General features: G+C 48.3%; 2 protein-coding genes and 2 pseudogenes across 2 annotated transcripts; 2 read left to right on the top strand and 2 right to left on the bottom strand.

Annotated features, from left to right (window-relative positions):
• The first annotated feature begins 12,096 nt into the window (after positions 1-12,096).
• LOC126932276 (uncharacterized) lies at positions 12,097-20,988 on the top strand (annotated as a pseudogene).
• A 6,713-nt stretch (positions 20,989-27,701) lies between these two features.
• On the bottom strand, positions 27,702-89,197 carry TWIST2 (twist family bHLH transcription factor 2). The gene is made up of 2 exons (XM_050750496.1): positions 88,501-89,197; positions 27,702-28,403 (listed from the first exon to the last, which is right to left on the bottom strand). The coding sequence occupies exon 1, from the start codon at positions 89,016-89,018 to the stop codon at positions 88,536-88,538; it is 483 nt and encodes a 160-aa protein (XP_050606453.1). The 5' UTR covers positions 89,019-89,197; the 3' UTR covers positions 27,702-28,403; positions 88,501-88,535.
• A 130-nt stretch (positions 89,198-89,327) lies between these two features.
• LOC126932478 (uncharacterized) lies at positions 89,328-92,701 on the top strand. The gene has a single exon (XM_050751320.1). The coding sequence runs from the start codon at positions 89,761-89,763 to the stop codon at positions 90,322-90,324; it is 564 nt and encodes a 187-aa protein (XP_050607277.1). The 5' UTR covers positions 89,328-89,760; the 3' UTR covers positions 90,325-92,701.
• A 41,472-nt stretch (positions 92,702-134,173) lies between these two features.
• On the bottom strand, positions 134,174-134,256 carry LOC126933332 (uncharacterized; annotated as a pseudogene).
• Between the last annotated feature and the right edge of the window lie 9,923 nt (positions 134,257-144,179).

The following is a 144,179-nucleotide window of genomic DNA, read 5'->3' on the forward strand; positions in this document are numbered from 1 at the left end:
GCTGAGATCCGGCCACTGCACTCCAGCGCGGGTGACAGAGCGAGACTCCGTCTCAAAAAAAAAAAAAAAAAAAAAAAAGAACAAGGACTTTTTCCGAGTCTCGCTTCTGCCAGTCATACAACTCCAGGCCAGGGAGCAGCCTGTGTGGGCCCCAGGTCTTCCACCCACAGACAATGCGGATGGTGACAGCACCAGCACAGAGGACTACGGAGTTAACACAGAACAAGGCACTCAACAAGGCATAGCCCGCAGCAAACACCCAGGCATCCTTCCACAGTGCCTTTTTAGGATGGATTTGGTGGGCAGCAGCGTGACTTCTGAGGGCTGCAAGTTTTACCCTGCAGAGGGCACAAAGAGCCCACAGCGTGGCATGTCCCAAATGCCATCACCAAGGCACTGACCCGGGAATGGTAGGCATGACCATGCACCGACGCAGTCACAGAGACGTCGTAGACTCCTAACATGTAAGGAAATACTGTGGGAAATACAGGACTTTATCTCAGAACAGGGAAGGTAACTTGATGGGAAGGGAGCGGGAAGGGTTGACCCTCAAATTACAGGGAGCAGGGGGAGTCTGGGGCACAGAGTGTGACATTCACTTCTGTGTGCCTCCGAGACTCACTGCGCTCACCTGTGCATGTGCACTTTGCATTCACAGAACGCTTGTGTGACGGAAGAGGTGGATGGATCTCGTGGCACAGTGACATTACTGTGGTTTACCGATTGATGGTGGGCCCGATGTGGTAGAACAAGCTGTGTATGCTGGAAACATGGACCAAATGCACACCTGTGCTGCAAACACACAGGGAGGCCTCATCAGCGCTTGAGCCCTGGCCCAGGGAACGGCAGCACTCGCTGCTACACTGGACTAAGATGGACTTGTTGTGGGTCTATGGATTCAGCACTTGATTGGGCAGATGCAACATGCTAAGCGCCACACTAGGAACCAGGATCCAGCAGGGAACAAAAGAGATGGTGACCAGACCCTCACAGGGCTTGAGTTGCAGTGGGTAGAGACATGCAGTTAGGCAGGAAGGCAAATTCCAGCTCTGCCTCCTCGTCTCTTGGTGTCTCATGAAGAGCATAGTGAGGAGGCATGGCTATGACTTTAACAAGTCAGGCACCCAGATCGTGCCTGCAGCATGGAAGAAGAAAGCCGAGAGGGTCCTGGGTGCTCCTCTTCAAGTCTGGAGAGCTTTCATTTCTCACGTAGAAGGGGGATGCCAAGGACCAAGCAAAGGGCAGTGTCCAGCTAAAGGTTGTAGCTGCCACTAAACGTAGGACCCCACGCTGACCCTGGTAGGTCCCTGTTCTCACGCAGTAACAAGCAGAGGTAACTTCTTCGCATACAAGAGTATTGTCTTTATAAAATTTTATTTTTATGTACTTTTGCTTGTTTTTAATCAACCTTTTTATCTTGTGATAATTGTAGATTCGCATGCAGCCCTAGGAAATCAGACAGGGGGATCCGCACACGCTTCACTCGGTTCCTACCAATAGTAACATCTTAGAAAAAGACAGTGCAGCCTCACAGCCAAACTGACATTGACATGGTCAGAATACGCCACCATTCCATTCTTCAGCTGTCCCTTATCGTGGGGGTCCCTCACATTGTCATCTTATAGCCATACCCACTTTCCATCCTCCACTCTAATTCTATTTTTTTTTTTTTGAGATAGAGTTTCACTCTGTCGCCCAGGCTGGAGTACAGTGGCTCAATCTTGGCTCCACTGCAACCTCTGCCTCCTGGGTTCAAACAATTCTCCTGCCTCAGCCTCCCGAGTAGCTGGGATTTCAGGCATGTGCCACCACACCCGGCTAACTTTATATATATATATATATTTTTTAGTAGAGACGGGGTTTCTCCATGTTGGTCAGGCTGGTCTCAAAATCCCGACCTCAGGTGATCCTCTCACCTGGGCCTCCTAAAGTGCTAGGATTACAGGTGTGAGCCACCACGCCTGGGCTCCCTCCCCACCCTTCTTTGCAACTGCTCATCTGTTCTCTATGTCTACAATTCTGCCATCTCAAGAACGTTACGTAAATGGAATGGTGTGGCATGCACTCTTTTGGATCTATTTTCACTCACCACAGCTCTCTGGAGGGTTGCCCTGGTTTCTGCATGTTCAATATATGCTACTTTTCATTGCCTCATAGTATTCCATGGCATGGATACAGCACACACACCTCATCTCACCATTCACCATTTGAAGAATATCTCTGTTGTTTCCAATTTTTGGCCACTATGAAAAAAACTGCTAGGAACATTTATGTACAGGTTTTTGTGTGAATATAAGTTCTCATTTCTCTCCGATAAATGCTACCCAAGAGTAAAACTGCTGGATCATATAGTATTGAATGTTTAGTTTTTTGTTTGTTTTTCAGATGGGAGTCTAGCTCTGTTGCCCAGACTGGAGTATAGTGGTGTGATCTGAGCTCACTGAAACATCTGCCTCCCAGGTTCAAGCGATTCTCCTTCCTCAGCCTCCCATATAGCTGGGACTACAGGTGTGCACCACTACATCTGGCCAATGTTTTTTGTATCTTAGTAAAGATGGGATTTCACCATGTTTGTCAGGCTGGTCTCAAACTCCTGACCTCAAGTGATCTGCCCACCTCAGAATGTTTAGTATTTTAACAAACTTCCAAACTGTTTTCCAGAGTGGCTGCATCATTTTATAATCCCAAGACATGTACAAATGATCCAGTTTCTCCACATTCCCATTAGCATTTAGGGTTGTCACTATTTTTACTTAGCCATTCTGGTACGTGTGAAATGATATCTCATTGTGGCTTCAATTTGTATTTCCCCAGTGGCTAATAATGTTGACTATATTTTCACATACTTATTTGCAATCTGTAGATTCTTTTCTGTAAAATATCTGTGCTCCTTCTTTGCCCATTTTCTATTTGAATTGCTTGATTTTTTTTTTACTATCAAGTGGTGAGTTCTTTACATAGTCTCGATACTTGTCTTCTGTCAAATATGTGGTTTGCAAATATTTTCTCCAGGTATGTAATTTGTTCATTCATCCTCTTAACAGGATCTTTCACAGAGAAAAAGTATTAAAATTTTGATGAGGTCCAGTTTATTAATTTTTCCTTTTATAGCTTGGATTTTTGGTGTCAAGTCTAAGAAGGTTTTGCCTAGCCCTAGACTCAAAGATTTTCCCTTCAGGTCCCCCAACTTCCCACTAAAAGTTTATAGTTTTGGGTTTTACATTTAAATCCATGATCCATTTTGAGTTAATATTTCATGAGGAGTGAGACTTAGGCTGTGGTTCATGTTTTGCCTTTTGATGTCCAATTGCTCCAGCACCACATAGTGCAAGGCTATCTTTCCTTCCTAGAATTGCCTTTGCACCTCTTTAAAAAATCAGTAGGGCCTATTGGTGTGGGTCTACTTCCAGGTCCTCTGTTCTGTTCCATTGATCTATGTGTCTCTCCCTTTGCTAATGTCATACACTCTTTATCACTTTGGCTACACAATAAGTCTTGAAATTGGATGGACTGATTCCTTCCATTTTATTCTTTTGCAAATTGTTTTAGCTATTAATTTCTTTGCCTTTTCAGATAAATAGACAAGAATAATCTTGTCTACTCCTACAAAAAAATCTTGCTGAGGTTTTGACCAAAGTTTTGTTAAACCTGCACATCAGTTTCAGGAGAATCTACATCTTTACTATGCTGAGTCTTCTAATCCATGAACATGGTATGTCCCTCCATTTACATCAATCTCCTTTGTTTTCTGTCATCTGCACTGTGTGGTTTTAGCATACAAGTCCTGTACATGATTTATTAGAACCTAGGAATTTCCAGTTTTGGGGGCAATTGTAAATAGCATTGTATTTTTAATTTCAGTGTACACATGTTCGTTAGTAGTTTATATAAATACGATTGATTTTTGAATGCTTACCTGTGAACTTGCTGAACTCGCTAGATCTAGAATTTTTTTTTTAATAGGCTCCCTGGGATTTTCCATGTAGACAACCATGCCATTTGCAAATAGGGAGTTCCATTATTTCCTTTCCATTATATATGCACTTTATTTGTTTCCTTTTCTTTCTGCACATCCAGCAATATATTAGGTAAGAGTGGTGAAAGTCCACATCCTTTCCAAATTCCCAGTCTTAGAGGGAAAGCATTCAGTCTTTTTCCATCAAGTAGTGTGTAGCTAAGGTTTTTTGCATATACTTTTTATCAAGTTGACTAAGTCCCCCTCTGTTCATATTTTTCTAAGAATCTTATTTTTTGTCATGAATGGGTATTGCCTATTTTAAAATACTTTTGTGCAATTAACAAATTAATTGATTTCTTATTTAGCCTGTTAATATAATGAATCATATTTAAGATTTTCAAATAATGCAAAAGCCTTGCATCTCTGGAATAGATCCTACTTGGTCTTAGTATATAATTATTTCCATATATTGGTGAATTTAATTTGCCAATATTTTGTTAAGAATTTTTGCACTGATATTTATGAGAGATATTGGTCTGTAGTATACTCTTTTATGTACTGTCTCTGTCTGGTTTTGGTATAAGGGTAATGTTAGCCTCAGAAAATAAATTGTTATCTCCTATTCTTTTTTTCCAGAAAAGATTGTGTAGAATTAATGTTAATTTCCATTTAAGTGTTTAGTAGAATTCTCAGTGAAATTATCTGGGCATAAAGATTTTTTTGTCTTAAAACTATGAATTTAATTTTTGTAATATATATATAGACTATTCAAATGATCTATTTCATATTGGGTAAATTGTGGGTTTGTGTTTATTTTAAATTAAGAAATTGGTTCATTTCATCTTAGATGAAAAATTTATGTTGAGTTGTTCATAGCATTCCCCTCTATCCTTTTGATATCTGCAGAGTTTGTGGCGATATCACCTGTTTCATTACTGATATTGGTAATTTCTGCCTTCTCTCATTTTCTTTGTCAGTATTGCTAGAGGTCTGTCAATTTTATTGATCTTTTCAAAGTGCCACTCCCTTTGTTTCACTAATTTTTCCTATTGCTTTTCTGTTTTCAATTTCAGTGATTTTCTTTCTTATCTTTATTATTTTCTTCTTTTTGTTGGCTCACACCTACAATCCCAGGACTTTGGGAGGCCAAGGTGGGCAGATCACCTTAGGTCAGGAGTTCGAGACCAGCCTGGCCAACATGGTGAAACCTTGTCTCTACTAAAAATACAAAAATTATCCAGGTGTGGTGGTGCACACCTGTAATGCCAGCTACTCGGGAGGCTGAGGCAGAAGAATCGCTTGAACCAGGAGGTGGAAGTTGCTGCAGTGAGCCGAGATCGCACAATCACACTCCAGCTTGGGTGACAGAGCAAGACTCCATTAAGAAAAAAAAATTTGTTGATTTGATAATTTTTATTTTGTAGTATATGCATTTGGTGTTATAAATTTCCCCCTTAGCACTGCTTTAGCTATGTCCTATGAATTTTAAGATGTTGTATATTCATTTTCCTTCAGTTCAATGTATTTTTAAAAATTTCCCTGAGATTTTCTCTTTGACCCATGTGTGGTTTTGGGGTTTTGTGAGGTTTTTTTGGTTTTCAGGTTTTTGGAGTTTTTCTGTTATTGATTGCTGTTTGATTACACTGTGGCTGGAGCACACATTCTGCATGATTTTCATTCTTTTGAATTTTTTGAGATTTGTCTTATGGCTCAGGATGTGGTCTGTTTTAATATATGTTCTACTGGGATTTACAAAAAAAAATGTATTCTGATGTTCTTGGGTGGACTGTTCTAATAATATTGATTAGATACTATTGGTTGATGGTATTTGGAGCTCTTCTATATCCTTGATGATCTTTTGTCTAGTTCTATCAATGGTTGATAAAGGGGTTTGAAGTCTTCAGCTGTAATCATGGATTTGTCTATTTCCCCTTTCAGTTCTATTAATTTTTGCTTCCCATATTTTGCAGTTCTGTTGTTTGCTGCATACACATTTAGGATTGCTATGTATTTTTGTTGGATTGATCATTATTACTATATAATGTCTCCTCTCCGATTCTGGTCATTTTACTTGCTCTGTAGTCTACTTTATCAGATATCAACATAGCCACTTCTACTTTCTTTTGATTAATGTTTGCATAAAGTATCTTTTAAAAATCTTTTTACTTTCAATCTGCTTATATCATTACATTTGAAGTGAGTCTCTTGTAGACAGTGTGTACTTGAGAAATGTTTTAAATCCAGTCTGTCAGTTTCTATTGTTTATTGGTGTTTTAAGACCTTGCATTTAATGTAATTATTGATGCATTAAGACTTAAGTCTGTCATTTAATATTTTTTGTTGTTGATTCTGTTTCATTTTTTCCATCTTTCTGAGGGTTACCTTAACATTTTTTAGAATTCCATTTTTGTTTTGATTACCAAAGGGATCTAAATATAGGGTGCGAATACGTGTCACAAGTAGGTTTTCCTCTGTATTTTGCTCAGTGCCTTGAAGGTACCGCTCCTTCAAGTCTCCTGGGTGTTGTACGGAGAATGTGGTGGTCCAGTTAGGGGAGATCTCAGATCAATGTGAAGAGGGTCTCTCATTAGACTCCCCATCTTGAGAGGTCTCTGCACCATGTAGACTAGCAAAGCTACTGCAGTCCAATTTTGCCTCGATCTTCAAACGTCCTTGTAGTACTATCAGCTTACATTCTTCATTTTTATCTGGACTCCACTTTTAAAAAAATAGTTTAGCCTGTTTATTTCTTACTATCTTGTTTGCTCTTCATTGCTTTTAAGAATTAAAAACATTTTTCCAGCATTTTAATTTGTTTTCAGCAGGAATTTTATTTGAGTAACCTAGTTTGCTATGTTTCTGGAAGTAGAAGTTGCAAATGCTTTTTAAAAGACTCTCTAGATTGAGTTATTTTGGTTGCAAGTTCAAAATAAGAGCGATTTGTGGAAGTTCCCTCAACAACAGGGGTGCCATTGCTTGTCTTCCCCCTCAAAGAAGACTCTGAGGCCAAGTTTTTATATAGATCACTTACTTTTTAATTTCCCAGGGGAAAAGGGACTAGGGGGCCTGGGCAAATGAAGGAGGGAGGAGAGAAAGCTGACTCAAGGCTGTGTCACCGAGCTACTTGCCACTGCTGGCAACAGGGGCTCAGTTATGCAGAGGACCCTCTGAGCAGTCATGGACAATGGGGTCAGAATAGTCCCCTTCTCTACAACGTGGAAGAGGGATATTTATCTTCCAGCTTCTGTCCCATGGATGGAGAGTTTCTCCCGGGTCTGTGAACTCCCCTGTGCTGCCACTTATGGGCCCCAGAAGAGATGAGTTCTGTCCCATGACAGGCATCCAGGAAGCCCTGGGCAGATGACAAGAAGCACCTGACGTCCTAGTGAAGCACCATCAGGACACAGGCAGGTCAAGAGGATGCGAGAGAGGCCCTAAAAGATGTCTGGACAAGGCTATGTACTATAAAACGAAAGGTCTGGAAGGAGAGAGGCAATCAGGCATCAGGGAGACTCCCTGCTCCACCTGCTCCAGGGGCAGTGTGGTCATCTTTGCTTCCTCCGTGGCTCCTCTGCCAGCCTGCTCCCTCTCCGTCCTCACGGGTCCTGGTCCCTCATCTCCCCAGTTTGCTCAAGGCTCACACACTGCAGCCTTCCCAGCCCCTGCTGCTGAATCCAGATAGGTATCCTCCTGGTCTCCGCTCTTGCAGCCAGTGAGCTCAGCCTCTGTGTTTCCCAATTCCCAGGAGGACTCCACTTGGCCGACTCATCTTTTTGATCCAGGCCACCCATGCCACGGCCCTTGGCAGCTTAGTGGTTGGCTGCCATCTGGTCCAGTGTTCACCCTGCTCCAATCAGCCAATGGGGAGGGACAGAGATTTGGCTGTTTACACAGAAGGGCTGTGGCAGGAAGACACTGTCAGCACAAAGGACATAAAAATGAAGGCAGGGAGCTTTGGCTTTGTTTTTTATTAAATCTTACGACTCCCAAGAATGGGCAGTGGGAGGAACTGGGCCTGTGGGGTCAGCAGGACCATCTGACGAAAAGAATGTGCAACGTTTTCCAACGTGATTCGTTTTGTCTTATTTTTTTTTTTAATCTGTGAATTGTTGGGTCAATTCCAACATGATAAAGAGCCACATTTGTTAATCTTGGCATTAAAATGATGTGTTTTCAAAATCCGAACAGAACTAAAGAAGTAACAAATTTTACAGAGGCAAGACTAAGAAGTAAAGAAGTCACATCCTGTGTGGAAAGTCTGTTTCCAAAGAAAAAAACACAGATGAGCAAAAACACTCTGCCGTGTGCTGAATAAAGACTTCCCGCAGCCTTGTGGGAAGCCGGAGCACTCTGCTCTGATGTGAGTGTTTGGGGATCCGGGTTCCGGACCAGGACCTCCTCTGGGGCTTCCGCACGCTGCTCATTGGGCGCGCCTTGTTTAGGGCTCTGTTGAGGGCATTGTGGTGGCAGTGGCACCCACAGAACAAGAAGGGCATGGGTAGAGGTCTCGAGGGCCTTATCTCTGGTGTGTCCGTCAGAAATGAGCGTCCTTCTACCTGCCAGTCCGGGCACCCTGACGTGCAGGAAGTAGGCCGAGACACTCCAGCTTGAGGAGCGGGGGCTGAGCTCAGCTTCCAGTACCTTTCGGGAACTTCTCATCTCTGGACATCGAAAACATGGAGCACCCACACAGCCCCCCGGCATGACAGCGAACACCTGGGTGGTCCTTTCTGCTCATTTATCAGCCCATTCCTTTCCCCAGTGGTGCTGCCGGTTCTACGTGGTTTCCACAGTTGCTTCCTTGCAGATGGAGACATGGAGGAAAACTCGGGCTATTTGCTGTTGTTTCTGTTGTTGTTTTGTTACGCTGTGTTTTCTCAAATCAGAAAACTCTCCGTTTGCTCTATTTCCAGCGGTGGGAATGGACTGTGCAGAGGCCACCCACACCTGGCAGGGGTCAAGATGAGCCCTAGGTCACCACGTTCGCTGGGACTCCTAGGATGGCACCTTTGCTGGGACTCCCAGGATGGCACGCCTGGCAGCAGTTCCTGTTTTCTTCGGTGTCATTGGAAACGCTGCTCTTTGGATGTGGGTTGTTGGGATGCCAATATATCAAGAAAGGTTTCCTTATTCTCCCTCCTGAAATTCTGCACAGACAACTGTTTTTAGCAACAGTGATGTAATTTCTATTTTCAGTGGCAGTTTTGAGCACCCTGTCAGTTGGAACTTTTTGTGTTGTAAACACACAGGAGTTCCAGCCCAAATGGAGGTAAGCAATAAGGACAGTACACTCACCTCGGTGGAGAGGCCAAAGGTTCAGGGACCTTCAGGAGAAGTCTGATCCAGCTGCTCAGTGATGCAGCGGGGACCGAGTGCCCTGCTCCCTCCACATCCCCAGGGGCTCCCCGTGCTGGCCTGGCAGCTCTGCAGAAGGCCACCCTAAAGAAAGGCAGCCGGTCCCAACTAGAGTCCCGGGGGTCACGCTGGCTGAGCCACCTTCTTGTTTCTTCCCCAACCCAGAGCAATTCTCACCTCCCTTGAAGGCCTTCCCAGGTGATGGGGGCCATGGAGACTGCACTGGACGCCTCTATGCACTGGCCGTGAAGCACTTGCTTCAGGAATCCCTTAGAAACCAGAGGCCCTAAACGCCATGGGACCCCAGGAGGAAGCACGTGTCCAGCTAGCAGTGCCCCTCTGTGGTGTGGAGATCGTTCTGCTCAGACATTCCCGAGTGAGGGCTTAGCAGCACAACTGGGTAACCTGTTGCTTCCAGCCCCTTGGGCCTGCAGACCCCCCACTAGAGATGGGCCCTCATGCCAGGCTTGTTACCTGGTGCAACATAGCCTCCTGCTGCACCCCATCCACCAGCTCTGCCAGCACGAGAGGTCATCCCACACCCTCCTGCTTCCAGACAACCGGCTGTCTCCCACGCCCCCCATCTGTACCCTCTGGGCTTTGCAGAGGCCCTCTGCTCTCCTTAGGGTTACAGAGCTCTGCATCCCTCTCCTCCCCTCCCCTGCAGCTGTCCCCCATCCTGCACCCCACACAGAGCCTGGGGCTCCACACTCCCTCACCACTGACCACACCTGCCAGGTGCTGCCTGCGTCTCAACTCAGGCCACCTGCTCCTGCCCTCCACGTTGGGGTCACGCAGTGAGTCTCCCAGGTCACTCTGCACCTACCTCTCCTTCGGTGTCCTGCCACCTAGGCGGCTGTGCCACTGCAGCCCTTGCTCCAGAATGCCTGCCTGGAAACTTCATCCCAGCTCCCCGAATGCACTCCCTTCCCACAGGACATCCACCCAAGACCACATCCAAACCTCCAAATGCCTCCTGGACACTTCACCTAGAGGCCTCACCTGTCTTGTGGCTCACAGAGGCTGGCGCCACCTCCTCTCCCCGCCACAGCCAGGCTGGTCTGCTCCCCCTCCTCTTCACACCCCCTCTCGGTGATCACCTGCTCCCCCATTTCCCGCCTCAAGCAGTGCCCCTCTGTGGCGTGGAGATCGTTCTGCTCAGACATTCCCGAGTGGGAGCTCAGCAGCACAACTGGGTAACCTGTTGCTTCCAGCCCCTTGGGCCTGCAGAGCCCCCACTAGAGACCCCCATTTCCCACCTCAAGGGCACCCTCCTCTGTGCCCCGCCCCTGGCTCCTACCTACGCAAGGCAGCAGCCTCCGGCCACCCTCCATGCCCAGCCATGCAGAGCCTGGGAAACGACAGGACATGTGGCTGCCCTTTCACAGCCCCTGTCACCTCCCCCAAGTCCAGCCAGAGTCGAGACGCCCCACACTGTGGCCCCCTGGCACAAGGCCTTGATCCTTCTTGAGCTCAGGGTGGGGGCAGTTTTGTTCTGTGAAGTTCCTTGGCCTTGAGCTTAGCTGGACCCCGCTCCTGGAAAGCCTGAGAGACAGACATTCCTCTATGCAAAGCCCCGTCTGAGTATCTGCAAGGAGCACTCTGCCGTTCTCACTCCTGGTTCAGGCTTTCATCTGCGTGGAGGGCCTTGTCTTCTGAGAGTCCCTGCCTCAGCCTCACCTGACTCCCAGAAGGCTCTGCGAAGGTTTGCTGGGCTGTTCCCCAAACAAGGGGTCACAGGAAGCTGGGGACTGCTGAGGGCGCGGGAGGCAGGGGAGACTACGTGTGCCCTTTCTCTTCCCCACCTGGATCCTGACTTTCCCTCACTGGAGACCTGAGGATGGAGTGCAGTGGCTTAGCTAAGCTTCTGCTAACAGCATGTTCACTGTTTTGAAACAGCAATGAAAGAACATTTGGGAGTTGGGGTATGTGCAGAGAAAACATTTTCCTTGAATGTCTTTACTGAATGGGTGGGAATAGGTATGTGTGAAGGGGAAAAGTTCAGGGTACAGTGGTCAGGTCCTTGGGAGACGTCGGGGAGGGCTGTTTGGCCCTGCTCCTGAGGAGGGTGGGCCCAGGCTCATCCTATACGCACTAGTCCCGACGCCTCACAATTAATCGAACGGCTGAAAACAAACATACAAAAATCCCTCAGCGTTGTATTACTAGGGCAGCGGCGTGATGTCATCTGTTCATTCCAAGCTGTCACCCTGAGGCTGAGTGAAGCACATGGTGAGAACAGGCAGATGGTGCCTTATGTGCATCGTGCAAACAAGGTTTGTGTAGAGGATTTTGCTCATGGACTGGAATTCATTGGTTATTTTATTCACGGCACGTTCAGCTCTGCAAAGCATCTTCTGCCTGCTTCGGAGGAGCGCGGTGCCATTTCCCTTCCTCCTTCAGACTTTCTTCTACGTGGAGGGCCCCGTCCTACACAGGTCCCAGTCTCAGCTGACACCCAGGCCCCGGGAGGCTCTGCGGAGATTTGCTGGGCCATTCCCTCGCACACGGGGCTACAACAAAGGTGGGCGCCCCTGAAGGGCCTGGGAAGTAGAGGCATAAGAATCTATGGCATAGCCTGTTGCACATAGTCTGATTATTTGGCTCAAAATCAATAATCAGATCCTGTGCAAAATGTTTTCATGTAGATGATCTTATTCATTGTCACAAAAACCAACAAGAAAGGTAGAATGGAGGTTTCTCATCCCTATTTTATAGCTGAGGAAACCAAGACCCAAATTCCATTTCCAACAGTGGCTTTCTGCTTCTTCCAGGAACACAGCATGACACGTGCTGTGAACCTCGGCTGTGGGACAACTGAAGGAGAGACAACACTCAGCAAAAACAGAACCCGAACCGCCCCCGTGTCTCTCAGCCCCTACTGCTCCACAGCCTGGGGTGCAGCAAACGTTTCCGCTGCGCTCAAAGGGAAGGCTTTGCTTTGGAGTCAGCGTGAGAGCGCGCCTCACCTCCCCTCCACCCCTCACCTGGTTGGGTTTGGATCTCAGCTCCCTGGCTCCTCGCTCTAAGCCCTGGAATGCGAACCCCAAGGGCCAAACACCCCGAGGCTCTCAGGTCCCAGGCGTGGACACCTTCCTGGCCTTGGCTGTCACGGCCCAGATGGAAGCAAAGAGAGCTCCCCTCTCCACCGGTCAGCTGGTCCTGCTGCCCTGAGAGCAGGAACCCAGGCCAGGCTCCGCACGGAGTTCCCCATCTACCGCTCCCTGGGCGGCAACGCAGAGGCCACCTGCCTCTCACTCTGTGGGTCCCACCTGCAGCCTGTCCCAGTGGATTCTGTAGGCTCCACAGTGATGCTGGGAAAAGACCAAACACCCAGACAAAGCATGTGGACGGCTGCCGATGCCAAAATTGCAGGAAGCAAGGGGAAGGCAGCTGACTGCGACACTTTGCCAACCATGTGCAACACTCCAGGTACCTAGAGGCAGCGAGGCGCTACTGAACTGGTTGGTTCCTGTCCATGCCTGCAGAGGCTGCTGTCGCAGAGGCAGGGCAGGGGTGCGTGGCTCTGCCAAGTATCCTTCTGGGATGAGCCGATTCTCTTGTCCCAGGTTGGGCATGATGGAGAGGCCAGGTGTGTTTGAGTTGCAGGCATTGGGGGTTTGCAAAGGGCTGTGATTTCCTGGGCCTCCCATCTTACGCAGGCTCTGGGTTCTCCTTGGTTCCTCCCTTGGAGCGGGGACCTGGCTTTGGAAGGCCCTGGATCTTTGCTGGTTCCTGCTGTTATCTTGCAGTGTGACCAAGGTCAAGTCCACACCCTCTTCCCAGGTTGTTTCCTCTGCAGTAAAATTGCCTTTTGGAACTGAGCCCTTCAAGGGGAGGTGGCTGAAACAGTGGGGGTGATGCTGCGTGCTAAGCCCCACCCCCTTCTCCTAAATGTCTACTTCTCTCCTTTTTGTCCTTTTTTACTTATTGATGGGTTCAACAGCCAAAAACCCTCTCTGAAACAGTGTCTTGGCCCAAGCCCGTCGGGGGCACTGTTGTGAGCCTTGATTTCTATGGATCTACGCCTGGAAAGCTTTTAGCATAGAATTGTTTAGGTAGAAGACCAGGACCACAGAACAGGACCAAGACCATGAAATAGGAAGCAAGATACGTCCAGCACCCAGTTCAAAGAGAGGGCTGGGGACGCCGACACTTCACCTCCTTCCCAGCAAACTTGGAAGGCGCCAGGGCATCCCTGGAGCTGCTGCTGGCAGAGAAGAATCAGCGTCCACACGTGCAGCTCACGCTCGAGGAAGGGCAGGGGCGATGTCAGAGCCATGCTTTGCCCAGTACATGCTTCTGGAATGGCCAGGATTTTAACCTTTAAGGTCTCAACTCCTTCTTCCTCCTCAGATCTTGGGATTTTGAAAATGATTCCTAAATGCCTTTCGATCTCAATTTTGCTCAAGGAGATGGACCTACTTTACTGCATTCCAACTGGAAACATTTTTGAGAGTAAAAATACCTGAAGACGTATTGAGCCTGGAGGTAGCCGACTAGAAATTAAAGCAGGGACCCCTCCGTCCTCTCCCCCTACTGCATTAAGCACAGTATGTCGGGGATCAGTGAGTTTCCATTGCCCTGCAATCAGACCTTTTGCTCTCTGAAATTTAGCCTTGATTTTGAAGCCCTGAGCTTAGTATATGTAGATGAGCTGACAGGCCCAGGGAGTCACTCAGAGAGGCTGGAGGTCCTTCAGAGCTGCGTTAGATACAGCGGGAGGGGGTCAAATTGCTAATTTCATCTGCCCCCCAGCCCTGAAAATTCCCAAACAGCAGAGAACTTCTCAGAAGACTTGTGAAGTTGGGAGTCTGCAGGTGGATGGGGGTGACGGCGTTCTACCCCAAGACAGCATTTTGAAGTTGAAGCTCAACTTAAAATATTTGTTCCTATTTTTGAGACAGGGTCTTGCTCTGTCACCCAGGCTGGAGTGCAATGGCACCACCTCAGCTCACTGCAGCCTCGACCTCCTAGACTTGAGCAATTCTCCCACCTCAGCCTCCTGGGTAGCTGGGACTACAGGCATGCACCACCACACTTGGCTGGTGTGTGTGTGTGTGTGTGTGTGTGTGTGTGTGTGTCTAGAAATGGGGTTTTGCCCTGTTGCCCAGGCTGGCCTCGAACTCCTGAGCTCAAGCCATCTTCTCTCCTTGGCCTCCCAAAGTGCTGGGATTACAGATGTGTGTCACCGCGCCCAGTCACCTTATGCTTTTTGGAGGGACATCACCAATCAGACAGTGGCCTGGGCTGGACACGGCATCCCTGGAAGATGGCCCCTCTCTAGGGTGTCATCTGCCGTTACCCAAGGACCCTCTTGTCTCTCTAGCTCCAAGTCTCCACAGAGGACGTGCTCAAAGTGAGGGTGCGTGGCCTTGCCCCCCGCTTCTCCTGCAAGCAGGTGGGGAGGGAAGCAGGTGGCAGGAGGAGGTGGCTGTCCGGGGCTGCCCTCCTCTGTGCCTGTGCGTGATTTCACTCTATGCTGAGTGACAGCAGGGACGATGGGAAACATTTCTGTCTGGTATCAAATGATCACCATCATTGGCCTCATGGCATCACCACTGTCTTCCTTGCTGGCACCTTCCCGTCCTCCCTCCAACCAGGGAGGTCTGACCCAGGCACAGGTGGGAGGAACCGTCACTCTGCCTTAGGGGTTTGCAATCTTGGGACATCAAACAGGTCCACGGTGCCTTGCACCTCTGCTCTCACATCTCTGCACCGTTTTCTGTACTGTTCATGTGACTCTCAGAGCAGGCGTGGCCAGGGAGCGTGACAGCTTTGTGTCCGTGTCCTGGAGCTGCCGCAACGAGGCACCGAGGGCAGCGGGCTCAGGCCTCAGATCCTGTCCAGGCGGTGGAGGCTGAAGCCCGAGATCACAGTGTGGGTGGGGCTGGGTCCTTCCCAGGCTGTTCAGGGGGGTCTCTGTCCCAGGCCTCTCTCCTGGGCATGCAGGTGCTAGCTCTGCCTGTGTCCTTCACCTCCCCTTCCCTCTACTTGTGTCTGCCTCTGTCCCCACATCTCCTCTTTGTGAGGACATTGGCCCTGTTGGATCAGTGTCCTCTCTAATGACCTCATTTTAATTCAGTGACCTCCGTGGAGACCCTCTCTCCAGAGAAGGCCTCCTTCAGATAAAGCCTCCTTCAGATAAAGCCTAAAGCACTGGTGGTCAGGACTTCAACGTGTGAATTTTGGGGGGACACACTTCAGCCCATTACAGACCTGATGGCTTCTGCAGGACACCCATCCCATCCCATGGCTTATGGAGGAAGAAGCCAAGTGGAGAGGGGGAGGTGGTCGGGCCACCCCTTCCATGGCCAGCAGCAACTGCGCCCGTGTCTGGGCACTTCCTGGGTGCTGGACCCGTGCAGAGCGTATTCATGCCTTGCCCCAACTCGTCCTGGAGGAAGGTGCTGTGAGCCCCCATGCATCATCGAGACGGAGGCCGAGGCGAGGGCAGGCGGGAGCTGAGACCCATCTCAGGAGGTGGATATTTTTATCACTGGGTGTTTGTATTTTTCTTATTATAAGACCCTTCGTCTCTTTTGTCTTGCACGTCATTTGTTGCTTGCTTTATTCTTATCTGGTTGTTTTCTGTGTGGGTTATGGATCCCCAAGCCGCGTTCCCTCGGTCCCAGCCCAGGTTGTGGCTCCCCTGTGTGCCTCCCAGGCCCCAGGATAGACGTCAGTCGTGTTCCCTTGTGGGTGCCTTCAGCTTAGCACCTGCCTGTCCTTCCAGGGGCCTCTAATACAGGACTTACGTCTTCATGAAGACACTAACTGTTCTGGTTCGTGTTCTCCGGAGGAGCAGAGCCGCTCAAGGTGTGCACATCAGAAGAGAGTGATTTTAAGGAACTGGCTCACACTGGCAAGTTCAAACTCTGCAGGGTGGGCCGGCAGGCTGGAAACCTGGGAAGGAGCTCATGTCGCAGTTCCAGGCCTAAGGCAGTCTGGGGGCGGAATTCCTTATTGCTCAGGGCAGGTCAATCTCTTTGTTCTAATCAGGCTTTCGACTGACTGGGTGAGGCCCACCCCCTTGGACGAGGGCCACCTGCTTTACTCGAATGCTAATGTCATCTAGAAACACCTTCACAGGAGCATCCAGAGTTCTGACCAAATATCTTAGCACAGTGGCCCAGACAAGCTGACCATAAATTAATCATCACACTGTCTAATGCCAAAATAATTCAAGTCTTTTTTTAAGTGAGAACAAGTTTATTAAGAAAGTAAAGGAATAAAGAATAGCCATTCCACAGGCAGAGCAACCCCAGTAGTTCAAATCTTTACTGAAGTCCCAAGATGCTTGTGGGAGGAAGGTGTACTCTGAACGTATGCAAAAATCCTAACATTTCTCTCTCCCTGGCCACTCTCCGCATTGCTTGCTATGACTCCCCACAAACTGCTTCCCTCACTCTCAGCCCTGAACCCAGAGATACCCCAGCCCCCAGCACTCCTGCACTTCCTTCTGCCTCCTGCTTTGCTCCTGTCCCGTCCTTCCTTCTCCTCCACAGGTGACTCCCAGCCACTTCCAGTCCTCTCACTGTCCCGATTTCTCCACCTTTGTCTCTTCACCAACCCTTAGGCCTTGCCGTGCAAGTCCAGGCACTGAGCCAGCACAGGCAGACTCCACCACCCCCAGGTGGGGAAGGGGAGCAGACAGCACAGGGCACTCTTCCTTCTGCACATTTCCTGGGCATTTCCACCCCATTGCTCGCGAAGTTTGGGCAGCTGGTAGCTTACGGAGCCAAGACTCCTCCGAGCCCCTCAAGACTGCAGGCCCAGCCTTCCCAGCTCCCGTTCAGATCGAGGAGGAGAGAATCACAGTGTTTCTGCTTCTCCAGCACCACTGTCCAAGGTGGAGATGATGTCAACAAAGGGGATACTGAAGCAAATGGAGTGGTGCAGATGGTGGGTCACTAAAACGCAGGTGGAAGGTACATGCTGCCACAGGCTGAAACAAGAAGATGGGAAGGTGGGTCTCTCTGTTGGAATACCAATCCTTGGCCCCAGAATTCCTGGTGGAGAATCCTCCAGTAAGAATGCTTGCTGGGCAAGCTCAGTTTGGGAGGAGTTAATCCAACAGGTCCTGGTTCTTTCATAAGGACCGAGGCCACTGTGGGAGCATGGGCTGCCTAATGCCGTACCAGTTGTTGCTAGATGAATGGTGGGAGCTGCTATGTAAATGTCTATTAGGTGCCTTTTCTACGATGTGTGTCCTCCTGGAATGGGGCTTCTGGCTTCCTCAGTCCTGGAGGCCCAGAGGGATGTAGGTTGTGCCTTTGGGGAAATGCTTCCAGTGACCTACATGTTACGTGCCTCTGTCCATATTTTCAACAAGCTTTTCAGACCACAGTTTTAGTGTTCACTAAGGAACTATTTCATTTGGCCAAGGGAGGCATACACATGTGGGTACTCTAAGATAACACAATTTGAAGAGATTTGATATGAAACTATCAGACTGGGGTATGATCATTCTCACTGCAAGAGAAATACTTGATTAAAATGCATTGAAGACATATTTTAAATGTGACCCTCTCTCAGTGCATTTAAGACAGATGCATTTTACTTTCCAGGCTTTTCACGTCAGGTCATGCCTGTGCCCACAGACAGGGGAGAAGGTGACATGAGGCTCCGAGCTCTGGAGCCCTGGAAGTCAGGCAGGCCCTGCTGTAATCATAGCCCCTTTACTCCCAGGCAAGTCAGCTCGCCTTACTAGACCTCTGTGTGCTTCTCTGTGAATTGGGGATAAGGGAGAGAGTCCCTGTTACTTGCGTTTTCATGGGCTTAGTCCTCTCTGTCCAACGGATGTGTGAAAAAAGGTGACTGTGGCATAGACATGGTCACCAATGGACCAGCCGCTTACTGCGTCGTCCCCACTCGGACATTCCTGCCCCCTGACTCCTTGTGGCTCCTCCCATCTTCTTGGGCATGCCTAAGAAGTGAGTCTCTCCTGACCGGTGGATGCAAGGACACAACTGAGACTGAGCACCGAGGGGACGTGGCGCTGGGAGCTTGTCCCGGGAGAAGCGACTGAACCCAGAAGGGCCCTGTGGGAAAACTGATAAAGCCTGAAATGTGTGTGCAGACATGGACCTCTTTATTACACACAATGACCATTAAAATCTCTCCTGCTGTGGTGTGATTATTTTCCATAAATTATTGGGGTACTGGTGGCATCTGGTTACATGAGTAAGTTCTTTAGTAGTGATTTGTGGGATTTTGGTGCACCCATCACCTGAGCAGTATACACTGCACCCTGTTTGTGGTCTTTTAATCCCTCGCCCCCCCTCCACTCTTCCCCCAAAGTCCCCAAAGTCCATTGTGTCATTCTTTTTTTTTTTTTTTGAGACGGAGTTTCACTCTGTCACCCAGGCTGGAGTGCAGTGGCCAGATCTCAGCTCACTGCAAGCTCCGCCTCCCAGGTTTATGCCATTCTCCTGCCTCAGCCCCCAGAGTAGCTGGGACTACAGGTGCCCGCCACCTTGCCTGGCTAGTTTTTTTGTATTTTTTAGCAGAGATGGGGTTTCACCGGGTTAGCCGGGATGGTCTCGATCTCTTGACCTCATGATCCACCCATCTCGGCCTCCCAAAGTGCTGGGATTACAGGCTTGAGCCACCGTGCCTGGCCCATTGTGTCATTCTTATGCCTTTGAGTCCTCACAGCTTAGCCCCCACATATCAGTGAGAACATACGGTGTTTGGTTTTCCATTCCTGAGTTACTTCACTTAGAATAATAGTCTCCAGTCTCATCCAGGTCACTGCAAATGCTGTTGATTCATTCCTTTTTATTGCTGCATAGTATTCCGTCATATATATATATATATACACACACACACACACACACACATATATATATATACACACACACACACACACACACACATATATATATATACACACAGACACACACACACACACACACCAGAGTTTTTTATCTACTCGTTGATTGATGGGCATTTGTGTTGACTCCACGATTTTGCAATTGTGAATTGTGCTGCTATAAACATGCATGTGTAAGTATCTTTTGCGTATAATGACTTCTTTTCCTCTGGGTAGATACGGTAGTGGGATTGCTGGATCAAATGGTAATTCTACTTTTAGTTCTTTAAGGAGTCTCCACACTGCTCTCCATAGCAGCTGTGTGAGTTTACATTCCCACCAGCAGCGTAGAAGTGTTCCCTGTTCACTATGGTGTAATTTTTAAGTTTAAGCTTTTGATCTCAGATGAATCTATCTACCTACCTACCTACCTATCATCTGTCTACCTATTATCTATCTGTCCTAAAATATTAACAAGCTTACAATGGAAAAGAGCTCTTGTCTTCCTCCTTTCACATCCCAGAGCCCCAGCGTTGGGAGGGTTCTTTCAGTGTTTTTATCCATTTCTTCTGGTATTAATCTCCATATTTAAAAATGACATGCTTAGGCTGTGGAGTGCGGTGGCTCACGCCTGCAATCCCAGCACTTTGGGAGGCCAAGGCGGGTGGATCACCTGAGACCAGGAGTTCAAGACCTGCCTGGCCAACATGGCGAAACCCCGCCATGTTTCTCTAAACTCTACTAAAAGGTACAAAAAATTAGCCAGACGTGGTGGCAGGTGCATGTAATCCCAGCTACTCTGGAGGCTGAGGTAGGAGAATCTCTTGAACCCGGGAGGCGGCGGCTACAGTAAGCCCAGATTGTGCCAGTGCACTCCAGCCTGGGTGACAAAGCGAGACTCCATCTCAAATAATAATAATATACTCTCAAATAATAAAATACTAACAAGCTATTATTAACAAGCTATTATTATTATCTCAAAGAATAATAATAATAATAATTATAGCATGCTTAGAATGTTCTTTATGAATTCTTCAGTTCTAGGCGTGATCTTCTGTCTTTCCACCCCGGGAGCCGAGGACTCAGCTCTTCAACATCCACCTTCCTGCCTGTTTCTGCTCCTCTTGCGCCTCTCTGAATTAAGTCTTAATTAATAGTTGAATCTGTTTTCCTGTTTCCATCGTTATAGCTGTGATACAATCACAGTTCGCAAAACGGAATCACATACTGCAATCCCACTTCTTTCCTTTTCAAACTTTTTGTTTTTCTTAAAGTTAATCATTGTTTGTTTCCTGTTTTCCCTTTTCTTTTTTTGGTGTGTGTGTGGCTTTTCATGAACTTTTCACTCGTTCAGCCCCAAACTTTGCTAAAAAAACAAAACAAAACAAACAAACACACACACACACACACACAAAGCACCCAGGGTCTCTCAGCGCCATTGCTTTCCTTGCAGACATTGCTTTGGTGACACACCCAGCACTGGGCTGCTTTGCCCGAGGCCACACTGGAACCCTGCTTGCGATGTTGCTGTCCTCTAGGCGGAATCGTTTGCTTCCCAGATCTGCTGGTTTTCGCCCTAGTTTTGGGGGAGCTTGTTGAGCCAGGCCAGCAGGGAGGGGAGCTGACCTTTTCCCGTTTGCCTCAGAGATCCCTGCTCTGTGCCCTCTGGTTGGGGGTCAGTGGGGGCCTGTGGAAGGCGACCGGTGTGGGGGAAGAGAGCAGACCAGAGTTTCTTCCCTAGCTCTGTCCCTCCCAGTCGTGCGTGCACAGCCCTCAGGAGCCTCCACAGAGTGTCCTGGGCTCCAGTGAGCGCGCCTCCCCACTGGCAGCTCACCGCCTGCTGCCACCCCAGCTGTGAGCGCCCCACATTCTGCCGCACCTCACACATAGCTCCAGCCAAACTTCCCTTAAACCACGGAATCTGGGCGTGGGCCTGGGGTCCTGCAAGGTCCTGGTGGGGAGGCCTGGGGCTGCTGCTGATGTCTTTACTCTGCACTCACAGCTGACAGGGCACCTGGGTCCACACGCCGGGGGTCGAAGCCGTCACCCCACTGTCCCAGCACTGCTGTGGGGCTGTCCAATGTGGTTCCAATGGACAAGGCTTTGCTGAGGCCAGGGGGCCTGGCTTCTCCCCACTCCTGTTTCCACAATGGGGTCCCCCATAGCCTGTCTCCCGCCATGGCTCTCTCTGTTCCAGCGTGGAGCAGTGATGTCCCTGGAGATTCAGAAAGACTCACGGGGTTCCTGCAGCCCAGCCCACCTTCCTTCTAGTCCTAGAGCCTGGGTGGGTGGTCAAGGCAGTGGGCTTGGGTACCCCAGGCCAGGCCCACTGGGTTCCCACAGATGGTCTTGACCTTGGCTGAGCCTCCACTGATTGTAAAGGTGACACTTAGCCCTCTTCCGCCTCTCTGTTGTTTTATTTTTCCAAATTGCTCAGAACCTGGGCGGGGGAGAGGGACGATAACTACTAGCTCCCTCTATCATCCTAGCACTGGTGCTTTGACGTCAGCACTGTGTGCGGCTGTGGGCCGCGCTTCTTTCCCTCCCTCCTCCTTCTTTCCCTCCCTTCTTCTTCTTTCCTTCTCGGTGTAGGACATTCCCATGGCCCTTTCAACCTGGAAACGCCTCTAAGCTCTGAGTCCTGCTCCTCTCTGTTCTGTCTTTCTGGGACTCCTCATTGGACTTCCTGGATTCGTGCTCTGCTCAAATCTTGGTTGTTTTTTTTTTTCTCTTCTTCTCTTTGTCATTTTGCTCTGCTGCATGTGATTTCCCTCATTTCATCTTCCAAAACTGCTACTAAAGTTTCCATTCAAAAAAATGGTTTTCCTAATTCACAGGAGATCTCTGGAATTCTCAGTTTTCTTTTTTGCCGGCCGCTGTATCTCGGAGATACGGGAGCTTCTCTCCAGCAGCACCTCTGACGTGGTTCTCCCCCTTCCCCTGTGCTCTTTTTTCTCTGTGTTTGTTCTGGCCTGTCTGTCCCGGGTGTCCATTTATAATGGAAGCTGAGAGGGGTTCTCCTGCCTCCGGCCTGGGCTTCCAGTGGCTGGCGCTGAGCAGGGGAGAAGTGGGGAGCCTCCTAGAGTTACCCCAAATCCTCCATTCCCACCTGCTCCACACGGCTGTGCTGGGGTTCAGACCCTTCCTGGACTCCTCCAGCTGGCAGGAGTGGGGGAGAGTGGTCATCAATTCTGAGCTGGGAAGAGGGTCCCCCCATGCCTCTTGCAGACCATCAGCCAATCCTGCGGCTTTAGCCCCATGCTGTACCTCAGAATTAGAGGTTTTGTCACCTGCCAGTCCCCAGTCCTTCTGGGACCAGCCTGCTGGTCCAGCTTGCCAGACTCAGGCCTCTCTGCTGCATTTCCGCTTTCGAGGTTCAGCCGAGGAGCTGCCCACCCTTTCCCACTCATCTTCCATGAGCCTGCCAAGGTCTCCTGTCTGCAGGCTGCCCCCGTCCCTCTCTCCTGTGCATTCACAGGTCATTCCTTCTTTGATGTCACTTTCAGGGTCTGTATTCATTCCCTGTGGCTGCTGCACCAAGCACCCACAAACTGATGGCTTCAGAAGTGGATTCTCCCAGAATTCTGGGGTCAGAAATTTGAATCGAGGTGTGGGTGGGGCTGGTTCCTTCTGGAGGCTCTGAGGGAGCACCGGCTCCAGGCTGCTCTCCAGCGTTCCTTACTTGTGGACACATCACTCCCATCTCTGGCTCTATCATCTCCCGGCGTTCTCTGAAATCTCCCACTACCCTTCTGTTGTAAGGCTGGCCTTGGATTTAGGAGCCACCCCAAATCCATATGGTCTCATCTCCAGATCCTTCACTTAATTACATCTGCAAAGGCTGTTTCCAAGTAGGGTCCATTCACAGGTTCCATGGGTGCAGATGTAAACATATCTTCTGGAGGATTTCAGGGGGGAACACTGATAATCAGGCATGTGTAAACACACAAACACCTAAACACACATCCTGCGATGCAGAGCTGCCGGACAGCTTCTTGCCCTCCCAGCTCCCTCCCACGCTTCATCCCGAGACCCCAGGAACCCGGGCATAGCCTGGTCATCCTTCCTGGCCAATGCACCCCTGCATCGCTCCCATCCCTCTCCCCTCCTCCGGCTCCCACTCATGCCCTCCCCACTTTCTTTCAGCAGTCGGGTCTGTTTCCTGAATCACTGAGTCAGCGAGTGATGAGAGCTGCTGGAAGCATGTGGAGGATGGGCGATTCCGCTCAGCCTTGGATGGGGTGGTAGGAAAAAGGCAGCCCTAAGCCCAGCCCGGGTCAGGATGAGAGTCTTCATTCAGGAGGACAGAACTGGCAGGTGGCAGCGAGCAGGCCCAGGAGTAGATATTGGAGTCTTCCTCTCAGGGAGACTGGGGCTTGGAGGGGGAAAGTCAAGTCCACTGGGGTGTAAACCAGTGTGGCCATGAGCAGGCAAAGGGCCTGGCTGTTTCTAAAGAGCCCTGACTCTCCCAGGCAGCTGTCAGCTTCCTTTAGGGAGAGGACACTTTGAGTCTTCCTGCGGGCTGGGAGTCAGAACAGACCTTTGCACTATCTGTCAGTTATGAGGTGCCCACATTCAATCCCATGAGGGCTGCCATCGCCGTGCTCTCTGGGCCTTCGCTTGCCCTGGCCGTTGCCGCTCAGGAGGCTCCCATCCTGTGTGGGCAGTGAGGCGGTGCTCCGTGGATGGAGGGTTAGACTTGTCTCGCCCCAAGCCAAAGGGCTTAAGCGGGAGACAGACTGTGGGTGATGCCGCCCACAGAGAAGCAGGATGCAGGGACGGTACAGATGGCCCCGGCCCCAGACGACATGGCATCTTAGTCTGTGGGTTGAAGGCATCTGTGGGGCAGATTGCCCCTTTACAGGTTGGCCCCTATGTGTGGCGGCCCACAGGCGTACCCATGCCACACACAGTGAGGTGTTTGAAGAGCCTCCGACGGCATCGTTTCTATGACTGATCGCCATTTTCATGGCCCTGCAGGCACAGGATAACGCAAGGCTGCACCTGGCCTCTGTAGCCACGTGGAGTATACTGCCCCTCCCCAGGAACCCCCCTGCCCACCCGGGCCACCCTCTTCCAGACAGTCCGTTCCCACTCAGCCTTACCCAGAGGCTTACCCAGAGGTCTCCTGTGAGGGCCCCCACCTCCTCTTCTGGGGTGCTCAGGGCTGCCAGCAACCCCTCAAACTAAGGTCACTCAGAGCCACACGGCATCCTGCAGACGGCACTGGGGCCACAGGGAGATGGCTGACCTCGGGCTGAGTTCCCGTTGCCTCTTGGCTGCCCCATGACTCCCGGCTCCCACTGGACCTGTGTTCCATCAGCTACAACCTGGAGGCCCACCTCTGTCTGCAGTTGCTTTCAAAAGCAAAGAGTGAGACTTTTCCATCGAGACGTGTTGGTCTTGGCCACTGCACAGGCCCAAGGCTGTGTTTCAGATCTGAGCCTGTGGACCTGCAGAGGAACCCCCGCCCCCCGCGTGTCTCGCCCTGCGGGGAAATTCAGACTCAAGGCCCCCACCTGCCTGGCCAGTGGTCCTCCCTCAAGGATGGTCTGCGATGCCAGGGCCTGGCTGGGTGCAGAGGTCCCAGCAGCGCTGCTGCTCCCTCCGGGTTCCCTCACCCCACGTGTCTGCACCCAGGCCCCTCAGCTTGACCTGGTCGCCTGACAGCTGGGGCCTCCGTCGGGCTGCCCTTGAACACAGGTGGAAGTGAGGGGGATTTGGGGTATGTTTTCCTTTAGAGAGCCCCTGGGGCTCTGAACGCTCTCCTGTTCTGCGGACTCAGTCATCTGACCCTGAAAATACGTGCACACCAGCTCTCACAGATCTGTTCTCAGGGCCATGACTTCAGGGGGCTCTGGTTAACGCCAGAGCAGTTGTGAGACCCTGGAGCAGGAGCCAGCACAGGGAAGTGGCCCCACAACACCTGGGGAGGAGGAGCCAGCAGCAGGTTACAGGACAGCATGTACCTGCGTCCACAGACATGCATCGCACACACGCAAACACATGCATGCCAGCGTGCGTATGGAGCCGTAGATACACACGTGCGTGTTCTGGAAGCCAGCGCCTTCCTGCCCCTCTTCCAGGAGTGTGTGTGCAGGGGTGAAAACAGGAAGTGAGCCTGTATTCACGGCCACGTATTTCCACGCAGCCTATGGTGTTGGTGACCGGCTCCTAGGGCACCCAGAGTTGGAGACAAAGCCCCAGGAGAGACCCCAGGAGAGGCCAGGGCTGGGGGAGAAGGAGACCCTGATATGCCGACCAGAGTGTGGGGCGGGTGGGCCGGGAACAGGCAGCCGCCAGTGATGCCCAGAGATGCAGCCGCCACAGGGAGGCCCTGGGATGACCCCCTTGGCTGGGTCACTGCTCTGAGGCCCCCACTGAACTCCATCCCTGACCTCCCACGTGGGGTCAGGTTGCCCCCTCATTTGCATGGGGCACTCTCATTCCTCACCTCCTCTGCCTTGGGCTTGGGTGTGGACACTCACAGGGCCGGGTCCCCCACAAAGGTGACAAGGGGCTGTTGCTCAGCAGGAAACCAGGCTCAGGGCACTGGGCAGAGGAAGAATGAAGTTTTAACTTGGAAACCAAGAAAGAGACTCCTTCTGGCCCCGCCGTCCATCAGCTTTGCATTGTGTGATTTGGGATTATTTCTATTTGAATCACTTCAGGAAGGAGGGCATTGTGACCTCCGCTGTCTTCGTGGCCCCTACGGGCCTCTGCAGAGCTTGCCAGACAGTACGGGGGAGGGCGGGGCCTCCTGCTGCTGGGACCACTGCTGCCCTATTCTCTCTCCCCAGAGTCTCGTGTGTGCACACGTGTGCATGTGTGTGCTGGTCGTATGTGCATACATTCATGTGGCATGGGTATGTGTGCGTCTGTTTGAAGTGTGCCAAGTGTGTGCACATGCATTGTGTGTGCCTGTGTGTGTGGTGTGTACATGCATGTGTGTGTGGTGTGTGTGTACATGCATGTGTGTGTGATGTGCATGTGCAGTGTGTGCATGTGTGTGTGGTGTGTGTGCATGTGTAGTGTGTGTGTGTACATGCATGTATGTGTGTGGTGTGTGCATGTGCAGTGTGAGCTTGGGCATGTGTGTGGTGTGTGTGCATTGTGGTGTGTGCGCATGTGTGTACACGCATGTGCGTGTGTGGTGTGTTCATGTGCAGTGTGGGCATGTTTGTATGTGTGGTGTATGTGCATGCATGTGTGTGTGGTGTGTGCATGAGCAGTGTGTGTGTGTGTGGTGTGTGTGCATGTGCGGTGTGTGCACGTGTGTGTACATGCATGTGTGTGGTGTGTGTACATGCGTGTGTGTGGTGTGTGCATGTGCAGTGTGTGCATTTATGTGTGTGGTGTGTGTGTACATGCATATGTGTGCTGTGTGCGTGTGCAGTGTGTGCATGTGTGTGTGTGGTGTGTGTGTACATGTATGTGTGTGTGGTTTGTGTGCATGAGCGGTGTGTGGTATGTGTACATGCATGTGTGTGTGGTATGTGCATGTGCAGTGTGTGCATTTGTGGAAGCCAGTGCTGTACCAAGGTCATCACCAGGAGCCAGATGGAAGCTGAGGTCATGCTGGTGTTTCCAGAGCTCGTGTCCTTGCCATGGTGGACCTGGGGGCAGGGTGGGAGTGGGAAATGAGGCTTACAGGCCACCGCCATCTTGCCAGAGATCCCTACTTCCAGAACTCCTGTCTGGGAGCTGGGTGGGCTATGTGTGCCCACTGCTTGGTGAGCAGCTCCACCCAGCAGACCCCAGTACCAGGCGTCCCCCAGGAGACATGCCTTTGGTGTCTCAGGGTAGTGACCTGGTGACTCACAGTCCCCAGAGCTGGAAGCCTCCACCCTGGGGTCCACAAGCACCACCCACCCCCACAGTGCTCATGGGTGCTGACATGGTAAGGAGGCAGCGGGCAGGTCATGGACCCTTGCCCTCATGCAGAGGTGCCCACCTGCACCAGACCTGGGCTGACTCTCCTTGGTGGCAGATCATGGTCCTTGTGGGATTTCTGGGCAGGATTCCAACCTAACCTGCACATCCGGGTGCTCCATCCTTAGCCAGCTGCCTGGTGAGCTCACAGTCAACATGGCACGGATGCACGTGGAGCAGACAGTGACTCGTTCGGACAGGCAGGCAGGTGATGGCACAAATGAATGCCATGCTTGGGAGAGCAGGGAATACCACCCAGGGTGAGCAGCAGGGAAGGCTGGCCCTGACTTTGGACAGCAGGGACGGTGCACAGGATGGGCACACTGCTGTATCAAGAGTGGGGCATAGGTGTGACAGCAATGGTCTCTCGTGCTGAGGCTGCTGGGGAGCAGCAGAGGACTAGGCACTGGGAAAGGGCTGAGGCCCCCTCTGCTCTCCCAGGCCCGGGTCTGTTCACACTGGCAACCATGTTAGAGTTGGTAGTTTCTAGAAATTTCTGCAATTATGCACCGCATAAAACGTCTCACATCCTCTCTCGTGCCTTTTAAAGTGAAGCAATACTGATTCCTGGGACCTGTTCTGACTCTCTCAGGCCATGCCCGGAGCTGCGAAGTGGAGATGAGAACAGAGATGGGGAGACCATGGCTGCGCGGAAGTCTTTATTTTTCCTGGGTGGGGAGCAGGATACACAGCCACACTGCAGTCACTTAGCTTGTAAAAATATCTCAATAAATAAAACAAACAAGCAACATATACACTGAACAGAGAATATTTTTTTTTTAAATGGCTAGCCGAGCAAATCATGGAGAAAGAAAAAGAATAGCGGCATGAAAATAAGAATTCCAGGCTGACTTGAAACAATCATGCAGAGGCTCGGGGGAGGGGAAGGAACTCGGGGGTCCTCTTCTGAGAGCCTTGGTCCAGTTTCAACAGAATTGTACAAGAATGCATTTCTGTTTTATTAAAAAAATAGACATTAAAAAAGGCACTTAGAGGGAAATACAAATTCAAAATCCAAATCCTCGTAAATGTGTTCCTGAATCTAGACATTTTCAGAAAGAATAAGCCTCCCCCAAAACATAAGACCCAAAAGAAAAATCCCAACAGAGACAAGATGACCATGACAACATCACCAGCAAGAGGGCTGGGAGTGCCCTTCCTATGTGGGGACCGTCCTGGGGGAGGACGGGAGCCCGGGTCTTCTGTCCGATGTCACTGCTGTCCCCTCTCTCGACGCTGGTGGAGGGCAGAGGTGAGGGCCTCCTGAGGTTGTTCAGGTTTCAGAAGTTACAGACTCGAATGCATCCCAATTCCACTTGCGCTGCCGACGCGACGGACAGCCTGGAAGATAAGGAAGGGAGACGGTGAGATAAGGCCGCCTCGCTCAGCATCCTGCAGGATTGTCCTGAGACCGTCCGTCCCAAGGCTGGGTGGGACGGGACACGGGGCAGGCCCTGAGAGAGCTGGCTCTGTTCTACTCAACGCTCCTCCCAAAAGACACGGGACAGGTGACTGCTACGGGGCCAGCCCAAGCTTCTGCAACCCCTGCCCCCAGGGCCAGGCCAAGCCCAGAGCACCCTTTCCCACCCCCCAGGGCCCTTTCCTGCCCCCGAGTGCACTCTCTCTCACACTCACCGCCCCTAGGCCTCTCCCTGGCCAGTGCTCGGCATGGCCGTGAATGCTGTCTGGCTGTGGGTGAGCCCCTCAGAACAGGCTGCCTGGGGACAAGATGTGCACACTGGCCCTATCCAGGCCTGAGGGAGCTGTGGGGTTTTGGGCAGCAGAGGGCTGTGTTTCAGGAGGACGACGCAGAGAAATGGGTCAGCCGCTGGGGGGAGCTCTCTACGGTGGATTCTTGCTTTAAAATTTGTGCTTTTGACACAGATTCACAGGAAGTTGCAAAAACAACATAGAGATGTCCCATGTGCCTTTCATGCAGCTTCCACACATACCACACCCACAAACACACCCCACCCCCACATACACACACACACACACCACACAAACATACCACACACTACACACACCACGCAAACATACCACACACTACCATACACCCCACACTGCACATACACACCACATACGCATACCACACACACAAACACACCACACTGCCACGTATACACACAAACACACTACACAACCACACACACTATACACACCATGCAAACATACCACACACTACCATACACCCCACACTGCACATACACACCACATACACATACCACACACACAAACACACCCCACCCCCACATACACACACACACACACACCACACAAACATACCACACACTACACACACCACGCAAACATACCACACACTACCATACACCCCACACTGCACATACACACCACATACACATACCACACACACAAACACACCACACTGCCACGTACACACACACTACACACACGACACACCACACTATGCACACCACACACCACACAAACACACCACACCCGCGCATACAAACACACACCACATACACCACACACCACACAAACATACCGCATACTACACACACACCCCACACTGTACATACACACCACATACACATACCACACACACAAACACACCACACTGCCACGTACACACACACACTACACACACCACACACACTATACATACCATGCAAACATACCACACACTACCATACACCCCACACTGTACATACCCACCACATACACATACCACACACACAAACACACCACACAACCACGTACACACACAAACACACTACACACACCACACACCACACTACACACACCACACACCACACAAACACACCACACCCCCACATACACACACACACCACACACACCCCGCACTGTACATACACACCACATACACACACACAAACACACCACACCCCGACATACACACAAACACACATCACATACACCACACACCACACAAACATATCACACACTACACACCCACCCTACACTGTACATACACACCACATACACACGCAAACACCACACACACAAACACACCACACCCCCACATGCACACACAAACACATACCACACACCACAAACACACCGCATACTACACACACCCCACACACTGCACAAACATATTACATACATATCCACACAGACGATATACCACGTTATATACCACACATACAATGGTGTCACCACGTCACACCCAAGCATCTTACACCAGTAGACACCAACAGCTTATTCATATATCACTCGTGTGGGTGCGTGTGGTGTGTGTTTGTGTGTGGGGGGTTGTTGAGGGTGCGTGTGGTGTGGAGTATGTATATGTGGTATATAGTGTGCAGTGTACATGGTACATGTGTATGCATGTGGTATGTTTGTGTAGTGTGTGTAATGTGTGGTATGTTTGTGTGGTGTGTGGGGTATGTGGTTTGTGTGTGTATGTGGGGGTGTGGTGTGTTTGTGTGTGTGGTATGTGTTTGTGTGTGTATGTGGCGTCTATGTACAGTGTGAAGTGTGTGTGTAGGGTGTGATATGTGTGGTGTATGTGGTGTGTGTTTGTGTGGGGGGTTATGTGTGGTGTGGGATATGTATATGTGGTATATAGTGGGCAGTGTGTATGGTATGTTATCTATGTGTATGTGGTATGTCTGTGTGTGTGTTGTATGTTTTTATGGTGTGTGGTGTATGTGGGGTGAGTTTGTGTGTGTATATGGGAGTGTGGTGTGCTTGTGTGTGTATGTAGTGTGTGGTATGTTTGTATGGTGTGTGGTGTATGTGGTGTGTGTTTGTGTGTGTGTATGTGGGAGTGTGGTGTGTTTGTGTGGTATGTGTGTGTCTATGTGGTGTGTATGTGCAATGTGGGATGTGTGTGTAGTGTGTGGTTTGTGTGCCGCGTGATGTGTGTTTGTGTGTGGTGGTGTATGTGGTGTGTGTTTGCATGTGGGGGTGTGGTGTGTTTGTGTGTGGTATGGGTGTGTATGTGGTGTGTATGTACAGTGTGGGGAGTGTGTGTAGTATGTGGTATATTTGTGTGGTGCATGGTGTGTGTTTATGTGTGTACGTGGGTATGTGGAGTGTGTGTGTTTTTGTGTGTGTATTGTGTGTTTGCGTGTGAGTGGCATATGTGTACTTCCTGCAGTTTCATCATGCGTGTTGTTTCCTGCACCCCCCACTGTGATCAAGACACACAATTCTTCCAGCCCCACAAGGTCCCCTCCTGCCACACAAATGACTTCCAAGCGCACTTGTGGGCCAATCCAACTGTGGGTGTGCCAGGCTCAGTGCAGCTCCGGGCTGCAACCTGCTGTCCCAAGCACCTTGGAGGAAGAACCCACTCAGGCGCTACCCAGAGCCTTGTTCCCACCTGCAGGGGAAGGAGACCCAGGCAGGAGGAAAGTCCAGGTCCTCCAGGAAGCCGGGGTGGAGACCCCGACGCCGCACCGCCCTCTGTGCCCGCCAAGCTCAGAGAGAAGGTGCTGGGAGGTGGCCGGGGCCAGCGTCTGAGACCCAGGGTGCACAGGGATGTGGTGTCATAAGCCCAAGGTCTTGGGGCACTGCAGTGGGGCCCACAGGGCAGGGGACATACCACTGGCATCAGCCCTTGGTCGGGGGTGTGGCGAACACAGGTGGGCCCCGCACCGCGCCCCAGGGCTGCTTCTGCCACACACCCAGGCCAGCCTGCAGCAGCCCCCAAGCTGTGTTGCTGTCCTGCCGGGTGACCTGAGCTCTAGCAAGGATCTCTGAAGATTCGCCCTGAGCCCCGGGACCTTTGCTGCCCACCACAGGGCCTGGCCCATGTTAGGACTCACTCCCATGCCCGTGGCACAAACATGAGAATAGCCAATTGACCGGCAGAGCTCGTGGGAGGCCAGTGTTCAGCGAGAATGTGTTCAGCGAGAATTATTAGAGAGCTCCCCTCAGCTAAGGGGCAAACCAGCGCGACAAAGACCCTCCTCCCCGAGAGGGGCTGAGCGTGGTGGGAGGGGTGGGTGTCGGCCCAGAGGCAGGCATGGGCTCCCCAAGGCAGCCGCCAGGAGAGGGGCCACCATGAGGATTCTGCTGCAGGGAAGGAGGTCCAGGGAGGCCCCAGGCACTGGGGACAGGATGTGGAAGCCACATGTGGAAGCTGGAGGAACGTGTGATGTGGTGCTCGGTGACATCGTGTGTCTGCGTCTGTGAGTGTGCCCACTAATGTGAGAGTGTGTGAGTAGGAAAGAATGTCCAGAAGTGTCAGTGTGTGTCCATGTGCAAGTTGTGTAAATTGCATGTATGAGTGTGTGCATCATGTAAGGTGGTCTGTGTGTGTGTCAGTGTGCGTGTGTGTGTCTCTGTGAGCATGTGCATCCATGAAGTCTGTGTGTCCCTGTGGGAGTGTCAGTGTGCACGTGTGTGTGTGTGCATCCGTGTGTGTGTGTTTCCCGTGGAAGTGATAGTGTGTATGTTTGTGAGTGTGTACATCCATGTGAGTGGGTCCGTGTATGTGTCTGTGTGTGTGTGTGTAAGCATGTCCATCCTCATGAGTGGGTCTGTGTGTGTCCCTGTGGGAGTGTCAGTGTGTAGGTGTGTCTCTGTGTGAGTGTATGCATCCGTGTGTGTGTGTTTCCCCGTGGCAGTGCTAATGTTCATGTTTGTGAGTGTGTACATCCATGTGAGTGGGTCCGTGTATGTGTGTGTGTGTTTGTGTAAGCATGTCCGTCCTCATGAGTGGGTCTGTGCGTGTCCCTGTGGGAGTGTCAGTGTGTAGGTGTGTCTCTGTGTGAGTGTGTGCATCCGTGTGTGTGTTTTCCCGTGGAAGTGCTAATGTGCATGTTTGTTTGTGTGTACATCCACGTGAGTGGGTCCGTTTGTCAGTGTGTGTGTGTATTTAAGCATGTACCTCCTCGTGAGTGGGTCTGTGTGTGTTCCCATGGGAGTGTCAGTGTGCATGTTTTTGTGTGGGTGTGTGCATCTGTGTGCGTGGGTCCGTGTGTGTCCCTGTGGGCGTGGGTGTCTGATGCTACACAGCGGTGTGTAAGGGGGATGTGTGGTTCTGCTCCTTCACCCCCAGCCCTCTCCCAACCCCAAGCCCCAGGCTTCACCCCAGCAGCCTATATCCTCAGAGAACTCCAGGAACATTTACTGAACCAAGGCAAGGGTCTGAAAAGGCCAAGACATATTTTCCCCGAAACCCATGCATACCACACACACACACACACACACACACACACACACTACTTTTCAAAGTTCAGAGCACTCCAAATATTTAAGCCTTTTTTAAGTGGTCCTGGGCAGAAAGTCAAAGGCTGCTCTCTCTTGGAGAATGTGGTTGTAATTAGATAATTAATAAGGGGGGGGGGTAGAGAAAGCTAAATGGAAGCCTTCCTCAGTGGGAGGAAATAATTACCACAGCTTTTGATATATGAGCTGAACCAACCCTCCAAGGGGAAATACCGTATCATCCATGAAAAGCCAAAAATGACAGGGGCCGTCCCCTGGCCAGTGGTGGGTTTCAGGGTTTGCTTCACATGCCCGAGGGGACCCAGGCTCAGGCAGAAACGGGCGGCAGGTTCATTAGTCTTCTTGACCGAGAGCCTCCGGGCCTGGCCCCCTTGATGTCACCCTGACCCCAGCCATGTCTGCTGACATGGGCCGCGTTCTCTGCAACAAATGTAAAACATCTGGGGCTGGGGAGTGCCTCCTGCATACACAGGCCACCTGGAACTGTGTGCATGCGTCCTGCGTGCAGTTACCTCCCTGTATCTGCCTGCCTGGGCCAGGAGTGGGGGGGTGGGTGGAGCTGCAGAGCTGTGGCTGGACCAAGAGGGTGCCTCAGTTGTCTCTTCCACACCAGACCGGGCCCTAATGGGCAGGTGAAAGGCCCCATTCAACTCTATATCCCCAAGGTCTAACAAAGGGACAGAAGCATTAAGGAAAAAGCTAGGAGAGGCAGGGTGGGCCAAGGGAGACAGGTTTTACTCTAAGGCCATTTATCCATCTCCTCACCTGCTCACCCGTGCAGCCACCCAGCTACCTACTTCTTCCTTCCTTCCTTCCTTCGTTCTTTCCTTCCCGCCTTCCTTCCTTCTTTCTCTTTCTTTTCTCTTCTTTTTCTTTCTTTCTCTTTCTCTTTCTTTCTTTCTCTTTCTTTTTCTTTCTTTCCTTCTCTTTCTTTCTTTCCTTTTCCTTCCTTCCTTCCATCTTTCCATCCATCCATTTATTCACTGATCCATTCACTGATCTACCATCCACCCTTCATTCCCTCCACCCATCCATTCATCTATCCATCCTTCCTTCCTTTTATCCATTTATCCTTTCACCAACTCATTCATTTTTCCCTTCCTTCCTTCCTTCCTTCTTCTTCCTTCCTTCTTCCTCCCTTCTATCTTTCCTCCCTTTCTTCCTTCCATTCCTGCAACATATTTGAGCATCTATCATTGCCAGGAATGCTGCTAGTTGTTGAAAAAGCTGAGATGAATCAGAGAAATCTAGCAGGGCAGAAGCATGTTTGTAAGCAACTAGAACACAGAGAAGACACGAATCAGTTTGTAAAGTGCAGGTAGACTCTACAGCAGAAAGGGAAGGGCAAAGTACCGTAGACACTGTTGGATGGTCAGAACCAGCATGGCAGGGAAGAAGGCTGAGGGGTGAGCACACATGTGAAATCTCCTCTAGTCAGACACACACACACAAACACGCACACAGACACACGCACATACACCCAGCACACACATACCCCACATCACACACACCTCACATTAGACACACCTCACATTAGACACACACTACCTCAAACACACCTCACGTCACACACACTACATCACACATCCCACATCACACACACACCTCACATTAGACACACCCCACATCACACACACACTGTATCACACACACACCTCACATCACACACTACCTCAAGCATACCTCACCTCACACACACTACATCACACATCCCACATCACACACCTCACATTAGACACACACCACATCACACACACCTCACATCACACACACTACATCACAGATCCCACTTCACACACACACCTCACATTAGACACACCTCACATTAGACACACCCCACATCACACACACACTGTATCACACACACACCTCACATCACACACTACCTCAAACATACCTCACCTCACACACACTACATCACACATCCCACATCATACACACATCATACACACACACCCCACATCACACACATCTCACATCACACACACACATCACACCTGCCCCACATCACACACACACACCACACACCTCACATCAAGCACATACCCCACATCACACATACACCCCACATCACACACACACCTCACATCACATACACCTCACATCATGCACACCTCACATCACACACACCCCCATCACACACCCCACACACTACATCACGCTCATACTCCACATCACACACCCACATCACACACTCTACATCACACACACCCCCCACATCACACAGACATCACACACCTCACATCACACATGAACCCCACATCACACACACAGGCACACACCACACACACCCCACACTACATCCATACCTACATCACACCCTCCCACACCACACACACTCCACATCACATACAAACCCCACACCACACACATACATCACACACACTCCAATTCAAACAACCCCAACACCACACAACCCCAACACCACACTACACCACACACGCTACACCACACACACTACATCACACACACACCCCACATCACACACACTACATCACGCACAACTCACATTACACATGAACCCCACATCGCACACACACTCACACACCACACACACACACCCCACACGACATCCACACCTACATCACACACACCCCCCACACACTCCACATCACACACACACCTCACACCACACACATACATACCCCAATTCACATACATCCCATATCACACACATATCACATACACATACACCCTGATTAACACAAACCCCACACCACACACACCACATCACACACACCACATCACACACACATACTCCACATCACACATACCCCATCTCTCTCTCACACATACATTACATACACACACCATTACACACCCGAGGTTCCACCAGGGGACCCTGGAGGGGCAAAAGTGAGGATCAGGGCTCAGAATCTGGCCACAGAAACATGGGCTGTGACCACTGTCCACATCACGGAGCGGATGTCCAGGACATTCACTACCCTGAGCTTTCCCTGCCTTTCCTCAGCCCCTGGCATCACAGCAGAGGAGACTTTGCCTCCACAGGATCCTGGCATTGCCCAGTTCACGTGAAAGGGACTGCCACCTGGCAGTCTGCTCTCATCCCCACCTTCTCTCCCTCCCCCACCACATCCTCAACCCTGAGCTTCCAGATGCTCAGGGCTAGGGAACGTGCCAGGGTGAGATCACAGCAGAGTTCACAGACGTGGAGAAGTCCCAGCTGCCAGCCACCCCCATGGGTCTCAATGGGTCCTGGCCACCCCACAAGGCCAGTCCTCTCTTCTCCTGAGTGCCTGGTGGGCACAGTCCTTCAGTGGGGGTTCTCAGTCCCCTGCCGAGTCTGGACACAGCCTCCTGACCCCTCAGACACCCACCTCAGCCACCCCGAGTCGACCAGAGGTATGGAACCACTCAGTGTGATCAGTGAGACCTGCCATCGGCGTGAGCGCACAACAGATAAGGAGACACCTCAGGGACCTGAGGGCCACTCAGGGGCACCTGCAGGCTGAACACCTAGCAGAGGCCTCTGAACAGGGAGGCAGCCTCAGAGCAGCAGAATTCACCCTCCAAGGAGGGACCTGGATAAAACCAGAATTGTCTGCTTTAAAAAAAGGAACCATTAGGAAACAAAACAAGGACTGCTGGAAACGACAAAACAAATACAAGGAGAAGTTTTAAAAATTTTAAAAATGAAAAAAAACTAATAAATCAGAGACCACTCCTAGAAGTCTCCCAGCATGCTGAGCAAAAGGCAAAGAAAGCCGGGCACGGTGGCTCATGCCTGTAATCCCAGCACCTTGGGAGGCCAAGGCGGGAGGATCACTTGAGGTCAGGAGTTTGAGACCAGCCTAGCCAACATGGTGAAACACTGTCTCTACTAAAAATACAAAAATTAGCCAGCATGGTTGGCATGCACCTGTAATCCCAGCTACTCCAGAGGCTGAGGCATGAGAACACTTGAACCCAGGAGGCAGAGGTTGCAGTGAGCCAAGATTGTGCCACTGTACTCCAGCCTGGGCAATGGAGCGAGACTCCAAAAAAAAAAAAAAAAAAAAAAAAAGTGAAGGAGAACGGATGGGGCAGAGGAACGTGTCTCTGCGTTCAGGATTATCTTCAGATTATCAGGATAATCTTCAGATTAAAAGAGAACACCAAGTTCCAGGAAGGAAAACAAGAGGAGGGGCAACCCAGCTGAATCACGAAGAAATCTCTAGACTCTAAGAGTAGGGCAACCTCCTACGGCTTCCAGACCTAGACAGCCAGCAGACGTGTGCTGGCTTCCCACGAGCTCACCACCCCCACTCAGTGACACTCCCAGGATGTCCAGAGTGTTGGTGGAAAGAGCAGGGCAGCCCGGAAAGTCCATACCCAGTGAGTCCAGGGACCATGCGGGAGAGCGAGAGAAGCAGTACAGCCACAGAATGTGCACCGCTCAGCGGCTGCTTCTGGGAAATTCCCCTAGAAATGCCTTCCGTCCAAAGGAAAGGTATTCCTGGGGCTACTTTGTCTGCAAGTATGACAACAAATGACTGGCTAATCCCCCAGTGCAAAACAAACAAATAAGAATGTTGGGGAGAAGGAAACAGGCTGTAAGGAAAATCTTGAGAGACTCACGGTCAACTTGAGGCAGGAGTCCGGGGGGTGTACAACACCTAGAGCTGCCGGTCACACCGGGCACATCTGTAGGTCCCTGGTCACCCCAAGCTTCCGTTTGCCCAGTCACACAACGAATAAGGACAGCAGGAGCCAGATGGACACCAGGCAGTTGGATTCGTGAATTCACACTCTTAATTCTTATGCTGTCGGAGTTACCAAACTCACCCAAGGAAAGTAGGAAACCGAAATGTATCGATAACCATCAGGCACGTGGACCAGGTTACCAAAGGTCTGTATCTACGCCACAAAGAATAACAAACCCGCTTGTTTTATAAGAGAATTAAATAGAACTTTCTATGAACAGACAATTCCCATCTATATTAAACTATTCCAGAACCTAAAGATGAAGGACCACTTCCCATTTTATTATTTATTTATATCTCTTTCTTTCTTTCTTTCTTTTTAAAGACTTTATTTTCTTAGAGTACTTCAGGTTCACAGCAAAATTAAGAGGATGGTCCAGAGATTTCCCATATACCCTCTGCTCCCACCCATATCCAGCATCCTCCATAAAAAGACGACACAGTTTGGACACCTGACAGCATCAGAACCAAAGGCTAGAACGTTGCCGCCTGTGAATCTAAATACAAAAAATCCTAAGACATTAGCAAATCAAGTCAAATCAGGTATTTAAAGAATCAATTCCGGATGACTAAGAAGGGTTTATTTCAGGAATACAGAACGTTTACCATTCGGAAATCTGTGGAAGGAGGGACGGTGAGGGCATGCCGGGATGGGCACGGAGAGGGATGTTTGCAATTCCAAGGCTGGGTTTCCTGAGCCGTCCCTGAGACGGTCCCTGGAGCCTGGCCCCAGTCTGAAGCCCAGCTACCGCTCTCTGTGAAGCAGCCTTGGGAGAGTGGCTTCACCTGTCTAGCTCTCAGTTTCCACCTCTGCAAAACACCTAAGGGGGGTCACAATAGGACGTGCTGCATTGGTGCTGTGAGGGCTCAATGAGCTACTTCACTGGAAAGGCTTGGCCTGGCCTGGTCTATGGTCAACATGCGTGTCACCAAAAGAACAGGAGCCCAAGAGGGCAAGGAGCTGTTTTCTTCCCCAACTGGGTCTAGAACAGCTCCCGGCACTTCATAGGTGCTCACTAAATATTTGTTGAAAGAGGGACTACAACGAAGAGACCAGAGAGAAACCAGCAGCTGAAGCCTTAGGGATACCGGGACCGTGCAGATCAAGCAGGTGGCTCCCGTGGCCGGTGGGCACATGGCTTGGCAGGCCAAGGCCAGGACCGGATAGATGATGGACAGGGCTGTAAATACCAACAGCAAAGAGGCCAGTAACACTGGGCCGCGCCAGGTTGGACACCGGAGGGCAGCAGGGCACAGATGGCAGCCTCTGCCCACCTTCTAACCCAGGCACATACTATGTAGGGGAGCAGTCATTGGTCACATTGCCCAACCACCACACAGTGCCAAGGGGCCCACCAGAAGCCAGCGCTGGAGCTGCCTGACCACAGGCTTCCAAATAACAAAGCTGCGGCCGAGTGAGCCTGGGCAGACAGAAAGACCACAAGACACAAGGACCAGGACCCTCTGCCAACTTCTCCCTGGGCCTCCCCTCCAGGGCTTTGCCCAGCCAGCCCCCACCCCAACGGAAGCCTCAAAGCCCTCAGCACAAGGGCACGATCTGGAAGGCTGGGCCGACATGGGTGCCTTCTCCCTACAGTGTCAGAGCACTCACCCCCCACTCAGGGGAGAGGAAGGAGAAAGTAAGGCCAGCCCCCCAGGGCAGCTGTGCCCAAGGAGCTCTCGCCCACACTGCGCCCACCCTGAACTGTGTCTCAGGAGGGGCTGGCGGGAACCTCCCTTTTGTACCAATCCAACAGACCCAAGCGACCTCTGCATCCACAACAGCCTCACGGGCATTCTAAGTTCTTGCTACCCAGAAGTTGGTCCCCCGACCAGCAACAGCACCATTCCCCGGGAGCTTTCAGAGACGTGGTCTCGGGCCTTGGAGCCTCAAAGTCAACATCTGCACTTTGGCAAAATCTCCAGTTCTTCTAAGACGTTTTTTGGGCAGAAAGACGAGGCTCAACATATCTGGCCTTGTCATTCACCTCCCGTGACAATTCAGCCCTGCTGAGAGGGATCAGCTGAGGCTGGGCCATACTGTCACACAGCTGGTTAGAGGCAGGATGCTCCCTGCTCCGGGCTGACCCCACCCCCAGCACCCAGGCCCCGAGATTGCGTTCACCAGCTGCAGTTCCTCCGAAGGGCCCTGACACACCCTCCAGCCCTCTTGAGACAGTCTCAGGCAGGCAGGAGGGCCTGGGGGCAGGCCGGACACTCAGTGGACACAGCTGTGCACCCAGGCCGAGTCCAGCCCTGTGGACCATGCCTCAGTGATCACCCACCCAATGGGCAGGCATCAGGGTGCCAGCAGCAGGCCCCGTGGGGACTCTCGGGAGAGTCCCTCCTGCTCTGCCGAACGGTTTCCTTGTTCCATCTGGGTAAGGGTTCAAAGAGACCATTGGCCACCGAGGGCTGGATGGCTCCGGGGAGGCTCCCAGCTTGCTGCCAGTCCGGGCTGGGATGGGCAGTGCCAGCATGAAGCTGGCCACCTCCACTCCAGAGCCTCCTCCCCAGTGCACTGTCTTTTTGACAAATGCCTTGTCCAGAGGCGGGGGAGGAAATGCAGAGTGCTGCTTTCATGGTAGAGAGTGTGACGCCTCCTTCCAGGCCACATCTGCACAGCGAGCGCTAAGCAGGGCAGGGGACCTCGGAGGCTGAGCAGCTGAGCACAAGGCTGGCCCTGAGCAGGAGAAGCCACCCGTCACTAGGGAGCCAGGCATCAGGGTGGCCTGGGTTGGTGGGGCCTGGCATGCCAGGAAGCCAGCTGCCCTGCCACCCTTGCTGGGTGCTGTAGGGGAAAGGTGGCAAGGGGGGCCCACTTGGTAAAAAGGCAGGTGTCTTTGGGGGCCAGGCTCCCCTCCTCCTGGCCAATCTCTGTGGCTCCTCCAGCTGTGAGCAAGTCCTGGAAGCTTGGGGCACACAGGGGCAGAGGGGTGTGCAGAGGACAGAAAATCACAAGGGAAACAGCAAAAGTTTGCCATCCCCCCTTAGCCCCACCACAGGACCGTCTAAGAATCAGTGTCTGCACCCAAGGCAGAAGTGTGGCAGGAGGAATGCAGGGACACCATGGCTGACGGCGACTTTCGAAGGGGGCGTTAGAGGATTTGGTGAATATTTCTATGGGATGATGATGAGCCTTAGAGGAAAGGGATGGAAAGCAGGCTCTATTCTCTCTTAGAAGCAAATGGGAATCAGGAAACAATCGGAATTCTGAGATTAATTTGTTTTTTACAACGTTCCCCTGAATGGCTCTGCCAGGGTGCCAGTCACTCCTTCACCCGGGTGCCTCCCTCCCCTTAGGGGTGTGCCTACCTTTCTCCAAACTGAAGCAGTGACTATTACAGGCAGGACCCTCTGGTCTCCGTTTGCGGGCTCCGAATGGAAGCCTCTGCCATGTGATTCTCAGCAGACCAGTGAGTGACAGGGAGGCCACCACGTGCCCACGGTACTCCAAGAAATGGGCCAGAGCTAAAATCCCAGAGCATGTGTGTGTGTGGCAGGGGCTGGCCCCATTCCCCTCTGGAAAGTCAGGCCTTCCCAGGAAAGACTGCATGGGTGAGATACCCTCACTCACACCCCAAAGTTCCTAGGGTGTCTGCTGGTCACAGAGAAATGTACTAGGCGCTGCCTGCTCTGAGCTCTTACGGGGCCTTGATGATTTTTGCGACAAGTGGCTCAGGACGTGGTCAGGTGGCAGCCTGATACTAGGGAACCAGCTGGTGACTTGGGATAAGTCACATCCCACCCCACGTTTCTGTGACCCAGGTTCCTCCATCTGCTCAGGACACTGAGCAGGCCAGTGCTCAGCTGGCCTCTGAAAGGACATTGCTCAGCCAGGTGGCCTCCAGAGGGACTTCCAGCACCACTAGCTTGAAATGGGGTCCTGCAGGGTGCCTGTTATTCCAGCACAGCCTAGTGGCCCTGGGGATAGTGGCCTGTTTGCTCCCCATGCTATGGATGTCTCCCTCCCATGCTCTCTGCATCCCTCTCTGCTTTGATGGCACCCCAGGCACGCTTTCAGATGTCCCACACACGGGGCATTCGCCGTCAGGATGTGGAGGGCCAGTAGACAGGGTGAAGTCAGGCGAGGACTGCCGAGCCCGTCTTCCGGATCCCTCCCCTCTCTCCCGCCTTCATGACTCATGCCTCTGACCCCGGCTTGCCTGCTGCGCCTGAGAAGGAGAAATCCTGCTGGGAATGTGGGAATGACCGTATTTACGACGCCGGGGCTCCCGGTGGCTATTGGCCTGGCCTGGCCCCTCCAGGGGAGCAAGGACTTCACGCCAGCTGGAAGCCAGGCTGTCTCTCTCCCTCAGCTTGGGCTTGGCTTCAGGGACTCAGGCTGACTGTGCTTGGAATGGCCTATCTGGCAAGGAGGAGTCAGCCCAAGGAAACCAGGGGAGAGGGCAAGCTTGTCTGCAGCGGACCAGGCTGGCTCCCTCCAGCTTGGAGCCCCCAGCACCACTGCGGGAGGGGCCACCCTGCAGAGCCGCTCCCTGTCCACCTGGCAACCCCCAGGCTCTCCAGGGCGGGCTCTGCCGGGGCTGAGGCTGCAGGGTCTGACCCATCCCTCAGGATCCGCCCCACCCTCTTCCTCTCTGCGAGACCTTCCCGTTTCCCCACGATGAGCATCCTGGGAGCACTACCAAGGGACCCCTCCCAACTTTCAGAGATAGCGAGGGCTGGCCGGCCACGAGAAGCCAGATGGCAGGAGAGCATTCCACCTCTCCCAGTACCTGGGGCCTCCAAGTCCCGGAACCCCTTAACTTCTCCAGATGCCACCAAATTCAGTCGCCAAATAAAACCCAAGAGTGGAAGACGGTGGAACACAAATTGCCCTGTGGTCCCCGTCCAGCTGGTGGTGCTGGACGCCCCTCTGGAGGCCATCTGGCCAAGCAGTGCCTTTTCAGACACAGAGAGACTGGGGCCACAGGAAGGTGAGGAAGGGCCTGACATACTCACCAAGCAGGTGCAGAATCTCCCCCAGAATATGCAGGTCAACTAAGCCCTGGGCTGGAAATACCTTTTGTATCCACAGCACTTATACACTGGTCCAAACCCGGGGCATGAACTTTACAAATGTCTTTTCACAGAACACATGAATTCCTGAAGACACAGCCCTCCCAGCGACAGCAGCAGCAGCAGCTAACAAAAGTATGGACAGAAGGGCTGCCGGTGTAGGGCACTCTGCCCAACGCAGGCACGTGAAGACGAGTAGGACGAGGCCCCTTCCTTAGCCAGCTCACAGTTCATTTGGGGAGACAAGCAGCGGAACAAATCACTATCACAAAACTGTACTAGCAAAGGTATAATAAAAGTACATTCAGGTCTGCAACAGTCTTGTTCTAAAATATAAATATATTATAAATATAGGTGATGACTGCAAAAGTTTTATTACAATAAAGAGATTACAAGGTCCACAATAAACATACAGGGAAGGTGACAGTTATGTTTCTGAGGGTTTGGAGAGCTCGTCACAGAATTCGGGATTGCAGCCAGGTCTTCAAGGAGGTCAGTTCCGGTTGAGAGGGATGGAAGGGCCTTGTGGGCACAGGCAGAGATGGGAGGCACAGCCAGGAGGGTGGGGAGAGGGAGTTGGGGATAAAGAGAGCATTGACTCTGGGGAGGGGGCAGGAATTGGCAGGACTCCCCAAGACGACAGGGAGGCTGGGAAAGGTTCGGGGGTCCACAGACACCATCAGATCTGCCTGTCAGAAACAGCTCTGGCTGGCAAGGGACCGACCCCAAAGTGGGGCCTGGGCAGGGCGGCTCCCCCAGTGGCCCAGAAGGAGGCCAGGACCACACGGAGACAGCAGCTGTGCAGGCAGGGCGGCAAGGGGCCACCCACCAGACACAGTGACCCACTGAGTGTGGGGGTGGCGAGGGGCGGCTGAGGGGTCCCGCTTGGGTGGCTGGGTGCATCCTGACCCAGAAGCTAGACTCAGATCTAGAGAGGAGGAGTTATCTCGGGAGCAACAAGACCTGTGTCAGCCACGTGGAGCTGCTGGAGTCCTCAGGACACCGTGAAGGGCAAGTCCATTCAGCAAAGGGACATGCCGGGAACCCCAGAAGAGGGTGGGGGCTTCGGAGGCCGATTCTCTAGACTGAGGCCAACTTTATTCTCCCCTGGGAGAGAGGAGGAATCGGCATAGAGGCTGAGATACTTGCTTTGCTAGGATTTGAACCCAGGCCTCTGGATTCCAAAGATGGGCTCAGATTCCTGATCTACACTTCCATCCATGGCAGAACTGGAGGAGGCAGATACTTAGGGGCAAGCGGAGGGGGAGGCTGGGAAGAAGCTATCTCACAGGAGAGGCAGGGCCGGGGAGAACTGACACCAGGGGGTATCAAGGGAGGGCTCATGAGCACCACCCCCTGCTAGCAGGAGGACCAGGCGTCAGAAAGGTCACCAGGGTCCAGGACTTCAGAAGGGCAGGCTCAGCCGGGTGCAGGCTGCTGCAGAGGCCGGGGGTCGGCACTTCCACACTTATGATGGGACAGCGAATGTGCCAGAAGCTGCGAACAATGGCTGTCGGTGCTCGGCGCTTCCTGAGTGCCGGGCCCCACACTGTATGTCTGAGATTCGGCTGAAGGCTCTCATCCATCTCACGCAATCAGTGCTCCCCTGTTCCATGTTCTGAGCCTGAGCACACGGAGGCTTTGAGAGGCAGGAAGCCACTCTGCCCAGAGAGCGGAGGAACAAAGCCCTGGGAATTAAACCCAGGTGTCCAGGCTCCGGGGCCTGTTTTCAGAGTGGCGAGGCACAGGCTGTGCTTCTGGGGAGTGCAGAGCCTGGAAAGTATGGCAGAATGATTCTGGGACTGTCTCCCTTGAACACATTTTAAATGGGGGATATAAAACTGTTCTGAATAATTAAACAACACTGACCATAAGCCATAGCTGTAACTAAGGCCAGTTTTTAGTTCTTCAAATTAATCCTGAAAAATAGGCTGTTTTTAAAATGCGAAACTGTTTACAAGAGTAATTCTACTTAAATCTATTTCAGTGGGCAGTCTTTTTTTCAAATGCCTCTGATAAAATAAGCTACTTTTGAAATTTTTTGCATCTATTCACCTATATTCAGAAGAATGCAAAAACCTAAGGAATGGCAGGAATCCTACTATAGTTCAATGCCGGGTCCCACAAATCCCTGGGAACCCCGATTTCAGCTGAAGGTGTGGCAGAGGTGCTTTTAGGCCTGCAGAGTTGGAGTTTCTGGCAGAGCAGCTGGGAGCGTGGTTAACCAGGCCTTTCTGCACCAGGGACAGGCCTTTTGCTCCCCAGGCTCTGGACTCAGTTACTTTTAGCCTATTTCAGATTCTCAAACTTCTGCACCACATGAATAAAACAAAGCTCTGTTGAGAAACACATCATATTAAGAAACCAACTAGCACACACTAAGTGTTGACGACTTTGCCTCAGTTAAGGTAAAATCAGCTAGTGGAGGCCTGTAGTGGTGACTGAAAAAAACATATTAGAAGGCCGAGTGCGGCGGCTCACCCCTGTAATCCTAGCACTTTGGGAGGCTGAGGCAGGCAGATTCCTTGATTTCAGGAGTTCAAGACCAGCCTGGGCAACACAGTGAAACCCCGTCTCTACTAAAATACAAAAAACTAGCTGGGTGAGGTGGCGGCGCCTGTAGATCTAGCTACTCGGAGGCTGAGGCAGGAGAATTGCTTGAATCTGGGAGGCGGAGGTTGTAGTGAGCCGAGAACATGCCACTGCACTGCACTGCAGCCTGGGTGACAGAGCAAGACTCCATTAAAAAAAAAAAAAAAAAAAACACACAAAACAAAACAGATGAACAAACAAAAAGGCATATTAGAGGGAAAAAGTAAATTTCAGGGGCAGGACAGGGTGAGTGAACAGCCCAGGCTGGACAGGTGACTGGGGAAGGTCCTGGTTGGTGACTGGCGAAGCACCTGTGTGTCTTCTCCTCACGTGTAACACGTGGCGCAGCGCACATGCACCCGGGCCATGGCCCCCTCCTCATGCCGCTCTGCATTTCCACCTGGACCTCTGTTTCTCTCTGTCCTGAGGTGTGCGGGCTCTCAGGTGTCTGTGTTCCACCGTGGGGTTAGCCGGAGTCTCATCGACTGAGTCCTGGGGGAGGACTCACCTGGTTGCCCGGCTCAGCCCATGTAGAGTCAGGGACTCAACGGCAGGTGGGAGTGGCTGCTGCAGGCGGGTCCAGTCCACACACCCGCACATAACAGAACACAGAACCCGCATAGCTCAGCAGCAAGCGCGAGCTGAAGAGGAAGGGATGAGTGGTCAGCGGCTCCACGAACGAGCTCCAGGGCTAAATTTCAGTGGTCCCGCCTTAGGTCCTGTCTTGGGCAGGTGCATAAATACAGCTTGTCCTGCAGAGCCCAATATCCTCCCACACTCAGTGGCTGCTCATTCACACAGAAAGACATCCCCGTGGACTCCGCAGACCCAGCGCTTGGGTCTCTAGGGGCAAACAGAGGAAGGCAGTGAGGCAGCAGAGACACGGAGAACAGCAGGGCTTTTGGACTCAAGCCTGGAAAATGTGCAGGCCTCTGTCTTCCCAGCTTCCAGCTCCCAGAGTGAGGGTGCTGTCAGCCAGCCGAGGCTGACCCCTGACCCTCGAACCTCCATGCTTTCTTGTCGTGAGGCCCCCATCTGCCTTTCAGGACCTCAGCCTCCTCCTGGGGGAAGCCGTTCCCCTGTTCACATGCCTCCTAGATCTGCCAGGGGAAGGATGTTTGCCAGACTCTCCTCTCACCCTCCAGCTCCCCCTACACTGAAACACAGACACCTGGGAGCCTGCAGGCCTCAGGACAGCACAGAGAGACACACAAGTCCAGGCCGAAATGCAGACCAGCACAAGGAAAGGTCCACGCCAGCCAATCCCCAGGTTCCTGTTGAGGAGACACACAGGTGCTTGGCCAATCATCAGCCATGACCAGTGATATCTCCACCGGGTGCAGTGAGGGCACAGGGCCCAGAGGCCGTTGACAAGCACAGCTCTGCCCTCCACTGAGAGAGGTTTACCAGGAGTCTGACTGCTCCCGATAGGGTCAAGGTGGCCTCGACGATCCTAAGAGCACCTGGAGCTGGGGACGGCTCTGGAAAACGTGTTGGAGATCTCCTGCATCAGACTCGAACAAAAGGCTGCAATTCCTGACATTTCATTTTTGAGATCAGACTGTGAATGTCATGATCCACAAATCTAATCAGCGTCCTCCTTCTAAAAGTGGCGTGAACTGCAGAACTGACAGCCGGGCTGCGCCGAACCTCAGGGGATCCGAGAACGGCAGTGAAAGTGCACGGATTCTTATCAGCCCACGAAGAGCCGGCAAGGTCCCGGGGTGCAGGTGAGAACACACCGTGGCATCTGAGAACTTGAAGGAGTCAAGTGTCTCAGTGCTGTTTGTGATGACGGTGGGTGGAACAACTTCAGTCCGGGAAGGGCAGACCCTGGGAGAACAGATCCCCCACAGCCTTCTCAGGCTGTCTTTGATGTGAGAGCTTAGAGACTAATCCCCCTGCCCCAGAAGACTCGCAGCCTCAAGGATCAAGTAAAGAGATACAGAAATATACTCATGATTACTCAATTTTTAAAAATTCGACACTCCTGCAATAAAACCCCATGTTTATAAACTGTAGCATGTTCCAACAAGTCTTATGGCATTTGTTTTTATTTTCAACGTGTTTTTGAATATTCTGTATTTTCCTAAACAGTGAATTTTTTCTCCAGAACTAGCAAATGACATGAATGAGAGTTAGCCACACACGTGCACACACATTTCTGGTCATGCTTCTGGAACAAAAATCCTAAGTGGGGAAGGTTCACCTGGATTGTGGCTACAGAATGCATTCCCTCTTTTTTACAAGCCTGGTGCAATCGCGAGCTCTCAGTGGCCATCTCCTAAGCTGAGGACGCCTTCATACCTGATGGGGAGGTGCTGGACTTTCGCCCAGGCTCTGGAGGGTGCCTGCCCTGCCCAGGCCGGGGTGAGCTCTTGCTGTGCCGGTCCTGCACAGAGCGGCGGTCGGCGTCTGTGGGGATACAGCCTGGAGTGGCCACAAGCATGGCAGGTGGCCTGGCTGACCCCAGCCCAACGGGCTCCTGACATCCCTGGTGCTGTCACCTCCCTGGCCGTGTGCAGAGGCCAGTGCAGGACTTTGCTCTGGATGTTCCACTGCCCCAGGTGAATCTCACTTTCCAGGGATGTCTTTAAGAATGTATCCTCCATGCAGCTCTCCTTGAAAACTAAGCACTGGGAGCAGGCTTCCCTTGGCGCATTTGCCCTCCCTGGGACTTCTGTGAAAGCACAGGCCGGGCTGGGCAGCCTCCACCCAGGCAGCACTTCCCTCCAGCAAGCCGGGCGCCCTCGCCGACAGGTGGGTTCTTGCACTCACATATCATCCTTGGCAATCCATTTCTCATCTACAAAATGGGCTGGTACTACCTGCCCTGCAAGGGGGAGAACACGGAGCAGGTGCTCACTTCATGTTAAGAAATCTGTAATGAACGCACTGAGTATCAGAGCATCAGAGCAGTCATTTACAAATGCGGCCACCAGTCTGTGAGGGGTGGAATCCCACTCCATGTTACGACTGCATTGGGGCTGTAGAGGACTATTCACTGCAGCTTAGATAACTCAGGTAACTACGAAGGAATATACACAAATATAATTTTCTTTGAGATGAGACAACTCAACAACAAATACCTATCATGCACAGAGTGCGCACGGAGCTCTGCTCCGGACCCAAGAAACACAGGGATGGCCTGGAGAGAGTGTGGGCTCTGGAAGTGCAGGCTGGCAATGACTTTAGGGTCTTTGGTATTTATACACCTGGTGTACACATATTTGTATACACCCACCATTCACAGTCTATGTATATATGGTACACATATATGTGTGTGTGTGTATATGTATGTACCATATATACATGCAGATACTCATATACACACACTGCTTCTCTAAGAAGGGCCAACCTTGTCCCAAGTTTGCCTGAGTCATGATTTACTGAGTTCATGGTTTGAGGGTGGAGACTTTATACTCACATTGTTCCTAACCAGTCCACGATTCACAAGTCAGTGTAATTTGGGGAACTGAATGACAGTCCTGTCAAACCTGGCTCTTCTTTTGGGCTGGACTTCTAAGACTGGCTCCAGGAGTCCTCTGTGGGATCCAGGGCTCCAGGGATGACCACTTCCTACCCTATGATGCCTGCTGCCACTCTGGGAATGTGTGGCTAGGACATGCCCAAGGATGACACTGCAATTTTTTTAAGAGAACATTTACAACCACTTGCGTGTCAAAGAACATTTCCAGTCTCCTCCTCTCTGCTGGAATCAGCCTGGGCAGTCATTTGTGGGAATCTTATATGCACGTGTGACATGCATAGCTGTGTATTTTTCCAAATATTCCCATTTACTTCTTCATGAGTTGCAACAATATTTCTGAGTTTGAAAGCCAGAAATGACTAATTTTAGGTGAAATACAGCAGAGCTAAGATCTAGGGAGCCTGAACAGGACTTTGCCGTTATTATGCAAGCTGAGTAGCGAACTGAAGTCTCCAAATGCTTGCTACAATATTTCTGACTAAACCAGGGGCTACGACTCCTTACACAAGACTCATCCTTTCCTTAAATGGCCATTTTTAATGCATGTAATTACCATTTAAACTTCATCTCCACATCCTAGGGTAATTTCTTTTGCTAACACAGACCCCACGAATATACAGAGTGGTGTGTCAAAGTCGATGTTTATAAGGGAATCCAGCCATCTACTTTCAATCCTTGATCCAGAAATCCACCTCCCTCCTAGGTTGTCTTTAATCAAGCTTAGTCAATAAATAGATGTGATGCAGATGTTCTGTGCAGTTTTAAAGAATTCAGGTTGAATCTGCTTTAAAACAAAGCACTGCCCTGCAATCAAACAAGAAGGATGAAAGTGAGTAGAGGCAAGAATACTTCAACAAAGCCTGAAATGGAGACAAGACTCTAAAAACAGGGCAGTAGACCCTGAGCCAAAGATAAGAATTCAAATAGCGCTTAGGCAAAGTGCAAAATGGTTACATCTCTCAACATCCTAACATTTGAGTTACTTGAAAGAAATCTGGGAAATAGAGCCACATTTAGTAAATAACACATGAAGCTATGGTTACAGCTTGGGAACATTTTGTGATTTGTAAAAAACGTGAGTGAAAAGTGCCTTTCGGAACTGAGCTCCTCTCACATGAATTTTAAATGGCCCGCCCATTTCACAGGCAAAGTCCACCTGCATAAGGTTTTCAGGACAACACGAGAGGCGGCTGTGGGTTATGAGATGGTTTTCCTGCTCATGTCGGTGCTGTATCAGGCAGAACAAGTTAGGCTTCACGCTGCAACACAGAAGGCCCTGAATCTCAGGAGGTTCATGTAGCAGTCACTTGCTTCTTGCTCATCCAGGTTGGCAGGGACTCTGCTCCACTCAGTCATGAAGGGACTCAGGCTGGTAGAGCCTCCACGGTCTTGAGAACCTGTGGCCTCTTCAGGCACTTGGGGCAGCAGAAGAGACCTGGCATCCTGCACACAGCTTCTTCCGTACGTTAGCCTGGAAGCTCTGCCGAGGCTTCCTCCCAAAGCTCATTGGCTGGAACTAGTCCTGTGGTCCTGCCTAACCACAGGGGCTCTGAGGAGTGTGAAGGGAGAGAGTCAGCTTTCCAGGGGACCACCGAGTCTGCCTCCAGGGCCAAAGCAAGAGTTTGAAAACAAAGGATTGTCTAAAACAAACAAAAAGTCATTTATAGACGGCATTTGAGGAACTGATAACTTAATTGCACTAATTTCAGCCAAATGCCAGGATTTGATTCCGAAAAATGCCCAGAGCGCCAGAATCTGGCCGGAGGAGTGTAAGTCTCATGTGGAAAGAGATGGAGAGAGCGAGATGCTGAATGAGCCCATGAAAAAGCTTAACTGCCCAACATCAACAGAGACAGAGGATTCAATTGGTAATGAGGGAGTCATACTCATTCAGTTACCTTCATGGTCTATTGAGATGACGTGGCAGGCTGGAAGGGAGGAAAGGAGGGCTATTACCGGGCGCCCCTCTGTGTCCTCTTCCTCCTCTAAGAGGAAAGACACCAAGATAGTGTTGGTGGTGTCACTGGTGTGCAGGCTCCAATGGGCATGAGTACCCCTAGGAGCTCAAATGATAAGAGTCAGCACCGGACTCTCTGCTTCATGGTCCAAGACATTGGTGAAGGTTCCTTTTCTGAACTTGAAAAAAAAAACTCCAAGATGCATGAGTGGATTTGCCTTTCCCCGAAGCCCTCTTGTGGCATCTCTGTCCTGGGTTGCTGCAAATGATTCAAGTGTATCCTTAGCCATTACTAATGTGCTCACTCCTGCCAGCGTTTCGAGGGCTGTCTTGGCCACACGCTGCCTCCTCTTCCTCTTCGCTCCCTTTGGTAGCAAAAGGTTTGGCAATGGCAGCATCATTCAGAATCTCCTCTGGTGGGAAGAGTCTCTTGTTACTGGAAATCTGTGTTGTGAACAGAGCCCCCACTGCCCAAACACATGGCCCTTCCAACGCTGCACTCCCACCTGCCCTCCCTCTCCACCCTTCGCTCCACTCAACTCGTAAGAATCAATCACTCACCAAGGTGAAGCCTGGAGCCTCAAACCTCCCATGTCCCCGGGACTCCGGACAACAGTCCAGAAGTGTACTTCCTTAGATTTGGGGTGAGGTGAGCTCGCTTTGGGGAAGGGAATACCATGTACACATGTGCTCATCTTTAAGGCACTAGCAACCCTTATGGCATCTTCTGAGAGGAATTCGAATTCTCCCTCATACTGTGTATGAGGGACCAGAGAAGTTTCATAAATGAAACTTTTAGCAAACCAAAATTTTGGAAGCAGAAAGAAGCCACTTTTCCCCGAAATAGTCTACCCTCGGTTGCAGGTATTCGAACTGCTGAGTTGCAAACATAATTAACGCTAAGAAGAGCTCTGCCCTGGGGTTTTTGGTGCTTCAGAAGATAATGTTCTCTCCCTGCAGCCTGGGACTCAGAGCCCAGTAGAGGATCAGGCAGTCATCGTGGGAGCTGTTCTGTTGTTTGTAGAACAAAGTTCACGATGCATTTTATATCTTAGTGAGTAAATCATCAGTAATGTGTTTTTTGTTTTTTGGGTTTTTTTTTGAGATGGAGTCTTGCTCTGTCACCCAGGCTGGAGTGCAATGGCACAATCTCGACTCACTGCAACCTCCACCTCCCAGGTTGAAGCGATTCTCCTGCCTTAGTCTCCTGAGTAGCTGGGATTACAGGCGCCTGCCACCACGCCCAGCTAATTTTTGTATTTTTAGTAGAGACAGGTTTTCACCATGTTGTCCAGGCCTCAGTACAGCCCCTGGGCCTTCTCTGGGGAGTACAGACTGGAGCTGGTGAGCTCCATGCTTCAAACATCTCAAAGTGCTGGGATTACAGGTGTGAGCCACCACGCCTGGCCAGTAACATGATTTTAAAGCTAAGATTACAAATATACCTTAAAATGTATAAAACCCATTGGTTCCCTTTAAGATGTGATCCCGATGAGCCTTCCAGTAATACTCCCTTAATCTCCCCAGGGCTAGTCAAAGTGTTTATAATGTGGCTTACAGGACTCTTGGGGCTGCTGATGGTGAATTTGTACCATCACTCTCAGTAGCACCCGGAACCTCTCCGCTAACGGGCACCAAACACCCACAAGACACTGGTAAGGTGCAGTGTCTAGGACATAAGGTGCAGTGTCACAGACATCTTCTGTGTGCTATGGCTGATACAACAGACGTCAAGGACAATAGCTAGCCAGCAAGAAATAGCAGACTCATCAATGTACGTTTCTGGGCTGATTCTTCCGTTGGTCAAATGTGCACTGTAAAGCCACAAAAGGCCAGTTTTTCTTTTTCCACCACTTTGCCTGGACTAAGTAAAGCAAGCTGAGTCAGGCAGCGTGACGGCTTTGGCCAGGTACCGTGTGGCACTAGAGGAGAGAGGGAAGACTGACCACCATCTAGGGGAGCCAAGCCCTCCAGCCCACAAGCGAGGCGGGGCGGTAATCAGGGTTCCGCTGGGAAGACTCGGCCACGGGGACCCTGAGAGGGAGGGGGCACTGCATGTCCATAGTGGTGCAGCCTCCCCGCGTCTGCACAACCTGGGAGGGCACTGAGGGCTGAGAGGTATGAGAAGGTGAAGAAGCTCCTAACGGACCAGGGCTGACCCCCACCCGCTCCAGGCTTCTCAGGAGAAACGTGTCTCCACAAGCACGTGGACATTCTCTTCCATGGGGGGGACGCTCCACTGATGCCCCCTGGCCTCCTCTGCCCCTTACCCACACCACTCAGGGGAGCTGGAGTGACCTGCGGATTGGTGGGTTTGGGAACAGTCAACTGGGTGAGCGCAGGTCAGCCCTGGAATCTTCCTCTGGAGCAGTGAGCCGGCCCCAGGGAGCAGGCACTTCCTGGCCACGCTTCCGGAAGGCTCCCTGTGCTCCTGACCTGGGGGAGGCCTGTGAGGTACATTTTTGCCAGCACTGGGGGCTGGGTCTGCTGGACCGTGGGACGGCAGCAGCCGGACCCCTCATCTGAGCCGTTCTCCATGATACAGCGATGTTCCGTGGGTCTCGCCTCTGCTGCCTGCCCCAGCCCCCCGGCAGGTGTGAAGGTGCCGTTCTCACCTAGCCTGCCCAGTCCGGTGGCCTGCGGGCGGCAACCACACCCTTGAATGTGCCCATGAATCAGACCATGCCTAGACTCTTGTTCTGGGGCTTAAACCTGGACATCTGCGACATGGCCAGAGAGGGGAGGGGGAGAAGCCCTACATAGAGAAGAGCCCCAGATTGAGAACGTGCCCGTGGCATGAGGCCACTCACATGGGAAGCGGCCCAGGCCCAGTGAGGCCTTCAGCCTCACCTGTGCCACTTGCTGTCTGGGGAACTTGGCCTGGTCTTGGCCTTGCTGGGCCCTCAATTCTCCAGGTGAAGGTGGGGAGCGCTGACTCAGAGTCTTGCGATCCCATGCCCAGGAGCCTTGGGATCCCTGGGGCAGACTTGGCAGCCTACTGGCACTTGAGCCCAGGCACAGTCGGCAGCCAATGACCCTGTCTCAAAGAACTGGCTTGTAGGTGCTGGCCCTGTTTTTCCCAGAAGATGTTCAGCTGTGTGGGCAGTCGCGGCACCTTCTGTGGAGGGGCTGAACTTCGTGGATGGATTTCCGAACGGAGGAAGGCTGGAATAATTCGGATTAACCCTAGGGGAATTTGGATTAACCCCAGGGAAAAGGCCAATCACATTTAATGCAGAGGAGAGCGAAGGACGGAAACCACAACGCTGCTCACGGCTCTGGCTTCGCACAGCGACTCTGATCGGCCATCAATTACCGAAGCCTTGCAGATGCAGAAGGAGAGAAAAGCCACAGTTATGTGCATCTTACAGCTGGGAAACCAGCAACAACATAACCCTGTCAGCTTTTCATTCCTGAAAACCGCCTCCCTCTCCACAAGGCACGGAATCAACATGGTCTTCCCCAGGGTGCTCTCAGGATCCTTGGAGCTGGGAATTCTTCTTACTCAACTCCCTCCGTGTGCTCAGAGCCCCTTCCTGGCCAGGCTTCTAGAAAATTCTTCTGCTCAAATGCTAAATGTTTTCCCTGATCTGTCTTCAAAATCCCCATCCTTCTCCTTCTATTGGAATTAAAGGATAGGGAGTGATAAGGCTGGGCTTGGGCCATCTCCATCTCACTCTGCAGCTCTGGCGTCTCCTGCCACTTCTCCCCTCGCTTTCTGTTTTTTTCTCTCCTTATTTTTCCTGTTTAATGTCAAGCGAGCCAGCTCAGCTCCTCAGAGACGACCAGCTACAGCGGCAAGCGCGAGTGGATTTTAAATCAGCAGAGAATTTTTTAAATGAGCAGTGTGGTGAACGGAGCCCATCTTCAGCCCTGTGGGGCCCTGGCCGGCTCCCACGGTGTTCGTGGATCCCGCACGTCTCCACGAGGATAAACAGTCCACGTGGGGCGACTGCCTGGGAGGAGGAACTGTCACCAGCCCAATCCCGGTAATAAAACAAGAGTCACGTAAACACCGCGGCTGTCCTCCAAGGAACTTCAAGCACTACCCAAGTAAATAAAAAAGCAGAAAATGGAGGTTCAGAAACGCAAAGGCCCTGCTCAGGTTTCTAGAAGAATTCACAGAAAAACAGAACCTAGAGGAGAAAGAATCATAGAAGAAACATTCGTGTCCATCTGTCCCCTAAACTGGAGGGAATGATGTCAACAGCTGCCCTCAAATTGGGAGGGGCTCAGACATCTGCACCCTGGACCACATCTCCCTGACCTGCATCCATCCTGGGGGGCACACCTGGACCACGTTCACCTGCCCGTCAGCTCTGACTGCCCCAGCTTCCAGGGGAGCAACCCAGAAGCATCCTTTGATTTTGTTAAAGGAAGCTTTGATCGTGGAGGACTTTTAAAATTGAGATATCACTTCCCAGGATTCCAAGCAGATAGGCTCCCAGGAAGTTCCCTCATTATGGGACAAAAGGAATCTGTAAGTTACAAACACATTTGCTCCTTTCAAGAAGGAGTTTTCCCCATGAATTTAAGTGTTTTTACAGATCATTAACTACTGGTCTGGAAGGCAGGGCACTAAGGCAATCTAAGCTGAAGTGTGAGTCGGTGCTGCCTCGGAGGCCAATCGGAGTCGAGGTGAAGAGGCTCAAATGATCCTAACATGAGTCAGTGTTACCCCAAATTAAATTTACACATGCTTCTCCAGAGCTGTCTGTTTTGTAAGGCAGGGCACCCTGGCACAGCACGGGACACAAGGCGTTTGCATTTCTGTCCAGGCTGCAGTCTAAAAGTGGAAAAAAGTACTGATCTGTTTTCCAGCCACCACCCTATTGAATGGTCTCAGAGGTTTTGGGTCCAGTTAACACAGGTAGGCACTGGATGGGCTGGAAAGAGGCCGGGGACTCCCACGCTCTCAGGAAGCACAGGGCAGTGCACCGTGCAGACAGCAGACTTCAGGCTCAGGAGACCTAGGCTGCCGCTGGGAGAGGAGGGAAAAGAGCCCCCCAGGGAAGAGGAGGCGAGTGGGGCTTGATGTATGAACAGGGACCCGGGAGCCAGAGGCCCAGGGTTAAATCTGACTTGCCTTGTGCCCCTAAACAAGACAATGAGAGAGATACAGAGAGAGAGAGAGAGAGAAAAACAGAGTCAGGCAGACAGACAGGGACACAGAGACAGACACACAGAGACACAGACAGAGGAAGAGAGACAGATGGAGAGACAGACAGGAAGAGCAAAACCACACAGTCCCTTCATGGAGTGGCTGTGATGCCCACGGGCTCTCATGGATGGAAAACCCAGGCACACAGCAGGTGGCACCTTCTCCTCCCTAAAGCCCTCATCATGTCCAGTGTTCCCATCTGAAGGCCAAGTGGCTCCTCCGGATGACATTTCCTTATGTAGGGATTTATAGATGCAGCATTCCCGCTGGGACTTGGGCTGTGCAGGACCGCAGATGTGAGAGATGCTCAAGAGGGGCCGAGATGGGGATGCAGACAGCTCAGACCCAGGACACCAGCCCAGCCCAGCCAGAACTAATGCTGGCACTAATACCAACACTGATGCTAATAAATACTAACTAATACTAATAAATCCTAACACCAACACTAATACTAACACTAATATTAACAAATACTAACACCAACATTAATACCAACACTAACACTAATAGATACTAACACTAATACTCACGCTAACACTAATACTAATAAATACTGACACTAACACTAACACTAACACTAACACTGACACTAATAAATAGTAACTAATACTAATAAATACTAACACTAACACTGACGCTAATGCTAATAAATATTAACACCAACACTAACACTAATACTAATAAATACTGACACTCATACTAATACTAACAGTAACACTAATACTAATAAATACTAACACTAACACTAATACTAATAAATACTAACACCAACACTAATATCAATAAATACCAACACTAACACTAATACTAACAAATACTAACACTAACACTAATACTAACAGTAACACTAATATAAATACTAACACTAATGCTAATACCAACAGATACTAACACTAACACTAATACTAATACTAACACTAACACTAATACTAATAAATACCAACACTAACACTAATACTAATACTAACACACTAATACTAATACTAACACGAATACAAATAATAAATACTAACACTAATATCAAAACTAACACCAACACTAGTACTAACACTAACACTCACACTAAATAATGCCCTACAATGTGGGCAGCCCAGAGCCCTGTGGAGGCCCCTGTCTGCCTGCAGGGCAAGCACTCTCCATAGGGAATTCATTCCCCTTGGGTTTTGAACCATGCCCTAGCTGGCAGTCATAGCAGGTCCTCTACATAAACTATCTCTGCCTCTCGCTCTGTGCAGAATGTTCTCTGTACCTCTGAGTGCTGGTCAGTGCTACCTCCTCTAGGAAGCCCTCCCTGACCACATCACACCAGGACAGCCAATCGTGCCCTTCTGCAGGTCCAGGGAACTTCCCACAGGTACTGCCTGGATGGAGCAAGGTCTGGCAGGGCTGTCCATGTCCACAACCCAACAGCTGGTGCTTGACCCAGGACGGCCAGGGGATCCTGCTAACCACTAACTTGACACTAGATCCCTGGTTTCCGAGCAAGTGATTTGCAACACAGGCCTTCCTAGCTGGGCATGTCAGAATAGGGGGTGGGTAGCCAAGCAGAGCAGGGAAGGGGCATTTTAGGAAACTCCACGAGTGACCCTAGGAGTGGTGGGTGTGACCTAATGGCCAGGTAGTCCCGGCTGGAGGGAGGTGTGCATTTGCTGGACAGAATGACCACATGACCCAACAGGTAGAATGAGAAGCTTTGGGAGTGAAAGGGGCTCTATTAATAATCATGATTGGAGAACAAGAGGAAAACGGAACCGTCGTGGGCTGATGAGGAGGAACTGTCACCTTTTCAAGAGGTCATCCACTTCTGATGTTCTACCCCCCCCTCCACTCAGCCCAGCAGAGCCCTGATTATTGGTCTCATCAAGAAGGTACTGACTCCAAGCCTCTCTAAGACACATGAGCCTAGGTAAGGTAAGGTCAGAGCCCCACCAGGAGGGGCTCACAGTCTCAGAGGGGACAGAGTCAGGAAGGCTGTGTGTCCACCCAGGACAGCCGAGACAACCTCAGTCAGCGTGCCTTTTGTGCTTGCTGGATTATTCTCTGCATAAAGCATACATGCGACGTGATATCATACAATTAGAATTTTTTAAAACTATGGTCTCACTTTTTATCCTTGGGTGTTTGAGCCTTCTGCACGATTACATGCCCTCACTTGGTATGTTTAATTATCTGAGTTCTTACCGCAGGCTCCAACATTAACACTTAAAGAAATATTAGAGCAAAGTCAACTCCTGAAGGTGGAGGGCTATCAAGAGAGAACACACTGAGTTTCCAGCTGAGAGCATGGACCCCCCACTGCTGGGACAGCCTCCTCTCCTCTTCACTGAATTTGTCCCCATGGTCGCAGACGGCTATTAGAGCCTGTGTTTCAGAATTAAATCTGTGCATTGCTACTGTTCTCAGAGAAAGGTTTGTGTTCTGCGTCACCTCCTGAAGGAATAAACTCCAGGTTAACATGAGGAGCACAACTTCACCGGGGAAAAAGATCAACGGGGGCTGCTATCTGCACCATACGGGAGCCCTACAGCGAGCGGTGAGAGGTGACCCGCATCCCCGCAGGCTGGCCTCCGACAGTCACCAGGGCCCAGGATGCCGAACAGGTCTGCAGATTCCCATGGCCTTAATAAGCTCTGGAGGTCCCGCTGCGCTAGGGTGAGGAGCCGACTTCTTCTTTTTCTCATGACGCTCTGGCGTTTACACTCTCTGGTGGCCATTTAACTCTAGATTAGAAAACTGTAGGAAAAAGTAACATGTAACAATAACTCTAAAAGGCAAGAGTGGGTTGCCTGCAAGCCAGACCCAGATAAGTGAGCCTTGGGGTGGCTGATGTCCTGGGTCCCCACTGGTGGCACAGAGATCCAGGGGTTAACTATTGAATTGCTGGTGCGTGGACGGGGAGGGGTACAACAGGGGAGAGGGCCACCATGGGAGCGGTTTACCAACTAATAGAGAACATCAGCCTTTAACAACCTCCTGGGCTGTTCTTGGGTAGACCTGCACAAAACCAGTCTCCAGGTAATTCCTTTTGGGAATTATGCTCTGCATAATCCACCATCTTCATGGCCATTGTCTCCTTTACCCTGTACCTGAATAGGACAAGCATCATGGTCGTTTCTGAGCTCTCCACGGTTCCATTTCATTCCATTTTCTGCCTGGCCCCCAGTGCACCCAGTAACTTGAGTATTAAAATTCTGGATTACAGTTCCTGGCAGTGCAAAACCTCTCTCCTCATTTTTCTTTTTCATAAGTTTCTTGGGCGTGTTTGCTGTCTTAGTCTTCCAGGTGCACCTGAGAATAATTTTGTTAAATTAAACATGTCATTAAATATATAAATCAAATTGTAAAAGAAATGATATGTTCACAGTAATATGTATTTCCAAACAGAGTCCAAATAAATAAAACTTCTCATTCAAAAAATATTCTATTGGACTCTCTAGCTAAGAGATTTTTCTTCATAAAAAGTCCTCCATATTTCTCACTAAACATATATAAGGTATCTCATAAGCATAAATATTTTTGTTTGTGTGAATGACATCTTTTTGTTTCATTATGTGATTGAAATGCTTATTGCTAGTGTGTGTGAGTGCTTGTGAAAAATTATCTTCACTTAGCAATTGCCTTCAGTCTAAATTGTTTCATTTGTTCTAAAGATTTTCAAATGATTTATTTTCTTTTTTTTTTTTTTTTTTTTTTTTTTTGATATGGGGTAGAGACTGTATCATTTGTAACATTTGTAGATGTCTAACATTTGTAGATGTCTAACATTTGTAGGTGTCCTGGTAGACAACTGTATCATCTAAAAATGTTAATATTTTTATCTTCTGCTTGCGAATAGCCCTATCTCTACTTCTTTTCTTTTTGGTGATCCATATAGAATCATTGTTTTTAGTTTGAGACAATGTTACAAAAGAGTATACTGGCGGGAGTCCTGCTGACTTTTATACAAAAGACTTGAGCGCTACATAGGCTTTTTGTGGCTGTTGTTTTGAGGTGGAGTCTTGCTCTGTCTCCCAGGCTGGAGTGCAGTGGTACGATCTCAGCTCACTGCAACCTCTACCTCCTGGGCTCAAGCAATTCTCCTGCGTCAGCCGCCTGAGTAGCTGGGACCACAGGTAAGCGCCACCGTGCCCAGCTAATTTTTTGTATTTTTAGTAGAGACGGGGTCTCAGCATGTTGGCCAGGCTAGTCTCGAACTCCTGACCTCAGGTGATCCACTGAAGGTAAGGAAGAATCTCTTTATGATAGCTTATTGAGATTTTAAACATCAGAAAGAGAGGTTTTAATAACAGAAATATGTTAAATTTTTCTCAGATGCATTTTAGTATCTCTTGAATCGATTCCCTTTATTTCCCTTTTTTGACTATAGATGTGCTTAATTGCATAAATGAATCCAAGAATCTGAACAATTTGAATGCTTTTGACACATACTGCCAAAGTGTGTCAAAAACCTTTCATAGGCATCTGAATGCCCTGATATTCCACAAATACACCCACCTTCTTCACAGCGTCCTATTCTTTTGGCATATTGCTAAGTGTACTTTTCTTATAATTTACCTAGAATTTAATCTAAGCTCCTACTGAAAGACAATTTCTCCTGTCCCTGACAGGTTTTGGTAGATACCACGACAGATGCTCTGGGAGGCTTCCTCATGTTTATTTTTTCTAATCTAGCTGCTGCCATGTTGGGGACTGTCCCCAAAGGCAGGATTTTGTCTCTGCCATCACTGCACCCTCGGCCTGACACAGCAGTGGGCTTAATAACTGAGTGGACAGCCCTAGAAAGCAGAAGGCATTTACCCAGACAGGGAGCACCTGGAGCCTGCAGTCTCTTGTGGGGCCAGTTCAGGAGACACTTTGTAGTCATCTTTCCCCCTAGGTTTTACTCTTCCTAATTTCAAACTCCTTAGGAGTAAAGACAGTTCTGAGCTGCTGAGAGTCCCCTAGTGCCCACTGCAGAGGCTGCCTGGGTGCCTGACATGATTTCACTCTAGTGGGGTTCAGCTGTCCCCAAACTTCCCGAGTGGCTGCGTGGCCATCCGCCCTCCGCCCACACCCACCCAACAGGGCAGTGACCGGTGCACTAGGAGGATTTCTGACAAGCACAGCTCACTGCAACACAGATCTCCTTTCTACCAGGGTCCTCCACATCCACCGCTAGTGGGGTGAGGATGTGAACCCTGGCCGGGGCCTCGGGGTCCCCCACCCTCCCTGCACCCTGGCGCCTCCTCCAGCCCTGCTGGATAGTGGAGCCCCACGAGCCGCAGGCTCCCTCACCCGATTTATTTTTTCTCTATTGCATCAGAATCTTCTGAAGTAAACTTTCACTCGGGACAGAGCTGTGCTATTCCAGGGGTCTTTGCCAAGGATCTGTGAGGTAACCTTTCCATCTATTTATTTGTCTTTTTGGAACTTGGGGACAGGGGAGAAATGCGAAGAGACCCATGACCCCCAGAAACTCGGCCGAGTGACTGACATCATGGGAATTTGTCTGGCCTGATTTACGGCATTCCCGTGACCCCGGTCAGGGAGCTGAAGTTCACGGCACTTTCTTGGCTCCCATCTGTTCGTAAACGTCCAGCCCACTGGAAGCCAACCTCTGTTACAAGGTGATGTGCAAGTCTGCATAGCTTCCCAACAAAGCAAACCGATGCCAGTACGTGAAAAACAAAGTCACAGAGGATACACCCTTTATTGGTACGCTTGACCAGTGTCACATGGACTTCTAAATTTCCTTTTCTTTGATCTTTTGGCTGAATCCATTTTCTGCCAGAGAGGAAGCTGCTGGAAGCTCAGTGACAAGTCTGACCCAGCGGGCAGCACTGTTGGAGGAGTCTCGGAAGAGGCCGTTTTCTTCTCGGAGAAGACCCGCAGCTGCACCTTCTGTCTCATCTGTGGTCAGGGCTCCTTAAAGGGCTGAGTGTCCACCATGTATCACCCCAGAGAAAAGAAGGCAGCTGGGTCCACCGCGGCCTCAGACAGTGATGGACTCCAGATGTCCAATCTCTTCCGCCAGGGCTTGCCCAGTTGGGTCAAACCATTTAAGAGATGGGAAAGCTAATGAATGAATGTATTTCGTATTTTCTGCATTGTGTCCTGAGTCTTCTGGTAGCAGGAGAAAAATAAATCCTTCCAGCTGTGCCTGCTCTGCTGTCCTTCCAAACTCTGCAACCAGCTTCCTCCTTGGTCAACTTCATTGTTTTTGTTCCTTTGTGCACTCTGTATGAAGTCATCAACAGAGTCTGGAAGAGGACACATGTTCCACAAGGAAGGGGCCAGTGAGGCAGAGAGAGAGGCACCAAAACATAGAACCTCACCCCTGAGAACTCACTTGCACGTGAAGGACAAATCAGGTACCCTGGGGAGCCCAGGCCCCTCTCCTACCTGAATCACAGGTGCGCACCCAGGTGCTGTGGGGAGCCCAGGCCCCTCTCCTACCTGAATCACAGGTGCGCACCCAGGTGCTGTGGGGAGCCCAGGGCAGACAACTCTTCTACCTGAATCCTGGGTCAGCATCCAAGGCAGAGAACCTCTGTAGATTCTCCAAGAAACAAGCAAAGTACCAAGATCTGCATCTTTAGAGAAACTCCTTCAGGCCATTTTCAATGTGCTATGTCCAGTGAACGAATATATGCACTACGTAATATTAAAGATTTTCAGTGGCCAGGAGGTGGGGCTGGTGCAGACTGGCATTCACTAGGGAGAGAGTCGTCCAACCAGGATATAAATCGTTTCAAAAGCTTGCTTTTTTATTGTGGAAGTCCTGGGATAACACAACGTCTCCTGCCTGGGCCTGCATCCTTAACTTTTTTTTCCTACTCCTTTGCAAAAGAAGAGCCTTAAGTAACTAAATTGGACATTTTAAGACCCAATAACATGGAACTAAAGAGAAATGCCGCATGTGAAATTAAGATACCCACAGCAGGAAAGTTGAGTTTTTAAACAAATTAGATTTTCATGTCCTGGATTCTGTAAAGCATGAGGATTGAATAAAAGCATCTGGGCAGCTGTGTTCCCAAGTTGTGTTTCCCTTGAACAGTGATAGCTGCACTTCCCTGAGTCACCAGCCCTGGTCCTCAAATTCTCAGGAGGGTGTGGTCCTCTTCGCACATGGAATCCCATCCCTCATCATTGACAAAGATAATCGCCATCCCCTCCGTCAACATCCTGCCTGGGACACAGCTCAGGCCCCTTGTCTTCCAAACAGGCTGCTAACTCCTCTAACACATGAACCCCGTCTCAGAGGTACAGAGCTGCAGGTGACGCTTTTCCTTGATGGAACATGGATCAGCAAGTTTAGAGCAGGCCACCAACCCAGTTTCAAGCTGACGCACAATGACATCCCCATTCCTAGTCTGGATTTGGAGGCAGGCACGGCAAAGGAGAAGAATCACAGGCCTCCAGCTTCTCCTGAGTGAGACATGAACAAAGGCTTTTTATTATTTTGTTTCTGGTATCGAGATGTTCTGGAAAGTCCCCTCAGCCCCACTCATCAAGCCTCTCCAAGACCAGCATGACTTTCAGCCCAGCTTTGCTTCTGTCCTCCCCTGGCACCGTGCATTGGGCGCAGGGAGGGTGCTCAGAGCCACCTGCCCATTGTGTATTCCTTGTGCACGGTGTGCACCTTCCTGAGAACGTCTCACTCAGCAGGACCCCGTAGCGTCGTGCGTGCTCACGCGTGCACATCTCTGCAGCTCCCTTCTACTCCAAAGCCATCCCCCTGTCCACTCCCAACCCCCAGAGCATACCCCAGGCTCTGCACACCTAATCCTCAATCTAGGCAGGACTCCTCACTCCATTCATTCTCTGCTCAAGCATCATTTCTTCAGATGTCCTTCCCCATCCTCTTGCTTCCTTCTCAGCACCTGTGGTCAGCAACCCCACATCTGCTGTCTTGTGTGTTTCCTGCCTGCCCTCCCTTTCCCTCCCATGGCAAGCTTCATGGTGACAGGAACTGTCTTGACTTCTTCCCCGCCATATCCCAGTCTCTAACGTGGAGCCCAGCACATCAGAGGTGCTCAACAAGTATTTGCTGATTGAACGACAAATCCACCGAAGTGCCAGCCCTTGGTCTGGCCTCCCTACTGTGTCCAGGAGAAGGCATCCTTGTCTTCTTTGTTTGCTAACCATTGTTGTACAACAGCTACATGCAGTGTTATGAATGGCGGTCAGTACACCTGTCTCCTTGGCTGGAAGTGGATGATGAGTCCTCCATTGTCTCTTTGGCTGGATGTGGATGGTGACTCTCCATAGGAGAGACAGATTCTAGTCATCCTTATGTCTCCAGCACCCAGCAGAAGGACTGCAAACAGCCAGGGCTCAGTAAATGTGAGGGCAACACGAAGGACCCTGCAGCTGCCCCAAATGATACCAGCTGTGCGAAACCATCTGTGGAGTGTGTGTCTCTGGGCTGTATGCCCGTGACCTCCGGACTTTCCATCTGCAGAATGGGAACCACACTGGTCACCTGTCCAGCAAATCGTCCTGGTGCCAGAGGTTTACTGGCACCTGTGTCTGCTCCCTGGCTAGGCCTGTGCCCTACTTCCCCCCATGAGTAGATGCTATGTATTTAATAATTCACAGTTTCAAAAATGTCTGAAAGCTTTTGTGTGAATGACCCTGAAGACTCATATTTGTATCCTATTCAGGGACAATTAACTCCAATTCTTGGAAAAGAAAGAGCATTGCCCTTCCCTGCACAGGACTGGCCAAAATGTTACTAGATCTAAATGCAGACAAACAAAAAGACACTCACAGGACCCAATTTTTGCAAGGTTTGGACTCAACCTTCTTGAGAATCTGTAAGCATCACTTCCAAGTAGAATATGCTGGAAGCCGTGGCGTGCACAGGGTGGTGCACCTGAGACCACTCCTCTGGCTTTGCAACCCCCTTACACTGGCCTGGTCCTCATCCTGGACTACAGCCCAGGCCCGCGTCCAGCCCAAATCTCACCCTGGAGCACCACCCCCTTGGGTTAAGGGTTATACATGATCAACAAGTCTGAGGGCATAAAGTGTCTCAGGACTCTTGGCTAGGGACTGCTGGGCGGGTAGAGAGCATGGGGGCAGGCAGGACCCACCGTGGGACCCCCCGGCCCAGTAGTCATCTGCCTTCCAGTTAGTGCAGCAGAAACATCCCTGGAAATAATTTCATCGTGGTAAAATACACGTGACATAAAATCTACCGTCTTCACGTTGTGAAGTGTAGAGTCCTGTGGCATTAAGGACATTCATGCTGCTGTGCAACCTTCACCACCATCATCTCCAGACCTCTTTTTCCCTTCTCAGACTGAGACTCTGTCCCCACTAAACACGCACTCCCCACTCCTCCCCTCGGCCCCTGACACCCACCGTTCTGCCTTCCGTCTCTATGAATCTGACTACATGAGGTTCCTGGCATAAATGGACTCATATAGTGTTTGTCTGTGACCAGCTTATTTCAGTCAGCACCATGTCCTCAGGGTTCATCCATGCTATGGCCCCTGTCAGAAGAGCCGTCCTTTTTAAAGGCTGAATGACGTTCCATCGTGTGTGTGTGTGGGGGGGGGGGGGGGGTGATGGTGTGTGTATGGGGTGTGTTTGTGGGTGTGGTGGGTGGTGTGTGTGGGGTGTGGGGCGTGGGGGGGTATGTGTGGGGTGTGGGGTGTGTGGGGTGTGTGTGTGGTGTGTGTGGGGTGTGTGGTTTGTGTGTGGTGTGTGTGGAGTGTGTGTGGTTTGTGTGTGGGGTGTGCAGTGTGTGTGTTGGGTGTGTGTGGTGCATGTGTGATGTGTGCATGGTGTGTGTGTGGTGTGTGTGGTGTGGGTGTGTGGTGTGTGTGTGGGGTGTGTGGGGTGTGGGGTGTGTGTTGGATATATGTGGTGTGTGGTTTGTGTGTGTGGTGTGTGTGTGGTGTGTGTGTGGTGGGTGTGGGGTGTGTGTGTGGGGTGTGTGGAGTGTGTGGTTTGTGTGTGTGGTGTGTGGTGTGTGGTGTGTGTGTGTGTGTGTGGTGTGTGTGTGGTGTGTGTGTGGTGTGGGTGTGGTGTGGGTGTGTGGTGGGTGTGTGGTGGGTGTGTGGTGGGTGTGTGGTGGGTGTGTGGTGTGGGTGTGTGGTGTGGGTGTGGTGGGTGTGGGGTGTGTGTGTGGGGTGTGTGGAGTGTGTGGTTTGTGTGTGTGGTGTGTGTGGTGTGTGTGGGGGGTGTGTGGGGTGTTTGTGGTTTGTGTGTGGGGTGTGGGGTGTGTGTTGGATATATGTGGTGTGTGGTGTGTGTGTGGTGTGTGTGTGGTATGGGTGTGTGGTGTGTGTGTGGTGGGTGTGGAGTGTGTGTGTGGGGGGGTGTGTGGAGTGTGTGGTTTGTGTGTGTGGTGTGGGGTGTGTGGTGTGGGGTGTGTGGTGTGTGTGTGGTGTGTGTGTGGTGTGAGTGTGTGGTTTGTGTGTGGTGGGTGTGGGGTGTGTGTGTGTGGGGTGTGTGGAGTGTGTGGTTTGTGTGTGTGGTGTGGGGTGTGTGGTGTGTGTGTGGTGTGTGCGTGGTGTGGGGGTGTGTGGTGTGGGTTGTGGGTGTGTGGTGTGTGTGTGTGGTGTGTGTGTGGTGGGTGTGGGGTGTGTGTGTGTGGGGTGTGTGGAGTGTGTGGTTTGTGTGTGTGGTGTGGGGATGTGTGGTGTGTGTGGGGGGGGGTGTGGTATGTGGGGGAGTGTTTGGTTTGTGTGTGGAGTGTCTGTGTGGTGTGGGGTGTGTGGTGTGTGTGTGGTGTGTGCGTGGTGTGGGTGTGGGGTGTGTGTGGAGGGAGTGTGTGGAGTGTGTGGTTAGTGTGTGTGGTGTGGGATGTGTGGTGTGTGTGGGGGGGGTGTGTGGTATATGGGGGAGTGTTTGGTTTGTGTGTGGAGTGTGTGTGGGGGGTGTGGTGTGGGGGGGGTGTGTGGAGTGTGTGGGGTGTGTGGTTTGTGTGTGGGATGTGTGTGGGGGGTGTGTGGTGCGTCTGTGTCACATCACAGTTTATTTGGTCTGCGTTTTGCTTCTGAGGGCCCTCCATACTGTGCTCTATGGCACTGGTTTATGTTCCCACCAGCAGTGCTCAATGGTTCCAATTTCTCCACATCCTCACCAACATGTATTTTCTGTGTTTGTTTGTTTTGAGACAGGGTCTCACTCTGTTGCCCAGGCTGGAGTGCAGTGGTGTGCATAGCTCACTGTAACCTCAATCTCCTGGCCTCGAGTGATCCTCCCTGCCTCAGCCTCTCAAGTAGCTAGGATTATAGGCACAGGCCACCACACCCTGCTATTTGTTTTATTTTCATTTTTGTAGAGACAGCATCTCACTATGTTGCCCAGACTGGCCTCAAACTCTTGGCCTCAAGCGATCCTCCCTCCTCAGCCTCCCAGAGTGCTGGGACTGCAGGCATGAGCAGGCAACCTCATAGGTGTGAGCTGGGGCCTCTTTCTGATTGGGTCTGCATTTCTCTGATGGGTAGTGATGTCAAGCATCTTTTCATGTGCTTGCTGGCCATTTGTATATCATCTTTGTAGAAATGTCTATTTAAGGCCTTTGCCTACTTGTATTCAGGCTATCTAATTTTTATTGTTGAATCGTAGGAGTCCTGCATCTCTTCTGGATAGTGCTCTCCTATCACATGGATAATCTGCTCATACTTTCTCCCATTCCACAGATTGTCTTTTCACCATTGTGTTCTTCCACACACAGGAGTTTTGAAGTTTGACATAGTCCCATTTGTCTATTTTTGTTTTCCTTCCCTGTGCCCTGGAAGTTCTATTGAGAGATCCCAGATTGTTCCTTTTGAAAGTATGAAATTCCATCTCTGTGGCAGTAAACAAGCTGCAGTGGCCTGTGCCAGCACTGCTTGTGAAATCCCTTCTTTAAAGTACTCCTCGCCGCACTTGGACGTATTTCCCATTCTGTGCAAACAAGTCCACGTTGCTCACTTTGGAAGCGGGCTTTGCAGGAGTCGATGCCTTTCTCTCAGTCGTGTCCTCCCCAGCCTTGTCCTTTGCAAGGAAACCACTGAAACTGCCAAGCATTTGCTGCCCGCACGCCTACCCGTGCCATCTGCCGTCTGATGCTGATGCGGATGACACTGTCTCCCACAGCCCAGCCACCGATGCCAACTGACCCCTCTGAGATGAACTTCCTTCCTCTAGAAAATGCGAGAGAATGCAGGTGGATGCCACCCCCATCACTGGACCATCTGATAATCAAATGGACACAACCCCCTGCACCGGCTGGCAAGCAGCAGTCCCTCCAGCCTTGCTGAGCCGTGGACTTGTGTCCCGGCCCTGCCATGCTTGTGGATCAGCCCACACTGGTACCACACTCAGCCCTGCCAGCAATGGGCAACAGAGGATACTGGTCATGGTGGCGGCAGGTGATCCCGGAGAGTTACCAACCTCAGAACACAGCTTGTCCCACAGACACAGTCACAGGGCTGCTTGGTGTCCACTGTGGGTAACAGCCATCTTGTGTCTCTGTCTTGAGAAGGGTCAGTTTGGTTTCCTGTGGTCCCATAGAATGATGCAGAATGGGAGGAGACCGGGATCCACCTGGCCATGCCCCCTGAGTCTGCCTGACTTAGCCAGTCACTCGTCCCCCACTGAGACTCTCCACCCTGCCCCTGTCCGAAGTGGGCAGGCTTGGGTTTTGTTTTTTGTTCTTCCAAACCCTGCGTAGCTGTGTCATCTGGACAGAAGCCCAACGTTTACCAGAGCAGGTTGGAGGGCGGGGGGCTCCTGACAGTTGGGGAGTCGGGTTTGAGGCCTGGAGCTCACCAGCTCATCTGCACCCCAGAGAGGGCCCAGGGGCTGTACTAGACAATGTCTAAGGGCTTCTCAGCAGAGCCCCTGGGAGCCACGTGCAGTAAGCCTGACCACCTGGGCAGGTGCACCCACAGGGAACCCAGGGCACGGGGCTGATGTCTGAGGGATGCTATCTTTGTGGGTCACTGCACTGGTCAGGAAGGTAATTCTGGAATGCCAGTCACCTTCCTAACCGCAGTTTTCCTTGGAACTTCCATTACACTGCATTCATTTTTTCTATCTTTCTTTCATTCCACGTTTCCCAAGCCTCACTCCACGCAGATGGGTGGCCCCTCTCATGCCTTCTGCTGACCACAGTCTCTGCCCCAACACCTTCCTCAGCCTGCCCGCTCCTTCTGCTGGTCCCAGGGCCACCTGGCCATCCCCAGCCTTTGCCTCCCACTTCTCTCCCTCCTGCCATCGAGGGACGCCCCTCAGCTCTGGGAACAGCTGCTTCCCTCCTGGCCTCCTAACTCGCCACCGATTTCTTCCTGATGAGGATGTGACTGCCTTTTCAGTTTCTAATTCCAGGGCACTCAATACCTAAGGGTTCCAAGCGGCATCCGCCTTGCATCCAGCCCGTTCCCCAGCCTCGGCCACCCCTCTGTGATCTCAATCTTCGGACGCCTTCTTGCTGACAGCTCCTCCATGCCAGGCCTGTGCTGAGGGGAAAATATTCTTTCCTGTTTATTGAAGGGTTCCCAGCCACAGCTCTCTCCTCCCAGCCTCTTCCTCAGCCCACACCACCCCGGGAGCTGGCTGGGACTTTTCTTTATTGTGCCCCTACCCCCAGAGCCACTACAGACAGCCTGGCGAGGACTGGGCATTTTACTGAGGAGCGTGTGTGTGTGTGTGTGTGTGTGTGTGTGTGTGTGTGTGTGTGTTGGAGGCAGGGCATTTTACTCCCCAAAATAATCTTCCATCCCAGATCAGATGAATCACTTTCCCCCGAGACGCCTCCAGGCTAGGCTGTACAGTGGCCTCCCCCTCCCTCCCTGCCTCCCTCTCCCTCTCTTTCTCGACCTCTATCTCCTTTCCTCTGCAGAAGAAATTCGGGGGTTGTGGCCCTTCCAATGTTACAGCCAGCCTCCTTCCGTCCAGCTGCTGGCTTCTAGAATGGAAAAGGCCCTCCAAACAAGAGGCTGGCTCCTCCGTGTGGGGCAAACACAAGACCCCCAGGCTGCCAGGTGCGTTCTGCTAGGAAGGTAGCCAGGGAATTGTAAATCACAGATGCACAGAAAACATGCGCTTGCATCAGACACAGTGTAGTTTCTTTGTGTACTTGGTGGGGAAACAGAGGCTCCCTCCATGACCCCCACTTGTGCAGGGCATGGGCTGAGCCAGGCATCTGGACACATGACAAGGACACAGTCCTGAAGGTGCTCCCGGGGTGACAGGCAGACAAACCGTTGCAGTTACCAGGCTGCTAGGGGATGTACGAGGCCTCAGGAGTCATCACAAATGCCACCAGGAGGGGTGGTTAGAGGCTCCCCAAGGAGGGGATGCTGGAGGCAGTCCTGGCGGGCATAGGGGAGATTCTAGCCGAAGGAGAGCAGCGTGAAGGCATGGAACATGAAGGCGCCACGCTTTTTTTTTTTTTTTTTTTTCCATGGTAGTCTTGCTCTGTCACGCAGACTGGAGTACAGTGGGGTGATCTCAGCTCACTGCAACTTCTGCCTACCTTGTTCAAGCAATTTTCCTGCCTCAGCCTACCAAGTAGGTAGGATTACGGGCACGCACAACCGTGCCTAACTAATTTTTCTATTTTTAGTAGAGACGGGGTTTCACCATGTTGGCCAGGCTGGTCTTGATTTCCTGACCTCATGATCTGCCCACCTCGGCCTCCCAAAGTGCTGGGATGACAGGTGTGAGCCGCTGCGCCTGGTCAAAGGCGCCACGCTTTAAGGACAAGCAGGTAGGTTTGCTCACCCCCTTACCCGGGTTCTTACTGGCAACTGCTCCAAGTGCTGGGTACAGGGTGAAAAGGACAGACACGCTCTTGGCCTGGGGAGCTCACCACGGAGGGTGCCCAGGGCTCAGAGGCAGCTCACAGGAAAGCAGGCAGGGCCCATGCCATGGGGAACCTGGGCCGTGCCTGGCAGGCCTGGCCATCCCACTGGCAGCAGGTGAAATGGGGGTAAAGGAACCTACATTCAGTGGGCTTGGGTAATGCCAGATGCAGTGTGGGGTGCGTCGTTCACGCTATTCCATTAACAGGTTAAGAGATGGAGTCAGGTCAGTGACTGGGAAAGGTACCCCAGGCTAACCATGCAAAGAAGGGCCTGAAGAGGGGACAGCAGATCCCAGGAGATGGGACCGGGAAGAAGGGCCCAGCCAGCCCCAGCCAGGCGCTGCACGGTGGAGTGACTGGAACGGGTTCATCACAGCGAGTGGCATTTCCACCACACAGGGTGACATGGCACAGACCGTGGGGATTGCTCCCTACCTACAAAGAGCATCTAAACTGGCGTGTTCACTGACGCCACGTAGGAAAAGGGACCTCTGAGCAGTGGTAGTGAGGGTCCTCTGGGTTAGGGGATGCCTGTCTAATGCCACAGCAAAAAAAAAAAAAGCTTCAAAAGAGCAGATGGCACAGCTGGCCCTGGACCTGCAAATTCAGACTCAACCTGCAGGCATGTGGCTGGGCCACCCAGAGCCAGGAGATGCCAGGGGGTGACACGTGTAGGGCAGGGGTTTGAGCTGCTCACTTCTGGACCTGGAGGCTCCTGTGCCCAGGCTGAAGCTACCCAACCTCCCACGGTGAAACCTGACACGAGTGCCTCAGGCCTTGCTCCCGACTCAGGAGCACCTGAGAGCAGACTGCAGGGCTGTAGGAACGCCGACAGGTGCCCGGCTGGATCCAGGCCCCCCGCACTCTCCGGGGCACTCCCTGCGGCATGGGGAAGTCCCCGTGCACCATCGTTTGAAGCAGAGAGCCCTGACGTAATGACCCGACTCAGTAGGACGGGGTCATACTCGGCATGGAGGGAAAAATTTCATTTTTTAGACAATCGGACTGGCTGGGTTTGCTTCCTGGCTCTGCCCACTGCTCTGTCTGTGCCCTCAGCTGAGGAGTGACATAGGTCCCTCAGTTTCCCCCCCTGTGAAATGGGGGTGAAAGCACCCAGCTCACTGGGCCATTCTGAGGATGAAAATAATTTTGCTTGCCCAGTGCTGGCATATGTTTGCTGGGTGGATTTTCCACGAGCGGAGTGACGTAGCGTGGCTTTGCCATCGTTTGCAGGGGAGAGCAGAGGCCCCGCGGGTGGCCGGGCCCACCAAGCCTCAGAGCAGACGCATCCTCCGGGTACCCCCTGCAGGCCTTCCGGAGCTCTCTGCTCCTGGAGGACCTCCAGGCCTGGCCCGGCTACACACCCTGCACTCTGAACTTTCCGTGGGGCCCTAAGGAGTGGAAAACCCCTCACAGATACTCAGAGAAGGGGACAGCCCCACGGGTGTTTCCAAGGGGCAGGGTGCAGGCCTGGTGGGTGCCTATACCAAGTGGATCCCGGGGCAGGGTGGACCCCAGGGCAGTGTCCCCACAGAGCAAGCCAAGGCCCCGCACCCTCCCACCTCCTCTTTCCCCGCACCTTGTGAGGTACAAGCCTCTGGGCCCCTGTCCTGCTGGTCTTGGCCGGGTTGGGTGGGCTGCCTCGTGCCCTTAGTTCTCCCCTCCCCAGGCTGACCTGGCCTGGGGGCCGGGTGGGGCACGCCTTGGAACTGGGAGCCGCCTCCAACCCTGCTCTCTGCTCCAGGCCTGGCCCATTCAAACCTTCCTGCTGTGTTTATTTGCACAGCCAGAAGACAAAAAGCCGTGGCTCTGAGTCACTCCTGCTCCCAGTCGGCTCTGATTCATGCAGGAGGCCCGCGGTGGGGACTAACCCTGGCCGTTAACCTCTTGGTTTCTTTATGTCTTTACAGCAGTGAACATCTGTGTCTTCGAACTGAAGATCAGGCCCCGATCGCCGCTCACAGTCGCGTGCTGGGGGTGTAATGTGGAGAAGACAGGATACCACAGCACAGCCCGAGAGGTCCCCCCTCACCTCCAGCCCCTTCCCCCAGTGCTGATGGAAACTTACAAATATTTCAGTCATCTCTCCGAAAAGGATTTGGTCATCTGGCAAGGGTGGTCCCAGAATTTGCCAGAAATATGCGTCAAATGTAGCCCAGGGCATAAAGGAAGACAGGCTTACAAAAATTAGATTATGGCGAAGAATCTGAAAGGAAACGAGAGATTCTGTGCCTGGTTGGTCTCCAGCCTCCGGGGAGGTGCGGCCCGGTGCTTCCTCCCTGTAGGTTCTGGAGAAGCTGGCACACAGGGATGCCCGGGGGCAGGGGGTAGACCCACTCTACGGCCGACCTCTCTGCAGTCCCACACATTTGTCATTCATCATACAAGGCCAGGGGACGTGTGGTGTTCATTTTTGATCCTGGTAAAAAGTGAATAGAGTGTCTCTAGTAGCTAAGAAAGGGCTTTTTCTAGCTCCACTGAGTGAGTCGGGGTCCAAGCACCTCTTCTCACTTGGGTTCGGGGAACAGCTAAGGAGTTCATTGTGGTTTTTTCCCACTTGTTTCCCCAAAGCCGAAGTGGTTTATGACTAACAACAGATATCCCCAAATACGTAGAGAGGAGTGAAAAACAGGCAGAAGAAATGAGGATGCTGACATCTAACAGCGTGGGGATGAATGCCGGTCCCATCACGAAGCACCATTCGGGAACTGCCCAGCGGGTAAAGGCGAGCCGGAAGGGCTGAGACCGCACAGCCCTCACTGCCAAAGGACGCCACCAGCTCCACAGGGGGGCCGCGCTGGCACATTCCGATGCATCCTTCCAAATTATCCTAACGTGAAAGGCCTCTTGTGAAAACGATGGACGGGCATCTTTAATGTAGACTGCAGAAGATACAAAAATATATTTTGAAGGCCACTCTTTTATATCACTTTAGCAAGAACCTAAGTCATAACACCGAGGGGGGGTTCCGGTGAGGACGTTCCTACGTGGGCAGCAGCTGTGTTTTCACTGCATCGCCTTATGATGGGACTGGGAGTAGCTGCCCTTCTCTGGAGGGAGGGTCGGTCAGCATGTGCCTGCCACACTATCTTTACAAAGCAGTGGGCACCTCTGGATTTGTGTTCTCAAATTGCCGAAGTGATACAGGGCATTTGTGGAAAATCTAGAAATTAAAAAAAAAAAAAAAAAAAAAAAAAAACAAAACGAAGGAAAGGAAGCTCTTTCATCAACTTTTGGTCCAGAGACGTTCGTTCTTGCCGCTTTCTCTCTAGACAAACACACCCATGCATGCACACACACACTTTGATTTTCCAGCCTGAGATCGTATGAACTGCTCCATCCTGCCATCATGGCCGTCACTTTATTAAACATCCACTAAAACACACACTTGCTGACTGTATAGTGTTCCAGCATATGCACCAAGCAGAGTTTATCCCACCTATTTCCCAGGACATTTTAATTTTTTCACCAATCTTAATGAAGCTGATACGAATTTCTTTGTTGCTAGGCAGCTCTGCTATTATTCACTTAAGATAACTCCTAGAAGTGGAATTGTTCGTGCAAAGGGTATTTCCAGTCCTAGATCTTTTCTTACCTACTATCAAAATTCCTTTACAAAGGTTGTGCAGTTTTTCTTCCCTCTGGCAAATAGAATGGCCTGGTTCCCCCACTTTCCTTAATACTGGGGGTGATAATTATGTATTTTTTTCCAATTTAATAAAAATAGTATCCTTCTGTTTTATTTCAAATTCCTTGGATTATTGTTGAAATTCAACGCTTCGTGTGTTTATTGGCCAACTGAATTTCTCCTTTTACGAATTTATATTTTTTGCCCATATTTCCTACTGGGTATTTGTCTTTTTAAATTTTTTAAAGGCCTTTTTTCTAGTAAGAACATTAACCCATTGCAAAATAGATTGTAAATATTTTCTTCTTGGTTCTTTAAAAATTTTTGGTTGTCATAGTTATTTGGTATATAAAAGTTGAAATTTTAATTTGGTCAGTTATTCTTTTGCTATTTTATTTATGATTGCTGGACTTGGAATGGTCAGCTTTTGGAAGTAGATCGTAGGAAGGGCCTGCATTAGTAAACGCCACTTCAGCTCACTGGATGTTCACCGCTGCCACCTCTAAGACACTGGCCTGATGTCCCGCTGTGTTCCATCCACAGCGTGGCTGTGGTGTTCCGTCCACAGCTGTGAGCGACTGTCCCTGCTGGCTTGGGCTATGGCACCTCAGTGGGATGAAATTATAGACCCCCAGTGGATGCTCGATCCCAAGGATGGTACCGAACCCTATATATACTATATGTTTTTTCTATCTGATGACTGAGAGACGGGTGGGACGGAGCGGGACAGCTCAAGATTTCATCAAGATACTCAGAATGGTATGCAATTTAAAACTTATCAGAATGGTGTGCAATTTAAAATATCAATTTTTTTTCTGGAATTTTCCATTTAATGAGTTTGGACTGTGTTTGACTGTGTGTAACTGAAACTTCAAAAAGCGAAACCATGGATAAGCGAGACGGCTGTAACGGGATTCACCAGGAAGCCTGTCTTTGCTGTTAGTCAGGTGGTGGCAGGTGTGCTAAAAGGGATGCTGACTCAGTGCATTCTCTGACACCAAGGTCTGGCCTTCAGGGATAGTGAGAAGGACTGGGAGGAGGAGTGGAGGGGATAAGGGAGGGACACTGTGTCCCGGAAGCCTAAGGGTGACAACTTGGCTCAGAGCATCCAGATGGTGTCTCTGAAAGTCAGTTGGAAAATCAATGATGGAGGTACAGTTTCTAGTTACCCTAACTCACTGGGCTCTGGCTCCAGTGTCCCCCCAAGCATACAGAGCACGGGCTGGACATGGCCGAGCCTCCGATGTAGTTACTACGAAGCAGAAGTGGCCAGAAAGGAGAGCAGAGCTTCCCCCAGGAAGAGCAAGTGTACTGTGCTACAAATGTGAATAACGTGCTAATGAATCAGAGCAGCTGGGCTCCGCGCCCCGGCAGCTGCGGGAAGAACCCCTGCGGCGGTGACTGATGGGGGCCATGAGACCAAGATGTGTCTGGCTTGAGGATGACCCATGTTCCTATCAAGCCGACTGCACAACTTAACTAAGGAAGCAACCAGGGCCCCAGCGTCCAGTCCTCACATCTCCATCTGGAGTCCTCTCTCTCCACGGCTTTTGGGAATCTCTTTCCCTTTGTGCCTCCTCCCTGGTGGCTTTCTCTTTGCTCAGCAATGGGACTGGGAATGGGGGAACAGCAGCATCACATGGAACAGTTTTTGTTCGTTTGTCTGTTTGTTTTGAGATGGAGTCTCGCTCCGTTGCCCAGGCTGGAGTACAGTGGTGCGATCTCGGCTCACTGCAACCTCTGCTTCTCAGGTTCAAGCAATTTCCCTGCCTCAGCCTCCCGAGTAGCTGGGATTACAGGCGCCCACCACCTCGCCCAGCTAATTTTTGTATTTTTAGTAGAACCGGGGTTTCGCCATGTTGGCCAGGCTGGTTTCGAACTCCTGACCTCAGGTGATCCACCCGCCTTGGCCTCCCAAAGTGCTGGGATTACAGGCGTGAGCCACCATGCCTGGCCCAGAACAGTTTTTATGTGCTTTTGGCAACTCGACCCTTGGTGAGATCCTTTGGGATTTGCTCCACGTTCTCCTGAGCCCTCAGTCTGGATTCTGAAAATTCAAACAATCCTGGAGCCCAACACCATCTTTGCGGCTTCTATAAGTGTCTCAAAATCTGACTGAATAATGCCACAAAGGTGATGATGTCTTAAAGGTGGTGATGTCTTAAAAAGAAACAGGATGGGGTCATAGCTGAGGGAGCACTCAGAGCAGCTCTGGGCAGTTTTGACAGCGTCTCAAACACAGGTGGCTGAGGACCATGTAAAGGGTGCACAGATCAGGGAGGAAGAAAAGAAAAATGAGCAACCAAAGGAAAACACACAACTGGTGCTGAACGATTTAGTGCCACCCTCCCTGTGTCTCCCGGTAGCTCCCTGTCTTCTGGGAGCAGCACCTGCACACATGAAGAGCAGGAATCCCATGACTGGAGGTGGCACCAACTCCTTAAGGGCCTCTGAGCCCAGAACCAGCCTGAAGTGGTCCACCGAGCAGGCGGACGAGCCCTGGGCTGTGGACAGCCTGCTGATGGAGGCAAGTGGTGCGCACTCATGGGTCACCCTTGTGCGTCTTCCCGTCAGGTACCAGACACCCCCACTACAGATATGGCAGATGCTCCTGGCTCCCCTCTAGGGGCTGACTGCGAGCGGCATGGAGGCTTAGAGTCAATCCCTCTCCGTCTCTGGCCCCCAGAGTGTGAGAACTCAGTCTACTGTGGAGAGGCTTCAAGAGGTGTAATCGACATACCACAAAAAGCGGAGGGCAGGCAAAAGAAGCAGCGTGCCTCAGAATTGTTTGATGCTCTTGTTGCCAGGTGTGCATGCATGTGTGTGTGTGTGTGTGTGTGTGTGTGAAATAAACACATTAGGAACTAGAGGTCGAAAGGAAAATGCTCTTAGGCATAACTAGAATAGTCAGATAAGCGCTGAAGCAGGAGGATAAACTGGATAAGGTCTCCGAAAAGTGAGGGATGCGTGAACGCTTAGCCCCTTAGCCCCTCCACCTCCAACTAAGCACCTCAGTTACCAGAGATGCACATCGTCTGGGAAGTAGGATTTTTTTTTTTTTTTTTTTTGATGATGGTAGTAAGATACATATAATATAAACTTTATCATTTGAGCTTTTAAAGTATAGTGGAATTAAGTGCATATACTTTGTTGGGAAAGCATCATCACTATCTAGTTCCAGAGCATTTCGTATTATTCCACACAGAAACTCCACACCTGTTCAGGACTCACGCCCCATATCTCCTCCCATGAAGCCCTAGAAACCTCCAGTTTCCTTTCTGCCTGTATGGATTTGCTTATTTGGGACATTTCATATAAATGAAATCCCAAATATCACAATATGTAGTCATCTGGCTTCCTGAGCTTAGCATTATGTTTTCAAGGTTCATTCATGCTGTAGCACATACTACACTTTTTGTTTTGTTTTGTTTTGTTGAGACAGAGTGTTGCTCTTGTTGCCCAGGCTGGACTGCAGTGGCGTGATCTCGGCTCATTTCAACCTCTGCCTCCCGGGTTCAAGCAATTCTCCTGACTCAGCCTCCCTAGCAGCTGGGATTATAGGCGCCCACCACCACGCCCAGCTAATTTTTGTATTTTTAGTAGAGATGAGGTTTCACCGTGTTGGCCAGGCTGGTCTCGAACTCCTGACCTCAGGTGATCTGCCCACCTCAGCTTCCCAAAGTGCTGGGATTACAGGCGTGAGCCACTGTGCCCAGCCTCATTTGTTTTTATGGCTGAATTAGATTCCATTGTATGGATGGGCTATGTTTTACTGACCCTCAGTTCATGGACACCTTGTTGTTTCCATCCTTTGACTATTGTGAATAATGTTGCTATGAACACTCATGTACAAATTTTTGTTTGAACACCTGTTTTCAATGTTTTTGGGTATACACCCAGCAGTGGAATTGCAGGGTTGTATTGGCTCTTAGAATTCCAGTAGCCAGAGGGTTATCAGAAACTTAGTCCATTATTTTACAGACGGGGAAACTGAGGCCCAGAGAGGCCATTACTTGTCTCAGAAATTGCAAGGCTGAGAGCAGAAAAGTGTTCTCCATGCCACGCTTAACTTCAGTTAAGTCTTATTCTGGACCGTGGATCCCCCAGACACAAGACAATGGGTTCTGCCCAAGACAGTCACTTGGGGAGCTAGCTTGCCTCTCGCAAAGTCAACAGCCTTTGGTTTCTGCCTAATTAAAATGTCCCAAATTAGAAAAATACCTCCTCAGAAAAGCTTACTAAAAGGAAGAGTCACATATGATTTATTCCAGAAACAGTGACTTAAATTAATTGCAAAATCTGTTGTAGAGAGTCACACCGATCATGTATAGTCACAAGCATTTAAAAGTTCTAAGAATTAGTTAATTATGGTTTCACATTGTGATGAACCAAGTAGGAGAAAGCCCAGTGGGTGTGCCCAGGGAGCCAGAAATGCACACCAGCTTCACTTTCTGTCTCCCCACTTCCCTTTTCCTCTTTCTGGTTAGAAAAAGTGAAATTATGTAATTAACATTGAACAATATTTGCAACTTTCAGGAAATGGTACAACACAAGCTGATTGTCCAAGAGCCTGGTACAGAGAATGCCCAGGCCAGTTGGCTTTGGAGGAACCAGCCGGGAGGACAAAGTCTGTCATGTGCCCAATGTATGGTGTTTGTTTGCCTGTTGTTTGTTTGTTTGTTTGTTTTGAGACGAAATCTCACTTTGTCGCTCAGGCTGGAGTGCAGTGGCGTGATCTCGGCTCACTGCAACCTCTGCCTTCTGGGTTCAAGTGATTCTCCTGCTTCAGCCTCTTGAGTAGCTGGGATTACAGCCATGTGCCGCCACACCGGGCTAATTTTTGTATTTTTAATAGAGCTAGGATTTCACTATGTTGGCCAGGCTGGTGTCGAACTCCTGATCTCAGGGAATCTGCCCACCTTGGCATCCCAAAATGCTGGAATTACAGACATGAGCCACTTTGCCCAGCCTCAATGTAATATTTTATCTCTGTTCAAGGAGCTCTGCCATTCAAGCAGAAGGATGCTTTAAGAGACGGACAAGATGGTCGTTTGGCTTCTCTCAGCAAAGGCAGGGCTGGATCTGCTTCGTCTGCAAACCTCAGCGGCGGCCTGGCATAATCTTCTCTTGGAAGCTGTCTTTAGAGGAGCTGAGGCTTTTAAAGTGGTATCTGACTGCAGGTTTAGATCTATCACTATTAAATCCAGGGGGAGGAAATCAGTGCTGAGTTACCACTTCCTTTCCTTAACCTTGGCAAATACTGAGCCGTGCTGGGCTCATGCTCAGACATTCATCAGCACGACCTGATGGGTGACTTGGGCCTCAGCGAAGACGGGCTCCAAGGCCCATCCAGCCTCAGGGACCAGGGAAGTGCCAGGGTGGTGGGACGGTTTCTTGCAAACAGCCAGCAGCGTCCTTCCTCTTGCTCTCCTCCTCTGTCATGGGATGGCCCTCCCGTCATGCAGGAGCACCATGCCCATGGCGCTCCTCCCCTGAACAGTCCCAGGCCAACCCAAGCTCCCTCCAGCGGTCCTTGACCCCAGGCACAATGGATGGCCCCCTGACCACCTTCCTCTGGGGGCCTCTGCTTTCTCTGGCAACTGAATCACCTGCAATTGTCACAGGGCCCTCGGAGGCGGAGCCCCCTCTGGGGCTTCTTTGAGGCACCTTGCTGGGCAGTGTTGATGCCTGGGACCAAACAGGAGGGGAAGGCACCTGAGGGCCTTTTCAAGTCACTATGTCTGTGGCGGCCTCCCTCGTGGCACTATTGCGGCAGTGTGGAGGGACCCTGCTGGATTTTTACAGTGTTGTTTTTATGAGAATGGCAGGAAGGGTGCTTTTTCTGAAAAAACCGCTGTCTTCTAGGTCTCTGAGGGACACTGAGGAAGAGGTGCTGGGTCTCCCGTGGTCAGCAGCAGAGAGAGGCACACGGCCCTGACACAAGCCTAGAGATAAATACAGAATGGGACCTGTTCTTAAGGGACCTGAGTCCCTTCCGCAGCCCTGATCCCTTGTGAAATTCTTTAAATATCACTTGACCTGTTCACAACCCAATCTTCCCTTTTACTTTGTCCTTCATGAAAAAAAAAAAAAAACTTTTCCATGTTACAAATTATAAATGATAGATTAATGTATACGGGGTTGCTGGGGACGCACATGGAAATTACATTGTTTCACACTGAAATTACATGATATTATTCACCTGCGAACTGCAGTAAAACAAGAAAGGAGATGACATACAGCAACATGGAAACGAGCAGAGAGTTGAGTAACTGTGCTCATCTTTTGCTTGTGGTTTAATTAGAAGAAAATCCTACTCTCAGAAAAAAATAGTCCGAAGGAAAGTTTTGGAATTAGCAATAATTTAACAACCAGTAAAATGCCCTTCAGTTAATTCTACCCTTCCAATGCTCCCGGCTCGCATGGGCCACCTGGACCCTGCCTATTAACACCTTCGCAGTCACACAAGACGGGACCTCAAGATAAGCTCTCTCCTGGCCCTACCTCGGGGGCGATAAAACGCCAGTCCTGGATGCACCCCCTCTGCCACAGCCACCGCACGGCCCCCACAGAGTTTGGGGGTCATTGAAGCACACACTGAACCACTCAAAGAGCAGAGATGAAGGAAAGGAAACGGTACTTCTAGATCTCGTGATTAAAAGAAAATGCTGCCTGCATGAGAGAAGTCAACAAAAACAGGGCACCTTGGGATTCTTAGGGTACAGATATCTGTTTGGGGCACTTCTGTTCTGGTATCAGTGAAACAATACTTTTAGAAAACAGTAACGTGAGCCCACGAAGGAGAGGAGTCGCCAAGCACACACTGAGGCAGGGGTGCTGAGCACACATCGATGGGCCACACGAGGCTTCAGGAGCCCCTAGATGCGCGTCACTCAGAGGGTCCTCGGCCATTCTGTATTTACAGTCTATATTTCCACGTGTGAGCTATCACGGGACCTGATGGTGGGCTTCTCATTCTTCCCCTGTTACTTTTTTATAAAGTGAAACCTCAAGTGGACTTCAGTTAATCATTTTTTAAAAGATGCTGTTTCAACTAAAGAATGTATAAGAGTATGTGCTGGTTTGGGGGAAGCGGTAGGAAAGATTTGCTGGAGAAGAAATGTCCACCAGACAGAAAAAAGAATGCGAAGTGATGATATCTTTCTCTCCTGGCTTCCCATCTTCACATGCAGATTATCATGGAAGAGAGGAAAGCCAGGCGGCTGGGCATATGCTGAAGATTTTGAATAGTTAGAAAGCAGTATACATGTAGTATGCAATCTGGATTATTTGATTTCAGGAAAATTAATCCTCCACGGAGACGTTGTTCGCCCATTAGTGTCAATGATGTGAGCAGAGATGTGTTGACGCCCGGTTGGAGGAAGAAGAGTTTGCCTTCTCCTCCTTCCTTTCCCTTCCCTTCCAATTTGCAGTATTTTAGGCCTTTCCCAAAGAAATGATAACTGCCTTATTCGTTACGTATCAAGACAAAACATTCTCCTTGAGACTGAGATTTAAAGTTCACACAAACTTTCCGGAAGGGATCCAGTCGGTACGGGTTTTGCCAGCCCTGCAGGCCAGCTTGCGCCACGCCTGCGCACTCTTCCGTCAAGCTAAAAATCTGAGCCGTGGAAGTAAAGGACAAGCAACAGGTCCAGGGAGTCCACGCAGGCAGCCGGCTTGCGACTCCGAGCCCTCTGCGCACCGGCCACACGAACCACTCAAAGAGCAGAGATGAAGGAAACGGTACTTCCAGATCTCGTGATTAAAAGAAAACGCTGCCTGCTTGCATTTTCACATACAGAATGCTAATTCAACGTAGAACAGACAAAGAAAGCCACCGTGGCAGCAGAGCCCGAGATTGTACATGACTGGCCTGTGCTTTCTTTTAGGAGGTTGTTCATGCTCCAAGCTGTCCCTCATGGAGCCCCTGCCTCGGAAGCAGGCCAACATTTCTCCACCCTTCAGCAGGGGCATTTACTTACAGAGATTTAACAGAAATGCTAGGGTGGCATTTTGTCTGGAAAGCAATAGAAAAACAGTAGTAACGACGAAAGTTTCCATTTTTTCTCCACGGGGAAGATGTAAAACGGTCTATAACCCTCCCCTCTCACAGCAAAAGGCTAAAAAGCTGCCCTAGCCCCTCCGGGGGGAACTGCTCTGCCTGGCGCTCCGGAAAGGCTCTGCCTGTGACCACACCACAAACCTCAGCCACAGGGTGGGGTCTGATGTTTAGTCAAGCTCGAAGGGTTAATACAAATCAAGGGGTTTGCCCAGATCTTTCCCGTCAGTCACACACCAGACCTGCACATCCAGAAACACAGAGGTGAACTGCCCGTCAAATTAGACAGCGAGAAATAGGAATCTAATGCCAGACCACATAACACAATTTACCATTTCCTCCCAGAAGATGCTGATGGCTATTTTTTTAAGGCAGAATGTGAACTAAAAAGTCAAGAGTATTTTCCAGGATAATCGAATTTGATAACCGAAAGCTCTTTTGAGTTCAACTCTGTCTTTCATTTCAGTGAAGGGAAATTCTGAACTAAAGAAAAGAGAGAGATGTCTAAGTTTAAAGGCATTGCTCTTAGGATCTGAGAAGTAAAACTATAGTTCTACATGAGGCTTCGAGAGAAGCTGGGTCATCTAAATCTTTCCCTGGTCAAATAACAGAGGAAAACAATATTATGATAGAAAACTGGTCAGTGAGGGACAGCCCCAGCAGACACTGCACTCAGCTCGTGCCATCATGCTCTGGCATCCTCATAATCACAGGATCATCATATTATTCTAAACATCGCAGTTGTGGATGAAATAGCCCAGATACCTGCAGCATGTCAGATACCGTTTGGGTTCAAAATGACTCTATTTTCAACTAAACACTAAAAAATTTCCCTCATGTTGGAATCAAGTTACGTGCTGGCTTTTCCAATTTCAGATCCAAGTCTCCTTTTGAAGTGACAACCATTAATAATCACTGAAGGGAAATCCCACTGTGCCTCAGTTTACAACAGCTTAAAATTCACCTTGTTAATGCTACCGCCCTCATTTCCAAATCGGCATCAGGTAAGGTGTAGTTTAATATCACTCAATCTCACTGAAGGGGTTACTACCAAACAAAAACACAAAATAGGTTTCTAAAACAATTATTGATTACAAATAACTATAACAGGGCTTAGAGTTTGAGTCTCTCTCTCTCTCTCCCCCTCTCTCTCCTCTCTCTCTCTCTCTCTCTCCCCCCCTTCCTCCTCTGCTATATCCTCTCCCTTTCACTGCGTTTGCCTCCAAATACTAAAACTCCATTCTCTATACTTCTTGGTGAATAATTTTTATAAATCATTGGCTTTAGAATTGTGTGTGTATGCTTAATGAAATTTAATATAAAATTAGTATCTTAAAAAGCAAATATAACACAGGTATCAGTTTAAGGTAGATATTTCCCAAAAGGTTTTATAAAATATTTTCTTTATTAGTATAGGAATAAATGTATTGCTATTATAATTGGTATTTCACCTTTCATATTTCTGGGATACTACTCTTTATTTAAGACTTATAAGGAATCACAGATTTAAACTAAAGTTATGAGTTATAGTGCTCTTCTCAGAAAGAGTTATATACTGGAAATATATTGAGATTCTCAAATGGCATCAGAAAAGAAATGTGGAGTTTTGCTCAAGTCACATTTTTAGTTTATTGCTCTGAGATAAAGCTTAGTAGTAATTTCTTAGATAATTTGCTTATCTAAGTATATAGATTTAATATTTTTGTGGAATATCTTTTTTATTTTAATTTTGAGATAATTATAGATTCACAGGAGGTTGCAAGAAATATTATACAGAGATTCTCATATCTTCACTCCTTTCTCCCAATGATGACATCTTGCAAAACTACAGTACAATTATCATAATCAGGAAACTGGCATCAATATCATCCCCAGACCTTATTCAGATTTCACAAGTTTTACATGCACTCCTGTGTGTGTGTGTGTGTGTGTGTGTGTGTGTGTTTAGTGCTATGCAATTTTATCACTTGTAGACTCAGGTGACCATGTGGAATATCTTTTTAATCAGTTTCTGTTTGTAGTGTTTCATCTTGGCTTTACTTTTGAAAACATCCATGTCTGCATCTATTAGATTCTGTTTCTCCTTTATGGTTTTCCGTTCCTTGGCTACAGTAACTTATTCATCTCTTCTTTGAATTTTATTGCCTCATTTGTGAACTCTCTGCTAGCAGAGAGTTCTGTATTTGGTTTGCTTTTTGCAGCACATTTATCCTTTCCCAGGAAAAGACACAAACATAAACAGACATTCCAGCATTCACAGGGTTTTTAAAGACACCAGTGAGAATAGATTAATATAAATACTAAGCTTAAAAACTGTCATAAAAGTTCAGCCTTTAAAATTGGCTTATTAAAATATTTGTTTTTTTAAAGCCCAGATTTAAACTAAAGTTATGAGTTATAGTGCTCTGCTCAGAAAGAGTTTACTTTATGTGTGTGGGGTTTTTTAAATTTTTTTATTTTTATTTTTTTGCCAGGCAAAAGGAATCCGGCATCTGTGCCGTCTACCCAGAACAGAGTGAAGCAAGGATGACAAGAACGTGGTGCAGCTCAAGATCTGTCTGAAAATATGAGTTTCAGGAAACCTCAGTGAAGTATTCTATCTCAAATGGCCTCAAACAGACACTGAAGTCTGAGGAAGTCCCTCTCCAGCAAGATGAGTAGTAAGACTTCCCTGATGCAAGGCCGAAAGGACTGCTGATATTTAAGGGGACAAGACCCACACCAACAGGTCAAATCCCTACATCAGATCTCGTTGATAGGCATTTTGTAACCAAACATTGCTTATATTCCAGGGAGCTCAGCCTTTCATTCTACTTCTTCTAAACAAGCAAAAGCTCCGTTGGGATTCTGCGTTTCTGTTCTTCTCCGTGAAGAACTGATTTTCTAGCATCCCGAATACAGCAGTTAACAAACACCTTTGAGAAGTAAATTTTCAGGAGGGAGGAAAAGGCTAAGGTATATTAGATGGTGAAGGGGTCATGCAATTTCTTCAAAGGAGCTAAAAGTTCTCAGAAAAAAAAAAGTTTGTTGAGTAAGGGAAACTATTGAAAATCTGTGCACACTTTGCAGAAGATGTTTTCTTTAACCACACAGCAGGGAAGAGGACAAACTTCTGATAAACTAATGGTCACCTTCCCCCATCCTCCAAGCCAGGTGGCCAGGACCCTGCTGCAAAGGCTCAGGCATTTAATGAGAATACTAAAAAAAATCCTTTTGAGATTTTTCCATTAGATGAATCCAACTGACTGGCCAAAGACACCTGATTTATTGTCTAATTGTGCTTTTAAATACCAGGCCAAAGAAGAAAAGCAGGATAGATATCAGCACCAGCCGCACTCCACCATCTCTTGTGTTTCTCTTCCTTTCAAAGGACAACTTAGGCTTTGTGCTGCTGTTAGTCTCAACACAGTTTCTTCACTAACGTGAAAACATCCCACATCAAACATTAAAATCACTTACAATGTACTGAAATGTCTAGAGATTCTTTACTGATGCATACAATTAATGCTTCTTAGAAATGCTACAAATAAAAACAAATGCTCTTTAGCAACATTTTCAGGAATCAAACCAATTATAATTGTATTGATCTTACAGGGAATAATGAGTTAAAAACAAAAAGAATGACAAGATGTTTACCTAACGTGCCTGATAAATAAAAACAAGGTGTGTCCAGAATCATTCATAGATAAAATTTTTCCATATTTCTTTTCTCTCCTTTTAGAGTATCTACTTAAAGAAACTAGCTTGTTTGAACTACTCAGTTATAGTCCAGTACATAAAAATAAAAATAAATAGGCTCCTTATAGATCATCGGCTCTCCCACTACCTGTGTAATTATCGATTATATTTTTAAGGACTTTTTTTTCCAAATAAGCTCTTAGCACTGTTTTTATTTATTTATGACAAGTATTGCATTTTATTTTTCTATAATCTTTAATGGTTACCTATGGCTGATTCTCTAAGTTTTGAGGCGTGAAATTATTTTTAAATGAATTTTAAATGTTCCTACTAAATTCTAGCAGCATCATATCTACTGGTATTTGTTTTCAGTAATTTTCTGGAGGGCAGTCTTAACGATAATTACAGTGACATTTTCCTTAAACATGGTTCAACGTGTGTGTTTTTAAAAAGATGACATTCCTCATCTGTTTGTTCTTATTTCAGATGTGCTATAAACCATGAATGAGGTAAAGCATAAATGGAAGCAACTAATGGAAGCTCATTATTTAGGCAGTGAAAAGCAGAATTAATGTATTACCCCACTGTAGCGTTTAGTACTCAGCCAATCCAAACTTCCCTAGAGAAATATGTGATTTGAGACACTTTCCATCTGTTTTTGACAAAGACAGGAGAAGATTCCCACAAGTTATTTTCTGCTGAAAATTCTTCTTAAAAAACTATACAGTTATCATTATCTCAGGAGGCTCTTTCATCGAAAGAATTTTCAGTGACATCGAAATAACAGTTGAAAAAATGAAATAAAACCCACCTGTGCTAGATCAGCTTTTCGTGGCCTCGGCAACAACATTCGCAGATATTATAGTACCACATAAAAAAAGAAATAGATATGTTTGGGAAGAATAGGCGGCCGGGTGCTCTTGATTAATCTAAATTCCTTCTGTGTGAAGTAGAGACTTTTATAAAAAAACATCACAAGATGTGCGAGGAACTAAAACATACTAAGGAGGAAGGATTTTTTAACGCGGCCCCAGCAAAAAGAACCCTGTGCCCCTCCACGGCCCAGGACGGCGGATGAGAGAGGGGCTCGTCTGCTCACCGAGCCTCCGGGAAAGGACGGCGCCTCTGTGGCTCGAGCCTGTCTAAAGGGACTTGAAAGGTGTCTGGTGAAAAGGACTCGGTGCAGGACGCCCTAATCGCTCTTCCAGAGGAAACCAGAACTTTGAGTGCTCCTGGCGGCTGTGTCCCCCGAGCCTTCTCCTCGCGCAGGGAGGGCCCGGCGCGCACCACCTCCCTGTCCTCCAGACCTGCTTCCCAGCCTGGACCCCTCGCCCACCCCTGCGGTGCTGAACCCAGGACGCGGCACGGGCGGGGCCCCTCCGGGGCACTCCAGGGTCAAGGTTGCGACTCAGGGCTCCCAACTCCTAGGTCGGCTCCACCTGCCTGTGGGCGCCCTGGGGCTCCGCGCGGCTGCGTCCACCCCCCTGCTTCAGCGCTCCAGGCTCTGCGCCCTCGGCCCAAGGCCCTTCTCGGGCACTCCCGGCCCTGCGGCTGCTCCGGCCCCGAAGCGCAGGGCAGTTTCCTCTCGTCCTCCCCAGACAAACCCTAGAGCCGCAGGCCCACACCTCTAGCCTACTGGGTCGGCCAGGGGACCCCAGGTGCCAGCAGCTGGGGAGATCTGAGTGTCCTCCCGACGAACGCGCTCTACCCATGCCCGGGAGGAGAGCGAAGCCATTAGCCCGACACCACCGGCTCGGGCAGCTTCGCGGGCGGCCTGCGCTGCGGCAGACGCAAAGGGCAGCCGGTCCCCATCTCCCAGTCCCCGGCCGGTCCCGGTAGGTTTTTCTGATGCCCGTTCCTTCCACCGCCAACCACGGACACCCTCACACCACCGAGAATGAAATATGCGAACATTTGTCTAAGTATCTTCGGACCGCGCCGGGGAAGTCACCGGTCCGCCGGTTCCCAACTGACACCCTCGCGTGGAAGTTTGCACTCAGGGGTGTCCCTGGGACTGGGAGCGTCCCTCCCGCCCGTCTTCGTTGCTAAGAGGAAAAGCGCACGGCATCCACACCACTGCGGCCCGCGGGGCCTTCCCGAGGAGACACGCGCAGGCCCCAGGGCCCCTGCGCCCCTGCCGCCCGCCCCCCGCAGCGGAGGGCGCCCGTCCCGCGCGCAGCACCTACCCTGGCGGGCCGGTCCGGAGGTGGGTGGCGCGGCGCTAGTGGGAGGCGGACATGGACCACGCGCCCTCCATGCGCCACACGGAGAAGGCGTAGCTGAGGCGCTCGTGGGCCACGTAGCTGCAGCTGGTCATCTTATTGTCCATCTCGTCGCTCTGCAGGACCTGGTAGAGGAAGTCTATGTACCTGGCGGCCAGCTTGAGCGTCTGGATCTTGCTCAACTTGTCAGAGGGCAGCGTGGGGATGATCTTGCGCAGCGCCGCGAAGGCCTCGTTGAGCGACTGGGTGCGCTGGCGCTCGCGCACGTTGGCCAGGATGCGCTGGCTCTGCAGCTCCTCGAAGGACTGCGCGCTGGGGCTGCCCTTCTTGCCGCGCTTGCCTGGGGTCGGGCTGCCATCTTCGCTCGACTTCTTGCTGTAGCGCCGCTTCCGGCCGAAGCGCTTGGGCTGCCGCTCGAGCTCCTCCTCGCTGGTGCCCAGGCTGTCCACGGGGGACACGGGCGAGCTGGAGCCCTCCTCCATGGCGCCCGCCCGGCGCGCGTGGGGCTGGGGGCGCCGGGGCGCCGAGCGCGCGCCGCTGGCCAAGCCCGCGGTCGCCGAGTACACGCTCTCGGAGTTGCTGGAAAGGCTCTGATTTCAAGGCCGGCTTGTGCAAAAACCGAGGTCTCCGGGAGAGGAAGTTATTCTAACTTTTTTGGAAACTCTAGCCGGGCTGGGTTGCTAAATAGTTGTCAGGAGCTAGGGCGGCGCGCTGATTGGCCGCGGTGGCCGGGGGCAGGACAAGTTCTGGGGCCTTCGCCGGCCGCCCCCGCCCCCCGGCGCGGCACTTTCAGTTTTGCCTCCCCCTTCGGCCCCGGCCTCGGAGGGCATCCCGGGGGCCGGGTCCTCGCCCGCCGCCCGCGCCCCCACCCCGAACGCAGGACACTCTCCGGCCGCCCCGAGCCCTAGGCCTGGCCAAGCCTGGCTTTGTCTGCGCCTTAACGTAGAGATCGGCCCCCACTGGGCTTTGGGGGGGTCTCTCTCTCGGCCTGAGGGGCTCGAGAGGCGAGTCCAGCCCCAGATGCGCTTCCCGAAGATAAGGACACAGCCAGGAGCCTCCTCGTCCTCTGTGGGTCTTGGCCGCCCCCGGGCGCACAGCTAGTCTGCACCGCGGCGGGCAAGCTTAGGCCTGGGGTCTGGGGAGCTGCGCGGGCAGCGGTCTCGGTGCCCCGACCGCCAGTGTAAGGACAGTCGGGGACCCCTGGAGACGCCCGTGCCCAAGGACATGCCGCCAAGATCCGTAGAGATGCCACCCTTCGGGCTAGCGTGCATGTCGGGGACCATTTCTCACCCGGGCTTGCTGGGGAGCCCCCGCCCGATGCCTTTACCGAACCTTCTTCTAACTCCTTTAAAACAACGCCACAGCGAGCCTCTGCGGGAGCGCCCGGTGCCCGCCGCGCCCGCCTGCCTGGCCCTGCCCGGGGTTGCTGGGCGCGGGTTGGGGCGCCTGCCGGCCCGCCTTGTCCTGCCCCAGCCTCTGCGCTCCGCCTTCGCTTCGCGGGTCAGCGGAGGACGGAGGGCGCTCCAGGAGATGCACGAGGCTGCCCCGGGCCCGGCTTCCGCTGCACTGGGCGCCCGCGGGCAGCTCCGAGCAGGAGGGCGCAGGGTGGCTGGAGTGTGGGGCCCGGCCTCGGTGAGCGACACCACGGACCCCGGCCCCCGGGCCATCTGGACGCCGAGCGTGAGCGCGTTTGAAGTGGTTCGGGGGCTCTTTGTTCGCCAGGCCGCTCTGGCTCTGGGCCTGGAGGTGGTTTACGGCTTGGATGCCTTTGAACCTATTCCCAGGTGACCCGGGCTCAATTAGGCCCGGGCCTGAACCTGGCTGTCAGGCAAGCCGCGTGATCAAGGGCGGGCTGGGACCTTTTATTGAAGTTGAACCCGAGGCCGGGGAGTGCTCGGCCGTCGCTGCTCCTCCGGCAGGCCAGGCGGGCCGCGAGGTGGGGCCCGCGGGCCACGACCACCGCGTTGGGAAACCCGAGGACAGCAGAGAGCGGGTTCTTCGCGCCCCTGTCTAAGGGCCCTGGCTCCGGCCGTTCTAGGGGATGTTTTACCAACAATCTGTCAAGGAAGGCAGAACACCAAGGAGCAGGCCCTCGCATGCATGTGACTCGGTAGCAGCGCCCCGCGCAGTGTCTGCGCACCGGACCCGCGGCTTCAGTTCGATGACTAAAGGTTCTGCAGAGCCACCGCCCCCAGCCCCACCCGGCCTGACCGCCCTACTTCCTCCGCGCTGGGAAGGCCCACGGCCCCTCTAGTACAGCAAAATAGCTTTCCGGGTCCCTTTCTTCAAAATTCTGAAATAAAAATTTAAGGAACGAGAGAGACAGAGAAGCCAGGTCCCCAGCCATCCTGCCTGTGCTGGGCTGCATCCCTTCCTGGGGCTTCACGTCAGATGGACAGGGCCTGTTTTTCCCGAACTGGCCTTTCCCTGGTTTCTTTGCTCAGAGCAGTAACAGTAGCGATTTGCTGCTTTTTTTTACCAACCCTGTGTGGGTCCAAGGACCCAGATCCAGCGACATCTCCCCCTTCCCAGATGCAGAGGGCTTTTACTGAGGAGCAGAGCTGCCTGGTAGCCTGCTTCGCCACCCGTCTCTCTGTCTGCGTGCCCCTATGTCACTCTGGCTCTGTCGGTGTGTCTCTTTCGCTGTCCTTCTTTCTGTCTCTCTCTCCAGCAGAGAGAGTTCATACTTTAGTTTGAAAGAAAAACAGCTGAGCTTTGGTCCTGAGCAGCCCAGGGCTCAGCCCAGCCCTGATGACCAGAGGCCCCGGGGACGCCTTGGAAGGGGAGAGCAAGCTGGGTTGCAGGCTCTTCTCTGCCTAGGGAGATGGGCCTGGAGGATTTCACCTGCGACCCCCCGGGCGCCCAGGTGCTGTCATAACCGGCAGCCCAGTGCAGTCGTCTGGATGCACTTTCTTCATGGCATATCTTTTCTATTTTAAAATACTTTAACAATGATTAAAGTACTGGAGTCTGTGTTACTGACGGGTGCTTGCAGAAAACCTTGGTTAACGGAATTTGGAGTGTCTTTCTTATGCTGTATTGCCAGCCCTTCACAGTCATTACCTGGGCAGTGACCCCTTGCATAAATAGGAGAAAATAAGGCACGGTGGCATTTAGCAGCGTTTCCAAAGTCACCTGCAGGTTGTCTGGGGAAGTGACAGCATTCTTCTCTTTTGAGGAGGGGAATTTGCTGAATTAAAACCCAAATGAAAATATCATCAATTTGGGAAATAATACTCAGGTTATTGATTTAGTTTGAGTTTTTTTTCTTTCAAAAATTAAGTCCGTGATAAGGCTAATAAAGCCAATGTATTAATAGCGTAAGTACTATAATGTATCTCTGTGTGAATATTCTTTGCAGGACCACCCAGGCTCACTCGGACTTGAATTAAATATCACGCAATAAAGATCCACAGAAGTAAATACAGTTCTTGGGGTACTTATTCATTATTGAGTATGGAAAATCCTGTGAATGCTTCCTTTCATATATGTAAAAAAGTGTGCTTTGTTTCATGTGACTTTGTGTTTTTTAAAAAAATGACCTGGTGTTCTGAAAGATTCTTCTATTGCACGTTTTCCTTAGGGCAGCAAGTAAGAGAAGGTGATATGTTTTCACAGCGAATTTGGTGGCTATTAGTTTGGCTTTAATCTTGCTGCAGTGGAATGACACTGCTGGGATTGTCACCTGGGGATAGTCTTCAAGAATAGGGGCCAGGCATGGTGGTTCACGCCTGTAATCCACCCAGCATTTTGGGAGGCCGAGGCGGGTGGATCGCCTGAGGTTGGGAGGTCGAGACCAGCCTGGACAACATGGTGAAAACCCATCCGTACTAAAAATACAAAAATTAGCCCAGTGTGGTGGTGCATGCCTGTAATCTCAGCTACTCGGGAGGCTGAGGCAGGAGAATCGCTTGAACCCAGGAGATGGAGGTTGCAGTGAGCCAAGATCATACCACTGCACTCCAGCCTGGGTGATAGAGCAAGACTGTGTCAAACACACACATACGTACACACACACACACACACACACACACACACAATAGGATAATGCAATTATACAGCCCCTGGGCTTTCTTGGGACAATAAACTGTGTACTTGCTCAGATGTGAAAAACATTTAGTAAACTCTCAGGAGCTATATAAAGCAATGAATTTATATATTTGAATGCCATTGTCACTACCTTTTGTCAAAATGCCTGCACAGGTGAACCCACCTGAGCTCTTCAGCAGATCCTTTTGTAGTTTAACTCTATGAAGTTCTTGATGGAGCCAAGAGACAAAAACCAAGATATTGTTAAAGGTCTAGCTTCCATTCCCAGTGACGTAGTGGGTTGTTCCCTCCACTTGAATTTAGTGAACTGAGAGCAGATGACAGAGCAGCCCATATTTGTGTGACAGAATCAATCCAACAGATTAATGAGTGAATGACATTGATCCAGGGGTTGATAACAGCATCTCCCAGTCAAATAGCACCTCCTTATTTGCAAAGCAAATAGCATTAGCTCAGTAGCAGTCTTACACTAACACAGCGCTCCACTGACATTTTTCCATCAAACTAGTCTTGGTGCCTTCCTTTTGAATTATTCTCTCTTAGACTGAAGTAACAGGGAATATGACCCATTATTTTAAGAAACCACAAATTTTCAGAGATGGACTCTGGAGAATTATCTGACCAAGTTTTGGCATTTCTGTGTAGATTCTAGGGGTCTTCAGCATCATGTTGCCGAATGTTAGAAATATGCTGTCTGGGAAAAAGCTATCCTCATACCATGTATTGTTGGCTTTATTCTGGCAATACTTTATGCCTCCCTGCAACCACCTGCCACCTCCTGAGATTTCAATCATCCAGCACATTCCCCAGTGTGATAGAGCAGCGGTAGGGGTTGGGGGTCACTGCAAAATCATTTTTCAGTTCTAAAAACCAGGGTTGAAGATACTTCTCGAATCTAGTCGTAAAGTGCAATGTATTCTTGATGATGAGCATCAGAAAAAACACTTTCTGAATGTCAAGTCCAAGAGCCAATCTTCTGCCTAATTTCAGCAATGACACCAGCAGGATGGAATCCTACTTACAAAGAGCCAGAACCTAAAGCCCAAGGCACACATCCTGTACAGGCAGGATTCTCCTTTAAAAATCCCCACTGCTACTTTGGGAGGCCAAGGCGGGCAGATCACTTAAGGTCAAGAGTTCAAGACCAGCCTGGCCAACATGGCAAAACCTCATTTCTACCAAAAACACAAATAATTAGCCGGGCATGGTGGTGTGTGGCTGTAATCCCAGCTACTCTGCTGGGTGAGGCACGAGGAAGGAAATCCTGGTAACTGCTGCAATGTAAATGAATCCTGAAGTCATTGATGCTATGTGAAATAAGCCAACACAAAAGAATAAATACTGGCTGGGCGCAGTGGCTCACGACTGTAATCCCCGCACTTTGGGAGGCTGAGGCAGGCGGATCACCTGAGGTCAGGAATTCGAGACCAGCGTGGCCAATATGGTGAAACCCTGTTTCTACTAAAAATACAAAAATTAGCCAGGCATGGTGATGCACGCCTGAAGTCCCAGCTACTTGGGAGGCTGAGGCAGGAGAATCTCTTGAACCCGGGAGACAGAGGTTGCAGTGAGTCGAGATCGAGCCACTGCACTCCAGCCTGGGTGACAGAGTGAGACTCTGTTTCCAAAAAAAAGAAAGAAAGGAGGAAGGAAGGAAGGAAGGAAGGAAGGAAGGAAGGAAGGAAGGAAGGAAGGAAGGAAGAGAAAGATCACTATATGGAAGAGATATCTGTGCACTCGTGTTTATCACACCACTCTTCACGATGATCAAGATATTGAATCAACTTAAGTGTCCATCATGGATGAATGGATACAAAAATCTGATATATATATATAAAAAACACGGAATATTCAGAAATGAAAAGAATGAACTTCTGTCACTTTCAGCACCATGAATGGAACTGGAGGTCATAGTGTTAAGTGAAATAAGCCAGACACAGAAAGACAAATATCTTGTGTTTGCACTCACATGTGGGAGCTAAAAAATCAGATCTCATGGAGGTGGAGAGTAGGATCGTGGTTCCCAGATGTCGGGAAGAGGAAGGGAGACAGGGAGACAAAGAGGAGTTGGCCAAGGGGAACAAAAATACAGTCATATAGAAGAAACAAGTTCTAGTATTCTGCAGTGCTGTAGGGAAATTATAGTTAACAACAATTTATTGTATATTTCAAAATAGCTAGAAATTAAGTTGTATAATGTTTCCAACAGAAAGAAAGACAAATGTTGAAGATGATGGACATCCCAATTATCCTGGTTTGATTGTTACACATCTTGTACAGGTGTCAAAATACCCCCAAAATATGTCCAACCAATATGTCAAGAAAAAAGATAAATGTTATAGATTCCAATCAACATAAAAAAAAAAGATAAAAAATAATCCCCTTGAGAAATCCTTTGGGTTGGGGGTTGGGGCCAAAGCACAGCTACAGTGTAATGGCTCTGCCCTCAAGAGTCTGATGTTGCTAACCCAGCAGTGTCGAACAGCGTCATCTCCTGGTGGCATCGTTCCTCCCCGTTTTGGGTACTCATCCTCCTTTCCAGCCAGCCTCTCTTCTTTCTTCTTGAATTGCAGCAGATGGGAAGATGAAAATGACCTTTTTCAGGCTCTGGCAGCCCTGGCTGGTGAGGTGAACTTCTAGGGATATGTAGGGAAATGGGAAGATGCCTGCACGTTGCTGGTCAGCCCAGGGTGGAGGTATTGGGTTTTCTTGGCAGCCTGGTGTCCAGGCACTGGATGTCGAGAGGTGTGGTCTGCACATCCAGTCCCTGGAGAGGCGCACAGCAGGAGCATTATGGCTCGAAAGCTGGCTGCAGCAGGAGTGGCTCCTTGATTCCAGGTGGTTCTGGATTCACTGGTTTCTGGATGTGATGAGTCAGCAACTCCAGCTCTGCAGTATGGCTGGGAAGCCAGGCTCGACAGCTCTACCTAGAGCCTGCTCATTCAGCTCCACAAATGATTCTATCATGGCCTCTAATAAGTCGTTTCCTGCTTACGCAATGTACTCTTTGTTCTCCATAATGGATTCCTGGTGGGACACCCACACTTCTGGACTGTGGTTTAGAAGGTGGACGCTAGGGCTCCCCCATCCTTTGCCTTTGACTTCTTGACATCACTAACATTCGCTCTTAAAGTGGAGCTAACACTGGCCTTTGGCACACGTTTTTATTTTTATTTATTTTATTATTTTATTTTATTATTTTATTTTATTTTATTTTTTTGAGGTAGAGTCTCACTCTGTCGCCCAGGCTAGAGTGCAGTGGCATAATTTCAGTTCACTGCAACCTTGGCCTCCTGGGTTCAAGCAATTCTCCTGCCTCAGCCTCCTGAGTAGCTAGGATTACAGGAGCTCACCACCATACCCAGCTAATTTTTGTATTTTTGGTAGAGACGAGGTTTCACCATGTTGGTCAGACTGGTCTCAAACTCCTGACCTCAACTAATCCACTTGCCTCGGCCCCTCAAAGTGCTGGGATTACAGGCGTGCACCACTGCGCCCAGTTGGCACACATTTTAAAATGCCTTTGAGAGCTAATCAAAGTTGTTCTTGCATCAAACTCATTTGACTTTTTTTAACCTGGAATATATACCAAATTTCAATTAAAAAATGAAAATGGAAAGATCAAACAAGACATAAATAGAATCAGAAAGAATAGGGTGTAGGGGGCTGGAATGGGAGCCAAGTCCCTCCAAATAAATCTTGTTGTGTAGATTTGACTTTGGAATCATGTAAATGTTCATATAATTACATATATAAAATCAAGTAAAATGAAAAAAATGGAAATCCCTAAAGAATCAAAAGCGAAATCACACAAATGTACCTTATCAAATGTATATTATATTGGTGTCTTAACCACACAAACAGAAATAATTTAAACTAGCTTTAAAACACTATAATTGCCTTAACATCCCTAGTGAAATACACTCTAAAGGCAAAAAGAACTGCAAAAAAGGCTTAAACCTTTAAGCATTCATGTTTCTAGTAATAAAATTGCTATTATTATTCCAAAACTATATTGTAAGCTAAGCCAAATCAATAATTATGTTCATGTCTTTGGGGATCAAGATCTCCAACCTCAAAGAAAAGAGGTACGAATGTAAAACAAAAGAAGTTGCCTGGTGCAGTGGCTCCTCCCTGTAATCCCAGCACTTTGGGAGGCCGAGGCAGGCAGATCACAAGGTCAGGAGATCCAGACCATCCTGACTAACACGGTGAAACCCCATCTCTCGTAAAAATACAAAAAATTAGCCAGGCATGATGGCGTGCACCTGTAATCCCAGCTACTCGGGAGGCTGAGGCAGGAGAATGGCATGAAACTCGGAGGCAGAGCTTGCAGTGAGCCGAGATCTCACCACTGCACTCCAGCCTGGGCAACAGAGTGAGACTCTGTCTCAAAAAAAAAAAGAAAGAAAAAGAAAAAAAAAGGGTAAGTGAAACCATGTAATTCTAAATTTGTTGGAAACATCAGCTATGGGCTTGAGTCTGTATTTCCTGACCCCAACTACTGAAAAGAACTAGGACAATGAACACCCACTGACAATGAGCACTGCTCGTGTGCAGATTTTGGTCTCTCCTTGAAGAAATGGTTGACTTAGGTCTAGAGTAAAACAAGATAAGCCTGGAGCATCTTACTACACCAGAAGGCAAGGAAGCCATCAATAACTATCATGTTCATGTCAAAAGGACCAGGAAGGGACTGGAGAGTGTTTCCCCACTTCAGGGCAAATGACATGATTGAGAAAAGTAACTGCAATAGACAGAAACATATCACAGATGGTTAAAAACCTTAAGTCTCAATGTTACTCAAATACAAAACTTATTGGTCATTTTTGGCTGCTGCTAGGAAATGGATTCATGGTCCCAAAAATTGGTAAGTAAAGGGAAAGAATCATGCATGTAACTAGCCTTTCTTACTGAATTATACTTCAATGTAATGTAAGAGTTGATGAAAAATTATTTCACTCTATAGAAGTGTTCAAAATAACAAATGAAGGAGGTACGGTAGAATTATAACATCACAGTTTGCAACCCCCTGACCTAAGAATGGATTCAGGCACTGCTGGTCCGTGCTAAGTAACATCATAGAAAGAGAGGTATGCCTCCTAGAGGCAGGACCCAGCACAACTGGAGAAGTTGCAAGTCATCTAGCCCTTGGCTGGGGCAGCCAGTTCCAGGAAATTCAGGGCTAGCAGACAGGCTCAATGGTGTCATCAGGATGCAGTCAGATCTAACCCCTCCTTTGCTCTGCTCCCTCCAAGGGCTCATTTCACTTTGTATAAATGAATGTCTTTGCCAGCATCTGTAAGGCCCACCCAATCTGACAAAGATCATGCCCCATGACCTCTCCAATTCCAGGTTCTATGTCTCCGGCTCACTCCACTCCTGTCACTCTGGGCTGCTGGTAGTTCCTCCCTGTATGGTGCATGCCCCACACAAAAGCCTACCTGAAACTTCCTGCTCCCCAGATAGCCAGGTGGCTGATGTTCTTACACCCTTCCAATCTATCTCTTATCTCTTATCACATAACAAACCACCCTCTAATGTAGTGCCTTCAAACACCAATCATTGTATTTGCTCACAGTTTTGTAGGTCAGCAGTTCAGATTGTGCTCAGCCGGGTGGTTTTTGGTTTGTTTGTTTTGGCAATCCTGCCTGGTGTCACTCATGTACCTGTGGTCATCTTATGGCTTAAGCCTGATGGCCTCTGTCACAGATCTGGTGGTGGTAGGCACCAGCTCTTACCCCTTGGTGCTCCTGCACATGGCTTCTCCAGCAGGCTGGCTTGAGTTTGTTCTTGCTGTGGTCTCAGGACTCCAACCACAGTCTGAAGAGCATGAGCCCCAAGGCAAATGCTTTCTAAGCTTTTGCTCCTGACATATATGTTCCATGAGCTAAGTCACAAGACCAAGCCCAGATTCAAGGGTTTGGCATTAAAGAGTTGATTGGCAGCTCTGTGTGTATGTGTGTGTGTATGTGCATGTGTGTGTGTGTGCATGTATATGTGTGTATGTGAGAAGAGGGACCATTGTCACTAGTAGCCTTACTTTGGGATGATCAGCTGGGGACTCAGTCACACTTGGGGGAAGATCACCCAGTCATTGCTATTTTTCCTTGTGGCTGGCCCCTCTCTCCTGGGAGGAATTCTTCCACCTCCTGCTCTGAGGCAGAAGCTTGGGTTCCAGTGTCTTGGGAGACTTAGGAGGGGAAGGGACCTAGGCAGGGGATCTCACCATTCAGAATGTGGATTTTCACACATTTAACCTTTTCTCAGTACAAACCCTCTCATCTCTCAGCACTGCCAGGTTCTCCTTTTGGGCTCAGATTTTCCAGAGTAACTTTCCAGCTCCTTCCAGGCTTACCCCCATGATGATTACCTCCCATCAGGTCCCTCCCACCACACATGGGAATTATGGGAGCTACAATTCTAGATGAGATTTGGGTGGGCACACAGCCAAACCATATCACATTCTCACTGTCCTGCCCTGATTTTTAATCTTCAAATTTGTCATTCACATCCTATGCCCTCTCTTTCCTGCCCTGCTCAGCTCCCTACTCATTTAACTTCTTTAAACATAGTACTTTCAAATGAAGGCAGTGTGGAGGGATCATAGGAATCACGGTGGCATCTCTCCTCACTGGGGATACACCCTAATTTTAAAAAAAATGTGGCTGGACACGGTGGCTCACGCCTATAATCCTAGCACTTTGGGAGATCGAGGTGGGCAGATCACCTGAGGTCTGGAGTTCTAAACCAGCCTGGCCAACATGGTGAAATCCTGTCTCTACTAAAAATACAAAAATTAACCAGGCATGGTGGCAGGCGCTTGTAATCCCAGCTACTTGGGAGGCTGAGGCAGAAGAATCACTTGAAATTCATCTCAAAAAAAAAACAAAAACAAAAATCCCTATGCTATTTATTGTACAACTATGGGAAGAAATTAATCAAACACAGCAAATTATTAATACAGTACCTTCTAATTAATCATTATTTAGTGTGCTTCATATTGTGCTAAGAAGTGGAGTAGGAGCCAATAGATAGACACTTTTTTTTTTTTTTTTTTGAGATGTAGTCTCACTCTGTCACCCCGCTGGTATGCAATGGCGTGATCTTAGCTCATTGCAACCTCCACCTCCTGGGTTCAAACAATTCTCCTGCCTCAGCCCCCTGAGTAGCTGGGACTACAGGTGCATGCCACCACACCCAGCTAATTTTTGTATTTTTAGTAGAGACAGGGTTTCACCATCTTGGCCAGGCTGGTCTCGAACTCCTGACCTCAGGAGATCCACCACCTCAGCCTCCCAAAGTGCTGAGATTACAGGCGTGAGCCACCTCTCCGGGACGACAGATACTTTATAAGACAGCATGCTGAGGGATGTAATGGGGTTTTGAATCCAAGCTGAGAAGACTGAGAAAAGAATGATCTGCAGGGTTTGGGGTGTCCAGAAAGACATCAGTAAAGGGCTAGTGTGATGGTGAATATTTTCAACTTGATTGGATTTAAGGGTGCAAAGTATTGTTCCTGGGTGTGTCTGTGAGGGTATTCCCAAAGACTAACATTTGAAGTCAGTGGACTAAGACAGGCAGAGCCACCCTCAGTCTGGGAGGGGACCATCTAATCAGCTGCCAACAAGGCTAGAATAAAGCAAGCAGAAGAACGTGGAAGGACTGGATGGGCTGAGTCTCCCATCTTCATCTTTCTCCTATGCTAGAGGCTTCCTGCCCTGGAACATCAGACTCAAATTCTTCAGCTTTCGGACCCTTGGGCCTACACCAGTGGTTTGCTGGGGGATCTTGGACCTTCAACCACAGACTGAAGGCTGCAATGTTGGCTTTTGTACTTTTGAAGCTTTGGGACTTGAACTCACTTCCTTCTCCTCAGCTTGCAGATGGCCTGTTGTGGGACATCAGATTGTGATCATGTGAGCCAATTCTCCTTCATAAACTCCTTTTCATAGATACATCTTCCCTATAGTCCTGTCCCTCTAGAGAACCCTGACTAATACAGTAAGTAACATCTGCCAGGCAGAGGAAGGAGAAAAACTCATTCAGGCGAAGAGATGATGCTGTGCCAAGACCCAAAGGCATGAAAGAGGCGTTCATGTCCCTGAAATGGGTAGCACCCTGTGGCTCAGACCTCAGGCTCAGGGTCAGCACCCTCTTGGTTGTAGGTAACAGACATTCAACCTGAACCTGCCTACCAGAAATGTATTGGCTCACTACTTGGGAAGTTCAGGCTTGGGTTGCCTTCAGACTTAGCTGGATCCAGGAGTTTCAGTGATGTTATATCCCTCTCCTTTCTCTCCATGCTTTAGCTCTGCCTCCCTCTGTGTGTGGGCCTTGCTTTTTCCTGTGCATGATAGGAGGTGGGACACTCCAGAGTCACATCCTCCCAGGACAGCAGTGCTTATTAAACAGCCTTCCTCTCTTGTTTGGCAGAGACACTAGGGGGCTCTGCCGGCCTGACTCCAGCTGGGGCTCCTGTGATGGGGTGGGATAAGAAGGGCAGGTTGGTGCCCTGAGAGTGGAAAGAGGTGCTGGGCAGATAAGCAAGGCTCGTCCACTGGGTGTGCTTCTAGCACCATAGAAGAAGGTGGGGACCAGGCTCCCAAGGGTCTTGTGGGACCAGTTAGGAGTTTGAATTTCCTTCTGGAGGCAACTGGAAACAAACGAGAGTTCTAAGGGAAAAAGTGATCCAGCTGGAAGATGGAAGCCAGCCCAGTGCCCAGCCAGACAAGGAACTGCGGTGGGTAGGGAGGGGACAGGAGGCAGCAGAGGGGACAGGAGGCAATGGAGGGGGAGTTGAGAGTGGGGAGCCAAGAGGCGGGAGCCGCAGAATTTGGTCTCTCTTCCCATGACTATGAAGTGTCTGGAGATTGGCTTGGGCTAACATGGGAGCTCACCTGGACCCACCACCTCTTGCTGCATGTAGATGCTAATTGAGAGTGGGAAGGCAGGCAATTGAAACTCTTATTTTTTTATCATATAAGAAAAGAAATGCCAGTTGCAGTCGCTCATGCCTGTAATCCCAGCACTTTGGGAGACTGAGATGCGTGATCGCTTGAGCCCGGGGTACAAGACCAGCCTGGGCAACATAACAAGATCCCATCTCTACAAAAAATACAAAAGTTAGCCAGGCGTGTTGGTGTGTGCCTGTAGTTCCAGCTACTCAGGATGTTGAGGCAAAATAATCATTTGAGCCCAGGAAGTCGAGGCTACAGTGATCCATGATCACACCACTGCCTCTAGCCTGAGTGACAGAACAAGACCTTGTCAAAAAAGAATAAGAAGGAGAAGGGGAAGGGGAAGAGGAAAGGGAAGAAGAGGAGGAGGAGGAGGAGGATGGGGGGGAGCGAGAAGGAGAGGGAAAGCGAGAGGGAGGAGGAGGGGGAGGGAGAGGGGGAGGGGGAGGAGGAGGAGGAAGGAGAAGGAGAAGGAGAAGGAGAAGGAGAAGGAGAAGGAGAAGGAGAAGGAGAAGGAGAAGAAAAAAGAGCAAAACTTAGCCACAGCACCAGGCTATGGGGAAGGTCAGAAAAATAACTGGGCCAGGGAAAGTCTGGATTCTGTTTTCTGTCATTGGTTAGAAGATGACCTTGGTTATCCCCTTCTCCACTGTGGCCTCAGTTTCCCCTCTGTGGATACCAGTTGGGGTGAATGATCGCTAGGGTTCCCTCAGCATGATAGTGTCCCGATTCTATTTTCAGAAATGGAAATCCCTGTTTGGGACTGAAGCTACGTATCACGCTCTGTGGCTCAGGGGTGCTGTCGAAAGAGCAGGCCCTGGGGATGTGAGGAGTGTGATTTTCTTTACTCTGTCTAAATAACATGCAGGGGCCTGGGGTGGCCACACATGCCCCGGCCCCTCATAAAGCCCCTGCCCTGTGGTGGCGTGGTCATAAACTTCCTGGAAAGGTCATGTGAATTTATCGCCCCCAATGCTTTATAATTAGAAATTATGGCCTTCCTTCCCCATGACACTTTTGAGCCTTAGCAGATCTTAAATTAAAACTATGTTTATGTTTCAAAATGTTCTTCGGAAAACTTTAAACTCATGAGTTGAAAATTTGACTTTAAAAAGTTCTGAACACTTATCTAAATAAACACTCAGGTTTGACCTAACATGTATGAAGCAATAAACTTGGAATTAAACTCATGTGTTAAAACTGATTATATCTGGAATATAAAAACACATCAAAGCAGGCTTCTGGGGGGAATGCTTCTGGGTGTGTGGTAAATTTCTCTTTTCCGGGGCAGTTGGAGTGGGCTACAGGCCTCTCCCAAGTGACCAGGAAAGAACCATGGAGTGTCCTTGTTCAGAAAAGAGAGAGAGAGAAAGTGTGTGTGTGTGTGTGTGTGTGTGTGTGTGTATAGGTAGGGATATGGAGTGACATGTTACTTCTCTAGGCTGTACAGTTTCTAAAATGTTTTTAATGATTTCCCTTGACTCCATTTCCCTTCTTTATTTCTTCATCTCCCGCCAGGGAAGATGGATAGATGGCGGCCAGGAGTGCCGCCGCTTCCCCTCCCTCTTTGCCAAGGCACCAAAGCCTGCCCACTCCGAGCTTTCCCTCCAGGCTTCTTCCTCCAGTTTCTCTTTCCTCTTCTACTCCTGACGGATTTTTCCTTCCTTCTTCAAAAAGGCCCTCACGCTACTGGCTGAAGAGATGCTGAGCTCCAAGAGTAAAGCCAAACGACTTTATTGCATTATTTGACAGATACTTACTTTTCCCCCGGAGGAGAAATTCATGAGCCAATATCAAAGGATGAGAGTGTGGCCTTTGTTTCCCTGGGCCACACAGGATGGGTGTAAAACGTGTCCATCTTTCAGGCTGCACGATGGGGGTGTCGCCTGTGGTCTTAATCCATTTGAAATCCATAGATTTCCACTGACTCCTGGCTGAGAAACTCAGCAGAAGCGCTCACGGGTCGGCTGGCAGATGCACACACAGAAGTAAGGAGGTTTGAAACGTAATAGGAGGAAAATATTGACACTAATTTTTCATTCTCTGAAAATTATTTGTGTAAGGAATCTGGAATATTGTATTTTCTTCCAGGAAGATTTTGGTATATAATCAACAACAATGCAAGTTGTGGAAATCTTCAAGTAACAAGATATTTTCTTTATGCTCACATTAAGGAAAATGGTCAATTCATTAAAGAGGAAGGAGGAGGAGAAAGAGAGAGAGAAGGTGAAGGAGAAGGCGCTGTCGACACCTAGTAAAAAACAAAACAAACAGCCTTGTGAGTCCTTGCTGCTGACATTGAGAAACCGACTCAGTTTCCCACACGTGCACATCCTCCTGCAACTTTTGTGTGTCTTGAGACACTGTGAGCCCCTCCACCTGCAAGCTGGTTTTCATGCTCCACATATAAAGCAGAAAAGCAGATCCGTCTAAAGCATGCAAGCTTTTACAAAAAAATAACCATTTTTAAAAGGTATAGTTTGCATACAGTACAATCCATCCATTTCAAGTTTAAAATTCATATGCAGAACTATCTCCCTAAGAACATTCTCATCACTCTGACGAGTCCTCTTGAACCCCTCTGCACTCAGTTGCCTCCCCTTCCCCAGCCACTGGCAACCACTGATCTCATTTCTGTTTCTGTTTTGCTTTGTAAAGACTCTCATAAAAGTGAAATCAAGACAGAAAACAGCCTTTCGCGTCCACCTTCTCACCCTTAGACTCGTGCCCTGGAGGGTCATCCATGCCGTTGCACATATTTGAGCCTGCTGCTTTCTGTGACTGAGAGTTCTGTGGTCTGTATATACTGCAATCGCTCATCCATTCATTGGCTGATGATCATTTAGGTTGTTTCCAGTTTAGGGTGGTTTTTCCTCAAGCTGCCTCTGTACACATGTGTTTCACCTCTCTCAGGTCTCTCACAGACGATTTCATCTCTCATCTTTCTAGGGGCTTGGTTGCTGAGTCCTGTGAGGATGTACACTTACCTTTCGAAGAAACTGCCAAACTATTTTCCAGAATGGCCGGACCATTTTGCATTCCCACCAGCAGTGTATACAAGTTCAGCTGCCGACGGCTATAGAACATAAAAAACAAAAGCTGAAAAATGACACATTTTGGCAAGGATGTGGAGAAACTGGAATCTTCCTCCGCTGCTGGTGGGAATGTAAAATGGCACAGCTACTGGGAATAACCATTTGGCAGTTCCTCAATAAGTGAAATACAGAATGACCATATGATCCAGCAATCTTAATAATACTTTTGGGTATGTAACCAGAACAATTAAAACAGGTGTGCAAAAAAAAAATGTGTACATGAATATTTGTAGCAGCATCGTTCACCATTGCTGAGATGTAAAAACCACCTGCACACCCACTCACAGATGAAAAGGTAACAGGTGTGGTCCAGCCATACAATGGAATATTATTCAGTCGTTCCATGTAAAGGCATGAAGTCCTGACACGTGCTGCAACATGGACAGACCTTGAAAACAAGACATTATATGAAAAAAGCCAAAAACAAAGGGTGACATATTATACGGTTCCATGTCTATGAAATGTCCACAATTGGCAAATCCAGGAGACAGAAAGCAGACGAGTCATTGCCAGGGGTTGGGAGGAGGGCATGTGTTAGTCATGTTTTTTATTTTCTGTATTTTACAGTGCTTTGACATCTTGGGTCCTTGCAGACCCAGGAAGGAACTGCCCCTCCCAGGGTTCGCTAATTCCTGGAGATAGCAAACAACTTGTCTGAGAGCATGTCTTGATTTGCAAACCAACTAGTATCCCCATCCACCTGATTTTATCTGGCTCCTGCAGACCATAACACTACCCACCCTTCCCTAAATCACCCCAGAGCCAGACACTGACAACTAGGGACCACTATAGCCCAGAGCCTGCTGAAATTTTTTCAGCTATTCAATCCTAAACATGCTCAACTTGCTCACCCTGCCCTGCCTCTCCAGTGAAACACGATCAAGGATCTCTCGCACGCATCCCCCTCACCTCTTCTGCCTCCTGATCAATCCTGGTGCTTCGCCATAAGGCCCTGCCAGGTGTACTGCACCTCCTGTTTCCAGGGATCTGTGAGTATAAAATTCCTCCCTTCATAACAGTCATTTCCATATCTGCGTGTCTCATTTCCCCTGATTAAAACAAATCATGGGTATATGTTAAAACAGAGGGGAATAGGGAGTGAGTATTAGTGGGTACAGGGTTTTCATCTGTGCTGATGAAAAGACTCTGGAACTACTCATATATAGTGGTAGTGGTTGTGCACCATTGTAAATGCAATAGATGTGTCTTTTTTACCACGATAAAGACAGAAAGCAAATTCAGTTTCTCTGCATCTTCGTTAGTACTTGCTAGCATCAGTCTTATTAATTCTAGCCATCCTAGTGGGTGCACAGTTATCTCCTGTTGGTTTTAATTTGTATTTCTCTAATGACTAATGATGTTGGCTTTTTTTTCTACCAAATGTCATTTTTATTCTGAAATAATTTTAGATTCACATAATGGTTGCAAAAATAGAGAGTTCTCATATGCCCTTTATTCAGTCTCCCATAATCTCACAAAGCCATAGTACAGTGGTGGAAACCAGGAAACTAACATGGATATAATACTGTGAACTAATCTATAGACTTAATCAAATTTTCCTGTTTTCACACTTTTTTTTTCTGGTCCAGGATTTAATCCTGGATGCCACATTGAATTTAACTGTCAAATTTCCTCTAATCTGTGACAGATCCTCAATCTTTCTTTGTCTTTTATAACTTTGACACTTTTGACAAGTCCTGGCCAGTGATTTTAAAGAATGACCCTCAAATTGAGTTCATCTGATGTTCTTTCATGAACATATTGTGGTTATGCATTTTGGGTAAGAATACCACAGAAACAATATAATGTATGTGGAATGTATTATTACTGCTGATGCAACTTTGATAACTCGGTTAGGTGAATGCTAGTTTTCTCTATTATAAAGTTACCCCTTTTCCTTTAGTGTGGAAATTACTAATTCCAGATTAGTAAGAATCTTGTGGGAAGATACTTTGAGACCAGGAGACTATCCTGCTTTTCATCCTATTTTTACCCAATAATTGTAACATCTATTTGTGATTCTTGCCTGCAACAGCTTTTGTTATGGTGCTTGCCAAATAGTGATTTTCTATTTGCATTATTTCTTCTCCATTTACTAATTAGAATTCTACTGTAAAGAAGAGCAGTTCCCTTTTCCCATTTATTTATTTGTTATTTATATCACTATTGACTAATAGATATTTATTTTATACTGTGGGGTATAATCCAATACTATCATTTATGCTGTTTCTCTAATTCCCTCAGCTTTGGCCATTGGGGTCACTTTCATGTTTGTACCTGTGTCTTTCCCATATGTCCTACCATTTTTGAGCATGTCTTTTTCTTTGGCATTACAAGAGTCTCAAGATTTGTTGACCATCTTTTAATACACTTAGTTGCCATTTGTCATCTGTGGTAAAATGTCTGTTCAAATATTTTGCCCATTTTTAGTTTGGTCATTATCTTCTTATTAAATGGGTAAGAATTTTATATAAATCCTAAATGTAATTCTAAATGTATATAAATTCTAAATACAATTCTAAATGTATATAAATTCTGAATAAGAATTTTATATAATTCTAAATTTCTTTATTTAGTTTATATTTTGAAAGTATTTTCTCTCGCAGTTTTCATCTTATTTCATTTTCTTAACAGTCTTTCAAGCAGTTGAAGTTTTCAATGTTGATAGAGTCCAATTTATCACTTCTTCTTTCACAGTTTGTATTTTTGTATCATATCTAAGAAATCTTTGCTTAACTCAGATATCAAAAATACCTTTTCTGTATTTTCTTTTAGAAAATTCATTGCTTTAGCTTTTTTATTTATATGATTTATTTCTGGCTAATTTTTGTATACAGTGTAAGATTAATAGTTGAGGTTGATTTCTATTACATATTGATGTTCAATTATTCTAGCACCACTTACTGAAAATAATTTTCTTTCCCAATTGAATTTTCCTGCAAATTTTTCTAAAAATCCATTGACCATATACATGTAAGACTATTTCTGAGCTATCTATTCTTTTCCATTACTATATATCTGTTCTTATATTAATAAAACACTGTCTAGATTTCTGTAGTTTTATAGCAAGTCTTAAAGTAGTGGGAATCCTCCAACTTTGTACTTCTTTTTAAAAATTATTTTGTCTGTTCTAAGTTGTTTGCATTTCCATATAAATATTAGAATCTGAATTTCTACCAAAAATACCTGCTGGCATTTTGGTTGTTATTGCCTTAAATCTACAAATCAGCTTGGGGAGAACTGAGCTCTTAATAATATTGAGTTTTCAAAACTGTAACAGATCCTGAACATATATTGTTAGATTTACACCTAGGCAATTATTTTTATTTGTTTGTTTGTTTTTTGGTTTGGTGCAGTGCTAAACAGCACTTTCAATGTTTCCATTTTCAGCTGTTCATTGACAGTATGCAGACATTAAACTGGTTTTTGTATACTGACTTTGTATCCTGTGACCATCCTAAATTCATTTATTGTTCTACGAGCATCTATGTAAATTCTTGAGATTTTCTACATAGATAATCATGTTGCCTATGAATAAAGAGTTTTTATTCTTTCTTATCTATGTGCCTTTCGTTACTTTTTCTTGACTTATTTCAGTGGATGGGACTCCAGTACAATGTTAAAAAATGTAGTGAGGACAGAAATCCTCACCTTTTCCCCAATCACAGCAGGAAAGTATTCAGTCTTTTGCCATGAAGTATGATGTTAGATGAAGGTTTTTCACAGATGCTCCCTATCGGGTTGAAGAAGTTCTCCCCTATTTTTAGTTTTCTGAGAGGTTTTTTTTTTTTTTTTCAATTATGAATGGGCTTTGCATTTTGCCAAATATTCTTTCTGCATCAATTAAGTTGATCATATCATTTTTTCACTTTTAACCTGTTGATATGGCAAGTTATGTTTACTGATTTTCAAATGTTGAACCAACCTTACATCCATAGATTAGACCCTACTTGAACATGACGTATTATCACTTTCATACATTACTCAATTTCATTTGCTAATATTTTGTTAGGGGTTTTTGTGTCTAATTTAGTTTTTTGGTCGGTTCTTTTTTTTTTTTTCTTGTAATGCCTTTACTTGATTTGGGTATCAGGGTAATCCTGGCCTCATAAAATGATTTGGGAAGTATTTCTTCCACTTCTATTTTTTTGGGAAAAAATTGTATGGAATCGGTATTATTTCTTCTTTAAATGTTTGGCAATATCTGTCTGTGAAGCCATCTGGGCCTGTGCTTTTCCTTGTGGAATCCAAATACATTCAAATCACTATAAATTCAGTTTCTCTAATAGATGTAGATTTATTCAAGTGGTTTATTTCTTCATGAGTGAATTTTGGTAGTTTGTGTTTTTAAAGGAATTGTTCTGTTTCATTTAAGTTATCCAATTTATTGTTATAAGGTTGTTCATAACATTTTCTTATTATCCCTTTAATTTTTGTAGTATCTGCTTTACTTCTAACATTGGTACTTTGTATTTTCTCGCTTTCTTCTTATTCACTCTGGATAAGGGTTTATTGATATTTTTACTGTTTTTGTGTTTCTACTTTTTTACTTCTGTTCTTTATCATTTTCTTCCTTCTGTCTGCTATGGGTTTAATTTTCTCCTCCTTTTGTGGTTTATTAGGGTGGAAGCTTAGCGGTTTCAGACCTTTTCCCTTTTGTAATACAAGCAGTTAATGATATGAATTTCCATCTAAGCACTGCTTTACCTACATCCTACAAATTTTAATATGTTTTATTTTTATTTTATAATTCAAATCATTTTATAATTTATTTTGTATTTCTTCTTCCACCTAAGAATTATTTGCTGCTTACCAACCAACTATTGGTGGCATTTCCAGATACCATTCTGTTGTTCATTCCTGAACTGATTAAATTGTGGTCAGAAAATACACTTTGTATGATTTCAGTCATTTTACTGTTGCTGTGATTTGTTTCATGGCTCAGAACATGTTCTATCTTAGTGAATATTCTGTGTACACCTGAAAAGGATGTGTATTCTGAAGACGGTGGAGTGTTCTGAGAAATGTCAGTTAAGTCAAGTTGGTTGGTACCAACTTTCTCATCTTCTACTGCCCTCCTGATTATTTTGCATACTTTTTCTATCAATACTGAGAGAAGAGTGTGGGACTCTCCAACTGTCATTATGGATGTGTCCATTTATCATTTTAGTTCTCTCAGCTTTCGCTTTATGCACTTGGAAGCTCAGGAATAGGGACAAACACAATTAGGATGGCGATGTCTTCTTGATGAATTGACCAAGTGGTTTATAAGGTCTTTCTTTGTCTTTGTAATATTCCTTATGCTGAATTTTAGTATTTCTGATATTATTATAGCCACTTCAGCTTTCTTTTAATCGGTCTCTACATCGTATTTCTTTTTCTCTCCTTTTCTTTTCACCTTTTTAAGTCTTTACACTTAAAGTCTTTTGGTTTTTTTACTCATACAGTGAGTCTTGTTTCCTTTCCAGTTTTACAATCTCTGCCTTTTAATCAGAGCATCTGCATGTAATTGCTTATAGGGTTGAATTTAAATCTATAACTTGTTTACCTTTTTTTTTTTTTTTTTTTTTGAGACGGAGTTTCGCTCTTGTTGCCCAGGCTGGAGTGCAATGGCGTGATCTCGGCTCACCTGCAGCCTCCACCTCCCAGAGTTCAAGCGATTCTCCTGCTTCAGCCTCTCGAGTAGCTGGGACTCCAGGCATGTGCCACCATGCCTCGCTAACTTTGTATTTTTAGTAGAGATGGGGTTTCTCCATGTTGGTCAGGCTGGTCTTGAACTCTCCACCTCAGGTGATCCACCCGCCTCAGCCTCCCAAAGTGTTGGGATTACAAGCATGAGCCACCGTGCCCAGCCCACTTGTTTATCATTTGTTCATTCTGCACTCTGCTCCTGTTTTCCGATTTTCTTGTCTTCTTTTGGATTAATTAAATATTGCTGTGTATTCAATTTTACCTTATAATTGGTTTATTTGTACAATGTTTTCTCTCTCCTTCTCCCTCTGTTGTTGCCTTAGAGTTTACAACACGCATCTTTAAGTTATCACAATCTATCTTCAAATGCTGTTATACCTTTTCACATGCAGTGTGTGAGCCTCACAATAGTGTTCTTCCATTTCCTGCTCATTCTTTGTGCTTTTGTCATCATGCATTTTGATTCTTCATATGTTATGAATTTTACCATTGTTACACTTTTAGTTTAGACAATCATCTCTGAAAAAGATTAAAATGTGAATAAACAATATCTTTTATGATTACTCATTTTTATGAGTTCCGGCATTCATCATTTATTTGTACAGACCCAGATAGGTATTGGTATCACTGATATCACACATTTTCTGCCTGACTAACTTTTCTTAACAATTTTTGTTGTGCAGGTGTGCAGGAAACACACACCTTATTTGTTAATCTTTAAAAGTCTGTTTTGCTTTCACTTCTGAATGCTATTTTCATGTTATATAGAATTCTGGGTAGACAGCAACATTTTCTCTCAGTACTTCAAAGATGTCACTCCATTGTCTGTTGGCTTACAACATTTCTAAGAAGAAATCTGCCCTAGCTCTTATCTTTGATCTTCTGCATGTGATGTGTATTTTTCTTCAGTTTTTTTAAAAGAGATCTTATATTTATCTTTTGTTTCTATTTGCCCTAAAATATATCTTGATGTGATATATCTGAACTTCTTTGATCGTCAGGGGTTTCTTGGGCTATTTTTCCTTAATTTTAGTAAATTATTAACTACTGTCACACAAATCTTATTCCTGCCCCACTATCTTGCTCTCTCTCTCTCTTCTCTTTTTGGGACTACAATGGCATATATGTAGACTGTTTGATATTGCCTCACAACTCCTGAGTGCTCTGTCTTGTTATTTTTTTCCTACTCTTTTTTCTTCTTTATGTTTCAGCTTGGATGATTTCTACTGGTTAACTTCAATAACACTTTTTCCTCTAATGTTCTACATTTCTGATAAGCTTGTCAAAGGAATTCTTCACTGCTATGGTATATATTTTTAATATTTTTTAATGTGTATCATTTTCATTTGACTCCCCCCCCTTTTTTTTTGACAGAATCTCACTCTGTCACCAGGATGGAGTGCAGTGGCATGATCTCAGCTCAGTGTAAACTCCGCCTCCTGGGTTCAAGTGATTCTCCTGCTTCAGCCTCCCAAGTAGCTGGAATTACAGGAGCATGCCACCACCCCAGCTAATTTTTGTATTTTTAGTTGAGACAGGGTTTCATCATGTTGGCCAGGATGGTCTCCATCTCTTGACATTGTGATCCGCCCACCTCGGCCTCCCAAAGTGCTGGAATTATAGGTGTGAGCCACCAGGCTCGGCTGTTTGATTCTTTTATAGTATTTACTTCTTTGCTGAAATTTCTCATGTGTTCATATGTGTTGTCTATCTTATCCTGGATCTTCTATTATATTAATTACAGTAATTTTAAATCCCTGTCTGATATTTCCAACATCTTGTCATCTCAGGGTCTGATTTGGCTGATTGCTTTGTCTCTTAACAATGGGTCATCTTTTATACCTTTTTGTGTATTACATAATTTTTTATTGAATGTGGAAAATTATACATAAAATAACAGTAGAGACTAATCTAAATAGTACTTATGCCTAGAAATGAGCATGTGTCTTCTGATGATAGGTGTTTGTTACAGGAGTTGAGGCAATCTGTTTAGTAGTTGAGTTGGGTGTACAATTTCTGTTCTTAGAGTTAACTTTAGTGGGTACAGACTTCAAATTTCTTCTTTGGAGGGCTGCTGTTTCCCTGTGCTTACTTGGGCCTGGAATGCTGTAGGGTTTCCTCTATATTTCTGCTATACCTTCAGCGCTCAATGTGCCCTGTACATCTGCACCACAGAGAAGGGATTTCTCTAGTTACAGCCTCTTCCAGTCACAGCCTGCTATGCTTGTTACTTGGTGCAAGCCTTAGGGTAGGGTCAGGAGAGGTTTCTCAATTCTCTTGCTCCTGCCTCAGTCATAGGTGTGCATCTGGGCCTCAAAGATGGGGTTTTGGCAGCATCCCTACCTGTCCCCCATGACAATCAAATTCTTGTTTGTTAGTGTCTGGGAGGGTGTTGGGTGAGAGTTTTCTAATCCTCCTTTAGTAATAAGTGTCAGACTTCTGCTTTGCATCAGGGCAGGATGCTGTGCTTGAGTCAGGTTCCAGCCCCTCCTGTAAAGAAGATGGCTTTTGCTTCCTCCCCTTCCTGAAAGAGCATCTTTGCCTGATTTCGGGAGCTGTCCCTTCCCAGCATGGCTTTTGCTACATATTGGACATGGGTCCATGATATAGGCAGGCTTTCATGTCTACTGATACAGACTCTCTCAGGTTTCCTTCCCTCTTTCTGATCCTTCACAAAAGTACTTGGTAAAGGTCCATATAAAAAGTCAGTGAGTGACTGCAGGCTCCCTTGTATCTAGAATTACCAGGGATTCTGATGCAGGGCAAGCAAGCACAAGATTGGGGCTTAACCTGGAAGGGTTCTTGGCTTCACCCAGGAAATAATTCAAGAGCAAGCTGGTGGTGTTGGACAGCAACTTTTATTGAAGCCACAATATAGAGCAGCAGCAGAGGTCCTGCTCCTCATGGAGTGGGGCTACCCCATAGGCAGTGTGTCCAGAGTAGCATCTCAGGGCCATTCTGCAGTCACATTTATATCCACTTTTAATTACATGCAAAATAAGGGGAAGATTATTCAGACATTTCTAGAAAAGCATGGTAACTTCCAGGTCCTTGCCATGGAAAGGCGTGGTATCCTCCAGGCATTGCCATGGCCATGGTAGACTGTCATGGTGATGGTGGGCATGTCTTATGGAGAGATGCTTTTCGTGCCTCTTACCCCTTTCAGCCAGCCTTCAATCTTGTCTGATAGAGAGTCCTGCCTCCTACATCAATTCTACACTGTCACGCCAGCCCACTGTATTGGTTTGTTAAGGGGGCTATAAATAACCACACACTTAGTGGCTTAAAACAACAGAACTTAATTCTCATACAGTTTTGGAGGGCAGAAGTCTAGAAACAAGGTGTCAGTAGTGCCCTATTACTACCGAGGCTCTAGTGTGGAATTCATTCTTTGCCTCTTCTAGATTTGCCAGCTTCCTTGGCTTGTGGCCACATCACTCCAATCTCTGCCTATCTTCATGTTGCCTTTTCCTCTGTAACTTTCTTCTCTGTATGTCTTATAAGGGCACTTGACAGAAGATTTAGGACCCACTTGAATACTCCAGGATGATGTTCTCATTTTGAGGTCCTTAATGACATCTGCAAAGACGCTTTTACCAAATAAAATGACAACTTCTAGGGGTTAGGACATGGACATGACTTTTTTGGGGGCCACCATTCAACCCTATATATCCATACTCAGCATTTAATAAACCATTAGATTTCAACTATTTCTTTTTTGCTTGTTTTTATGTTAACTCTTCTTATACTTTGCCAAATGTAAAACAATCCACACATCTTAACTCTCCTTTGTGGGCTTGTCACTCCTTGTGGTTCAGTTCACCTGTTTGTCTTGTACCCTCAGCTCTTAAGAAAACTTATGATCTTACAGATGATGTGGCATCTTCTGGTGGTTAGAGTAGGAACAGTGTTCTCTGGCAGTGTTCTACAGCCCAAGCAGAAATAGAACTCCCTCACTTGGAAAGCCTGTGGCATGGTTGCCTCACCAGGTCAGTACTCTGGTCAATAGAAGCATTTGGGTTGTCTTGTAGATCACTCACGACGTTTATATTACTCCCACTTGCAGCTGATGAGTCTTTTTCTCTCAATAATTTTTCTAGTGGTCTAAGTCTTGAAGGGAACTAATTTGTAAATTCTCAAAGGTGGGACTTCTGGGGTTTTCCAAGTGTGAACTCTTTCCCACTTAAGATCTAATACTATAAAGTGCATCCTATCAGTGCACCACCCATCCTCTGGTACCCAGGGGATACCAGAGTACCCCTGGTACTCTGTGTCTGCCCCTGTCTGTGCAGTAGTTGAGAAGCAGGGATTTGGCATAAGTCCCGATTGGGGTCCTGGGTCCCTCCCTTCCATCTGCAGCACTCATATGGGGATAGCCCCTCATGGGTGGTATGAATCACACCCCTTTTTCACTCTCAAGTATCGTTTTTTAGAAAATAAACAGGTACCCTATCCCTACGGGCTCAGCTGCCCACCATTGTTAGAGCTTCTTGATGCACAGTGCTTCACCTCCTGAACTGTTTCTGTGTTCTTCTGCCCCAGACTCACCCCTGGAGCAATGATGGCTCGGGTCCCTGCGCACTGACCCTCACTTTCCTTAGCATGACTCTGCTCTTGGAAGCAGCTCTGGGGAGCCTCCTGCTCAGCTCCTCCAGTCTCCAGGGCCCTTCTCTGGCACTGGGTGTGTGGCCAGGATGCTTCTGGACCTGGATGTGGGCAGGCTTAGCGGTGTGAACAATGGAACCCAAGCCCAGAGAAGCAGAATATTTAGATCTGGAGTCTGCATCGAATAGGACAGTCGGCCCACACACTTGTAGATTTACCTGGAAGTTCCTACTTGTTTGGGGACAAGTGTATGGATGATGAAGGGCAGCTCTGCACAGACCCAGGAGCCAAGGGCATGTTCACGTTCTCCCAAGTGAGGAGGGAGGAGGGACCAGGGCCCACTACCCTGGAGCTCATGCTTGAGTCCTTTTTCTCTTCGTCCTCACAGTCCTTGTCTTTTTGGGTCATGAAAATATTTCATGCTAAGTAAATTCTCCTTTGACATTTTCTCCTTTTTTCAATGGAGTTTCAATGGAGTTGTGCTTCCCCCTCCTTTTTCTGTGTAGGAAAGAGACTCCCAGAGCCCTGAACTTCAGGGAGGACACACCAACACACTAAGGCACGCACACACACAACCTCTGATCCTCCTGCTGACACGTGGTGCATTAATCACACTGCACAGCTCTCATCGTCCAGAGCTTACATCACGAAGCCGTGTCCTGTGAAGAGGCCAGGTTTGAAGAGCACATGAGGCAGAGAATGTGCATTGTCAAGTTGATTTACACTTAGAAAAGTCAGCAAGAGATTGTTGGCATCATGAATCATGCCTTAAAGATCTCGAAGAAGGGCTCCTCTGGCGTCTGAGGATTTCAACTCTTGGCTCCTTCAGTGAGGTCTTTCGTGTGGGAAAGTGATCATGAAAAATGCTACCTTTCTTTGGAAGGGGCTCTTCTGAGATCCTAAACTATTTGAATTCCCCTTAAAATGGAAAGATGGGCATTCCGGCTTTGATTTGTCTGCAGACCTCACCACCTTGACAGATGTGTACAGAGTTGTGATCTTGGGTGAGTAACTCAGCATATCATGACCTCATTTGTTTTTTTATAAATTGGGATGAAAAATAGCACGCATCCAGTGAGCTGGCCCTAATGACTAAGACAAAGAGTGCACAAGAGTGAAGTCTGATGCAGGCGTTAGAGATGGTTCTCATGCTCATTCTCGCAGACACTGCCTTGAGTTTTACAGGCTGTGCTTTCCATGTCCCCATCCCCTCTCCCCAGGAGAGCGGAGGGAGAGCCCTGTGACTCACACAGAGCTTCACTTCCTGCACTTCCGTCTTCTGATTTAGGACGATGTTCCTATGGAGGCAGAATAATGGCCCCCAAGATGCCCACATGCTAATCCCCAGAGCCTGTGAATATGTGACCCTCCATAACAAAAAGGATTTTTCGGATGTGATTAACTTAAGGGTTTTGTTTTGTTTTGTTTTTACTCTTCTCATGAAAAAAAAAATCATTTGATCTTTTTATTTTAGATTCAGGGGATACCTGTGCAGGTTTGTTATATGAGTTTGTTGTCTGATGTGAGGTTTGGAGGTACTAAAGACCCCATCACCCAGGTACTAAGCATAGCACGCAACAGTTAGTTTTTCAACCCCTGTTCTCCTTCCTCTCTCCCTCCCCCTTCTAGTAGTCCCTAGTGTCTATCGTTGCCATCTTTATGTCCATGAGCCCCAATGTTTAGCTCCCACTTATAAGTGAGAATATGTGGTATTTGGTTTTCTGTTCCAATCTCACTGACACTGACCCTCCTGTCTTCCAATTATTCGCTTAAGATGATGGCTGCCAGCTACATCCATGTTGCTGTCAAGGACATGCTCTCGTTCTTTTTTATGGCTGTATAGTATTCCATGGTGTATACGTACCACATTTTCTTTATCCAATCCACTGTGATAGGCATCTAGGTTGACTTCATGTCTTTGCTTTTGTGAATAGTGCTGCAAGGAACATACATGTGCATGCACCTTTTTGGTAGGATAATTTATTTTCCTTCAGGTATATACCCGGTAATAGGATTGCTGGGTTAAATGATGGTTATATTTCAAGTTCTTTGAGAAATCTCCAAACTGCTTTCCACAGTGGCTGAACTAATTCCCATTCTCACCTACAGTGTATAAGCATTCTCTTTTCTCTACAGCTTCACCTGCATCTGTTATTTTTTGACTTTTTAGTAATATCCATTCTGGCTAGTGTGAGATGGTAGCTAGTGTGAGATGTGGTTTTGATTTGCATTTTTCTGATGATTAGTGATGTTGAGCATTTTTTCATATGTCTGTTGGTTGCTAGTATGTCCTCTTTTGAGAAGCCTCTGCTTGTGTCTTTTGATCACTTTTTAATGGGTTGTTTTTGCTTGTCCAATTATTTAAGTTCCTACTAGAGTCAGGATTTGAAACCTTTGTAAAATGCATAGTTTGAGAGTATTTTCTCCAATCCTATTGGCTGTTCTGTTTACTCTGTTGATAGTGTCTTTCGCTATGCAGATGCCCCTTAGTTTGAACAGGTCCCACTTGTCCATTTGTGTTGCAATTGCTTTTAAGGACTTAGTCATAAATTCTTTCCCAAAGCCGATGTTCAGAGTGATGTTTCCTAGGTTTTCTTCTAGGATTCATATAGTTTGGGGTCTTATAATTAAATCTTTAATCCTTGTGTTAATTTCTGTATATGGTGAAAGGTAGGGGTCCAGTTTCATTCATCTGCAAGGGGCTAGTCAGTTATCCCAGCACCATTTATTGAATAGGGAGTCCTTTCCCTATTGCTTATTTTTTTTTAACTTGGTCAAAGATCAGATGGTTGTAGAAGTGTGGCTTTACTTATGGGTTCTCTGTTCTCTTCCATTGGTCCAAGTGTCTGTTTTTTGTACCAGTACAATGCTGTTTTGGTTATTACAGCCTTAATATAATTTGAAGTTGGGTAATGTGATGCCTCCAGCTTTGTTCCTTTTGCTTAGAATTGCTTTGGCTATTCAGGCTCTTTTTTGGTTCTGTATGAATTTTAGAATAATTTTTTTCTAATTCTGTGAAAAATGATGTTGGTAGTTTGATAGGACTAGCATTGAATCTGCAGATTTCTTTGGGTAATATGACCATTTTAATGATATTGATTCTTCCAATCCATGAGCATGGAAAGTTTTTCCATTTGTTTGTGTTATCTATGATTTCTTTCAGCAGTGTTTTTTAGTTCTCCTTGTAGAGATGTTTCACCTTCTTGGTTAGATGCATTCCTAGGTATTTGTGAGTATGTGGTATTGTAAATGGGGTTGCCTTTTTGATCTGGCTGTCAGTTTGAACATTACTGGTGTATAGAAATGCTGCTAATTTTCAAACATTGATTTTGTACCCTGGAACTTTATTGAAGTTGTCTGTCAGTTCCAGGAGGCTTTTGGTGGAGTCATGAGGGTTTTCTAGGTATACAGTCATATTACTGGTGAAGAGATATAGCTTGACTTCATTTCCTGTTTGGATGACTTTTATTTCCTTCTCTTGCCTGATTGCTGTGGCTGGGACTTACAGTTTAAGAGTCTTGAGACGGGGAAATTGTCTTGGGTTATCCAGATGGACCCAATGTCATCACAAGGGTCCTTATCATTCAGAGGCAGGAGGGTCAGGGTCAGAGAGACTGGAAATAGGGCAGAAGCAGAGGTTGGGTGTCACGATGTGATCACATCACGGAAGACAGACAGACAACCTCCAGAAGCTGAAAGAGGCAAGGCAATGGGTTTGCCTCCAGAAGAGCGTACTCCTGCAGACACCCCTCTCAGCTCCATAAGACTTATTTCAGACTTCCCCAGAACCAGAAGATCATAGATTTGTGTTGTTTTAAGCCGCTAAGCTCAAGGTGATTTGTGAGAGCAGTGCTAGGAAACTGACACTGCTCCCTCTGGACCGGTCGCCCAGGGTGAGTCCAAAGTGATGGTGTCACAGGTTCAGGCTTTGCAGCCCCATTAGTGCTCTTGCTTTCCGGCTGAAGTCTGGTCTGTGGAGCCCCTGTGCCTCCAGGCAATTGGATTTGCTTAATTGCTTAATTTTCCTTCTAAGGCTCACCCTAGCCAGGGTCGCATGTGAGGCCTCTGACCAAATGTGACAACAGTTTTGATGAATGTGCAAGGAAGCCTCATTAAGATCAATAATTCTTTCACCATCAAAACCCACCCCAAAAAGATGCAACAGGGCTGCCACATGGTGCCCTGGAGCTGTGTTGTGCCACAGCCCCACTGGGCCCGGGGGCAGAGGACCCGGCTTCTTGTCCTTCACTGCTGTTGACATATTTATTACAGATCCGTTTCCAGTAGACCAGCCCCCAGGCACATTAGTGTAATAATGTAGGAAACCATTAGCAGGAGCTTTTAGGACCTGGGGTAAGGGAAGCTGTGACATGCTTGCCACAAAGGAATCTAACTGGCTTACTGTTCATTTAAAAAATCACTTTGAATGGCTCTAGCTTTGACATTTAGAGCTGCTATCCAATGTGTAAAATTAAGGAGCATGAAGGAACAAACCTTGCTAACTTCAAGAGAAGCTGGAAATTCAATTAGAATAATAATGGAAACCTACTGGGCGTAAAAAACTGCCTCACTCAGGGCCTTGGTTCCAGAGAGACTGGTCTTGCCCAGATCTGAAGGGTCTCTGTGACTGACAGTGAATTTCACACCGTGCAGGCCTCCAGGAAGAGGAAAGTGCATGTGGTCAATGTGTTCTTTATCACGGCGTAGAGGCTACGTGTTACCTGTAAAGCTGCAAAGGTATCAGGCAGCCTGGCAGATGCAGGCTGGAGTGGGAATCTTGCAGGAACAGAACAGGATGCAGACGTTGGCTTCAGTGTGATCCTAGGCTGTTTCCACCCTGGCGAGTCAAAACGTCCATGGTGATGAGACCTTTCCGAGAGGACAGTGCAGAGCTCGCCTTGATATTTTAGGCCTTTTCAGTCACTGGTCAAATCAGAGCTGTCTCCTTCCGGGAACACTGAGCACAGCAAAATCCGATGTAACAAAAACTAACATGTATTGACTGAGTGTCCTCTGTGCCAGTCACCGTGTGAGCCCTGGAATGCTCCTTGGTCAGAATGCAGTACACAGTAAGTGCCCAATAAATGGGAACTACTGTTTTTATTGCAGGTCGTTGGGATTACTGCGGATGATCAGATGTGAGGTAGTCTTGTCTCCACGGCAAGATTGGCTGCTCCATGAAGGCGGATGCCCTCACACACACACGCACATGTGCTACATATATGTATTTTCACACCCCAAGAAAAGAGGCCAACACGCTCACCATACGTGGATACTCATTAAACTCTCTTCGACTTGAAATGGAGTCAAGTGTACATTCTTTTTTAAAGTCTGCAGTGTGGAGCCGAGTGTTTACGTAGCGTTGAATGACAGAGGTCCTGCCAACGTCCACTTGCCATAGCGAACATGTGTGTGTTTCATGGGCTTTGTTACCAAGGAGCTCACCGATCCTTCCCACTGAACCTAAAGTGAAATCACAGCCTTGGGTCTAATGAGATCACTCTTTCCACTTTGGGCAAATAAATATGATTTTTTTAAAAAGTTCTCTTCCAAGTCTGCTTTGAAGAGCGAGTGAGAGAGGTGGGTAGCAGATGAGGATGGAATCAGAGCTCCTGTCACTTCCTGCCTTCCTTTTTAAAGCTCTTGACGAGCCTGCGTTTTATGGAAGTCTTGGTTACTAGTATGATGTCTCCGTTGGTAGGAATACTGGATTCCTAGAAGTAAGGGTGTTGGGACACCAAGATGGGCATGCTGCCTAGAATCTCTTCACGCCATCCCTTCCCCAAACCACACTCACCAGCATGACATTGAAGAGTAGGTGAGCTGGTCTACAGTCCTCTGTTGAAGGGCCTGGAGAGGTCGGATTACCTTCCCAAGCTCACATAGCCATTAAGAGCTGGAATCAACTTACACCAAGGTATCCTCACTACCCAACTTCTTCCACAATTTTGAGTGAAATATATACATATATGTGTGTGTGTGTGTATGATATATATAACATATATCAGCAGAGTTTCTGTCCTCTGCTGCTTTTTGTAGGTCACAGTTTCTCCTGGCAAGGTGTGTTACCCAGAGTTCTTATACTTTGAACGTGGTGGACTTGCTGCAGTGTAAGGACAGGGTGCCCAGTGTCACAGCACTTCCCAAGCTCTGTGGGAGGCATCCTGACCCCAAGCAGATCTGACCAGAGGGACCAAGGTGGGCTCACTGTGAATCAAGGGCAGCTGGGACATGGGTACACTTTGGTAACATCTGTTCCATGAAATTCTATTTAAAATGAACAGAACCATGTCACAGCATTAATTGTAGTCAGAATAATCCCAAATTAGCCATTTTAATACCCACCTTCTATAACTCAATTCAGTTTACTGTTGAAGCCTAGATTGGCTACATATATAATGGAAGTAAGTCAATTAACTATGATATAAACCAGTAATTTTTTTCTAGATTCAGTTATATTTGGAATACAAAAATTACAGAGACCCAGATTTTAAATGTAGATTTTTTTCTTAACCTGGAAGATGATCAAGGCAAGACCTAGAGAAGCAAAAAAAGGATACCAAATGCCAGCCTGAGGATGAACCCTTGAGAATAGACTAGAAAAGAAATGGATATAATTTAGGAATAAAAATATCCTAGCAAATAATGTTTAGCTTCATAGTGAGAAGATAAGTTCATCTTTGAAACAAGAATAAGATAATATGAAAAATAAACAGAAAATAAAAGTGAGCCCTTTAGACAATTTCTTTTTTATGAAACAACAACATGTGATTGCTAAAATAAAAATTTTCAACAGAATATTTGGGAGATAAAAGCCAAGGAAATCTCTGAGAAAATAGAACAATATATCAAAGAAACAAACAAATAAGCAAACAAAAGAGACAGGATTAACCCCAGAGGTCCTAGATTCGCTCATCCTGAATGGGAGGGATGATTCCATGCGGCCTCTGCTTGAGTTGGTATCCACACTCCAAGCCCCGGGAGCAGTTCTCTGACAAATGACTGTTTCAATACTGCAATTTGTCAGTTAAGTCCCAAATGGGATCAAATCACCCTTCTCACTATGCTTAGCTTATGTCACCAGTGAGTTTTACCCGAAGTCTGAATCTTGTTCTTTAAATTCCAAAAAATGGTCCACTCTCGGGTAGTACTTTTGCTCACCCCATTGCATGTTTATATTTCCAGCTTTATCCCAGCTTCCTGTCGTCAGGTTCTCGGCCAGCCCTGGTGCCCACGGCATGTGGGAGCCCTCTCATTCACCCGGTGCCCAGGGCATGCGGGAGCTCTCTGGTTCACCTTCTTGGCTGGGAAGCCTATGTCTATCTGGAGATGATGATGGTCCAGAAGGGCTGAGCAGGGGCCAGAGAGATCCACCAAGAGCAAAGCACTCCCACTCCAGCACTGTGTCAATGGCCCTTAGCATTGTCAGAAATGGAGGGTGTGGGTTCCAGAACAGCCCGGGCATGTGAGGACTGCCCATGGCTGCCTCCGTACAGCCCAGGGAACACAGTGAGCACTCAGTCATCATTCACTGTACTGTTATTAGTCTTCTTCAACTGCTAAATGCCCTAGCGGGAGAGGCTGAGAGATTCCCACAGGGTGGAGGACTTGCCACCAGAGCCCCATAGAGGAGGAAATAGTGCTGGCTTGGCCTGCAACTGGCAGAAAACTCTTACCAAAGACGTGCTGTAATCTCCAAGACACTGGAGCTCCATGGGTCGGAGCAACGGAAGAAGTCGAGGCCACCCTCCACCGGCTCGTTCACCCCACGAAGCTTCAGTGCTTGCTCTGATACCTCCCATCCTTGCAGCAACCTTTAAGAGAGGGCTGATATCCTCTCCGGTTCACAGGTGAGGAAAAGGAGGCAGCAGAGTGGCTGCATAGGTCACCCAAGGACCACAGAGAGAGGAAGAGGCAGAGCCAGGATTTGAACCAGGAAATCTACCCAGAAAGGTACCAGCTGCTCAGTCTACAGAGTGGACAAGGCTTCCTGCTCTGGCTGTGGGTGGGTTGTGGAGGGTAGAGGCTCAGACCCCATCAGCTTCAGCCCCTCCTCCTGCTCAGGGGAACCCTGAAAATACAGAAGGCTCTGGAAGCACAGTTTAGAATGACTGGTCAAGTTAGAAAGAGAGGTGAGAGCCTGGGAGCCGGCCAGTGGGTTCCTGAACATCAGAGAGGTCCCAGGAAGGAAAGCAGGGCCGGGTGAAGCTGCTAAGGGCTTTGATGGTAGAGTTGTGACAGAAGGGTTTAATTTGTCGAAAAAGAGCCAAAAAGTCACTGTAGGGAAACTGAGAAGGAGGATGCATGCCCTGACCCCAGCGAGTGCTCTGTCTAGTTGGAGACGAAAGACAGAACACCACTGACGAGGCCTCCAGGGCCCTAGATATACGGACAAGGGATGCAGAGAGCTCCCTGTGCCCAAAGCACTCAGGGAAGACTCTGTGGAAAGTGGACATGCCTGGCTCCCAGGTGGGCAGGGTGTGGGCAGGGGAAGGCACTGCGAAGTCCTTGGGAACAGGGGCAGGCTGTGGTTTCCCAGAGCGGGGCAGGCGCATGATGGAAGGAGTGGGGGAGTTGCCCCAGGAGTGATGAGGAGAGTGATCTCCGTCTATAGAGAGGGAGCTGGAGGGAGGAGACCAGGAGGAGGAAGGGGTCAGAATAAAGGGAAAGGAAGGCCTAGCCAAGGCTTTGGAGGTGGATGGCTTAAAGATTTCCAGGGAAAATTGCTTTTGGCAATGGTGGAGGGAGGATTTAGAGTAGGTGACGCTAGAAATAGGGGCATTGGCCTGGAAGATGCCACGATAGCCTGGGAAGATAGAGAGCATCAGAGTCTGGATGGAAGCCGGAGGCTGGGGCGGGAAAGGAAAAGGTGAGTAGGGAAGGGGAAAGTGGCAGGAAGGCTGGCTCCAAACCTGGCCCCTGCCCAGCCACCAGCACAAACGGCCTGTGAGCTCTGGGTTTCTCATCTTTACAATGTGGATATGACAGTCACCATGTGCAGCGGACCTTAAGGGCTTCGTGGGAAGGCGGGAAGGTGACAGTAACGGGCCCAGCACAGCTGGCTCCTGGCAACGCAAGAAACGGCTGTTTCCTGTCCTCAGAGGGATCTGGTGACAAACTGGCTGCGAGGCTGAAAGAGGAAGGAGTCAGAGAGAGATGCGTGATGTAAACCAGGCTTGCTGGAACCCAGGTGGGCCATGGACACCTAGGTGGGATCAGCCCCACCCGTATCACTTGTGGACAGGCCGCGAGGGGGCAAGGTGGCTTCCTGCTGCCCTTGGAGGAGCGAGATCTGTGGGGCAGGCACAGACTTGCGCTGCCCCGGCCCCCTGATCGCCAGACACCGCCAGACCCTCCCCACTTCCCCCACTTGCCCTTTCTAGAATGGAAAGAACCTGGAGAACTGGACGACCTCATCCAAAGCCCACCACTGCCACTCCAGAGAACCGTCTCCTTCTGGAGGTTTCTTCTTCAGGGTTTCACACCCAAACAAATCAACAGAGGAGCTATGAGCTAGGGCTGTCCCTGGCCTCTGGAAAGGGGATTTCTCATGCAGGAGATGTATAAGACGTGTCTGTCAGATCAGAGAAATTGCAATCACTGTCAGATCTGTGGGATTTTCTGTCTTCCCTCGACAGATGTGGCTAAGTTCATGTCAGAAGGGAACACTGGGGTCTAAAAGGCCAAAGGGCAGAAACGAGAAGCAGAGTAAATACATTCATTGGCGAGTTTGGCAATATGGAATCACAAATTGCACTGTGTGAATTTAAAATGTTTTACAAATTATATTGTCAAGACCATTTAAGAATTTGGAGTAATCCTCATATTTGCTTAATATTAACCCACTATGTGTCCGTCTTTTTCCCTTTCTCTTTGACCCTGGATGTTCTAATGTAATCAGCATTTTCTGAGTTGAAAATTGAAGCTGAGGATGACTAGAAGGAAGAAGGTTTATTAAAAAATAAATATAGACCAGGATAACACTGATTCAATTTTGTCATGAAGGAGAAAAAGTGAACACCAGGTCCAACTCTGAACTTGAGGTTGGAGAGCTGAGACTTAATTGAGAGCAGAAATAGAAACACATTTGCTCGCTGGGCTTTGACCATCTGCCAGCAGCACATCCATGGTTTCCTCAGTGTCTGTGCGTCATGCTCATGATGTCTCCTGTTTTCCCTCCGCCCCGTATTCAGAAATAATTGAGAAGATTCAACAGATGTGGTTCTATCTCGGTTTCTCTTTGTTATTCAAATGAGAGAGGAAAGCAAAACTCTAAGGAGATGGTTTTAATTAGCAAATAAAATAACAACATCTTATGCTTGCAGACCACTAGATCTGAAATTGATTTGCAAATAGGAATTTGTTAGTCTTTCCAACGTTTCCTAAGATAGGGTTGTGGAAAATGTTATTCTACTTTTAGACAGAGAAGTGGGCTCTGCGAGAAGCAGTGGCCATAGAATGAAAGACCCTTCAAGAGGCGACTGCTTAAATTCCTTGTAAACATCGCTTGAAATGAAAACCAGAACGAGGCTGCTTCTCCGTGAATCACTCGCACCCAGATGTGGCAAAGTTAACGGGAGAAGTTCCTTGCTCTGACTTCCAGATGGCTTGAAAGAAAGCAATGTCTTTATCACTGGAGTGTTTCAAATCAATCATGGATAGATCAAAACTTCCTGCTACATGGGGGTGGTGTCAGAACGAACTGGGCCATTGTTTCTGCACGTGGATCCTCAGGATTGTTCTGAGATGGGACTGAAACAAGCTGAACCATGAGCATGAAATTCCAGAGAAGAGAGGGCAGTCCTAGAGGGCTTACTAAGCACTGACCTTTGGTTCCAGAGGTGGAATTGAAGCAGGCTCCTGCCCTTCTGAACGACTGGGCCCTCCACTGCATTGAATGGTGGCCCCCATAAAAGATACATCCACGTCTTAATGCCCAAATATAAATTATCATATTTGGAAAAAGGGTCTTTGCAGATGTAATTAAGTAAAAGCTCTCAAGATGAGACCATCTTGGATTATTCAGAGAGGCCCTAAATCCAATGTCAAGTGTCCTTGCAAGGGACAGAAGAGGAGAGACCCAGAGAGAAGAGAAGGTCGTGTGAAAGTGAGGTGGAGATGTACACCCAGCAAGACCAGGAACGCCTGCAGCTACCAGAAGAAGGAAGAGGCAAGGATGGATTCTCCCCCAGGGCCTTCAGAGGATACATCACCCTGTCAACACCTGGGTTCTTGACTTCCAGCCTCCAGAACTGTGAGAGAATAAACTTCTTCTGTTTGAAGCCACCAAGTTTGTGGCACTTAGTCATGGCAGCTAGGAAACTTGATATAGGCCCTGACACAGAGAACACAGATGGACAAAACAAAGAAAGCCTTGTGTCACCTTCTAGTCTCTAAGGACCCACAGCGGGAGAAGGAGGAGCCGGAAGACAGAAGGGGTGGGGTGGCAGCCTGTTGCCATCACGAGCGATGGCCAGGGCTTTCTAACAGGAGCAAGATTGGCAGGACTTTTCTGACCAGCTGTCCTGGTAACCTGGATGGAAAGGACCAACACATCCACCATCAGTGGGGTTCAGTCCAGACGTCTCCTCAGCTGTCCCAGGGAGCAGATGGCAGGTATGCTGGACTTAGGGTCCCAAAAGTTGGGGTCTGGTGTCCTAGCCAGAGCAACTGGGCCTTCTGGATTGGTCCCAGACACAAATGACCCACAGACTCTTTAACGACACGCAGCTAAAGGTCAGTCACACTCTTGCATTTCAAACTTAGGTGACTGAGCCTGAATTCAAGCTCCTTGCATTAAAATCAAGATGTATTGGCCATTTTTATCTTTAAGACCTCAGGCTTTAACTAAAGTGGGGGAGTGTGGCAACTAAAAAAAGTTTGTCTCATAACACATGATTTATTTGGGAGGAGGCACCCAGGCCCCAAAAGTGGGTTTTCCCAGGACTCCAGGAAGTACTTTTAGGATCTTTAAATTAGGAATAATCTTAGAAATAGGGAAGAAGGACTCACGTCTGATCTGATCACCATGCAGGCACCAAGCCCTGCCACAGGAAGACAGCCACAAATTGGTTAAGCTCTTTGAACACTGGGGACCTCATCTGTTCAGAGTAGAACCTACCTGTTCTGAACTGACATTCCTGGAGGCTGATTTCATAGTGTTTTGTTTTTTTGTTTGTTTGTTTGTTTGTTTTGAGGAATCTTGCTCTGTCATCTAGGCTGGAATGCAGCGGTGGGGTCTCAGTTTACTACAACCTATGCCTCCCAGGTTTTAGTGATTTTAGTGATTCTCCTGCTCAGCCTCCTGAGTAGCTGGGATTACAGGTGTGCATCACCACATTTGGCTAATTTTTATATTTTCAGTACAGATAGGATTTCACCATGTTGGCCAGGTTGGTCTTGAACTCCTGGCCTCAAATGATCCACCCGCCCACCTCGGCCTCCTAAAGTGTTGGAACTACAGGCCTGAGCCATCATGCCTGGCCCTGATTTCATAGCTTTAAAAATACAGTGTTCACTAAAAGGTGTTTCTCAATTAGGTATAGTTTGTGATAGGGGCTAGAAGGATATGGTAAGGTACAGCAGTTTAAAAGGCACATGTAGTCTATTTAAAATAAGGATATGATCTGATCAATTAATGCTTTAAAAATACAACTGAAATACTCAAATTAAAAACTCAATGGAGAGTACAGAAGAAAGAATGGGTGAACTTGAGAGAACAACAGAAATTAACGAATCTGGACAATAGAGAGAAAATAGACTGAAAAAGAAACAGAGCCTCAGGGACTTGTGGGACTATAACAAAAAATCTAATTCTCATGTCCTCAAAGTCTTAGAAGGAGAGAATAAAGAGGAAGATCCTGAAAAAGTATTCAAATAAATAATGGCTGAAAATTTCCCAAGTTTGGCAGAAGACATCAACTTACAGATTTGAGATGCTGAGCAAATCCTAAACAGGATGAACTCAAAGAATCTCATGCCAAAACACAGCATAATCAAATTCCGGGAAACCAAACACAAAGTAAAATCTTGAAATTGGTGACAGCAAAACAATACCTTCCCCCAGCGGGAGAAGCAGTTTGAATGACAGCAGGTATCTCAACAGAAATTATGGGGGCCAGAAGGAAGTGGCACAACATTTTCCAAGTGCTGAAATAAAAGCTGTCAACCCCAAATTCCATATCTGGCAAAAGTATCCTTTAGGAAAGAAAGAAAAAGAAAGATGTGCTCAAATAAAGGAAAATTAAGAGAATGTGTTTCCAGCAAGCCTACTCTAAAAGAAAGCCTCAGGGAAGTTTGTTAAACAGAAAGAAAATAAAAGACTCTTGGCACATCAGGAAGGAAGGACAGTGGAAAGAATAAAATATGCGACATGCTGCTTTGCAGCCATGAGTCACCAAGCAGGAGTAAAGCCAGTCTGAAACTGGCTTGCTGGAGAGACTGCCCTGAGATAGAGACATGTGGTCAGGAGAACTCCAGTGTGGCTCTCTTGAGTGCCGACTTCTAGGATTCAAGCCGTATGAGAATGGGCAGGACCTGTCAAAGGCAAATCATCCTAGGTGGGTACCGGCTAATCAGATGAGCCCCATAAAGATGGACCAGGGGTTAGAGACATTCTCCTACTGATGCTGAAGAAGCAGCCACCTCACAGGGTTCACAACTCCCAAGGTGAGGGGCGGCCTCTAGGAGTTGAGGGCTGCAGTTATAGAACTGCAAAGAACCAAATTCTGCCAAGAACTTGAATGAGTTTAGAAGAGGACTTCAAACTCCAGATGAGCATGCAGCTGGCCAAGAGGACCCAGACTCCTGACCCATGGTAACTGTGAGATAACAAATACATGTTGCAGTCAGTCACAAATACACATACACACACACACACACACACAGAGGCATTAAAAGTAAAGATATGATCCAAGTCAATTGATTATTACACTAAGTATAGGTCATCATTTTGCATCAATAAAACAACACCTTCAGTGATGTCAACCCAATGTAAACATTTTATCCATCAGTTCTTGCACAGAGAATCAAAATTTGCAATTTGTATTACAAATAAAAATTAAATTTGCAATTTAATTTTTAAATGTCAAAAAAGTTCAGTTGTATGAACATGATTAGTGATATCCCCAAATTACTCAGATATCCACCAGCATACAAACTGTGCTATACCCACAAAGAGAGCACTATGCAGCCACAAAAAAGAGAGCTCCGCCCCTACCTTGGACAAATCCCACAAATAGCATGTTTAACAAATGAAGCCAGACACAAAAGTGTATATGCGACACAATTCAATTTACCTAAAGTACAAACACAAATCTATGGCAACACTAATCTATGTTATTAGAAGTTAGAATTGTGATTGGTTTTGGAAGGAGTCCCCCCGGGACGGACTTATCTGGTGCCGCTAATTCTGGTGCCCGGCTTCCTGGATGTGTTTAGTTGGTACACAGCTATATGTAGACTCTTGTGTATGTATATCATGTGTGACTAAAAAGTTTCAAATGACGCAGGAACAGCTTCCACTATGAAAATGAGCAGTTTGTATTTGCTGTGGGGCGTGGTCTTGTTGCTCTGCCTGAACTGGAGGCTCTCCCTGTAAGAAGCAGGTCATGACACTAATGACACCCTCCACACGGGTGCCACCCCATCTGCATTTGTGACCAAGGTGGGCCGTGACCAGGTGTGACCAGGCCGTGACATGATGACAAAATAGGCCACTTCATCCCCCTGCCTGCCATGAGCCATGGCCCATGGCAAGCTATTAGGGCTTACACCATACATAAACCATCTTTTCTCTGTTTACAGCCACCAGCCACAGAACACACATTCGTTCCTTGCTCTGCAGAGTAGTGACCGGAGCTTAGTACCTTTGGTGTCAGGTAGGACACCCAGGACGTAGGGAAGAAGGGGACTGTGGAAGAAAGACTCAGCTAAGTTGTTCCAGGCAATCAAGAGGAAGTCAGGGTGAGGCGTCCCAGTCACTCTCCTTTGCCCTGAGCCCGGTGCCTGCACTGCCTCTGCCTGTCATGAGTAACTTGGGGAGCCACCCTGTCCACTCCAGTCAGCAGCTAGAGTTTGGAGGGTAGGAGGAAGAGAAGAGCCAGAGAATGACCACCCCCACCACCCCCAACAGTATCTCCGTGTGCAACCAACGTCCCCCTCCTCTAAATCTATTGGTGTCAGTGAACTCTGGAGCATTCATTTAGATGTAAAATCTCAGGGGAATGGCCCAAACTCTCTGGCCGATTGGCAGCCTCGCTGACCTCTGCTCATTCACTTGACTTCTGAGTGGGGGTCAACTCTCTACCCTGGCCAAGAGATTCATGTTGGCACCCTCACCTTACACAGCAGGCACTTGCTCCTCCATCAGTAATCTCAGGGCAGTGGACTTAGAGTGATTTTGTGGAACTTTTATTGGTGCGTGGCAGTGGGATGGAGGTGTTGTACATGCCACCAAAGTGACGACTCCAGAATGGCCATCGTGTAGAAACCTGTAAAAACTGGCATCTCAGCAACACGGCAAAACCCTGTCTCCACTAAAAATACAAAAAAAATTGGCCAGGCATTGTGGTGCTTGCCTGTAATCCCAGTTACTAGGACGGCTGAGGCAGAAGAATCGCTTGAAACCGGGAGGTGGAGGTTGCAGTGAGCCGAGATCAAGCCACTGCACTCCAGCCTAGGAGACAGAGCAAAACTCCATCTCCAAAAAAAAAAAAAAAAAAAAAAAAAGTAAGAAAGAAAAAGAAAGGAAGAAAGAAAAGAAAATTGGCGTTTCAGGGGTGGTCTTTCTGTCATGGTGGTGCTTTCCGTGTGCCCGGGCTTCAGAATGGCTGCAGCCCTGGGCAGATTAAGATGTCAGATGCTGTTGATCCCAGGAGCCACCCCGCCCCGACACTCTGCTGACCTCCCAGCGGCTCCCCTGAATGCTGCTTCAGGAGATGCCATGCCAGGCACTTCAGCAATGCCCATGGGTCACAGATCTGTGTGTGTGTGTGTCTGTGTGTGTGTGTGTGTGTGTGTGTGTGTGTGTGTGTGTGTGGGGAATGTCTGTTCAAAGAGTCAACGCTGAACTCGGAGGGATGCAGCATCTCACATCCGCAGGGGCGGGGTTTAGACATGGCCACGCCCACCAGAGCGATGGGCGTGGTTTAGACATGGCCACGCCCACCAGAGGACCTGCGACTCCAGGACGGGTAGCAGGTGCCTCCAGATAGTTCTTCCTTCTCCCCTAGACAAATGGAGAACCTGAGGGCGACTGTTCCATGGAGAGGACTCCCTTTTACAAAAGGTTCACAACCACATTTTCAAATAGCAGTGTCTTCTAGTTCCTTCAGCTTTTCTTAGATAAGATTTCTGTTTATAACAATCGCCAGCACAAAATGGTCATCAGCTGCTCAGAGTCACAGCTACTACAGAGAGTGCCTTAGACACCCACAGGCATTTTGGAAGGTAAATTGGACAAGAGCAAAAGGCAAAAGACCTTTCTTGCAGACGTGGTTTATTTGACTTGGGGGTGAAAATGCACCAATACAAGGCCTGTCTTTTTTAATCACCTAGAATAACTGATTTGTCTCTGAAAACTGAAACTAAATCTTTACTTGTTTGCCGTCCTTCTTCATTCTTTCACATTTCCATTTCAAATAGCAAGAATACCATATATTTGAAGCTCTGTTTTTTCTCGTCTGTTTCAAATAGCAAGACTAGTATATATTTGAAGCCCCTTTTATTTTATTTTTATAATTGCAACGAAGATAACACAGATCAGACTTAAAGATTTGTGGAAGAATCAACATATTTATTTCTCAAGTTATTGGCTCTGATCCAATGCCTGAAAGATGATTTGGTTTGTCCTATATGGGGCATGTTTTTGTCAATATTTAAAGCCTTCACCGTAGCACTGATTAATAGAGAATGTTTGAATTGACTAATCATTTCACAGTCCTCGAAGTATTTTTAATTGAAAAAGGCAGTACAACTAATGTGAGGGGACGTTCAAAAACTTTTAGAGGAAGCTGATATCTGATTGTTATGAGAAGAAAAAACACTGTTCTAAAATTCTTAAAATAATGAAGTTAACTTTCAATTTCAAAACATAGCGAGTAATCTGTTTATCTCTGGTATTTTAATGTCAGGTTTGAAGAGGCAGCAGTTATTTCCGGAAGGGAGAATAAACTATTCTCTCTTCAATCAGCTCAAAATTACTTTCTTTTTAGTTACTGTACTTGTTTTATCAGCTGCTACTCCACTGGTTTTACCATGTGTTTTTTTTTTTTTTAATTTTAATTTTTGCCCTAATGTTAATCACGGCAGCTCCAAAGACAGGTGAGAAAACTTCATGAGAAGAAATACGATACATTTCCAGGCTCCCAGTTGTCCCCAGATGTGACCTGGCAGCCTGTCTGTTCTGTGTAGGGATATGCTTGATAAAGTCTTCACAACACTCCCCAAGAAACACGTATTTGCTGGAGACACGCGTGCTAGTGAGATCCCCACCTCTCCAGCACAGCTCGGGAAGTGGGGCTTTCGTCATTAATTACAAATTGTCTCTGAGACAGCAGAACTTAGGGAAGGAGTTAGTGAATCAAAATGTGGTGAAGCAAAGTATGGAGGAGGGCTTTGACGCTGCAGCGAAGAGGATTTGGGACTAATGAGAGCAAATGATGATGACCATAAGCTTTTACTAGGAAAACGCCCCCGCCTGATTTTTCCTTTCAGAAATGCCTCCCATAAATGGTGGAAATCCTATAAATAGCCCCTCCACAAATCGGCTGGAGGAAGACACAGCGGGAAGAGGGGGGTTGTGTAGTTTGTGGTGGAGTGGAATTCCTCGGCCCCAATTCAGAACCATTCCCTGTGGGATCCGTCTGCTTTAAAGTGGTCCCCGGGTGGGGCTCCCAGAGTATCCACGTTCTGAGCCAAGCTGATTATCTCTGCTTTTTATCTACAGACGGAAATAGGAGCAATACACACAAAATTAGCTCCATAAATAAATGCTGAGGTCTAATTGCCTGGTCGGCTCTGGCCCAGGAGGCTGTGGGACGTTCTCTGGTCTCTTTCATCTCTGGTTGTGGCTGGTTGGCCCAGGACGCAGGAAACTCGTGTTTTCTGCCATCAGAGAAGTGCTCTGGTGGCCTCCGTCCATTTTCCCTGGGGGAGAAAAATTTACTTTGTACTAATTGGCCTCCTTCTTGGCAGCACTGGTGCAATCGTCACAGTCCCCCGAGCTGAGACCGAGTCCTCCGTGGAAAGGAGAGACGGTGACAAGCGGCTTCGGCTCAAGGACACAGAGCTAAGAGATGAGGGCATGTACTTTCTGGAAACTTCTCAGCAAATGGCTGGTCCTAGGACAAAGCCTGTCATCCACGTCCCTTGCTCAGAGCTGCTCCAGGTGGCATCTCCCTCCCCAGACACCGTTCCCGCTCCCTGCAGCACAGGATCCCAGCGCAGCGTGTGCTGCCTTTCTCGAAAGCACTGTGCAAACTGTAGGTCAAAGGATGCTCTTCCCAGCAGTTATTTCAAATTTCGTAAACAGTCCTTCCTGACTGTGCTGTGCTCAAAAAGCAGTCATCCATATGGTAGAAAAGAGGAGGACATCAGAAGTCTTCCACAATTCACCACGCAAAGGTAACGGCTGCAATATTGTGGCAGGGTCACGCTCATTTAAAAAGAGCCTTGCAGTTATTTTTTGTATTCAGTAACATAACCTGCTTTTTTTTTTTTTTTTTTTACTTAACATTGTCCCATGTTCATTTTCTCCTGTTATTAAAAACTCTCAAACAGTTTATACTGACAGTATAATATTTCATCACTTAGCTTTCCATTATTTATTTGAAGACATCTCTCAGATGATGGACACTGTAGTTTTTCTTAGATTTCATTATTATAAATGAGGTGGTGAGGAACACCTTCAGGCATAAATCATTGTCTCCTTTCTTTATTATTCCCTCAAAGTCGATGATTCATCACGGCATTACTGGGTCAAAGGTAATGGACATTGGATCATTTTTAACACATAAATTTCCAAATTGCTTTCCAAAAGCACTCTAGCACTTTGTAGCCTCACTCTTGCCAAGGATCTGGGAGGCTACCCGGCCCCTCCCCACCTGACTCCCAGCACTGGGCATTCACATTTTTAAAAACCTCTGCTTAGGAGAGCGCTGCTTTGATCTGCGTTTCTCTGACCATCAGTAATGTTAGGCACATTTCTCATTTACTCATCCCACGTTTTACACTATTATTATTGTGGGGAAGTTTTTAATTAGCAATAATCGCACCTCGGATAAACCTCATGGGTTACGATACTACCACTGTGCAAAGCTGTGCACTATGATTATTTTAAATTTAACTCTTTAATCTTAATATTTGGGGTTGTATACAGTAGATAATGTGTTTTTCTAAATAGCCAACCAATTATATGGGCACCACTTACTGTCTAATCCTCCAAGTCATCCTGGTTTGTGATGCCTTTTTTGTCGAATATTCACTTCTTTTCGCTCTTTCCAGGTTATCTCTCCTGCTCTGTGAAGTCTGTCTGTCCTTGGATCAGAGCAATGTGAGGATTATGGATATAATTGCCCTGCATGCCGACAACCGGCCTTACTGATGAGGCGTGTACCACCATCTCACTGTTTACCCTTCATCTCGTATCTGTTGTTTTTGGTGTTTTTTAATCCCAAGTAGCTTTCAATTTTTTCTCCTTATCCTTGTGTTTTGCGGTTTGTTATGCTCTGTCTTCACAGGAATTGGTTTCTATTTATCCTGTCTAGGACTTGAGGATATTTTAAAATCACACCATGTATGTCTTTCAATTCTGGAAAAATTTCAGGCATTATCTTTATAAATATTGCCTATTCCAGAGTCTCACTGTTCTTTTTTTTTTTTTTTTTTTTGAGACGGAGTCTCGCTTTGTCGCCCAGGCTGGAGTGCAGTGGCCGGATCTCGGCTCACTGCAAGCTCTGCCTCCCGGGTTTACGCCATTCTCCTGCCTCAGCCTCCCGAGTAGCTGGGACTACAGGCGCCCACCACCTCGCCCGGCTAGTTTTTTGTATTTTTAGTAGAGACGGGGTTTCACCATATTAGCCAGGATGGTCTCGATCTCCTGACCTCGTGATCCGCCCGTCTCGGCCTCCCAAAGTGCTGGGATTACAGGCTTGAGCCACCGCGCCCAGCCTCACTGTTCTTTTTCTAGAACTTCTATGAGGTGCATATTTAAGCACCTCATCTTGTTCTCTCTGCCTCTTAATTTCTCATATGTGTTTCCATTTCTTTATCTCACTGTGCTGCAGGCTGAAAAGTTTTCACGTTTCTTCCCCCAGTTTTCTGCAGTCATGCATCACTTAATGATGGGAATATGTTCTGAGAAATGCATTGTCAGATGATTTTGTCATTGTGTGAACATCAGAGCGTGTACCTACACAGACCTGGATGGTGTGGCCTCCTACACCCCTAGGCTATGTGGTTTAGCCTCTTCCCCAGGCTACAAACCTGGACAGCATGTGACTGCACTGAATACTGTAGGCAAGTGTAACACAATGGGAAGTATTTGGTATCTAGACACAGAAAAGGCATAGCAAAAGCACAGTGTTGGCCAGGCCCAGTGGCTCATGCCTGTAATCCCAACACTTTGGGAGGCCGAGGAGGGTGGATCACAAGGTCAGGAGTTCGAGACCAGCCTGGCCAATATGGTGAAACCCCATCCCTACTAAAAATACAAAAATTAGCCAGGCGTGGTGGCAGGCGCCTGTAGTCCCAGCTACTTGGGAGGCTGAAGATGCAGGAGAATCGCTTGAAGCTGGGAGGCAGAGGTTGCAGTGAGTCGAGATCGTGCCACTGCACTCCGGCTGGGCGACAGAGCAAGACTCCATCTAAAACAAAACACAACACAGTGTAAAATATAAAAAAGGATACATCTGTTATCTAGGGCACATACCGTGAGTGGAGCTGGCAGGACAGGGAGTTGCTCTGGGTGAGTCCGTGAGTAAGGGGTGGTGAATGTGAAGGTCTAGGACTGGGAGTTGCTCTGGGTGAGTCCGTGAGTGAGGGGTGGTGAATGTGAAGGTCTAGGACTGGAAGTTGCTCTGGGTGAGTCCGTGAGTGAGGGGTGGTGAATGTGAAGGTCTAGGACATTATCGTACACTGCTGGAGTCTTTATAGACACTGCACACTTAGGCTCATCTACATTTATAAAAATATTTTTTTCTTCAATAATAAATTAACCTGAACTTGCTGTAACTTTTTAACTTTATAAACTCTTATTTTTTAACCTTTTTGACTCTTCTGTAATAACACTTAGCTTAAAACACAAACACATTGTACATCTCTACAAAAGTAATTTCCTTCTTTATATTCTTATTCTGTAAGCTTCTTTCTGCTTAAAAACATTTTTACTTTAATTTTTCACTTTTTAAACTTTTGTGCTGAAAATCAAGCTACCACACAAGCTAGGCTTACACAGGGTCGGGGTCGTCCATATCACTGTCTTCCACCTCCACCTCCTGTCCCACTGGAAGGTCTTCAGGGCAATACCACACATGGAGCTGTCACCTCCTATGATGACAATGTCTTCCTCTGGATACGTACTGCAGGACCCACTGAGGCTGTTTTACAGGTAACTATTTTTCTACTTTTTAACAAATGGAAGGAATGTAATCTAAAATAATGACCCAAAGTATGGCACAGCGACTACATAAACCAGTAACGTCATCATTTATTACCATTATCAGGTATTACGGGGTGCACATAATTCTATGTGCTAGACTTTCAGACGACTGGCATGCAGTAGGTTTGTTTATACCACAAACACGTGAGGAACGTGCGGTGCCATCGACATCACCAGATGATAAGAGTTTTCAGCTCCATTATCCTCTTCCGGGACCGTGGTTGTACACGCGGTCTTCACCCCATGCGTGACTGTGCTTCCCTCTTCAGCGACGTCACATCGACTCTCGGAGGTTTCTTGTTCGCTCTTATAAAACCTTCTTAATCATTTTTCACGTTTGCTGATTCTTATTTCATAATTGCCTGTTCTTGCTTTAAGGATTTTTGTAGTTCGAATGTGTGTTTCCCCCCAAAATTCATGTATCGGAGTTTGACTCCCAAGGGGTTGCTATGAAGAGTTGGGGCCCTTGGGAGGCGATTAGGCCAAGAGGACCCCAGTCTCATGAACGGAATTAATGTCCTTATAAAAGAGACTTCAGAGAACTGCCTCCCGCTTCCACTCTGCTGGCATGTGAGGACACAGCCTTCGGTCCCCTCGCCAAGTGAGAGAGAACACGGTGTTTGTCCTCTCCACAGGCACAGCAGCAACAAGACACGTCTTGGAAGCAGAGAGCAGCCCTCACCAGACACCAAGCTTGCTGGCACCTTGGTCTTGGACTTCCTGGCCTCCAGAACTGGGAGAAATAAATTCCCATTGTTTATAAGTTACCCAGAAAGTGGAATGTTGTTACAGCAGCAGGAATGAACTCTTTCCCCTCCTTTAGCTCTTTGAATATTTAAAGTATTTTTAGTTAAGAGTTTCATTCAGATTATTTCATTAACTTTAGCTCCTGGGGCACAAATGTTCCCACTCCGGGGCAGTGGACCCTGTGGGTCTATTTCAGTTGACACTGGGCTCAGCTATAGCTACTTCTCATCTGTGAGTATGGTTTTCAGCTTGCTGCCTCCACACCCTGAGCATAGAAGTGTGACTTTGGGCCTCACACCTGCACACAGCAAAGGCTGTGTGTGCTTCTCACTTCACAGCCTTTTAAAGGATTTCTGCTTCCAGGCTACGACCTGTGGCGAAAACACAGATTGTTCTGCTCCCTCCCTGCTCACGCTTGGAAACTTCCAAACTCTCATCTCCTAGAGTCAAACAAGAAGAGAATTCTGGATTCTTTCTTCTCATGGTCATTTGAACTTCTCCTACTGTGAGAACTCCAGCCCACCTGCACACCCTCTTTGGAGCACACCACTGGGACTCCTGTTCACTGCCCCAGCTGAGAGCTCCCTCCTGATTTCTGGGAACTGATTTCCCTTTCTTGCTTTTTTTGTGTTGGCTCAATTTTTAAATTTAAAGACCAGGTGCAGTGGCTCACACCTGTAATCCCAGAACTTTGGGAGGCCAAGACAGAAGGATCCTTTGAAACTAGGAGTTTGAAACAAGCCTGGACAACACAGCAAGACTCCATCTCTACAAAAAAAAATTAATTATCTGGGTGTGGTGACATGCACCTATAGCCCCAGCTACTCAGGATGCTAAGCTGAGAGAATCACTTTGGCCCAGAATTGGAGGCTGCTGTCAGTTATGATGGCACCACTCCACTCCTGGGTGACAGAGCAAGATCATCTCAAAATAAATAAATTTAGATCAGCAGTTTTAAGTGTTTGGAGAAGACCTGGACAAATCTCATGACTGTTGGATCCTTTGTAATGACTATAAATCTGCTTAATTTTTGTGGATTCAAAAGTGTTGTAACATCCAGTTGGGAGAGGCCTCCTCCATCTCCTCCTTCTCTTCACTTCCCGTTTGTTCCTTTCTTGTCTTTCTTTTCCTTTCCTTATTGGTTGAAGCTATTTTCACATGACTTCCAAATGCACTTATTTTTGTGAAGTTAGAGAAATCCTATAGGAATTTCAATTTGATTAAGGAATTTATATGTTTGTAATAATTAGTCTTCTTATCTAGAAACATGCTGTAAGAAATTGTGTTTCCTGTCCACTCCTCTTTATCTTCTCTTATCCTTCCTTCCTTATTTTGTGAAGTTAAAATCCTGTAGGAATTTTAATTTGAATTAAGGAATTTGTATGTTTGTAATGTTTAGTCTTATCTAAAAACATGGTGTAATAAATTTTGTTTCCTGTTCACTTTTCTGTTATCTCCTCTTTTCCTTCCTTCCATCCCTCCCTTCCTCCTCTTGTCCTTCCAGATGTTCGCTAGAATGTGAACTACTTGGGTAATATTGAAGAATCCTATTGACTTGGATACTCCAGGACAGACATCCCTCAGTACCCAAGGGAGACTTATTCCAGGACTCCCAAACAGACCAAAATTTGAGGATGCTCAAGTCCCTGATATAAAATGGCATGGTGTTTGCACATAACCCACACACATCCTCCTGTTTGCTTTAAATCACCTCTAGATTATTTATAATTCCTAATACAGTGTAAATGCCCTATAAATAGTTGTTATATTGTATTGATTTTATTTGTATTATTTTTAATTTTCATATTATTATATTTAACTGTTTTTCTCAGTGTTTTTGATCCTCAGTTGATTGAATCTGCAGATGGGAAACCCTGGAATACAGAGGGCTTAATGATATTTTCACATCACTCAGCAAAGTTTTCTTCTATTATAACTTTTATTTGCTTTTTGATTTTTCTTTTTTAAAAAATTATTTTTCATAGGTTGGATCTTTATTCTGTCTTCTCTATCATTATCTCTCCCATCATTTTCTTATTTTTTATTCTTTGTATCTGCATTTTGAGATGATGTTTTAAAAGCTTGATTATTTTCACCACAATTTCAACTTTCAGCATTGTGAACTCGGCCTTTACTGTCCCCAGGGCAGACTGCAGAATGTGTGGCTTCACCGTGGTCTCTTCTCACTGCAGCCAATAGCTGCCGTGCCAAGGTGCTCCCCAGCCCTCCCTTCCTGAGGCTCCACATTCCCTTGGTGGGTGCTGACCCAGAGCTAGGAGTAAACAGATGGGTAGCCGGGGAGATGGAAGGACTCCATCCTCTTCCTGCATCACACCTGCTCTCTTCCGAGGGAAGCACACTCTAACCACCATTTGTGTTTCTTGGGCCACCTTCTTTGATGCCATGGTTGCTTCAGGCTCTTCCTCGATCCAGCGTCCCCTCTTCATTACACCCCTGGCCTCCTTCACTGTCCAGATGGACCATGAGAACAACCCTAGCTCCAGAAAGAACAAGCCGGCAATGAGGCAACCTCACCTCTGAAATCTGCTGGAAAATGGGGCAACATAGTCCTTGCCCTTCTTGTCCAGGCATCTTTTAACCTCAGACTGACCAAGTGGCCTCCGTGAGCTCCCGCTGGACCGATTCCCTCTGCGGCTGCTCATCTGACCTTGCCCACCCCATTTTCCTCCTGTGGACCCAAGCCTTCATTCTTGCTGTATCCAGAATAGGGAATAGAAAAGCCCATCTGAACACACTTCAAAATCAGGGATAAACTGAGTTTTCTGAGCTTCATCAAGTTACGGGGGAGGATGAGTTCTCCAGAAGGCGAGAGAGTGCTTCTTAGAAAGGAAGAGAGCTGGAAAGACGAAAAGACGGAGTGTCCTCCCCCAACCTGGCCAAATTTAAAACTGGATATTGGTTCTTTACCAAACAGCCCTTTGAATCAGATAATTAAATGACAAAAAATTAGCCAATGGGCTGTTGGTGTCATGTAGTTCAAACACCTGTTTAATCTATTGAATTCTTTATTTTGCAACCTATTGTTTTTCCATCTTTTATTAGGGTGTAATTTCCATTCAGTAAAATTTATCCTTTTCAGTCTTGATAGATGTATACTGTCGTATAACCACCACACAATCAAGACATAACATGATTCCGTCACTTTTCCCACCTAAATTTCTAACATATCTGAACCTTCCAATCAAGTAAAGACATAGAGAGTCGTCATTGAAAATGAGATCTGGCCTTAAAAGTAGTTCTTGTGGACAGAGATTCTCCCAGTTACCTTCCCGTCTCATTTACATTGGATTTGCTCAAGATGTGAGAATGTCAGGAAGAATGTGCATGTGTGTGCGCCTGCGTGCTTAACGTCGGCAACACTAATTCAACAAAACTGACTTCAAAAGCCACCCAAGTGTTCTGTCGCCTGCCAGCGCGGATTGCACAGCCCTGCATCCTTGTGATGCCCACCCAGGTTGAGGCAAACGAAGCCCTTTTCCAGAGCAGCAGCACGCAGTGGGAGTTACTGTCAGAGGGAAGGGCACAGAAGGAAAGGTTGCAGGAGGATGGGAGGGAACCGGGACTTAGTGAGAAGCTGAGGAGGAGCAGGGAGCGGGCAGAGCAGGATGGTCCAGGGACAGAGAGGCAGGCACGGACATGACGGGGACCTGCAGGCACTGTGAGGTCAGTGGGCACAGTGCCCAGCTGTCCTCCTGCCACACAGGCAGCACTGGGCAGGGGGTGTCCCACTGCGGCACCCCAGCCAGGAAGGCAGGGCCCCAACAAAGGTCAATGCTACCTTGCTTTTTCTGTCTCCAACACATATGTATCATCACTCATGTGTGTCCTTTCTGCAAGCATCCTCCCCATAAAGCAGGGGTACAAACACCTCCAGAACAAAACGGCAGCGCCAGAGACCTCTCAGGTTAAGTTTTAAACTGAGCCGGAACCCCACGATGATTTTGCGATTCTCATAAAAGAGTAGTGTTTTGAAGCTCAAAGAGCCCTGAGCGTGAGGAGCTTGATGACAGTTCTCAGAATGGAGGTGAGCAGGAAGATACAGCCTCCCAGCTCCCCGGCAGATGTTCGCCTGCATCAGACTTGCAGACTTAGCTCATTTGACCCCGGAGAGCCCAGCCTGGCATCTGCCATCTGCACATGGGATCTCCCACAGACTCACCTCTTTCCAGGAAAGGTGATGCTGACCAAGAAATACTGATATTTCAAAGCCTACATAGTGAGCCTTGGACAAAATCAGCCTCCTGCTGCCTCTTGACTTTATTACCAAACAAACTGTACAACGAATGTCACGAAAATGCCTTTGAACTGAAAGGAAAAAATGTTTATGCAATTCAGGGTGTCTTCCGTTAAGGCATAGTTTGCATTCAGTAACATTCATCCTTTTTACTTTTGACGAAAGTCCACAGTTGTGTGGCCACCACCATGGTCAAGATGTAAATTCTGGCACGTGGCATAGCATAATTGAAGGCCATGGCCAGCTCTCCCTGTGGGGCTGGTTAGGGTGGCAGCACGTGGCATAGCATAATTGAAGGCCATGGCCAGCTCTCCCCGTGGGGCTGGTTAGGGTGGCAGTTCTGACAGCAGATGGCCTCAGGTCACATCCTGTCAGTGGCTTTGGATAGTTACTGGATCTTTCTAAGGTTTCCATTTTCTCAGCCACAAATGGAGATGACAACATTGTCTGCCTAAGGATAGATGTGAGAGGAGTTGACAGACAGGAGGGTGGGCAGTGCCCAGGCACAGGGCACCATCGGCTGGCTCCTACCAGCCATTTGTTTGGATGGAGAGGCTTTCATCTGTCAGCATATCCAGGAGCCCCCCTCCTCCTGGAGATTCTGCCATATCCTTCCACCCGAACCCAGGCGAGACCCCCTGCCTGGAATGAGAAATAACAACACCACTGGTAACAGCAGAGCCAACTCCTTCATGGAATTCTTGGCTCCCTGCAGGTGCTAAGGGTTTCACATAGATTAATTTGTTTAATCCACACCATGTATGCAGTGAGCGTTCCTCAGTCTCCACGCTACATGTGAGAAAACTGATGTACACAGAAGGTCATTTGCCCAGGAATTCACAGTGGCTGAGAGTGGAGCCTGAGTCTGAACCAGGGTCTGCATTCTCAACCGTGACATGGTCCCCTGTTTCGGGAGGGAGGGCGTGGAGGGGAGGCAGAAAGACAGGCTGGAAACCACGGCTGGAAACTCTCATTTATCTAGGAGGAAGGATGTTTCTTATACAGGAAGTGAGAAGAACCTTTATAAAATTATGTTTATGAAACAACAAAAAAATTAAAAATGGAAAAAGGATTTGAATAGACATTCCTCCCAGAAGAAATAAAAATTCCAATAAGAAGACGAAAAGATGCTCAACATCACTAATCATTAGGGAAATGTAAATCAAAAACACAAGGAGATACCACTTCACATTCATCAGGATGACTATTTATATATATATATATATAAAACAAAAACAAAAAAACATGTAAATCACAAGTGTTGGCAAGGATGTGGGGAAATTGGAAGCCTTGTGCATTGCTGATGGGAATGCGAAATTGTGCTGTGAAGCTGCTGTGGAGAACAGTATGGCAGTACCTCAGAAAATTAAACATACAATTACTGGATGATCCAGCAATTCCCTTGCTGGGCATATACCCCAAATAATGGAAAGCAGAGGCTGGAATGGATACTTGCACACCCGTATTTGGAACAACGTTATTCACAATAGCCAAAAGGGGAAGGCAAACCAAGTGTCCACAAACAGATGAATGGCTATGTGGTCCATCCACAGAGTGGAACATTACTCACTCTTAAAAAGGAAGGAAATCCTAGTACCTGCTGCAATGTGGATGAATCCTGAAGGCATTTATGCTATGGGAAATAAGCCATACACAAAAGAACAAATACTGGCCGGGCGTGGTGGCTCACGCCTGTAATCCCAGCACTTTGGGAGGCCGAGGTGGGTGGATCGTGAGGTCAGGAATTTGAGACCAATCTGTCCAATGGGTGAAACCCCGTCTCTACTAAAAATAAAAAAATTAGCCGGGCGCGGTGGTGGGCGCCTGTAATCCCAGCTACTTGGGAGGCTGAGGCAGGAGAATTGCTTGAACCTGTGAAGTGGAGGGTGCAGTGAGCTGAGGTGGCACCACTGTACTCCAGCCTGGGAGACTAGGGAAACTCCATCTCAAAAACAAAAAAGTAATTATGTCATGAGTCTCCTCGCAAGTGAGAGAGGGATAGTGAGGGAGGGGAGAGGTTGTCAAGGGCTCTCTCTGGTTTTTACTGGCCATTTTCTCCTGTACACGTTTCTACATTTTGGGTGACTTTATGACAACCATATGCTGCTTTTACAATTAGAAAAGGAAAGAAGGTCACTTATTGAAGCCCCCTTACCTCCCACCTCTTCCCCTCCCTTGCACTGACCCTCCCTTTGTCTTCTTGAGTGCTTCTCCCTAAAGGTGGAAAAGATATTATTAGACCCATTTTGCAAAGGAGAAACTAGAGACTCTGAGAGGAAAAATGAATTACCCAAGGCCATAGGCCAGTACCTGGTGATGCTGGAACTAGACCAGACCCCACTGGGGTCACCAGGGCTCCCCCTCGCCCCCCCCCACCACCACAACCCTGCCTTCCTGCAAAGGCGAAATCACTGAACACCAAAATCCCCTGCTCATCATCCCTGCTGGGGCTATTTCTGTTTTAAACAGCTAGAGGCTTTGCCTAGCAGAGGTTCTGCGAAATACAGCAGGGCGGTGACATCTGGGGTGTGTACCTGTACAAGCCAGGCTCACCACTGCACCAGAAATCAGGTCTGCTCTGA

The sequence above is a fragment of the Macaca thibetana genome, chromosome 12 (assembly GCF_024542745.1).
Source record: "Macaca thibetana thibetana isolate TM-01 chromosome 12, ASM2454274v1, whole genome shotgun sequence".
Classification (NCBI taxonomy): Eukaryota; Metazoa; Chordata; class Mammalia; order Primates; family Cercopithecidae; genus Macaca; species Macaca thibetana.

Excerpts from the sequence above, each read along its gene's own strand:
- LOC126932478 (XM_050751320.1), top strand. The coding sequence starts at position 89,761 with ATGCCGCCAAGATCCGTAGAGATGCCACCCTTCGGGCTAGCGTGCATG.
- TWIST2 (XM_050750496.1), bottom strand. The coding sequence starts at position 89,018 with ATGGAGGAGGGCTCCAGCTCGCCCGTGTCCCCCGTGGACAGCCTGGGC.